Source organism: Fringilla coelebs, assembly GCF_963513975.1.
Source record: "Fringilla coelebs genome assembly, chromosome: 18".
Classification (NCBI taxonomy): domain Eukaryota; kingdom Metazoa; phylum Chordata; class Aves; order Passeriformes; family Fringillidae; genus Fringilla; species Fringilla coelebs.
Window position 1 is genome coordinate 454,027 of NC_140044.1, and position 118,018 is coordinate 572,044.

At 50.9% G+C, this 118,018-nt stretch overlaps 1 protein-coding gene across 1 annotated transcript; it reads right to left on the reverse strand.

Moving 5' to 3' along the window:
* Window positions 1-11,261: 11,261 nt before the first annotated feature.
* On the reverse strand, window positions 11,262-104,744 carry KCNB1 (potassium voltage-gated channel subfamily B member 1; the record flags this gene model as incomplete). Its single annotated transcript, XM_084217701.1, has 2 exons — window positions 11,262-13,277; window positions 104,178-104,744. The coding sequence occupies 2 exons, from the start codon at window positions 104,742-104,744 to the stop codon at window positions 11,262-11,264; spliced, it is 2,583 nt and encodes an 860-aa protein (XP_084073827.1).
* Window positions 104,745-118,018: the final 13,274 nt, after the last annotated feature.

The window sequence follows — 118,018 nt, forward strand, 5'->3', positions numbered from 1 at the left end:
GAATACCCCTGGGAATATCCCCAGCCCCTCCTGGCACAAGCTCCTTGGCATCAGTCTTGGAGGGAGAGAGACTGAGCAAGAAGGAGTGAGAGATTTCTGGTTTTATTCCCTAATAAAAGGGCTACAGAATGAAAAAAAAATAATAATTACTGAATAACATGAGATATGGGAGGATTAATGTATTTTTGCTCATTCTTTCTCACTATTGTTTTTTTCCATTAAATTATATTTCTACCTGGTGCTATACTCTTAATTACCTTGCTGGATACACCATATAGGTCTCAGATCACTGATTAATGTCGATAAATTATTCTTGTGAAACAGGTGTGTGTTTTCTGAGGGGTGCTCAGGACCAAAGGGCCAGAGCTAAATTTGCCAGCAGAGCTCAGGCATTGCCAGGCCTCAGGGTTAATGACCAAGGCAGCCTGGAAACCCACAGAAGCAGCCCTGGTGGAAAGGACTGCCTGTCCTTAAAAGCTTTTTGTTCTCTATAAAGAAGTCCTAGAAATGCTAGGTGTTTGGTGAGTTTATTCTGGAACTTATGAGAGTATCAGTTGCACAAACTTTTCCTGATGTAGGCATATATTAATAAAACTGCAACATAGGATGGGGTCTTGCTGCCCTGGAAATCCTCTTAAAATACCTCAGTGTCTGTAAAATCTTTCTGCAGCTCGGGGTATGGCCCAGCACATCCCATCTCAGCTTCCACCCATCCACCCTGGCACCAGAATAGCAAAAGTATTTACTTGGGAAACAGGCACTTGCAAAACCCTTCCTTCGCTTTCTCTACATTTCTGTTATGTAAATTCTATGTTTCCTGGAATAGAGGCTCTGAACTGCTGAACTCAGTCTGAAAGCAACCCAGATAACGAGCTCATTTACATTAATAAGAAATCAGCTGTTCCTTTTTGCTGGATTCCCAGGGGAGCAGCTGGTGGTCTGCTTTTTACATGCCGCCTTTCTCCTCCACACTGAAATGCCTCAGAAGTATTTGTTTGTCTGAAAATGTTACTGGAAACCAAAATAGCTGATGTGAAAAACAAACAGAGAAAGCCATGGATTGTTCTGGCCAATTAGACCTTTGGAACGTGGTGAAATACTTTGTATATTTATTTGATAGCTGTATTCAAGCCTCATGGCTCTAAATTTACACTTTCTCATGCCTGGATCAATCTTCATCTCACTGTCCCCAGGCACTTGCCTCTCCACTGGTCAGGACAGTGCTGAAAGCTGCATCACTGCATGGTTCACTTTAAGACTAATTATCATCAAGGCATGAAAACAGCATTTTACATTATGTAATTTTGGGTTTGCACATCGACCAATTCATTTTAGCTTCAATTATTACTGACCATGTCTACTTGCATTAGAAAAATGGTACTGGGTATAGCGTATAGCAAAGTGTAAACTATTATGTTTGGTTTTTTAAAAATTTAAATCTATTTTCTATTTATTTGGATATATTTCTTTCATATATCTATAGAGAGGTATTTAAAACAAACAGGTATATAAATAAATGTATAGAGATCTATAGATACAAATAAAAGGATAAAATTCTAAAAAATTTTATTAGCAATATGGGTTAATTCTTTAATTATATAAGGATTAAACTCTATGATACAGTGTTGCACATATTTGCTTTTATTTTTCAAGACTCAGGTTAATGCTCAGTACTTGTGTTTCCAGCCAGAAACCCCAAACTTTCATTGCTGTGACCCATTAGTCTCAGCTTGTGCCTGGATGGTTGAAAATGATACTCTGGGGCAAAGTTACCTCTAAATGTTCTTGCTTGCTGAATAATAATGATATTGCATCTCTTAGTAGCCCAATTTCCTCACAGAAAGTAGGAAGGAAGGTAAGTAAGTAGAAAGAGGTTGTATGGAAGAATCTAATTCATATTTTATAAATACCTTGTAAATAATTTATATTATTACTTTCTCTTCTGAAATGATCAAAATGTATTGAAAAGCTGACCCTTTCTTCATGTTTATCTGTGCTGAAATGCCTAAAGAGCCTCTCTGGGTTTGGTTGCTCAGGATGATGTCAGGTGGGAACGTCCCTGGAGAGGGCTGTGCTGCACTCCCAGCCCCACTCCCAGCACTGCAGGCCAAGTTAAACTCTGGAAAAGCTCTGCTGGGTTTATTGAAGCAAGAATTAGCAGTATCCCAGTTCAGTGCCCATTTCTGGGACCCCTCTCCCTGCAGGTGATGGGGGAGCTGCCCTGAGCCAGGTGTGCCCTCCCTCCCAGAGGGTTTGGTTTGGTTTGGTTTGGGTGCCCTTTGGGATTGTTGGCTCTCTCCTGGCTCGGTGTGAGGCAGATATCACCTTGCTCTGGGTGCTCTAATTACAGATATTGTGGGTTTGTAGGTGGTTTAGAGGATGCAACAAAAAAACCAAAAAGCTTCCTAGCTCAACCTAAATACAAACAATCAAAGGAAAATCCATTCAGGTGGTAAGGAAGAGCTGGTGAGGTTATTTCTGAAAGAGCCAGAGAGAACAGGTGCCTGAGGATGTGGGCTGCAGCAGGAGGAGAGGAGTGAGATTTTTGGCCAGTACATGTGACCGTGAAACAGAGCAATAAAGGCTTTAGGTTTTTCCATTCCTTTTTATTTATTTCTGTAGGCTGTAGTAAGGGACCATTGCTTTAAAACCCTTAGACATTTGGACATATTTTACAAGACAGAACAGTTTCTGAATGTCACACATTGATCACAGTTTCATACTATTACATGCATATAAAGACACGGATTTTTTTAATAATTTGTTTTACAGAAACAACTGGAGAGGTCAATAAACTTCAACAAAGAATGACTAAATCAAAGTTACAAAAAATGTAAGACTCTAAGTACACTAGTATATGGCTAATGTTGCTGTAATCACCCCAAAGTGCCAGGGCATTGAAACATTTCTTAAAAGGGAAGAAAACATCTGCTGGTGCATTGGACCAATATAATTGAGTGAATTCCAATATAACCCGATGAAGAATTGTGCAAGACATGCAGGATCTGCTGGGCAGGAGCACTGCCCTTCCTTACAGCCACGCTGAGCTGGGTTCCCCATGGATTCCCCACTGCACAGGCTAAAAACCAGCTCTGTGCAGGGCAATGGAGAGCACGGAGCTGGGCTGCCCTTTCTGGGGCACGGTCAGGTTCCGTTCCCGGCTGTAAAAGCAATTTGATCTAAATGTACCAGCAGAGCCACAGGATACACATTTTCCAGGTTTATTTGTCATTAGTATCACTTTCCTTTACAAAGGACGCCCCAGCTTTCCTGTCCTGCGGTGGGGATGGGTGCTCGCCCTCGGGGGCTGTCCCGGGGCAGCCTGGCACTGCAGGGACCCGGCTGTCCCGGGGCAGGCTGGCACCGCCGGGCGCTGTCCCTGCAGGGACCCGGCTGTCCCGGGGCAGGCTGGCACTGCCGGGCCGGGCGCTGTCCCTGCGGGGACCCGGCTGTCCCGGGGCAGGCTGTCCCTGCGGGGACCCGGCTGTCCCGGGGCAGGCTGTCCCTGCGGGGACCCGGCTGTCCCGGGGCAGGCTGTCCCTGCAGGGACCCGGCTGTCCCGGGGCAGCCTGGCATGGCCGGGCGCTGTCCCTGCAGGGACCCGGCTGTCCCCAGCCCCGGCCGTGGTGGCAGCGCAGCCCTCGGCACGGCTGGGGCCGAGCAGCCCGCCCGGCTGATGCGCTGATGCTTCCTCCTGTTCCCAAACTGCTTCGCAGGCCTGATGAGAGAGCAGGAGTCTGCTGCAGGACGTGGGGGTGTGTTTTTTCAATGCCTATCTAGCTGGAAAGCGAGTTTGGTTGGCAGCTGTGGCTGGTCATTCTGAGTACGGTATCATGGCTTCAAAATTCTAAATAAAACGGAGATGCTGTCCCCCCACCCTCCCCCAAACACTCCAGCGGGGAATGATTCAATGCAAAAGTGATTTTCTACACTGACCATCAAAAAGCCAGAGAATGGGGAAAAAAACGTTCTTCGGAAGCCAACAAAACTGACATAAACAAAAATCCCAGGGGTTGCGGGAGCCAACTGTGGCGAATAGTCTGTGGAGGCAGTAAAACAACAGGAAGAACAGTCATAAATGGCAGAGCTCCTCAATGAAAAACACAGACTAGAGAAAGAACAGAGGAACGTTCTTAAATGCAGATTGCCAACAGGACCAGAGGCTGTGCACAATTCAGAGTGACCCATGCCCAGCAGCCTGCAGTGTCCCCACCTGCAGCAGGCTGAGGGCAGAGAGGGCTGTGCTGGGGCTGGGGTCCTGCTGCAGGGACAGCCACCCCCCAGCCTGGGACAGCACCGCGGCATCCACAGAGAGCGAGCTGCCCTGGAGGGTGCTCAGTCGGTCTGGAATGACTGCCACCCCCCTGCCTGAAGGATTCACCCCTTCCCCAGGTGCTCACTGCCTCTGTTTCCCATCCCTCACCCCGCTGGGTTCCAAGGAGGTGCTGTGGGCAGACACCTCTAGCCCTGAGGCCATACAAAGCTATTAATTCTCCATTAGCTTGTAGAGATATGGGTCCAAATTCTTTACTGATCTAAAGGGGGCACAGCTCCATTGGCCTCAATAGGCTTTAATTTATAGCAGCAAAGAATTTGGCATTTCATATAAATTTGGCTCCCTGGCTTTCATGAGGCTCTAATTTTGAGGGATCTTTGCCTGGAGTTCAGTCTTATTATTAATTTTTTAAGGTAGTGGAACTGCAGTCTTGGAAAGACCCCTTTAAAAATTAAGGTTAATGCTTGTTCCATCCTACAGAGCTTCAACAGTATTACTTCTAGTTAAAAGGAAGAAGGAAGGTTTTGCTTTCTCTTCTAAACATCTAAGACTGAAAACTTCTTGTGCAATGAAGCCAGACTCAAGCAAAGCAAAATTTGGAGTAGTATTTACAGATATGAACACTTGTGGCACCCAACCGTTGGTGTCAAAGGACACTTACTGTGGCTTAGGTAACACCAGCAAGGAACGGGATGCGCATCCTGGATGCAGGCTTTCCCTTTTCCTAAGGTTTTCTCTGCCTGGCCAAGACAAAGTTTCAGTGCAGGAGCCTCAGTGTGATCAGCATGGGGTGTGAGATGTGCACTGGAAAATAAACATCTCTTCTCCCAGGGGCTGGGTGCTGTTCGGGCCGTTCCTGTCCTGGAGCGGGAGGGCGCAGTTAGGAGTGGTCTGACTAGGAACTTTCTATGGTTTTGTTGTCTGTGCTCTAACAAACTTGCTGACATGGAAGGTGCCTTTTGAAGGGATTTATGTGATCACTGACGATAGATATGGGAGGCTTTTGCATTAATTGTTTCCTAAGAAAGAAAAATCCCACTCAACTTTAACACCTTCCTTTGTGAACAGGCCTTGCTGATCACGCGCTAACCTGGCTCTGCTGGTTATTCCTTTCATTTGAGGGACACTTTCTGAAACACACACCTTTCTGTTTCAGGTTTACTGCTATTATAGTGGACATGTAAGAAAATCTCACAAACAACAAAAGGAAATGGAACCTAAACTCCATCTTTGGCAAAAGCATGGTCTCTGACCCAGCTGCTGGGCCAAGTCAGAAGGAAATGTCTGTGCAGAGCCAGAGTGGCTCTGAGGCTCTTCATCGTGCTGACTTTCAACAGGCCATGAGATGGTTTCAGGATGAGCATTCGTCACATGGACTTTTTACTAAATTTCTCTGAATATAGCTGTGAGTTCAGCTAAAAGCAGCAGAGAAGATCATTACGTAAGCAGGTACGTGGACAGATTTTTACCATAAGTAATCAAAATCTGGTCCCTTTCTGAATGTTTATGTTTTTCATTCCTCCACAATTTCTTCTAATTTCCTGATTTTCTCTGGGATCAAAAATAAAAATTCCAAAACCCAGCGGGAAATGAAAGTCTGGACACTTCTGTTTTAATCCAGGAAAAACTTCTCTGAAGGTGCCTGAGCATTGTCAGGTCACTGCCTTGAATAAGAGCCTAGATTTTGATGTTTATCCCAAATCCATCATGTCACTATTAGGACAATTAGATTCAAAACCTGTCTCTTCTTTCTGTTCTTAATCAATGTAAATCTGGAGAAAGTGCAGCCAGGGGTGTTGGGTGACCTTTCCCCTCTGTCCCCAAGGGCAGAGTCTGGCCTGCTCCACGTTTCTCAGCAGGAACAACTCAGTTCCCACAGCCAGTCCCTGGTTAAAGTACCACAAACAGGAAAATACGAAACATGACAACATCAGACAAACCCCATGACCTTTCACAGATGCACTTCCAGGAGAAATGTTGCAGGTGTTCTTCAAAAAAAAAGAAAATAACAGCAACAAAAAGGATGGGGGATCAGCTGTGTAAATGAATACTGAGAGAGCATCTAATATATTATTCTGTAATACAAAAAGAAGAAATCTGACTTGATTGCCCTATTATAAATTTGCTAAAAATACAGTTATATATTTATATTTTTATATATATATATATATAATTTTTTTTTAATCTGAACAGAAAAATAGACTACTCTGGAATGCATGAAAGTCACATGACTTTTCCATACATCAGATACTTATAAAGCCAACACAATGGCAAGCAGGAGGTACAGAGGTAACTGGAACATCTGTACTTGATTCCAGAACTGTTTAAAGCCATATTCTCCCCAAAGGGGCGATCCAAAGGAACCCAAGGCAGCACTTGCTCTGTGCAGAGGAGCCTGGCCCAGCAGGGAGGGCTGCCTGGAGCCCCAGGGACGCCCTGGTGCTGGAAGCTCAGGGAGCGCCTGGCTGTGCTGGGCAGGGGGGAGCAGCACCTCGGCCGCCTCACTCAGGAGCTGCAGGATTGCTCTGGGATGAGGTGTTCTGTGGAGCTCACAGCTGAGAGAACGTGGCTTTACAAACCTCGTCTTTGTGATGAGTTTTACATAACCTTGTTATTTACTATAAACTGTACCGCTCATAATTCTGTCAAGACATAAATATACAGTAGGTACAAATATTAACAATACATTACAATTTTACAGAAGAGAATACTATTTTCCTTAGAAATGTGTTTCTTATTAGCTGCAAGGGAAGAAAAGGCTACAGTTTATCACAGCCATAGTTGCCAAACAACCTGACCGCCTCAGATGTGTTTCTCATGACTCGCCCAGGCAGAAACTCCCCGGCATGTTCAGGAAGGGAATGTGCGCTCCATGGATTTCTTTTCCTCTCTCTTGTCTTTTTTTTTTTTTTTTCCTTTCTTCTACTGTTTTTTGACTCTCAAACCTTTCAGAAAAATGTGGATTTCACAGGAGACTCTTTTGTTTTGGGTTGGGGTTTTTTTCTGTAAGTGTGCTTAGGTGAAGTTTTTAAGAAAAGGCACTGAGAAATCTACTGCAAAGTCACTGCTTTTTTCCTCTGTTCAAGGCTAAAACTCAAATAATAAGCCTCCTGGTTAAGAAAACTGCACCCTCTCCTTCCACATATATATATATATATATATATACACACACACATACATACATATATATATGTATGTATATATATGTGTATATATATATATGTGTGTGTATATATACGTATATACATATATATATGTGTGTGTGTGTGTGTGTTTTCTATATATATATTTGTAGGTATGTGTTAAAAGTGATGTTGATGCCGTAAGATACAAGCAAGTGCAGACATCACACATCCAGAGAGGGTCCTTGCAGGTATGATGTCTTCTGCAGCAGCAGGTGAGGCTCTGTCAGCTTGCTTGCTACTTGGTGCACAGCAAATTTACAGACCTGAATTCCAAATATCAGTGATTAAACCACCCCCTCTAGCTCGGTGCAAGAGATGTTGCCTGTTTTCCCCAACCACTATAAACTTTGGGAAACATGTATCAAGCAAACAAAAATTAAATTGTCTTTCTCAGATCTATAGGATTTGGTGAGCATTATGTTTTCCAAGCGCTGCCTTTCCTTTGCAATGAGTACAGATTTAGTCTACCATAGCTTCAGGTTAGAGTAGATTTCCCAGTGCTTACATTATATATATGTGTATTATGCACACACACACATATATAGATACATATTTCATATTCAGACTTTATTTCATTAAAATAAATTAAACATACTTCCTTTTTAATTGGGCACAAAATGAGAGCTACATCTTTGTACACAAATAAGAAAGAAATGCTCTTCAAGCATATTATATGCTTAATTTTAAATTATTTGCTTTCTATAAGAAATCTATAGGACTTTGGCTATTCAGACTTAAAAGGAAGATGTTTTCAATGATACTTTTGAATTTGACTTTCAAAAGTGACTCAGTAAAATGCTACTTTAAAGGTAGGACTAAATAGATGACATAAGGTGTGTGCCATGAGCAATCACGCAAGGCAGACAGAGGGCCTTTGGTTACAAGGAGAGTTGCACCAGTTGACTATCAGATAAAAAAATTATAGAATTGTTGATTTATACATTTTTGTCAGTGCCATCTATAAACCAAATACATCAATTTGGATGAGAGTGTGGTAAATACTACACTATATGGCTATATTTAAATACGTTCTCTTTCGTGATATGTAAAATATGACTTTTTTTTCCACATGAAAGCATCAGCTCTAAAAATATTTAACTTGGAAATCACTATTACTTTATAAAAAAAAATTCCCTGATTTTTCTTCTTTTTACATTTGTGCTGATGGCAGACATGATTGATCACTGAAACACAGAGATTATAATATAACTGCTCTCTTTAAGATTTCTTGTTGCCGCTCTGTGGCCTCAGAAAGCCGCAGAATAAATCACTATTTAAAGCTTATCTGCTGGAAGGTTATTTTCACTTTTCCGACTCAATCTCAGCCAGTATCTCAGCAATACGTCGGTTCCTCTAAGTACACTTGTATTTGCTATGGCCAAATCCTGCCGTGCCTGCCCCGGCGGAGCCGCGCGGGGAGCGGCGCTCGGGGCTGCGGGGAGCGGAGCGGGGCGAGCGGGGCTGGGGACGCGGGGCTCGGAACGCGGGGCTCGGCACCGCCCGGCCCCGCTGCTGCCCTCGGCCCGGCCCGGGCCCGGCTCCGAGCCCCGCTGCGACACCCGGGCGGCTCCGGGCGGGTCCCGCGGCCGGGCCCCAGCGCCGGGCACCGCTCCGGGCGGAGCTGCGGGACGGCTCCGGCCAAGGGGCACCGCTCCGGGCACAGCTCCGGGCCAAGGGGCACCGCTCCGGGCACCGCTCCGGGCACAGCTCCGGGAACGGCTCCGGCCAAGGGGCACCGCTCCGGGCACAGCTCCGGGAACGGCTCCGGGCACAGCTCCGGGCACCGCTCCGGGCGGAGCTGCGGGACGGCTCCGGCCAAGGGGCACCGCTCCGGGCACTGCTCCGGGAACGGCTCCGGGCACAGCTCCGGGCACGGCTGTGGGCACAGCTCCGGGCACAGCTCCGGGCCACGGAGACGCCGGGCAAAGCCATCCTCACAACCCGCGCTAGCTCCTAAAACAGAAATGTGCTTATTGCTTTTGTCCGTACATGCTGCATTCACTATTACGGGTTACAGACAGTGCTGCACGGCCGGGACGGACACACGGCTACATTCAGGACTAACCAACACTTGTTTTTTACAGTAGGAAGGAACAAAATGCAGTGGACTCGAGTGGCTTTGGGGGTCTTCCTCCCACGTGTGCCCCTCTGCTCCCACGTCCCGTGTCTCAGCTCATCCCCGACCCGCTGCCTGCAGATTGCTACACCCGGGCAGGACCTCAGGCCAGGTCAGGAAACGCTCAGTGACGGAGTCATTTACAACTGAGTTTTACAGTAGAAACAGAGAACTACATAAAAGGTTACCATCACAGTTATCACAGGACAATTTTGACTTGCTACAGGCTTGTAACAAATCACAGTCACAACAAGAGGCACAAATTAAAGTAGTGCTTGGTTAAAGTGCTTGATTGTTACACTCTGCTATCCTACTCCAGCATTGCAACAACGACAACAAAAAGTCAACATAAAGTGCTTTTCCCACCCCCACTCCGAGATTAAAAACCAAAGACAAATTATTTCCTACACAATTTGACATAACTTTATTGAAACAATAATATTTTAAAAACCTAGGCTGGTGGCTGCTAGTTCTGTTCACTTAAAATGGTCAGATCTCTCTCTCTTTTTTTTTTTTCCTTTCCTCTTTATCTTCTTGTTTCATTTAAAAACGACTGGATGTTATTAAAACGTCAGGCCTGATTCTCCTGCCTCTCGCGGCTGCTTCGTGCCACAGCCCCGCAGGAGCCTCTGCTGCCCGACCTCGTGGCGAGAGGGAGCACAGCCAGGCCTGGCACGGGTCACTAACCAATCCCTCTTTTTGCATATTTATGTAACACTTGCATATCTTTCACTGCGCTGCTCGGGCGCAAAAAGCTCCGGACAGACCTGCTCCTGTCGCGGCCCCGGGCCGGGCAGGCACGGCTCCTCCCGGCCGGGCAGGGCAGGCACGGCTCCTCCCGGGCAGGGCAGGCACGGCTCCTCCCGGCCGGGCAGGGCCAGCCCCGGGCAGGGCTCCGGCCGCGGGTCCCGGGGCCTCCTGCTTCTGCATGGCTCCTCCGGCCTCCCCGGGCCGCGCTGGCCCTGGGGCAGGCACCGGCTTCTAGCCGAGGGCAAGTGCAAGTCTCACTATGTCCTAGGGCATGTTTGGAATTAGATACAAGTGGTGCAACTCACCCTGCTAATATTTCAAAAGAAAACATCAGGTCCTACAGGATATCAGATCGTTAAACACACAAAGAGCATTTTAAGAATTGGTTTCTCTAGACCGTTAATTGTTTCAAATGCTTTTTGCTCGTATTTTCCAATAATGCAAGTGTTCCCTGTTACCTTTAAACATAATATCCATCAGAGAAAGCTGTAGATGGGGAACCGCTGCCCTGAAGCAGTGAGCATTGTGTTTTTGAAAGCTTTATACCAACCCCAGCAATTAATTCCAGAGTTCAAATCTGGCTGCCTTGGCATCCTTTATGGAACTAATGCAAATCAGATGTTAATATTTCCAAAAGGAGCTCTAGCGTTCAAGGGGAATGGATGGATATTTGGTCACATTGGCTTCACTGGACAACATGAAAGGAGATCAATGTGTGATCATGATTTGCAATCATTTTTTTGACTGATGTGGGCAATGTCTTTAGAGTTGTTTCAGAGAAGGACATTTTCACAAACCCACACTGGACCTCCCCCAGACTTTTAGAAACAGGTGGCTTGTTTCAGCCAAGTTCATGCCATGCAGAAGCTCTTTTGTTTGTGTTGACTGTGAAGATATTCCTCTAAACTCTCAGTAAGTTCTTTCAGACCCCACCTCAGATGCTTTGATCATGTGTGTTAGCATGTCCTCCGCTGCCTGGTAATACATGGACTTCTGGGGAAATGTGATTTTCTAGTCTGACAGTCTCCTGATTGCCCTGGGTTCTTCCAGTGATACCTTCCATAGAGTAAATGCAGTTCTGCCCTATCAGCTTAGGGGAGGTGGGTAAAGCAGCAGCTTCTAGATGGTTCTTCTCTGTTCTATAAACATGGTCCTTTTGCTTTAGATAGCCACTGTTTGCAACACTGTACTTGGGACTCACATTTCCAGGTGGACTTGAATCATACATCAGCTGACCCTCATCATCAGTGTCAGCATCAATGTATTTGTGTATACCAGCATCGTGGAAGTTGAAAGCTATGGCTGCCTGGGACTCCGGTGACTTTGGGGGCGTTCTCGCGCTCGCAGTTGTGTAGATTGAGGTTTCTGGGCTCATGAGAGACCTGTCGGAGAGTAAGGAAGTGTCTGGGGCAGCAGCAGCAGCTCCCCGGCTCTTGAGAGGGTCTGGATATGTTCTCAGTACATTTGATGCTGGTACGAATGTGCTGGTGTCCTCTTCCATGAAGTTGACTTTCAGAGATCTTAGTTTTAAAGGGTTACTGGCCTTGATGGAGCTCTTGGGACTTTCAATGAAGAAAGCAGAGCGGTGGCTGCTGTCGGAGCTGGGGGTCATCTCCACGTACCTGGCAGCGCTCCCCTCGGGCCGGCCCTGCTCCTGGAGGAGGCCGCCCTTGCAGGGCAGGGCGGTGAGCGGGCTGTGCGGGAAGCGCGCGGGGTCGGGGAACTCGGCGGCGCAGCTGATGAAGCTGTCGATGCTGGACATGCTCCTCATGTCCACGATCCCGTCCGTGCGCGTCGCCAGCAGCGGCACCATGGGGCCAGGAAGGGCCTCCATTTCCAGCTCCTCCTTTTGCTTTCCAGCTTGACTCGACTCTTTAGTGATAAGGTTTGGCTGGGACTGAGTCTTTGCCATTTTGTTGTACATGTCCTCGAGCTGTTGGACATTCAGGTGTTGGGGACTTGAAGATGACCTGGCTTTTTCTGGGGATCCTTGTTCCTTAGTTTCAAAAGATTTACTAGAACTAGTTTCAGAGAGTGTTCTCTTGGTCCATTTCCATTTGCTTGGAGATAAATGATTGTCCTGAACTTTATCCTTTTTGGCTATGCTTTCTCCATTCTTTTCAACCACAATGTCCATGAGTTCTATGCTACGGGCAAATGCATCCTTCATGTTCATGGAAACAATACTGCCGTTTCTTTTTGCTCTCTCAAGAGCTTCCCTGCGCTTAATGGCTTTCTCCTGCCTCTTCTGCTCTTTGTAAAACTCTGAGAAGTTATTGACAATAATTGGGATGGGAAGAGCTATCACCAGCACACCAGCAATGCAGCACAGTCCTCCTACTATTTTACCCAAAAGAGTTTTGGGGTAAATGTCTCCATAGCCTACTGTTGTCATGGTGATTGTTGCCCACCAGAAGGAAGCTGGGATGCTCTTGAATTTTGTATCATCCTCATCCTTTTCTGCAAAAAACACTAAACTGGAGAAGATCATAATGCCCATAGCCAGAAACAAGATGAGTAATCCAAGTTCATTGTAACTCCTCCTCAGTGTAAACCCCAAGGACTGCAAACCCGTGGAGTGCCGGGCGAGTTTTAGAATCCGGAGTATCCTCATGATCCGAAATATTTGGACCACTCTTCGTACATTTTGGAACTGAAGTACACTTTTATTGGATTCTGTGAGGAAGATGGTAACGTAGTAGGGTAAGATAGCCAGCAAATCTATAGCGTTCAGCGGGCCTTTGAAAAACTTCCATTTCTTAGGGGAGGAGAGGAAGCGCAGGAGGTATTCCATGGTAAACCACGCAATGCACACCGCTTCCACGTGGGCCAGCTGGGGGTTATCTGTGGTCTGCCCAAATTCATCCACGCCTTGTAGCTCAGGAAGTGTATTAAGGGACAAGGCAATTGTAGATAGTACAATAAACATGATGGAAATGATTGCCAAAATCTGGAAAGGAAAGAGAAAACAGTGAGTTAATCTCGGAACACACGAGGCTGTCTCTTGCTGCCATTAACACATGGCTGTATTTTCACTCACACGTTGCAAGACCCATTTTGCTCAGTACACAGAAGTCAGATAACCAATGCATCCTGAGCTGAATTTATTTTGGAAGCTGTTTTAGTTATGGCAGTTGCATAAAGGAGATAAAGCCTCTACTTTGACTCCCGTGCTTTCATCTCCGTGCAGTCAAGGAGCACGTAAGGAACAGCTAGGATGCCAGGAGGGCTGTGAAGCAGCAGGAGCTTTTGATTAACTACTAATTAGGTGCCCAACAAGGCCCATCTGGACAACAAGCTCTGAAATTGAAGCAAGAAGGAATGCGATTGTGAATACATGATCTGATCAGAGCGATGTCCTCCATTTAATGAACGGTTACTGCTGTAATTTGGGGTGCTGATGGCTAATTACAGAGATGTATGTACAATTCCACTACATAAGCATACAAATAATACACTCTTGTTTAATGACTCATCTCTAATTCGGTTCTTGATGCTTGTGAAAAACATGAAAACTTCACCAAGCTTTCTAAGCCATTTTGAGTTTTCTGGAGGAGAGAGCAAGCATCTGAGCAAACCAAACTGGACAACACTGAGACAGCCAAGGCAGAGCAGGTCCAGTCACTGGGGGCCTCACATGTCTCAAACTCAAGAGAATAAAATGTAAATCAAGTGTCTCATGGTGAAGTGTGGGGATATTTAGATGTTAATTACTTCTTCACGGTGGCTTGTTTCAAAAGTCCACCTCCTGGAGACCAGGCACTACCCCTGAGAAGGAGAGCCTGATTTGCTTTCCTAGAAGGCCTTTTTGGTGGTTTTGCTGTCACTTCTTTGTTTAAAACCCACCATCTCTGAAGGTGTTTGGGATATTTGCAATGGTAATTTCAATTAGTTTTGCTTGGCTTTATCTCTGCCCACTATACACAGAAGGGCTTATTTGTAGGCTTAGATGTGTGTACCTGTTGGGTTTTATCTCCTTCACTTTCAGTGTAAATATTAACACTCCATCTTTATGCAGTGAATGGCATCCAGCAGCAGTAATTGGTGTCAAACCTTCTGTTTCCTTTGATATACCTTCCTGCTTTGAAGATCAAGGCAATGCCAGATGAATATAAACAAATTAACTGGGAGATCTAAGGGTAAAATTTGATTTTGGTTTAGGAGATTTAGCCACAAAGCTAAGCAATAAACAGAGACAGACATTTATCATTTCTCCCAGAAATTGCAGCAAGATGTCACTTATGCTCCCAAGACACAGATTTTCCCCCTTACTCATCTACTGCAACCACATCTTTGGGAATCTTCTCAGGCTAAGAAAAACTTCTAAATGTGAGTTGATTGTCCTCAGTTATTCAAGGGACTTTTCTATTGGAAAGTACATAAAATTGAGATGGAGTATCTGCAGCAGGGTTTAGAAGATCCTTCTCCTCCTGTAAGAGATACCTTGTCCTGGTAGCATCTACCATCCACTAAAAGCCACCCACGGAGCAGTTGTGCACAGAAAACTGGATCCAGCTGCTGCTGTCAGGCTTTAGCACTGTTCAGTTGCACAGGGCTCTGTCCCAAAGTATTTACAGTCTGGGATTTCAGATTATAGAAATCACCATCTGTCTCTCTAATAAGGTTTCCCATCTTGGCTGTACTGAACCTCTAGCTTGGCAGCTCTTGTATTTTCCACTGTCAGTAATGAGAGACAGAAAGCTGGAGGGAAGACATTTACACTCCCAGGGAGGCCTCTAGGGATGTTCTACATCACAAGCAGCCTTTTCATTCCATTCCTGGCCTTTCCTCCTCCCTTTACTCTTCCAGGCTCACTTCTCTTTAACAAGAAAAGACAACAGGACTTGAGCAGAAACAATCCCTCTGCAGTGCACGAGGCTCCAGCTCTTACAAAACTGGAAATCTTTTTTCCAGTCACGTAAAAAAGCCCCTGTGGTCCCTGTTCCAGAGCACTGACCCCAAATCTCGCTGCTTCTCCACTCCAGCTGCTCACAGCTGCATTAAATGGAAGGGTGTGTGGGACAGGGCCTCCTCCTGTGGCACTGACCTCCATGGTTCCTTACAAGGCATTAAACACAGCCTTGAGCTCCTGAGAACTTTGGATGGGCAATCAGAGAGCTGAGGCTGAGCAGCCTCAGGCACAGGAAGGTCCCTAGAGCTCAGGCTTGGACTGGCAGGAGGAACAGGGATGGGAAAGTTCAGCATCAGAGGCCTGTGAGATTTTGTGAGTGCTGCTGAAATGTCCATGTTCCCACTGATGGAGCAAGCTGTCCCTGTCCCAGGGCTGGCTGCTGGCCTAGCTGGATATGTGGACTGTTACTGGGATCAGGGAAGGCACCTCCAGCATCCCTGCAGGAGCATCCAGAGCTGCTGACTCAGATGTCCTATAAATGCAGAACTAAAATTGGAAAAGCTTGCAGCCTAAAATTCAGGAGCAGAGTTCAAAATCAGGAGTCACCAATAGCTGAAATGAGTGACATGAGGACACGTTTGTGACACAGGCAGTCCCTGCACGGTGGAGCCACAGCTGTGACGAGTATTCTCCACGAGCTGAGGACAGGAGCCCCCACAGACCAGGCTGGGCAGGCACCCTCAGCAGAGCAGCACACACACTCCTGCAGCTGCCCCTAGAGCTGACAGGGCTCAGCTGGATTTTCCCCACACGACTTTCAGACCACTTCCACTAACAGCTTGCATGGGAGAAGCTCTGCAGTCCCCTTCCTCTTTGCTTCTCTGTATTTACTCTTGCATTTCACCTGTAGCAATACGCCCTAAATAGTGAAAATCCCCTCAGGTACTTCACCAGGCTGCTTGCAGAAGGTATTGGAAGGAGTCCTAATGATGGCCCTGCCTTGTGGTGCAAGGATGGGCAGGATTTCAGGAAAAAACTTCTCCTCCACTAAATTGGCTGTTTCACAGAGGTTTTGGTGGAGTGAATCTCTGGATTGCTGCTATGGTTCCCTTGTGGAAGCTAAATAACCCAAGAACAGGCAGGGCAGGGTTTTGGAAGAATTTAAAGCAGTTGCCTCGAAGTGATTAGCATGATTGTACACACACACTGGTTATTACACATGCAAATGAGACAAGCAAGCTGATTTTGGGAGCAAGTGCAGCCAGTTTGTGCAACTGCTGTTTCCTGAGGCAAGATGGATGTGCCACGCTGGCAAGCCTTTAATCCCCACTTCCTCCAAAATCCCCCCAAAACCAGGCAGGCCTCCTCCCCCTGGCACCTTTCAGGAAATAACCACCTGCCCTGGGCCGGGTCCTGCTTGCTGGGCGAGGGTGGCCCAGGGGCTCCTCCTGGGTGACGGCAAGGTCTGCAAGGTCTGTGCTCCTCCCGGGGGCAGGAGGGCAGCAGGCTGCTCAGGAGTTTCCATCCCTGCCTGGGTGCACAGCTCCAGGCAGCAGGGACTGACCCAGCATCGAGGTTTGGGGATATTTGTGGCTTGGTTGTTTTCTTTGCGCTGCCAAAAACCCTAACAGAGATAAAGGCATAAGACAGGAGACTTTCAGGGCCATTAAAATTTATGAGAACTGGCTGTCCCAATCCCATAGATGGCTCTAAACTCTCAGGGTAAGCAGATCCGAGATCTCTCTGCTCGTGGCAACGTGCCCTATACTTTTTCTGTCTTCATACTCGGTAATGGAGCTGATATAGCAAGGAGAAGGGGTGGTGTGTGGGAGAGAGTAGGAGGGTGTTTGAATATAGATTCGATATTCTTGGAAATACGATGAGGAAATTGTTATGTAATCAAGAAGTTCAATAATGGTTTTGTCTAATGTGCTTTTTTAGCTCCACCAAGGCCTGCAGAACAAATCTGGCATCAGGACCAGGTTTCATTCATATGCTCCATTTACCAAGGGATTTTTCCTGCGGCCCCTCTGCTTTCCCAAGCTGCAATACACTTTGAGTCAGACTGTCCAGCTCCATCCTGCCACGCCTGTGCCAGCCTCTGTCTCCCCAGGCTCTGAGAAACAGAGCACGGTGTATTTTGAGCAATATCCCACGTGCTGAACAGTGCAGAAACAGATGGAGAGTTCCTTAGTCTCCTCCCTACTTGATTCTGCACAGGAATAACATCTCCTGCTCACAGCAGCTATACATGTCTGTGGTATTTATTGACAGGGACTTGTTTTAGGAAACATCTCTTCACTAGAAAATGCCTAATTATTCATAAACTGAAAGAGTTTGCAGAACACGGTCACTTCTGATGTCAAGAGTCTGACCACTGGGCTTGCAGGATGTCTTTTCTAGAAAATGCTGAAGCCATGATGAAAGGTAACACTTGCTTCTTGCATCATGGCAAGTTGAGGCCAAAGTGGGGGCTATGGCTGCAAGGGAAGTACAAAGAACCTTTAATCCGATTTTTTCACGTGGAAGGATGTTAAGATGTAAGTCCTTGAATCTCCAAACCCCTTAAGTCCTGTTCAGGAGTTTTCCCTGACCTGGCACTTTCCAAGCCCCTTTGAGGCACAGCCCCCACAGGGTCCCTGGGACCCCCTGCTCCAGAGCTCTGTGCTCTGGAGGGGCCCTGCTCACCCAGCACAGCTCCCTGAGTGCCCCTGCACACCCAGCTCAGTTCCCTGAGTGCCCCTGCACACCCAGCTCAGCTCCCTGAGTGCCCCTGCACACCTAGCTCAGCTCCCTGAGTGCCCCTGCTCACCCAGCACAGCTCCCTGAGTGCCCCTGCACACCCAGCTCAGCTCCCTGAGTGCCCCTGCTCACCCAGCACAGCTCCCTGAGTGCCCCTGCACACCCAGCACAGCTCCCTGAGTGCCCCAAGCTCTCAGCACAGCTCCCTGAGTGCCCCTGCTCACCCAGCACAGCTCCCTGAGTGCCCCTGCTCACCCAGCTCAGCTCCCTGAGTGCCCCAAGCTCTCAGCCCAGCTCCCTGAGTGCCCCAAGCTCTCACCTAGCACAGCTCCCTGAGTGCCCCTGCACACCCAGCACAGCTCCCTGAGTGCCCCTGCACACCCAGCTCAGCTCCCTGAGTGCCCCAAGCTCTCACCCAGCTCAGCTCCCTGAGTGCCCCTGCACACCCAGCTCAGCTCCCTGAGTGCCCCAAGCTCTCAGCACAGCTCAGCTCCCTGAGTGCCCCAAGCTCTCACCCAGCTCAGCTCCCTGAGTGCCCCTGCACACCCAGCTCAGCTCCCTGAGTGCCCCTGCTCACCCAGCTCAGCTCCCTGAGTGCCCCTGCTCACCCAGCACAGCTCCCTGAGTGCCCCTGCACACCCAGCTCAGCTCCCTGAGTGCCCCAAGCTCTCAGCACAGCTCCCTGAGTGCCCCTGCACACCCAGCTCAGCTCCCTGAGTGCCCCAAGCTCTCACCCAGCTCAGCTCCCTGAGTGCCCTGGGCACCAAGCTCACAACCTGTAGGAAGGCAAACCCTTGCACTCCTCTGCAGACACTACTGCACAGCATAATGTCCATAAAACCAGAATCAAGATAAAGTCACTTGTTTTGCTTTGGAAACATAAGAGATCTTAATTTTGACATTTGCCTGGAAAAGCCAAGATTGAATAATGTTTAATTATTTGATTTCTATTATAGCTGTACTAAGTTTATCTGTTGAGAGAGTAAGTCTATTTAGTTAATGTGGATATTTCTGCTGATTCTATGTCAAGGCTTCGTTTGCCCACAGGCACCCAGGGAGCAGCAGCTCCAGCTGCTGACTAAGGTACGGTGGGCAGAGAGTCGCCTTCAGGCAGAGCTGGCTGTAAACACTTTAATACTCTTAAGAACATGTTTAGTTGTCAGAGAGCTATCAAACCCCACTGAATGATAAATGGTGTCAGTCTTCTTTCAGAGCAAAGCCCAGATGTAAATGGTGCGATGGAGAAGAAAATTATAGATGAATGAATATACTGAAAAGGCAAACTTGAAAAACACACACTGCCTTTAGACATCAGCACAGTGACAGTTCTCAGGAGAGGATGAGAGGGAAGCATCTGTCCTATTTCTGCTGCTGCAAGCATGGGGGAAGTCAAAAAAGAAAACAAATGAATGGCACATGGAAGCTGAAGTTTCCCGTTTGTCTCCTGGCCCTGCCTTGTGCCCAGGATGATGCAATCCCAGCAAGCAGCACCGCTGGGAGACAGACATCCCAGTGCCCACCCTGCACGGACAGAACCTTCCCCTGGCGTGGGCTCCCCTCTCAGGGGCATCTCCCGTTCTCACCAACTGCCTGGCATTCAAGGTTTGGACTCAGAAAAAGCAAAATATAAAGCAAAAAAAGAGCCTGCCTTCCACCTCAGCACTGCTGAGTGCTTGAGAACAGCTCTTCAAGATGCCTTTGGGATTCTACCCTGCACCAGGGAGAGACAATGCTCGTGATCCACTCCCACCATGCAGAGCAGTCTGCTCAGCCTCAGACACTATTTGCAGGGGATGCTGAGCTCCAAGTGTTGGTGTTTGCAGGAGTAGTTGTGGGAGGGTTTTTTTTAATGGTTAAATTCAATCAGGAATGTGCCAAGATAGCATGAAATCAACTAAATGTAATTAAGCAAAAACTATTAGCTTGATTGCTAAACCAGTCTTCCTCTCATGAATATGCATGAGAATAATTGATATTAATTCTTTTCAAATCTGAGGCACATTAGTCCTGCATATTATAGTGTAGAGATTTTGAAGACTAAACCAGTTCCACTGCTGCTTTCTCACCAAAAGGCATAATTAGTCCTACTGCAGGGAGATTTACCAAGTCATTGATACCATCCTGAGTTGCCACATAGCGAGGAAATTACAACAGAGCTCAAGTGATGTTTTGTCTGCAAAAAACAATGACCTGTTTAACATTTCTTCCAGAAATGTGTTAGGAAAAGTGGCAAATCCGTTTACCAGCCTCAGCCACACTGAGGGCATTGTGAAGAGACAGGGAAGCCTGCAGGAGCAGCGAGTCCCTGCGGACAGAACGGCAGGGGCACTGTCCTCTCCTGCTGAAGGAGCTTGGTGCCAGCACGGCCCTGCCAGCCAGGTGTGTCCAGGTGTGCCCAGGTGTGCCCAGGCTGGTCCTGAGGGCTGCCTTCAGCTCCCTCAGCTGCTGCTGCCCCCGGGCTCTCCTGCAGCTCCTGGGGCTTCTCCACTGAGATTCGGAGGGCAATTCTTTTAACTGACGCCTGGAATAAGGGCGTAAAATTTAGGCTGAGGCATTTCTGCTGCCTCACAAGCTGTCCTTGGGGTGCAGCCTCCGACCAGGGCTTGCCTGGACAGTCAGCCTGATCCAAGAGGAGCTTTGGGGGCACCTCTTGCACTGATGGGAAAACCTCAGGCTCACACAAGGGATTACAGCTGTTACCCTTGCAGTGCCCTGCAAAGAAATTGAATATTAACACTCTTCTTTTTTTTCAAAAGAGACTTATGAAGCTTCTGCAGGTGGTGGGAAGCAGACCTGCAGGATCACTCCAAGCTCTCAGCACCTTCCCAGCTCTTAGTTCTTTATTCTGCTAAAGCCTTTTGCTTCCTTGTCAGATTCTCAGCTCTCCACCATGCCCACAGCCCTCCTCCTGTCTGGCAGGCAGACCTTGTGTCAGACAAAGGACTTTGATGCAGGGACACATCCACCTTCCCAAGCCAGGGTTCCCAGGCTTTTCTCTAGAGCAGAGCACGGAACCCTCGCTGACAGCTTCGGCACAAAGTGATTGAAGTGTTTTAATCTCACGCACAGATGGTTCTTCCCTTTATAAGCGCCCAACACTGGATTAGATGTCACATATTTAATAAATAGCAACAACTGTATACAAACTGTTTACAAAAGCTGCTAAAAACTAATCCTTGGCAACAAATCATTCATATTAGCATGGGGCCATAGCAAGTGGTAAGTAGTGCCAGTGGACAGCAAATCTGTGTGAACATAAAAGGCAGCTCTACATCAGCAGTTCAGTAAGGGAGCTTGATCTTGCCTCACTATGAGAGTTTTGATGCATTCCTGCTATAATTACAGAAGATAAAACAGAACTGTGGAGATGTATACTTGGCTCTTTGTTGGGGCTCCTTTTCTTCTTCCTTCTTTTTTTTCTTTTTTTCTTTTTTGTGTGTTTGTTTATTGTTAAGCTGCTTTTGAGGTTTTTTAAAATTCAATTTGAGCTCAGAAAATGCTCAATCTCTTTGAAGTGTTCGGAGGCAGTCTGGGAATATTCACTCCATGCTTGCTGACTTCTAGACACAGACATGAGAGCAAAGCACAGGGGTAAACACCAGCTTGGGCAGCCCTTGGCTCTCCCACCAAAAGCTTTGCCAGCCTTTCCTGCATCCCTGCATCCCAACAGCTCCACACAGCCCAGGCAGCAACAGCACCTGCCCCTCCCAGAGCAGCCCCTTCTGCTCTCATCCCCTGAAAACTGCATTCACAGAAGGAAAAGGAACACAAAGCCCCTCTGGCCATTGTGGTAGGGAGCAGAGCTGGGGTTTGTTTTGTTTCTTGGAGGGGTTGGGCTGTTTGATTTTTAGTGGTTGGCTTACTGATATTTTGTACTTTCCCCTAATAAAAGTCGCCTGAAACTGTTTGGAAAATGCAGTGTGCTGCCTTCTAGTGAAGGGTTATTGCAGAGAGGGGAGGGGAAGAGAAAGGTTTCCTGTAAGTGGCAGCTGAACAGTGCCAGGTGGTATATCTGATTTTAATGCAAGCAGAGAATAGCAAAGAGCAGCATTGAAGATTAAGGGAAATTATACACCTCACTGGATTTTAGTGCACTTTTCAGTTACTTTTTTTTTTTTAATTCGGGGTTTCTGTGTTAATATAGGATGGTGCCACACTGTACACTGGGTGGTACAAATTAATCTTGTCATGAATGTACTTCTCTGAGGGGCTGAGCCTTCTTGAGCCCTTAATTTGAGCTGATTGGACTGGCTCATTATCATAGCAGCAGATATTGGAACAGCAAAGCTGAACCTCACTTGAACTTGCTCACAGGACCCAGCATCTCACTGGCAGCACTTGTGACAGTCACCTGCCGTGGGACTGGGCTGGAAATGAGGCACAGGGAGAGCCCAGCACAGGGAGAAACCCACTGCTGAGGGGCAAAAACAAGTCCAGGCCAAACTGGGGGGTGTTTAAAGAAAGCAAAATAATAAGGGAAAAACCACTCAGCATGCCAGGGAAAGATGTTTATAAGAATTATCAAGGGATCTAGGAATAACCTTTCCAGGGCTGCAGTCTGGCACAGACGTGAATGAGCATCCCTGGCAGCTGAGGGCTCTCTCTCCATGTGTTACATGGAATGAGGAATGAGCTGGCAATTCCCACGGTGTCCTGAGGGCCAGACTGCTCAGAGCAGCTCATATTGGCTAATTGTTTTCCTTTATTTCCTGGAAAGAAACAGGAGGCCTAAGGGCAGTGGCGCTGGGGCCATGTGTCCCAATTAACCTGCTGCAGGTTGTGTCATCTGCTCTCTCCTGCACGCCCCTGCCCCTGGGGCTCAGAGTGTGTCTGTTCCCATGGCCACTCTCCCCTGGGAAAGAAAGAGGAAGGAGAAAATGTGCTGCTTTCTATTTATGAATGTTCTGCCTTTCCTGCAGCCAGGCAGAAGGGTCTGACTTCTTTTCACTCTCTCTCTCTTTCCCATTCCTCTGACAATTGATTGCTCACTGCCAGAGGGCATTATTGGCTTCAAAAGCTTAATTTTCTAGTTCCTGAGCTGCTCCTCTTCTCCTGGCTCATTGCTGTTACTGGAGGTCAGACCCAAGTCCCAGAGTCTTTAGGCTGTTTTGGATTTGACCTTGAGAGCTTCTTTTGCTCACCCCACCACATGAAACAATCCTTTGATCATTGTAGGCGTGTACTTAAAAAACCAAAATCCAGCGGGCAGAGATTATTTAATTATATCAGTGGTGAGTGGAAATAAGCTGGAACCAAAACACTCCCAGGCAGGTTTAAAGAACAGCAGAACCCCTGCTCTGTGGTGCTGGGGCCTGTGGCACACACCAAAAACTTGCTTCAGTTCCGTAACTGAGCAGCAATTGTGCTCTGGTCCCAGCTTTTCCTGTGCTTAAATTCAAGGGTTGCAAGATGCAGTTGTGTAAATTACATGAAAATTACAGCCTGTTCCTGAAGCATTTCCACCTGGAATGGAAATTCCTTAACTGTAACTTTCAACAGTTAACAGTGGCCATGAAAGCACAAGGCAAAAAAAAGGTGGGAGTAGTGAATCCTGAACTTCTGCACCGTGCTGGCCAACCTCATCTGGCCTGGCTGGGGAACCACAGAAAAGATGGTGGTAAAAATGCAGAAGCAAAAATGCCTCACAGAAAACATTTTTCCTAACTAAGTTGCTATTATACTGTTCCCTGCAGTAGTCTAGAGAATTACCTTGCTTTGCAAAGTCTCATGAGATTCAAATCTTTGACATGAGGTTTCTGCTGTCCTCTGGGCAAAAGCATCTCGATCAGACTATTGAGCAGGGGGGGTTTGTTAAGGAAGGGGCTCCTCAGACCAGCATTAGATCAGAAACTGCCCCTGCAGGCAGCAGGCTGGGCACAGGCTGTGCTCTTTGGGGGAATAAGCCAGGCATGGGCTGCTCCTCCAGCAGCTAGCTTGACTGGCTCTGGGCAAGCTGGATGTCAAACCAGGCACTCCGGGGCATTCTGGCTGACCTCCTGCTTTTTTTGGAGATGTGAAGAGGTACTTGGCTCTACTAAAACTGCCACATGTAAGAGGGGATACCGTTGAAAACAAATAAAACCCCCACACACTTTGTCGGCAGGGCAGGAGGGGTCCTGTTTGAAGATGTCTTAATCAAAACCATCCCCTCTTACACCTCTAGGTTTTGCTCCAAAATCCAGTTAAACCACAAACCTACTAAAGATGCCAGTTGCCAGAGGGAGGGGTAATGAAGATACAAAGGCAGAAAATTAGTAGCAGAGCTGTGCTCCTGGACTGTTTCAGTTCTCCGCGGGAGAGCACTGAGTTCCTGACAATTTACCTTTCAAATCTCTCAAATAAAACAACTCTTGTAAATTACCAAAACATTATTAACACAAACAGCAACAACCAGCAGGGTGGCTTTGTCAGGTGACAGCCGAGGCTGCTGTCCCCAGCTGCCAGGAGCAGGGGCTGAAGCCACTCTGGCGGGCTGGGGGCGCAGATGTGGGACCCTCCTGTGCCTCTGCCCCCCGCCAGTGGAGCCCCCCAGTCCCACTCCACTGCTGCAGCCTGAGCAGAACCCACTCAAACACGGGGTTTTCAGAGAATACAGGGTCTAAGGCGTGTCCTCTCAGTGCCACCTCCTGCACAACCTCTCCTCTCTGCACCACAATTAATTCCCAAAGAAATGAGCTCAAAATCAGTGGAGCCATGCTCAGCCCCTGTGAAAGGCAGGCTGGGAGAAGGGCCCTGGAGTGCACCTGGCAGGGCTCACCTTTCTCTTCCAAGACTTCTCCCTGCAGGTTTGGATGCTCAGCAGAATCCCACTTGGATCTTGTAGCCCCTTCCAAACTGCTGTTTGCAGAAAACCATTGCAACCAATTTCCTTTTATGTGAATATGGTGGAAGATGTAAAAGAAATGGGAAATTTGGAGGGGATTGGACAGTTTCTCACACAAAAATATAAGTGTTATTGTTTAAAAAATGACTTTGAAGAAAAAAGTAACAATCACCAAATCTCTGTTTGCAGGGCAGTGGCTGTGATGCCTAAAGATTTTTTAGCCTTTTATGTATTTTTCATATATTTGTAGTCTTGTAGATTTTTAATCTATAGTTGTATGGTTTCTAGTACTTTTCCTGACTTTTCTCACAATAAGCTAACCCTAACACATTCTTTAAAATCTGTTTATTCTTATTCTTAAGAAGATAATTTCTGACAATCTTGTTTTTCACTGGAACTTAAAAGACAAAAAGCACTGGGGCGAAGAAAGCCCTGGACCAAGTCCAAGGGGCTGACCCAAGGGTGGGTCACTGGGTCAGCTGATCTCCTGTTGGACGTACCTGCTAGGTAAAGTAATTGATTAACTTTATAAAAATTGTAGAAATAATTTCTCACGTGTGCACAGAGCCATATTTGTACACCTGAAAGTTTTCATTAAAGAGCTGCTTTTTGTATTATCACTCTTAATACTGTTTGGAAAGTTTTGTGTTTTTATTCCAGGCAACAGCTGCTGCTTTGAAATCAGGCTCTGGCAGATGTTATTTTGGGGTATTTAAGGCAGGCTCTTGCTGTCACCATCCCAATGTTCTTGGCTTTGTTACTGTTTCTCTGTGTTATTATTCTGAAGAAAATAACTCTGTTTGTGTTCTTTTTCTGGCAAGGAAGGGCCGTGCCAGCCCCAAGTGGACGGACTCCAGGTGGCGGCGGCTCAGTGCCGAGTCCCTTCCTCCCGCTGCAGGCAGGTGGTGTCACCGGGATTTCCCTGGCCAGGCAGGGTTTGTGCCTCCGTGCTGCCTCGTGGAGCTGCTGGGCCAGGTGGGAGGGCTGGGGAGTGATGCTGGGCCAGGTGGGAGGGCTGGGGGGTGATGCTGGGCCAGGTGGAAGGGCTGGGGGGTGATGCTGGGCCAGGTGAGTGGGCTGCACAGAGCCACAGCCCAGCTGGGCATGCCTGGCCCTGTCCCCACCTTCACGTGGGTCTGTGGCACAGGACCCAGAGTTCACAGAAAACCCCAGTCCCTGTTACACACCCAAAGCTGATCTCCTGCCCCGGGGTCACTGTGAGCCCATCCCAGGCACTGCTGCACAGGTGCCAGCACACCCAGCAGCACCTGGCTGTCCTGAGCAAGGCCAGGAGCCCACCTGCCTTCACCAAACTGTGCCGAAAGCACCTGGGGGCAGCCTGGCAGGGAGCCGGGCCCATCTCCCGCCGTGCCTTCGAGGCTTTATTGTCCCCTGCTGCTCCAGTAGAGGTTGGAGCTGTGACAGTCTCTTGCCTCTGAGCTGTCCTTAACTGTCCCCAGAAAACCCCTCACCACGAGGTACCCAGTAAAGACCAGCCGAGGCTTCAATGCCTATATTGAAGAGGGTGACCCCAGTTTGGGAAGCATTTTTGGGGGCCAATCTGTAATTTGAAACAGTTTAAACATATTTTAAAGTAATCCTGTAGAAGACTGTGATGCCAAGGAAGAACTTTGGGTTAAATTACACCTGCACAAAAATCCCAGCGTGTAGAGGCCGCTGCTGGAGCTCTGACTGCGGCAGCCCCGCCGGGTGAGCCCAGCAGGGCAATCCAACCCCGGCAAAATTGTGAGAGCACAGCAGGGCAATCCAGCCCCGGCAAAACTGTGAGAGCCCAGCAGGGCAATCCAACCCCAGAAAAACTGTGAGAGCGCAGCAGGGCAATCCAGCCCCGGCAAAACTGTGAGAGCACAGCAGGGCAATCCAGCCCCGGCAAAACTGTGAGAGCCCAGCAGGGCAATCCAACCCCAGAAAAACTGTGAGAGCGCAGCAGGGCAATCCAGCCCCGGCAAACTGCGCTCCGAGCCGTGCCCGCCCTGCCCCGGGGCCCGACCCCGAGCTCGTCGGCACAGGGAGCAGCTGCAGAGGAGCCAGCTGTGCCTGCTTGCTGCGGGAGGTTTCTGGGCTGCTTCTCTTCCCGGTTCAGGCTGCTCCGAAAAATAAACACAGAAACTCTGCACAATGTTTCTTGACGCAAAGACGCAGCTCTGCTGTTGCTTGTGACAGTGCCACCATAAAATACATGTTCCTTGTGCTCTCTATTCTGATATCCCCAGCTTGAGGCTTAAAAGTTTACTTATTCCCCCTTTCTCAGCCCTCTCCCATCACCTCCTATGGAGCCAGGAGTATAAAAACACTAAGCCTCGTTGCTAACGGCCTAAGCAAATGATTTAATCAGTGATGTAAAAGGAGTGACGAGCCTGTAGGATGGAAAAAATGCCAGATAGACAGTAAGACTAATGAGGTAATGAATGTGTAAATCCAGGCATTTTCTAACAGATGGGAAATGGCAGAGTTGACATGTATATTATTAAAAGGGACATAAAAACACAGACCAAACAATAGTCTGGGTTGGCCATAGCTTGATTTACGCAGTGGAAACATTTTTTCTTCTGAAGGCAAAGGCAAGAAATGTGGAAGGCTTTGCTTGGTAGTGAAGTCACAGCGTCGTGAGCGGAGATGCAACACCTGTATCCAAACACAGCTGGGAGCTCTGCAGCTCTGGGGTGAGGCTGCCAAGTCCTCCTGGGCTCTGCGAGAGAAACCAGCATCGCTGTCCCCACAGGAAAGGGGAGCCCTGAGACAGCCTGGGGGACAGCTCGGGGACAGCTTGGGGACAGCTTGGGGGACAGCTCGGGGACAGCCTGGGGGACAGCCCAGGGCCAGCTCAGCGTGGCATGGGTGCTGGCAGGGCTGGGGAGGAGAGCTCAGGGATGGGAGCACGGTTCACTATGGGATGGCTAATGAGGCGAGTCTGTATTTTTGCCTGCCTGCTTTTACTGGAGAACCCCTTGGAATTTCCTGGTGGTGAAATGCAGAAAACCATAAAGCAAAAACCCTGAGTCATCTGTCTCAAACTGTCATAGCAGCTTCCCCTGTCAATCCACATGACCCACTCAATTCTCATCCATTTTCTCCATTTTGGGGGAGTTGTGAAAAATAACTACAACCATTCCAACCGATTGGTTGTAACATATGCTCAAGTGCATATGCAGCGATTTGGCCAAATTCTCCTAAGGCTGTACCACATTTTAGGCTTTATATAATCCAGGCAAGAGCACCAGACACAATCAGGGGACCTGGTCTGCCCTCAGCACTGCAGTGCCCGGGGCAGACAGGCCCCAGCTCGGTGCTCTGCAGCAGCTCAGACAGGGCAAAAAATAACACAAAAAAAGAACGCAGTTACTAATGTCATTTTCCATTGAGATAGTGCATGAAATCAATCTATCATGCTAAACCTACAAGTTCCAAACTGTATACATAAGGTATATTAAGGGATTTGGAAAGATTAGGACTAGCTCCTAGGCGTCTGTGTGTGTATAAGCAGCGATTGTTTTATCTGTGAATTACCTGCTGCGGCAGAGCAGGCGAGGTTAAGGAAAGCAGCCTCGTCGGGAGCAGCATCAGCGGGGATGCTCGCTCGGGGCTGAGCTCTGCCTCTGCTCCCTGGGTGACATGAAACCGCCCCCGAGCGGCGCTGGCAGCCCGAGAGGAGCAGCGAGTGGGGCTGGGCTGCCCCGAGCCTGGCTCCCTGCCCAGCCACATGGCTCCCTGCTAACCAAGGCGCTGCCGACATCTGGAACCGCTGCCTCCTCCTCCAAAACATCACTGACCACTTCGTGTTAAAAATACAGCACTGATAAAATCCAGCATTCAAATGCTGTAGTGACTGGGGCCAGTGGGAAGAAACTCCTTGCTGAGAACAGGAGAGGGTCCCAGCGTGGCCTTCCCAGGCAGGAATTCCTTGTGGAGCACTTGGGACAGGCTGAGCCACAGCTCAGGACCCAATGCTGCAGGCAGTGGCGGTGGCTGTGGTGGCACAGCCCAGTGTGGCAGACACGTGCTGTCCCTCAGGGCTCACCTGGGCTGGCTAGGGCTCAGGACTCCCTTCCAGCACTCACAGCCTGCGTAACTGTGGGTTATAAAAAGCATCCTCTGAAACGATTTTCCTACTGGGTAAAGGCCCATTACCAGGACTTCCTGGCTTAGGCAGCTGTATATAGCAGCAGTAATCCTATTATGCTTATCCTAAACTGTCCTCCACCAGCAGTGGAGTGAACTTTACAGAACACTAGGAGCCTAATTAAGCCTCCGAGCCCGCTGTGAGCAGCTCGGCTCTGCCTCTGTGCAGCCGCAGGGTCACGTTATGATAGAAAACACAAACACCTGTCCCACACACACCCCTGGCTGTCCCCTGGCTTCACTCAGCTGGCTCGAGTAAATGCATGGAGTTCTTTGCAGGAAGAGCTGTCCTAGGAATTCTTTCTGACAGCCCAAACCCATGCCCACACACCCGTGGCAGTAACTCTGCCCTCGCAAACAGCCGTGCCCTCGCTGAAGGCTGCTCACACACTCCTGCATTTTTGTTGCACGGCTGTGAGGATAAAGAAACCTGGTGCTGATCAGCGAGGCCGTGAGGCTGGCCCTTCTGAAGAGGCTGTAAAGAAGCAGCATTACACCTACAGCCAGTACAGATAGCTGGGGTGCAGCTGCCCTGGTGCCTGAGCAGCTGCCTCAGGCTGTGCCGCCGTGTCAAGACACCTTGGAATGGCCCAGCTGCTTCATTCCAGCTGCATGAGGCTGGATGACAACATGCATGCTTCTCCCAAAAGCTTTTCACACCTGACAGTCTTTGAATGCCTCCAGAAAAAGCTGAATATCATGGAGCTTTCCTGGGCAGAAACCAAAGGCATGACCAAGGAGAGAGCAGCTGCAGCTGGAGAGGGCTAAATGGATGATTATCCTGAAATCTTAACATTGCTAACTAAAGTCTTAAACATTGCTTTAAAAACCCCAACACAGCTCTGAGCCCTGCACACAGCACATGTCCCCCTGCAGTGGCACTCTGTGTGATGCCTGCCCAGGCCTGGACAGGACCAGCCCTGATCCGAGGATGTCACAGCACATTTGCAGCACAGCATGAGGTGCTGGCATCACCCTGTGCATGGCCAGCATACCTTAGCTGCTAACCACCACTAAACATGGATTTCTGTGACTTTTTCAGAGCTTCCTTGTGCCTTTTCCTAATGGAGGGCACATTGGACATGTAGCTCTAGAAATTAATATCTCCAAATGCTTGCTTTTTTGGTGTAACAGACTGAGACAGGCTAAATATTTGTGCTCTTGTCTGGGCTGGCTGGTAACCCAGATACTATTAGTGAAGCACAACTGGGTCATGAGAATTAATATTAGCATCTGCGTTAGCTGCTTTATTTACAGCCCTGTAGCTGTCAAGAGTTGTGGTGGCTTAAAAGGAACAGGGTTTATTCACGCTGACACTAGCAGGGCAATAGCTGGACAAAGGCTGGCTGGCTCCTTGGACCAGGCTGGGCCCGTGGCAAGCACAGAGCCAAGCTGGGCAAACGCCCTGTGGGCAGTCTGGGGTGAGGGGACAGCTCGTGCCAGCTCACACGGGCCAGCAAAAGCCTTGGCTGGCAGCACAGCCCAGCACAGCCCCTCTGCACTGCCCCTCACCAGGGGGAGAGCTTCTGGAAGAACAGGGCATGGAACGACCCTCAGGTTATGGTTAAGTTATAAAAACTCTGATGGCTATAATTTCAGTATAATTAAGGAATTAATTAACTTCCCAGCTCAGTAATTATGGAGCTGCGGCCCCATGAAGAGGCAGCACGGGTTCCTGTGGGCTGGGCAGTGGTCAGGGGGTGGGAGCCCCCCCAGGTCCTGCTTGGAGCAGGGGAGGCTCAAAGGGCACTGCTGGGTGCAGTCGGCCTGGCAGGACCCTGAGCACACCCAGGCTGCAGGAGCACCCCTGTTCTTGTTTCCAGCCAAATGTTCCAGCAGTGAAGGGGGCTGTGACACCTCTCTGACGTGCAGGTGCTGTCACACCTGGGCACTGCAGGGGAGCCTGGCCTCCCCTTTGTGCTGCTGTGACACAGGGGGACCCCAGCCAGTGCCCCTCCTGCTGCTGCACCCCTGTGAGGTGGGACTGCCTTCCCAAGCACTGCCACCTCCCTGCCAGGTTCTGTCTCCTTTCCAAAACCACCCCTGACCAACGGCCAACCATCCTGTAAACAAAGCCAGTGCTGGGTTTCAGCTTTATATGAACTGAGATCATGCAAATTTCTGAGTAACTGAAGTCTCAGCAAGGAGGTCTTTAAATAACTATTGGCAGGGGGCTTTTTATCAGCAAAATTATTAGAAATATTTTATCTTATCAGTAAAAATTGTATCTGTTTATTGCCCAGTCTGCTCAGAAAAACCACAAACAAAGAAAACTAGAAAACAGTTTCACAAACTGACTTTACTAGGCAGCAACACTGCCAATCCTCTGGGTACAAAAGTCATGTTAAACCAGTATAAAACAGCAGAGCAGACTGTGAGACACAGCCATTCCAGGCAGGACAGGAGCCTGGGCTGGGCTCTGCTGCCTTTGTCCCGTGTTCAGGCCAGGGCTGGAAAGGGCTCGGGAGCCCCGAGGGCAGGGCAGGGCAGGGCAGGGCAGGGCAGGGCAGGGCAGGGCAGGGCAGGGCAGGAGGGAGCCCCTGCCCCACTCTAGCCCTGCTCATCCTGTGCTCAGGCACATCTCCACCTGGGCAGCACCTGCACCAGGAATGCAGCTGCCTGCCTGCTGGACAGCCCAGGGGTCACTGCACCGACCAAAGCATCCTCCCACGTGGGCCACAGAAATCCTCACATGCCTCTTATATTCCTGTCTCAGTTGCTGTGGAGGTAAATTCTTAAGCCATTATATCACAACAAAGGCAACATCTATTTTTTAAAATGAGGAATCTGGCGGTCCCAGAGCCAGAGGTATTGTTCTCTGTTGGATTTGGATACATCAGATGCTGAATTACTTTCTTCCTTCAAGACACACAATTAGCCATCTGGAAGCTTCATCAACACACCAAAACAGCAGCTATAATTGTGCTTATTAAATGAGAGTCTAAATCTGTCCCAGAGAAAGCAAAACTCTCCCTAGCAGATGAACCCATGGCAAGTGTGACCAGCAGTAAGTGGTGAGAAGAGAAGCTGTGCCTGAAGCATCAGCTTCAGGGTGAGGGACCAGGGACCAGCCCTCTGCGCTCAGCTTTGCCAGCTGCTGTCCCACACAGACCCACCTCCAGCCTGAGTGCAAATATTCCCAAACTGCAAAATCCAGCAAAACCCAGGGACTTCCTCAGTGCATTTCACATGGCAAGGTAATGCCAGTCCTTGGAATTCTCCTGGTCTGCTTAGGCTGAGGATGGGCAGAGAGAGGTGGGAGCAACAGGAGGTTCCCCCAGCAGGTCACTTTGTCCTCAGGAGCACCACAGGGACAGCACAGCAGGGTCAGCACCTGGCTTGGCAAACACCCAGGGCCAGCCATGCCCTGCCTGTTCCACCACCTCATCCCTGCTCATTCTGCACACCTCAAACCCCCTAGATCCTAAAGATCCCATTGTGCACATCCAGTGGCAGAAATTTGTCCCTGGAGGTTCTGATCACTGTGTGGTAGTGGGCAATAGCTATTTGCATACAATCAAGTGTGATTGACCTTGAGAATACATTACTGCCGCCTCAACTCTCCAGAAATCCCCCCTAGCCCCCCCACAATCCCACTCACAGCAAACTGAATTTCCTTGAACAAGAAGGGCTTACAGAGAACAGGGTGATGCCTCACTGCACCCCTTCCCACCAGCACTTGCAAATCCCACCTAAGGACTAAACACAATTCCTCCCAGCAGTAAAAGCTCCAGGAGTACAATGCAGAAGTATTAGGACTACTTGAAAATACTAACAAACGCTGCTCCTGGATCTGAAGAATGAGTTGGAGCTGTTGCTCTCTGCATTGCTGTTGTGGAGCCAAGAGCTTGGTGCAGGGGCTGCTCTCCTCATGCAGAGGTTCATAGGAAGGAAATGCAAGGGGAATAGACAATATATGAAGAACTGGGAGAAAAAAAGAGTTGCTCTCACTGGTTATTTCTCAGAGAGAGCTCTGAGCTTCTGCTGGCTTTAGTTCTGCTAACTGTACTTTTTAATTTTGGCAAGGATGCCTGGAGCCCAGGAAAGGAATGCACTGTATATATAATTATAAATCAAAATATAATATAATACAATACAGTAAGTAAAATGAACACTGAAAAATACCACTCACTAGCTGCATATGACATCTACCTAATTGTTCCAGGCTGTGAGTCACCCCTGGAATTGAAGAGGTGCAGCGGGGTGCTGGAGGGGCAGCCCTGCACGGGCAGGCAGGCTCTGCTCCCCTGCACCCCCCTCGCGTGGGAGTGAGCTCCAAACCCAGCTCAGCTCGGCCCTGTCCCACCTGGGCAGCCTCAGCACCAGGCTGTACCTCCCGTGTTCTACAGGCAAAGAGTTAAATGCCTGAGGAATGGGATCACAGACCTGAGACCAGCCCCGAGCAGCCGAGGAAACCCGGGGCTGGGGCAGAGCTGAACATCGCCGTAAAAGGCAGGCACTGGAACCTCCAGGAGATGGACACCTACGCCGGGGCAGGCCTTTCCCATAGGAAAAAAGGGAGAAAGAGAGGTTGTTGCCATGCCCCGAGGGCTGCAGCACGTGTTTGTGACTAGAGGAGCTGGTCCAAGCTCTGATCCCTGCCCTGCCAGGCTGGAGCGAACCTTGCAGTGGGAGACACGATCTGACAGTGCTGCTGAGCTTTAGTGCTGGGCATGGGAGGCTGCGAGGAGCAGAAAGAGCTGGTGAAACTGGTGGTTTTAAGTGACCACTTAATCACAGAATATTCTGAGTTGGCAGGCACCCACCAGGATCATTGAAGGGCAACTCCAGGCACTTTGCAGGATGCAAATTCAACAGGTCTCTGCTGCTTCATGCCCTGAATGAAAGATCACATTTGCATGGAGATAACAAGCAGGAGGATGGGTGTAAGAAGAAAAGCACCCTGTGAGCAGTGACACGCTCCCCTAGCACCCCTGCACTCACAGCCCTGCACCCTGGGCTGCAATGCCCAGGCCAAGCCACCAGCCACAGCAGGACTGAGCCCCCTGAGCCCCCTGAGCCCCCTGAGCCCCCTGAGCCCCCTGAGCCCCCTGCTCCTGCTGCTCCTGTCACAGCTGCTGGTGGACTTCAAAAAACAGCAGTGCAAAATAATTCAGTGCTGCTTCTCTGCAAGACGTCAGGATCCCATAATAATAAATCATGATTCCACAGCAGCTTTAAGCCAGTTTCCATCCTGCTGCCAAAGCCATGTGTCCTTGGCTTTAAACTGCTTTCTCCCACTGGAATTCAGCCACCTCTGCACTGGGACACACTGGGATTTTAATCCTGTAATTGACAGCATCGATCCTGGCCTCGGGGGCTTTCCTGGGAGGGAGGAACATGCTGCAGCATCCTTCAGTTCTGTTCTCAGACAATCAAATATTTCCAGCAAGCTGTTAATCTTTGAGAGGTGAGCTGGGCTTTGGTCATCATTACTTAAATGGAGTGGATGGCAGAAGGTAGGCTCCTGAAACCCCAATAAAAACCCCAGCCAAAAGGTGTTAATATTTCATTCCTCTTCTAGAGCAGCAGGAATGTCACAGGATGGCCTGCTGGCTGGCAGTCTGGCTGGCCAAAGCAAGGCAAAGAAACTTTATTACACCTTTTTCTTTACAGGATTCCAGAAAAGCTCCTGGTCTTTTTGAAACATCAGCAACAACCTGAGAAGACTGGGAGCATTTCCTTTGCCGGGTTTTAGTTCCTAATGTACTTTATGTTAGTGATGCCTGGGATGGGAATGACAATGATTTAAGCCCACAAATCGAGGCTCCCAACACCTTGTGTGTGGTTTCAGTCAAGCAGATTTGTTTACAGCATATTAAGGGCACTGGGAGGTTTGAGCATTTTTACCAGCTGTTCCTTGTGATTTTCTGGCAGCTCTCAGGATGTCATTGTCATTCCCAGCATATCTCTGGTGGCTCTCAGAAGCCAGGGAATGGCAGCCAGGCACTCGGGCACCCTCCCAGGGGTTCACTCTCCGTTCTTTGGGAAAGAAAAATCCCCCCATCTGCTGTGCCTTGGAGCCTGAGGGGTCAGCTCCTCTCATTGAATGCAAGACGCAAAGACAGAAAGGAAGAACACTTTTAAAATATTATTTCAGCCCTTTCAGAGCTTCTCACTAGAAGCTTTTGACTTGCTGAGAGAAACAAAAAGGTATTAACTATGATGTGGAAAATGGAGCCCCTTGCTCTCAGGCTGAACCCAGACAGGGACTTTCCAGAGGATCTCACAGCACACCTGGTTCATGTGATTGTTCCCCTCTTTCTGATCTTTGGATCCACATGGGTTTTCCTCTGCAGGAAATTAACTGCTGTGCTTGGTGGCTGCTCCTTCACCTGGTGAGGGAAGGCTCTTCATGGTAAGACCTTCAAGACATACAGACCATAATTTGGGTGTTTCCCTTTCTTGCACATGAAATTAATTTTTGATTTGCTCCTGCTACAGAGCTTTTTTGTGGTTTGTTAATGCATTTTCTTTCTTCATTGATAATGCTTCAAGTGACTGTGGTACATTTGCCTGTGAACTCCAGCAGCACAGAGCACATTTTATCCTGGGACAAGGCTCACTTCATGCAAGGAATTAACTCAGATGCTGCTGATGCCCATGTTGATGCAGTACCTGCTCTTGACACTTTCAAACTTGATTACAGGCAGAAGGGCCCTTTGCAGGGCCATCAGGATAACTAGAGATTGAAGGGCTTTACTGTGTTCACAGACCAAGCTTATCTCAGCCACAATTCAGGCTGATGAAACAATCAGTCCCACTACTTCACAGAACAGGCTTTTAAAACCCTGTCATTAGAAAGGTTAAAGAAAGCTGCAGTCTCTCTGCTCTTCCCAATGCAAAACAGAGCACAAATTAGTATAAATCAGCACCTCAGCACAACTGTGTAATTTGCATTTAGACTGCTAAAGAGTTGAAGACAAACCTACACTGAGACTGAGAATGTCAGTGTGCACAGTGACACAGGAACCAAATGACAAAGGGCCTGGGCATGGCAGGGTGGGAAGGAGGGAATGCCTGGGGGGAGTCAGCCCCAGAGAGGAGGGATAGCACTCACTGTTAAAGCACACTAACTGGATTAGGTAGTCTGGGTCCTTTTCCCAATTATGGCATTTTGGATTTGTTCTATGACCTTGGGTAAATAATTTATTCTCTTTGTGCACAGTTTTTTCATCTGTAGAAGAAGGTTAATAGCTATGGCTCAGAAAGGTTGGCTGTTCCTGGCTTAGGTGAAGGTATGAGTCAGGGCAGGCTTTGGCAGATGTGCTAAGAGACACCACAGAGGTAAAAAGTGCAAATAATTACTATTTCTTTTACCTGAGGTAGGTGTTAATCACAGATGTGTCAGTGGTGCAGCACTGACCAGAAGAGTTGCCTGCCATGGGAGCAGGATGAGTTGCCAGGCCAAGAAAAATAACAGATTATTGTATTTTCTCTAAGTTTTCTCCAACCTAACTGTAGATTTCCAACAGAAAACTGTTGGTTTTCTCCAACTTAATGCACAGTAGATGCACTCACTTGGACTCTTGTGAGCTGGCTGAGGGCCATACAAAAATCCCTCACACAGAGCAGCTTGGATGTGACCACGTTTCAAACCCTTTCTAGAGAAAGTAGTCATTCCTAGTGCACAACAGTCCTCCCTACAGAACCTTCCTGACTGCTTTGGGTGCCTAAAATGGATTTTTGGGGTCCATAACCAACCATTTTTACTGCACTCCAGAGCACCTGCGAGCATCATGCAGTGGGACGTGGAATAATCACAAGAACATTCAGTGACTTGATCAACACAGCAGCCAGTGGAGCTGACAGCAGGGTCTGGGCAAAGTGCAGAACTTCTGTCAATAGCCAGCACCTGCACCAGGACACCCCAGCAGAGAATTTATCTCCCGATAATTGGAAAACCCTTTTAAGTCAGGCTATAATGCTGATGGTCTGTGTAACTTCATATTCGCTCGTTTCCAGTAATATTGGCAGTGTACAGAGCCTCCTTCATGGTAAGTGCCCACAGAACACTCCAAAATCACTGTGCTGCTCTCCCTGCTGCGTGTTAGTGGTGTGGAAATGCAGACCCAGCTGCATTTTCTCAGTGTCTCAGTGCTGGCCCGGATCCCTGTGAGGTCTCTGCCTTCCAGCTCAGTGCCCAGCAGAGAGAAGATCCAAGAGCAGTAATGCTGCTGTGGCAGCAGCCTCGGCAGCCTGTGTCTCACCAGGGGGACCCGTGGGCCCTGCCCAGGGAGCAGAGGGAGCAGAGCTGGAAGGGCAGGGCAGGCAGGGCAGGGCAGGGCAGGGCAGGGCTGCTCCCTGTGGGTGTAGCTCAGCCCCTCTGTGCCCGCCAGGCTGCAGGCCATGCACTGCCAGGGTCAGTAATAAACCAGCCTGGGCTGCAGATGACTCCTCCTGGTCATACAACAGGAAACAGCATCCATGTAATTGTATTGAATTGCTTGGATTTCTATCTTTCACAAAAAAACCCCCATGTGTGCATATAAGGGAGCTCACATTTTAGGAGTTTCCTATTATAGATGTCATTCCTGGTGGTTAACTCATCCAAGTGTGACTTGAGTAGCCCACACCATCAATATTAAATGTGACATTTACTATCAAGAGCAAAGTTTTGGGGCTGCTGCCAGCCCCACTCACAGAGCTGTAAATATTTTGATCACGGAGCGGGCAGGAGAAGGAGCTCAGCCCTCGCTCGTGACCCTGGCAGGAGCTCAGGGTGTTTGCACAGAGCCCCCAGGGCTCAGCTGGGCAGCCTTGGCAGGAGCCTCCCCAGCTGGGCCACGGCCCTGAGGGACCCTGTGCCAGGCTGGTCCCTGCACTGCTGGGCAGTGACAGGCACACGGGGATGGAGAGGGATGGAGATGGATGGAGATGGATGGAGATGGATGGAGATGTGCCCCGGTGCTCCTGGGGAGCTCAGGAGGATGGAGATGGATGGAGATGTGCCCCAGTGCTCCTGGGGAGCTCAGGAGGATGGAGATGGATGGAGATGTGCCCCAGTGCTCCTGGGGAGCTCAGGAGGATGGAGAGGGATGGAGATGTGCCCTGGTGCCTCTGGGGAGCTCAGGACGATGCAGATGTTCCCAGCTGTTCCTGCAGTGGGGCACACTGCAGAACAGCTGCAGCAGTCCTGCACATGCCTGCACTGACCTGAGCATGGCACAGACTGGGAACAGAGCAGCCTCAGCACCCAGGGGGAGAAACCCTGGCCCACCACAGCACCCAGCTCCCAACAGGTCCCTCAAACAGGATCAGCAACGTGCCACCTTCCCTCCTGGACACCAGCTGAATTCTGGCAAGTGATTTGTGCAATGATTTGACCCTCTGCTGGTGTTTTACAAGCAGATTGCTCATGGCTGCAGCCAGCCTGGAGCTGCAGCTCTCTGGGGTGCTTGCACCTCAGTTAAACCCCACAGGTCCATTTCCATCCCCATCCATGCCCTGGGCTCTGTGCTGGGCTCCGCTGCAGCTGCCTGTGCCAGGAGCTGCTGGAGGCAGTGGGATCTCTGCTGAACGACACACAGAGGTACAAACCTGAGGAGCTGCTGTTTGAAATATGTTGTATTTCAACAGTATTTTAAGGGGAAGACTTTTTGTAAGACTATCAAACTGCGTTTTTGTGAATGTGACCCAAAACTACACGTGATGAAGAAGTCTGCGAGGTCTCATTACTAAGGAATGGAGAAGTGTAATAAAAACTGCAAATACCAAACAACTTCATTACTTCCATTATCATCTTTTCTCTTTAATTGTATGTATCAATTTTTAATAAAGAAACTTCATGTGCCTATGAGTTAGCTCTTAGTGAGAGAGACTCTCATTGACTGCAGGAACACAGCCAGGCTAGCTGGCCATGCAGACACAGAAACAAGGTGGAGCAGGATCGAGCACCTTACTTGTTGTGGTCTGCACAAGGAACAGAAACACTTGTTAAACCTCACTCGGTGTCACTTAATGTTATTAATCCTCTGCACCAGGGGGATTTTACTGCTCCTCCAGACAGTGACCAGCGCTGCAGCTGGACAGAGATGAGCTACTCGCTCTGTGATAATTGCTGCACAATGACACTAAAGAAGCATTCACCAAAAACTTCCCTGGTTAATGATGTTTAATTCATTATTAAATGCAGCTCATTACTGTTGGAAATAAGGTCATTTAGCAGCCATCAGCTTTGCTAATATTGCTGAATGTCTTGCAGTGGTCAGACGGCAGGGGTGAAGGCAAGTTTTAAAAATGTATTTTCACTTCAGAATAAAAATAAGAAAAAATTCTGCCAGTGTTAAGTAATGAAATAATGCTTAATATCCCCTGAATCTCTTGCTTCTCTGTAAAATCAGAGTAGTCAGTTGTTTGCTCCTGGAACTAACTTTTCCTTTACATGGGATTTTAAAGGTGAATTTCAGTGCAATAAAATCACAAACAGATGTGCTAAGGGTACTGCCTCTCTTCTCTCTCCCTCCTCTCTCTTGCTGGGGATGGCTCTCAGCCCTCTCAGCTCCTGGGTGCTGCAGCTGCCCAGGCAGACACCCCTGGAATGTCAGAAATGCAGATAAAACCAACAAACCAACCCTCAGCCACAACACCAGCTGAGTCCAACAGACTTCACATCAACCTGAATCAAATAAGAAAATAGACCCAGTGGTTTGCAATATACAATTCCCAAAGCAGGAGCACCAGAGGTAGCAGGCAGGGATTGCTGTGGAGAAGACTGGTTCTGCCTGGTGGGATGGGGCACATCAGACTGCTCAGCTCAGGTTTTCACTCAGCCCTCCTCAGACAAGCAGAGTACTGCAGACTGAGGGAGCTGAGGTGCCAATTTCCTCCAAGAAGATATCTCAGCACTAATTCACATCTTTTGAGCTAAAAAAAATGTGCAGGGTAATGTCAGGTTATAAAACAGGCCCTTGACTTGCCCTGGTTTAATTAAGATAATGAGAAGTGTAGGATGATGAGCTATGGCTCCAGACAGCAGGAAAAAAGGATGAAGAGCAATTACATTTGGAACAGAGAAGAATCTATGGAGCTAGAAGCTGAGGAACAGGCTGTGACAAAGGGGATGTCTACAGGAGATTTATTGGTACTGAAAATAGAGCAGGGCAGGACTGGGTGACTGGAGAAGCCGGGTGAAGCAGAGCCTTCTGCACCTGGAAGGCAGAGACAGCAGTGTCTGCCTGATAGGTGGAGGAAAAAAGAGCTGGCAGTGCTCACACGGTGCCTCAGAGACACAGTCAGGGACAGGTCTGTGCATCAGGGCTGCCCCAGCCCCGGGACAGCCCCGGGACAGCCCGGGACAGCCCCGGGACAGCCCCGGGACAGCCCTGCCTGCCCCAGCCCCGGGACAGCCCCGGGACAGCCCCGGGACAGCGCCGGGACAGCGCCGGGACAGCCCTGGGACAGCCCTGCCTGCCCCAGCCCCGGGACAGCCCCGGGACAGCCCTGGGACAGCCCTGGCTGCCCCAGCCCCGGGACAGCCCCGGGACAGCCCCGGGACAGCCCCGGGACAGCGCCGGGACAGCCCTGGGACAGCCCTGGGACAGCCCCGGGACAGCCCTGGCTGCCCCAGCCCCGGGACAGCCCCGGGACAGCCCCGGCTGCCCCAGCCCCTCCCCAGCCCCGGGACAGCCCGGGACAGCCCCGGCTGCCGGCAGGGAAGCCTGAGCACACACGGTGTGTCGAGCACTCCCAGCAGGCTCTGACAAACAGCCTGAGCATGTGTTTAAGTCTCACAGATTTCAGTGGGACTTGTGTGGACCCAAGCTGAAGCATCTGTTCCATCACTCTGCTGAATTGAGATCAGCCACTCCCAGCACCCAGACATACACAAGAACATTTCTTCCTTGATGCAAAATGCTGGGAAATCCTGCATAAAGCTGGTCTTGCTGTGAGACACTATTGTCTCTGCTAGCTCTGGATCAAACCCAGAAGAGGTTCAGTGCTCTGTAGTGTAAAGGCAGTCAGTCCTCCCCAGAGCATTGCCCCACGCCTTATCCTTGCCCCAGCTCAGAGCCCACCGTGACAGAATTTGAGTGAAGGTGTGAGAGAACCCAGAGCTCTTGGCTGATGCTTTCCTAATTGCAATAACTCTAATGATGTAGTAACACCTGCCCCATCCCCCCGGAGCTGGTGTGACTGAATTTACCACTCTGCAGCAAATATCTTCTCCTGTACCATCATTTCCACTCACTGCCTGCAGAAGGAGACCCCCAAGCCACAGATCTGCCCTGTCTCTGCTCAGCTGGGAAAACAGCTGCAAACTGTACTCCAGGAAATCAGGATCACACGCTGCACTGGGACAGAGGGGAGACTCCAAACGGGTCTGTATGTGTGTGCTGCATAATTCACCAGCACCACAATTAATCCAGATCACGTAGTTTTACAAGAAGTGCTTCTGCAGAGTAATTAAGCTTATGAGAGAGCAAACTGGGTTCAACGTCAGTATTAAAAGAGCAGTCAGAGAAACAGCTGGGAACAACGGGTGTGAAGAGGAGAGTTAGAGAACTGACAGTTGATCAATATTGGGGTGACAAGAGACTTATTATGCACCTCCTTAATAAATATACATTTGAATTCTGATCTACTGCATCAAACCCACTTATCTGACACTGTATTGTATTACATTTCTGGGCTGTTTGTATAGGTTGAGTCCCAAGAACCATAATTTATTGACACTACTTTATAAATCTTTAAAGGGGCAAGAGAGACTGACTTAATCAGAACGAATCATTTCCCTTCTGTTTGGACTAGTTTAAAATCAGTTGCTTGCTACTTGATACAATTTAAATGACTAATTATGACTTGATTTTCTCCCCTCCCCATCCCTTTGAATCATAATCAGTGCTTTCAGCTAATGAATTTACCATTCTCAGAGCACCATTAAAGAAAGACTTGGTCTTCTCCATGAATAGTCTAATTTATGCAAGCTCCCCATCGACTTCAGAGAGCCGAGAGATTAATTCACAAATAATTTATCTGACAAATGTTGCTTCCCCTCTCCCCCTCCCCACCCTTGCAAACTGCCTGTGGGTGAATGTGAAATTTCTCAATTATTCATTATTCAGAATTCTTGCGGGTTTTTCCCCAGTAAATATGTTTTGCTCTAAACATTGAGTATCTGCAATGCATGTGAGCACACTTTGTGCTCCCGAAGCCACGTGGCCTCATTCCGTCCCACAGCCAGGATGGTTTCCACACCAGCCAGCACAGAAGCAACGGGGAATGTTACTTCTGTTCTGACACACAAAATTACAGCTAATTCTGTATTATCTTCAATTATTTATCTATAGGCCCACTTTGAAGTATTTTAGGCAAGAGTTACATAAGAGGAAAGTATTGTTATTCCTTCACGTGCCCTGCTTTTCCCAGGGTGAGCTCCTGGCTCTGGCGTGGGCAGCTCCCAGCGCTGCTCTGGGGGCTCGGGGCGGATCTGTGGGAGAGCCCCTGGCAGGAGGGGGGTCCTGGGGCTCGGGGGGCTGCCCTGTCTGCCCTGACTGCTGCACAGCCCCTTCTGCCTGCCCTGACTGCTGCACAGCCCCTTCTGCCTGTCCTCACTGCTGCACAGCTGCCTCTGCCTGTCCTGACTGCTGCACAGCTGCCTCTGCCTGTCCTCACTGCTGCACAGCTGCCTCTGCCTGCCCTGACTGCTGCACAGCCCCTTCTGCCTGCCCTGACTGCTGCACAGCTGCCTCTGCCTGCCCTCACTGCTGCACAGCTGCCTCTGCCTGTCCTCACTGCTGCATGGCTGCCTCTGCCTGCCCTCACTGCTGCACAGCTGCCTCTGCCTGCAATGACTGCTGCACAGCTGCTTCTGCCTGCACTGACTGCTGCACAGCCCCTTCTGCCTGCCCTGACTGCTGCACAGCTGCCTCTGCCTGCCCTCACTGCTGCACAGCTGCCTCTGCCTGCCCTGACTGCTGCACAGCTGCCTCTGCCTGCCCTGATCTGACAGTGAATGCCAGGCAGCCACTTACTCCACTCTATATGGGGAAGGTTTTTCCACTTTTTGGACTCAACGTTACACGTAAATAGAATTGATTTATGTGAGGAAAAGAAGCTCCTCAGTGAAGGAAAACAACCAAGGTCTGCAGAGGGAGGTTTGCCAGGGAACATGTGATGTCCCTCCTCCAGCAAGGGGCTTCTTCTGTAGCAAACCCTTCACTGGAGAAGTGCTTGAGGCTGACAGAGCTTCATCTAATTTAAATGAAATAACTCCCTCGCTTGTCCTCTGACCTCTGGCTCTTGCTCGTTGCCATGGAAAATGGACAGATGAAACCAGAAAGAACTTGAAGGAGAACTTAACCAAACTGAAATTGTAGCCCTGGAGCCTTGTTTGTCAGTCTGTTTCTGCGGGGCCCCACTGCTAAATAATTGAGCAGTGACACTCATTAGGCACAGGTGAGAAAGCGAGCTGAGGGAGGGCAGGCAAGCAGAGGCAGCCTGTCCAAGAGCCCCCTGGTCCCTCTGGTCCTCAGGGCTCTGCCCTGCGTGCAGCCCAGCACCTCCCAGCCTGCTGGGAGGGGAAGCTGGCACGGCTGCCTGCATCCCCACAGAGCTGCTGCTGTCCCTCGTCCTGCACAGGGAGGGGCACAGAGGGACTGTGCACCCACTGGGACTGGGACTGGGACCAGCTCGGGGCAGGAAGGGGCCCTGGAGGGCTTGTACACGTCTATGGGGCTGGGACTTGCCTGCTCCATTTTATGGCCCCTCTGACCCTATCTCACTTAGCAACACTGGGGGGAAGAAAAGAAAAGCAGGTATCTATGATGCATAAATAACCTCGTTGCCATGACAGCAGCAGTATCTGCAAGCACTATCAGTATTGAGAGCTTTTAGGTAGATGAGACCTGACACCCTGCTCACAAAATGAAACTCCTGGGTTAAGCAGGTGAACAAGGAGTTAAGTCATCTGCTGAAGGGCAAAGGGCTGGGTAGAAGTGCTTTGGTTTTTAAAGACGTTTTTGACCACAACAGATATTCCACAACAGATATTCCATCCCCATGCCTTTGTAAGGAAACCTTACAAGGTGTGTGAGTGCAGGCTGGGCTGTGGCACAGGCAGGATGTCACAGCAGGGATGCAGCAGATCAGCCCCATCACGTCGCCCCTTGGGCCCCGATGGACACTGGACACTGTGTGTCCATCCTGCCCCATGGCTGCTGTGACACCAGGCACACACCAAGGGGCTGCTGTCTCTGAAAGCTTTTTGCACATTTCCCAAGTGCCCGTTTTCATTTTCATAATTGGACAATCAACAGTGACCCACTCACTGCAGGGAGAGCCATGTGAGCACGGACCTGGGGAAGGCAGGTTTGTTCTGTGCCAACAGAGAGGGACACAATGGATCATCCCAGTGCTCTAATTCATCATCATCATCATCATCATCATCATCATCATCATCATCATCATCAATCTCCCAGGGCAATCCAAACCAGCGAAGCCTCTCAATTTTCCCCTTTTTGTTGGCAGTGAGCTGCCTCTTTCTTTTCAAGACCCCTTGGAAAAGAGAAAGGGAGTGCAAGGAGAAGAGGGGGTCACTGACACTTTGTGATGGAGACTGGCCTTCCCAGAATATTCACCTTTGAGAGATGAGGGAAATGCAAGGTGGCTCAGCTTGGCGTGTGTGCTTTATCGAACTCTGAACCCGCAGAAACCAGGCCAGAACACAGGAGCAGTGTTCTCTCTGCTGCACAGCCTGGCTGGATCCCGAGCTCTGGGTGCCCTCTTTGCCTTGATGATCCTGCCTGTTTCAAATCTAAGGAGTGACAGTCTCGGATGAGGCATTTCCAGCCCGTGGAGGTCCTTTGCCTGCTCAAGTGGCCAATCAGCTCCCTAACACCTCTGGGGTCAGGTTTCCCCTGCCTTCCCCGTCTCAAACACATGTCTAATCAGCTGAACGTCCCAGGTAATTACTTCAGGAGAGCTGATCTGCTATCCCACACTGGCAGCAATAGGCCTGGCATCAACCAAACCCGGGGAAAATCTCTCTCATAGATAAAATCCAAGGCAGCAAGGACAAAGCGCACCAGCAGCTCCCCTCATCTTTAAGCACTGTTTCAGGGGCTTTTTCCCCAGAGCACTTTTAGAATATGACCTGCAAGTATTCAGCACAATTGAGGGGGTTGGCTTTATCCCAAAAATGTATTGCTCAGTCTTAGGTCTGTGCTTCTGGAAAATGCAGTCTGTATTAAGGGATCCCTGCCATGCCTCCCCTGCTCCTGCTCCACCCTCCCATGGCTGTTTGCACACCCATCCTGTCCAGCCTGACTCTGAACTGGGCCAGTGCCTGCTTCCAAGTTTATTTTTAAAAACTGTTTTGCTCTGCATGATTACTGGTGCCAATGCAAATCTCTGCTGGTCCCAGATGGAGAAGAGAGGCCACAAGGTCACTCCTGCTGAGATGTACCCCAGCCCCTTCCTGCACTCCCACAAAAGCCTTGGCCAGGGGGGGCTGTGCCCTGAAAGTGACCCCTCCTATGTGAACTGATGACTCCAAATTTTCCATGCAGAGTACTCCAAGAGAAAATCTCCCTCACTGACTGCTACTGCTCTCCAAGGAACCACTCCAAAAGTGTTCTCTGTATATCCCACTTTGGGAATTACTAGTGTAACCAGTCTGTATTTTCCCCAGGGAAAAAACAGAGGTTTTTTTTCTGAAACATTTTTTCTGCTTAATGGAAAAAGCTTCACTAGTGGAGTTTTAAACATGAGGTGTAAGTCTTTCTTTTGGATCATTAATTCTTCCTTGGCTCTTCTAATTTTTTCCACTGTCTCTTAAAGACATGTAGGTCTTAAAGACATGCTGGAGGAAGGGAGGTGTGCAAGAGGAAGCCTCTGGAAGGAGCTTGTGGAGGGAACAGGAAAGAACCTGTTGGAATGAGGCCCTGATGGTCTTTTTGGCCCCTTTTTTGAAAGGAAGGGGGGTCCAGCTGTAATGTCAACCTGTGATTCGCAGCTTGTATCTTCTCATTCAATTTTACCAAAAAGCAGCATTTATCACCTGCTCTGTGCACAGCCCTTGCCAGCCAGCAGGGTCTGGTGGTGCTGCAGGACTCTGGGGAGCACAGAGGGAACAGCTTCACCCCAGCTGCACGAGGCACTCAGACTCACACACCCATGGGGTGTCCCACACATTCCTCCTCCTTCTGGGGGACGGATGCAGACTCAGGAACTACTGAGGAAACCATCTACATTCACCTACCTAAGACAGAAGTAAGTACACTACTTAAATGGGAAATATCCAGCATGCCTTTCCCAACATGAAAATCTCCTTGCACAGTAACCTTGTTACAGCCAGACAAGTGACCAGTGCTGGCCTTGTTCAGGTTTCTCAGCAAGTATAAGAAGATTACTATATACATCTTACTTCTGTGGTGATAAGCAGCTTAGACAATATGACTAAGGGTCACTCCATACAATAGGTCTGTGGAATTATTATAATTTTCTGGTGGGCAATGAAGTGAGCTGAAGGTTTCCAGCATGCAGCCTCAGCCTTTGCATTAACCAAGCAGCTCCATGCTAAGACTGGAGCTGGTCAAGAGGCTGATGTTTTTGTTTCCCATAGGAAGTAAGGACATTTTGACATTTAGTGCACGACAACATCTCTGAAAATATGTTTCAGATAAATAAGAACATTTTCAGAATACTGAAAAGTTTGTTCTGATCATGATCTTAAAAAAGAGTGCGTGAAGGAAAATAGGATAAACCTTGGAAAGAAAAGTCATTCCAAAACCAAAGCAAAGTTGGAGCATCTCAACTCCACTGAACACAGTATCCCCCTTGCTGTTTTCCTCCACACCTCCCCTGGTACCTCCTCTCCAGGACAGGCTGGCCCCACGTGTGGGTAACCCCGCGCTCAGGGAGCTGCTCCTTCCCTGCAGGCAGCACTGAACCCAGAACCGCGGCTCAGGGGAGCCCAGCAGCTGCTGCAGGGCCCCAGCTCTGGGTGCAAACCCCTTCTTGGCCTCAGCACCCAGCTGGGATCTGCTCCTCTGTGAGCTGCACCAGCCCAAACCAACGCCAGACCCGGAGCCACAGCAGTGCAGAAGGGCAGCCGAGCCTGCTTCCAGCAGGAGCCCCGCGGGGCTGGAGCCGTGCTCAGCAGGCAGGGCTGGGCAGGAGCCACTCTGCCCTCCCTGCCCTCCCTGCCCTCCAGCCTGATCCAGATCCTCCTCTCACAGCTGCAGCCAGCCAGGGCCAGGCAGAGCCACTCTGCCCTCCCTGCCCTCCTGCTCCCCAGCCTGATCCAGATCCTCCTCTCACAACTGCAGCCGTGTTTCCCCTCCGCTCTCAGGTGTGCTGCTGTCCTGCAGACTGAGTGGCACTCCAGAGCTGTGCCCTACCATCCAGTTACACTCTGAGGCTGCAGAACAGCATTAGGAAACAGGTCAAAGTGCCACTGACTGAATTTGTCAAGGGAAAAAGCAGCACAACATTAAGGAATTCAATAGATAACGTGGCTCCAGGTCCAGGCAAAGCCAACTGACCCGCGCTCTGACTCTGAACACTTGCAAATGCAAGTTATGGGTTGCAAAAGGAGAACCTGGGGTGCTTTAACTGTATCAGGACATTCTGACTCTTAAAATGCTGTTTGCCTGAAATTCTTCTACCCTCTTTCTAGTGAACACTAGGCCTCCATGGGCTGAGAAACAGAGCGGGGTCACCTCCAGCTCCTGCCAGGCTGGCTCCTGGGTACCTGCACAGCCCCCAGCCCTGTGGGACACCTGGGGAAGGCTCCAGCCCCAGGAGTGACCCCTGAGCTGAGGGGCTGCAGGGCTGCAGGGGATGGAGCAGCCTGTGCCCCCGCCGAGGGCACGGGGCCGGGCAGGGGGGCAGCAGTGCCTGCCCTGGGGACAGAGCCTGGACAGCTTTGGAGCACAGACAGCACACTCCTGGGAAGGGGACGGTGTCTTTGAGAGGAGCAGGAAAGGGGAAAGGAGATCATGTTTGCTCAATGCTCTTATCTGGAGCAAAGCCTTAATAAGGATTGGGATGAGCCTGGATAGAGGGGAGGGCTGCCTGTGATATGGTGGAGGGCTGGTGGCAGCTGGGGGGCGAGTGTGGGGGCTCAGCTGACAGAATTGTACCCAGCAGAGCAGCACAAGGGCACCCTGCCGTGCCAGGCTGTCCCTGCCAGCCAGCCCTGCCCAGGCTGAGCTCTGCTCACTGCCCCAGCCCTGCAGAAAGGCTGGGAACCCTGACGGGCCACTAGTGACAAACACTGCCTGGGGCAAGGGGAGCAGGGCATCCTCGTGAACCCAAACCCCAAAGACAAGGACACAATGTGGTAGGACTCCTCTGGCACCTTCCTGCTCTCCCCACCACTGCTGGGCCTCCAGTGTCTGAGTTTTGCGGCTCTAAAGGTTTTGGGACAAAAGGTGAAAATTCAGTCTTTTTTGATGAAAAGAGGTCCTCTCTCCATTCTCTAAAGAAAGTTAAGCCAGAAGTCTACAAGCTTTATAGTATTTGAGGTACTATAAAGAGAGGCCAAGAAATACAGGAGGTCTGGAAAACACCTCCAGCACCAGCAAAGTGCTTTCCTTACAGCCCCAGCGTGGACAGCAGTGGGGACGTGGGAAATGTGCAGGCTGCCCTGCAGAGAGCCAGACTGAAACCCAGCCCTGAGCTCGGTGCCAGGGCTGTCAGGGGCACCCTCTGGGTGGCTTTTGTGCCCAGCCAGGAGTTATTCCTGACCTCAGCAAAGGCAGAGCTGGCTCTTTCCAAGCTCTGTCCTGGGAAAAGCCAGACCATGTGTGACCCAAGGAAGAGCAGCACTGTCAGTGGGGCACAAATGGGAACTGCTGCCTGCCCCTTGTTCACTTTGCTGCTTGCAAAGAATGAAAATGGGGATTAAAGGATTGAACTCATTGGGGATTAGCACTACAAAAATATCTGTGGTATCTGGGGTGTGCTGGGGTGTGCTGGGGGGCGAGGGGCAGTGGTGAGCATAGAGTGGGTCTCCATCCCCTGTGCTCAGGGTCTGACAGTGATTCCAGCCCCTCTGTGCTTCCACCCATCCTGAGGAAGCTGCTATGCTGACTGGAGGCCAAATATAGCAGGAAACATCAGTTGTGACAGAAGTTCCTCTCTGAAGGCTGGGAGAACTGAGAAGTGCCATTATTTCCTGCATTCAAAATGACTGGTAATCAAAAGCCTTGTTTGGGAAGCCCCATTTGTGCCTCACACAACTCTAGGCTCTGATGTATACTAAAATTTCACATTAATTATGCATGAAATGTACAGCTTTGGCTTTTAGGGACAGAGGAAACAGTTTTGTCTTGGGAATAGCAAAGAATTATTTTGGCCTGGAGTCAAGAACACACAGCCCAGTTTTTGTTCATTTCATTTGGTTTTGGGCTCCTTTCTAAGTGCAGGCAGCTATTTGGAAAGGGCTGTTTCCTACAGAAAAGAAAGTTATTGTGTTCTCTGCACATTCTTCCAATGCACTATTTCAAACCCTGAGCGGGCAGTGCCTGCTGGTTTGCCTGGCTCCAGGGCTGGCAGTGCTCTCAGGGGACTCCAGAGGACATGTCCCCCTGTTCTGGGTTGTGTCCCAGCCCTCTGCACCTGAAGATCCAGCTGGGAACGCTCCAGCACCCTGAGGCACCTGCTGGGCAGTGCACAGGCTGAGGAAGGACTGCAGGGCACAGAAGGGACCCCAGGGACGGGCTCGGAGCTCGGGGTGTGCCCAGCCAGGCTGGCCTGGCCCTGTGCCCCAGGGGTGGCACCAGGGGACACCCAGGGACACCCAGGGACACTCAGGGACACCAAGGGACACCCAGGGGAATCCAGGGGTGGCACCAGGGGACACCCAGGGACACCCAGGGACACTCAGGGGCACCCAGGGGTATACAGGGGTGGCACCAGGGGACACCCAGGGACACACAGGGACACCCAGGGACACCCAGGGACACTCAGGGGCACCCAGGGGTATACAGGGGTGGCACCAGGGGACACCCAAGAACACTCAGGGGAATACAGGGGCGGAACCAGGGGACACCCAGGGGCACTCAGGGGCACCCAGGGGTATACAGGGGTGGCACCAGGGGACACCCAGGGGCACTCAGGGACACCAAAGGGCCCCCAGGGTCCTCCCAGACCCCGGGCTCACCCGGGCTGTGCCTCCCCCTGCACAGAGCTCTCTCGGGGAGGGCAGTGGAAATGTCCTGGCAGTGTCACAGCCCAGGGCTGGCTGCTCCCTCCCCAGCCCTGTCAGTGCCCCAGAGCTCTCTTGGGGAGGGCAGTGGAACCGTCCTGCCAGTGTCACAGCCCAGGCTGGGCCGTCCCCAGGCTCTGCTGGCACGGGGCACAGAGGAGCATCTCTCCTGACCAGTGGCCCCAGGTGAGAGGAGGGGTGCCCCTGCAGCAGCAGCCTGCCCAGCAGCCCGGCCCCAGGAGCACCCAGAGCTCCCATCTCCAGATTGTGCTTCAAGGAAGAACAAACAATGCAGAGCTGCCATGATATATTTAACCATGAGTCATCCTCTTAAAAATTATCAGCTGTGAAAGGCTTTCACCACTCTGGGAATAATGCAATGATGTATTTCATGTGAATCAGTGCGGAGCGTATCCATGGCAACCTCATCCTTGCAGTTTGCCAACAGTTGGGGTAACCGGCCTGGAAGAGTTGCAGAAAATAAACCCGCATATTATGGGTTTTTAAAGGAAAAATCGGGCTGGGCTTGAATTGCAAGTGGCTTGTCTGTGGCTCAGCTTAGGCTGGCTTGTTTGGCACGCTGTGGGACCCCTGGCAGGTCCCTCCCAGGGGTGACCCCCTCTCCCAGAGCCCCCGTGGCTCCTGGCACACCCAGAGCCCAGCCTGGGCAGGGCACAGCCCCGAGCTGGCCCAGGTGAGCTGCTCAGCCCCTGCCCAGGTGAGCTGCTGGGCTCAGCCCCCGCCCAGGTGAGCTGCTCAGCCCCTGCCCAGGTGAGCTGCTGGGCTCAGCCCCTGCCCAGGTGAGCTGCTGGGCTCAGCCCCCGCCCAGGTGAGCTGCTGGGCTCAGCCCCTGCCCAGGTGAGCTGCTGGGCTCAGCCCCTGCCCAGGTGAGCTGCTCAGCCCCTGCCCAGGTGAGATGTTGGGCTCAGCCCCCGCCCAGGTGAGCTGCTGGGCTCAGGCCCTGCCCAGGTGAGCTGCTGGGCTCAGGCCCTGCCCAGGTGAGCTGCTGGGCTCAGCCCCTGCCCCAGCACAGGCAGAGCCCCAGGGCACCGAGCAGGGGCAGGTCCCACCACAGCAGCACTTCTGCCCTGGGGAGCTCCCAAGCAGCTGGCAAAGGTGGTTTGTGGAAAACTGCTGCCCCTGCTCCCCAGAAATGTCAGGGCAAGGCACAGAAACCCTCTGGGTGAGCAGCCTGCTCTGAGCAGCCTCTTGCATTACTCAGGAGCTGAATTTTGAAAACCATGCACAAAGCACTGTGGAAAGCCTCAAAGGAAAAGCACATTCCAATCTGCTCTTTGCTCTGGCACAGGTGTCAGACTCTCCCCGGTTCAGAAATGAGGACCCTATAGAAAATGAAACAAATGCAATTTTTCTGTATGGCAGCAGGATTTTCATGAAGTTGCTAGAACACAGCAGCTCCTGGAGGTGTGCCTTGGCTCGCTTGGCACTTGCTGGGTCAGTCTGGGGTCTGTGTCTGCCCCAAGGAAAGAGAAGCAGAGAAGGGCAAGGCCCTCCAGGGAACCACAGGGCTGGTTTAATGCAGACCACTGGGCATCACCGGGCTGCCCCTGGTGTGCTGCCTGCAAACTCAGACCAGGAATGCTCAGGAAGGGGGAGACCAGCAGAGCCCATCCCTCCTGGTGCTCTGGAGCCCTGGGAAGCTCTGCTGAGCTCTGCCCAGATGCCTAATGGGTTGGATGCCTGGAGTGTGGAGCTTGAAAGCCCGGCCTGAGGCAGCATAAAACACAAATTTCCCCTCAGTGCTAGGAGGTGAGTGACTCCAGCCCATCTTTATTTTCTCTGAAGCATTATGAAAGATTAAACACTCCAAGAAAATGGCATCCATTCACAGCATGCCAAGGCCACTGGCGTACTGATAAAAATTCTAATTGCAAGAGGGTAACTATCAATCCCTGTGACTCATGCCACAGAAGATGCTGAAATGGCACTCTTGTTTTCCTCTCTCAAGCATTCCGTCACAACAATCGTCCCTTTATGATAACATCCATAAAGCTCATGCAGTTCTTGATAGGCTTTCCAATTTCACTGAACAAATCCTTTCTATTTCCCTATTAAAAATAAGGAAAAACAAACAGGGAAAGGATGAAAAATGGAAGAGAAGAAAAGAGGGAGAAAATTGGGTAAAGAACGGTTAGAAAGAGAAACAGTTTGGCTTCTGCCAACCTAAGATTTTTCACAGTCCTAAAAAACTACAACGAAATATTTATCCTTTTCCCCATGTTTCCCTTCCCCAAAAGCTCAGCATTGCCCCCAGGCCAGCCTGGCTGCCATGCCCAGCAGGGACTGGGACCATCTCCTGTCCCACACGTGGCACACAGGACACTCGACTGCCAGCCCTGCCCAGGAGATCCAGTCCTTCTGCCGCGGGGAGAATTTCCAGGATGGTTGGATATATCCCAAAACCCAGCAAACCCAGCTCAGGGAAGTGAATTTATGGATGAATCCATTATCATATTAATCCCCTGACTAGCTCCCAGACAGCAGGACTGTGTCTTGGCACAGCCCCAGAGCTCCTGAGCCCATCCCTGCTGTCAGCAGCACTACCTTGGCCTCAGCCAGGAGCAGACAGTACAGCCTCAGGGAACAAACGTGAGCAAAATCTCATTTTCTGCTGGGTCAGCCCGAACTGTAAATCAGCAGTTGAGTTTCTGGCTTTGTAGGGTGTGTTGGCACTGGCCAGGACACAAGTTCTGGACAAGCCCTGGTCAGTGCCTGTGGCAGGTGACAGGACGGGCTGCCCACATCCCATGGATCCACTCCATTGCTCCCTCTGGCAGCTGACTCAGGAAGTCTGACTTCCAAAGAAGGGTCTCACCCTTCTCCATTTCATTTCTGCTGGGTTTCTGTCCATGCCTGCTCTGTGCAAGCCCATTGCAGCCAGGGCTGGACTGTGCCTGCCAGCTGGGCTGGGCTGGGCTGGGCTGGGCTGGGCTGGGCTGGGCTGGGCTGGGCTGGGCTGGGCTGGGCTGGGGACCACCAGAAACACCAAAACCCTTCAGATCACCAGGCTCTGCAAAGCCCTGCTGGCCTCCAGCACCCTGCAGACCTGCAATGCCAGGCATGTCCAAGAGGTTATGTTTTGCTTACCCACATCTGCCAGGAATCATTTCTCAGACTTCTCTGAAGTAAAAATGAACCCTGGTGGATTAGGCAGGCCTGGACACAAACTCCTATGGAGCAATAAAACCTCCCTGTCCTCTTCTGCAGAGGCACTGTCCTTCTGCTGGCAGTACAGATGTGCATGACAGGAATAAGATCAACAAATTTCTGCCATGGCAGAATGAACAGACACTTCTTTTAGAGAGAAAAACAGATGTATGTTTCCTGAGCTTCAGTCTGCCATCAGGTTGGCCAACACAGTTGATATCAGCAACAAAATAGGATCTGACTGGTTTAAGGAGCCCACAGAGCACATTGTGGTGCAGGACTGGGACCTGCAATGCTATTTTCAGGGCTGTGTTCTCTTCCTATTCATACATTGCTGGATCTGCAGCAGGCAACAGGCAAGCCACAGAGGAGAGGTTAAAAATACTCTGAACACATAGGCCCAAAGAGGGGAGGCTGAGTTTCAGCCTATTGAGATAAGCAAATTGAATGTGCCATTCTGATAACATTATTTTCAAAAGGTAAGTTTTCCTCTGGAAGTTGCCACCCTATTAATCTCTTATGTCCAGGTCTTACCTTTTATCCCTTGTATTTTGCATCACCAAGTGGCATCTCTGGTGGAGACAAACTGACCATTGATCACACCATGTTGTCCAGAGGGCAAATGGCTTTATCAATGTCCTATTAATAAAGACTCCATTACTCTTTATTGCCTGCTTCCTTCTAGGTAGCCTGAGACCTGGATTTCCACCTTGGCTGAGAGCAGAGACCTCATGTTCTCAACTCCCAGCTGCCTGGTCAACCTTGAGGAACCCCAGCCTCCCATCAAAGAAGTGTAATATAATTTTACAGAAGAGCTCAGCAAGGTGCTTTTACTGTGTTGCTGCAGGGCTGCAAAAGACAGTTATGGCTTAATTCCAAATGCTCACTTTATCCCTCTGATTTTGTTTGTGTCCTGGGCTGTGGATGCAGCAGCATGTACTTGTGGGGTTTTAAAGGTGGTTTTTGCAATCATTCTTTGCAACCAGTTTCTCCTGTGGACCAGCTAAGAACAGCTGACCTGAGGATGCTCTGCAGGAAAACAGCCTGGGCATCCTCTCCCTGCTCCTCACTGTCACCAAAAGTCAAAACTCACACAACATCTTTAAACCCTCTACCGCTGAAGGTCTGGCAGCTAAAGAACCGTCCATTTCCTCAAAAACCAACCTATGAAATGAATCATTTTGATAGGTGTCAGGATAACATTGTCCTATTTTGTAGGAATTCATGTTCTGAAATGAGTTGAGCTACAAACAAAGTAAGTAGAAAAGCAGAAAGATATGTGAACACAAATTTACATAGTTGGTATGACAACAAGGATGTTTTGTTCAGATAAGACTGAAAGGCCTTGAGGGGAGAACGAAAGAACATGTACACTCAAAAAAACTGCAAATGTGGAATGGCTTCCCCAAGATAGACAAGAATTTATTAATAATTTCCTTCAGAGGGAAGATAAGGCTGGCACACAGGAGAATTAACCTGAGACTCGTCAGTTCTCCATGAGCTGAGGCCAAGCAGTGAGCAAACCTCCAGTTACATCCTGCTGCAGCTGGAGGGAAGGTTAGTTATTAATTGTTAATTGTAGGAACATTTCCCCTGCCTTTCCTAACCAAGTTCAGTGTGTTTGAGAGATAAAGAGCTGCAGCCCTTCTGAAGGTGCAGCTTTGACTGTACATGCCAGGAACCTGCAGGAATCCCCATTTCTGTGGGTGAAGCCCTGGAGGTCTGTCTGCTGTCCCTCACAGAGAGGCACAAACCGGGGGAGCTCTGCAGCCAAGAGTCGTGGCCACCCTGGCAAGACAAAATCTGGCCCCTGGTTTTGTCACTTCCAGAGAATTTTTGTTTCAGAGCTCCTACAGGAACAAAGCACCAGGAGCAGCTGCTGCTTCCCCACGTGGTGCCTGCATGATGGAGAAAACCCTCTTCCCTTCCCAGGGCGCTCGTGCTGGGGGCTGTGGGCATGGTGGGTGGTGGAAAACGCCACCAGAGCAAGTCTGTGCTATTCCCAGCTGCAGCAAAGCAGACATGGAACCAAATGCTGCCTTCCTCCCCAAACTGCAGAGCTTCCCAGCTGAGTCCTTCCTCCAACAGCCAGCACGGCTACAAGGTCCTGTCCCCTCTCCCTCAAAGCCCTGGGGCTGCTGCTGGGATTGTTTTCCCTTTTTCCTGCAGTGCAGTGGGACGGAGCAGAGGCTGTCCCTGAGCTCAGGGAACCCTCCCAGCCCACGGGGCTGTGCCCAGGGGGCAGGGAAGGCTGTTGGAGAGATGTGGAAATAATGGCAGAGGTGGGCTCAGCTTGAACCATGAGCAGCCAGTGGCAGCACTGGAAATACGTCTCTGAGGTAATTCCATTTTTCTGTGCACGGTACAGAAGCACAGGCAGATTCTGACAGGCCCCAGCAGGGCTCCTCCCAAAGGTATTTCTGATGGGGGAAGATGGACAAGCTGCAATGGAGAGCCTGAACATTTCCCACTCTGCTATCCCCTGATTTTATGCACAACAAGGAGCTCTCAATTCTCCAAACTTAACAAGTATGACTGTTTTTATCTCCAATTTAGCAATGTCAATCAGAAAAATCTGTTTTGTGGAAACTTGTGATAGTCTGGAGAGCTGTCATTGTGTTTTCTTTGGAGCAACAGAAAAGAGAGCATGAGATAATGGACTTTGATAATGTTGAATTGTTTCAGTTTGAGGAATTATGATGCTTTGTGCTAAAACTACAAAGTCATAATCCACTATAAAAAATTAAACAGCTAGTGTACCTTATACTCTTATATATTCCCATTTTAGAACTTGTATTTTCATCTGCCTCAGAAGCCAAAATGACACAAATTGAAATGATCAAATCAAAGTGAAACATTTTTACCTCAACAAAATGAAACACCTTTGATGTTATTGAAACTAAACAAGAAAGTCAAAATGATTTGACATTTCCCATCAAAACTTAGTACTGACACACTTCTGTAAGACATTTCTGATGGGAGGATCCAGGAGGCCCCGTGGCCCCCCAGCAAAGCCTCTCTTCCCCACCACGTGTTGCCTTCATCTACATCATCTTACAGTTGCTTCAGAAAGAACTTACAAACTCTTTTTTAAGAAAGAATGTTATGCTTTGTAAAATTCTATATAAATTTTTATGAGAGACCTGAGAGAGGAAACAAGAACTGCACATTCCATGTGATACATTCAGTCTCTAAGAAGCATCTCAATAAAGTTAGAAAACAAGATAACACAGTACAAAAACACTAAAAGCCTTTCAGTCCAGGCCTCTCCCATACAGGCCAGTCCAGGTGGAATAAAAAGAGGAATTACTTGTAAAAGTCAGTATGTGATTTTATTCCAAAATGCTCAATGTTTCTAGGTCTACCCTTCAACATTCTGGGGAAGAGAAATCTTGAACCCTGATTTTTGTGTTTTGACTTCAGGGAGCTCCTGTTTATGGAGCAGTGTCTGAGTCAGCCAGTTATTTAACTATCACAACAGAGACATCAGCTGGGACTCAGTTAAACCTTTGCAACATGACAGTCTCCCTCTGCCTCTGGGGCTTTTCTCTATCTGGCTGCTAAAGAAACAGCCTGGCCAAAAATACTGCACTGTGCCCCTTCCAGCCAATTCCCCCAGAGAGGGGAGAGGAAAACTCATTTACACACGATTCTTTCCCAGAGGACAAGGATTCTTTGCCTGTCTGGGGGCAGCACAACGGTGCCAGGCTGGAGAGCCCCTGCATCCCCTGGGCATCCCCCTGCATCCCTTGGGCATCCCTTGGGCATCCCTTGGGCATCCCCCTGCATCCCCTGGGCATCCCTTGGGCATCCCCCTGCATCCCCTGGGCATCCCCTGGGCATCCCCTGGGCATCCCCCTGCATCCCCTGGGCATCCCCCTGCATCCCCTGGGCATCCCCTGGGCATCCCTTGGGCATCCCCCTGCATCCCCCTGCATCCCTTGGGCATCCCTGGGGCAGCTTTCTAAAAGGAACTGTTAAATGCTGGCTCCAAACCATTCATGGGAGCTGAAAGCAAATTCACTGCACAACTTGGGATAAGGTCTGAAGAGATTCTCCTACCATTCCATGGGACCAAGAGGGACTGACTGTGCTGCAGTCAACAGAAACAGGGGAGAGCAAATAGAAGTGAGAGTGAGGTCAGAGCCAGCCTTTAAATTGTTAAATAGCAATCCATGCTGGCTTCATTATTTCATTTAATGACACATGAACTATGGAGGTGTGGGAGTAGAAAATTAATGTCTGGAAAAGCCAAGACTCAGATGAAAACATTTTATCAGACAAAGATCCTTTTCCTTTCTTTAAAAAGGCTAAAAAAAGAAGAGGGAAATATCCAGAATAATTAGCCCAAATTAACACCATTAATCCTGAGCAGAAAAAGACACTTGTTCTTCCTGGATCCCTGGAGTGGGATGAGAACATTTCATCCTATGCAGTGTTGTGATCTCCCTTGTTTACTTGTTGCACATTGTATGCTCCTCTTCCAACAAGCAGCAGCCATTGCCAGTCCTTTAGCAGAGCCCAGCCTCAGTGCTCAGCTCATATTCATCACTGTTTCAGAGCCAAAATGCTGGAAACAATCTACCACTTGAACTTACTATTATGTGGACTGCCAAAGCCACCTGCTCTTGCTGCCTAGCTTCCCCTTTCAAAGGAAACACGCTATTTCTCGCAGCTTTGGGTCTCCTCTCACACACTGGTGGAAGCAGGACAGCTCTTCTGAAGCCCATGGAGCTGCAGAGATGCGAGCTTGAGGCACGTGAGAGGCATTTATTGCTGTTGTGTTGTCCCTGTTGCCATAACTCCTCCCAGCCCCTCAACCAAATACGTGCTCCAGTTGTGCTGGGAGCTGTACAGCATGTAATCCTTGCAGCACTTGGACTTAAAACAAGCCTGTGGTGTTTTCTCTCTGGTGAGGAACCCCCTGGGCTGATGCAGCTCAGGAGCAGCTGCAGTGCTGGGGCAGAGCCTGGTCCAGATCCCTGTGAGGGCCAGCGCAGCATCAGCCCCGGGTCACCTCACCCCCCTGCCCTCCTGCTCTGCTCCCTGCACCCTTCAGATGATGTTCCTTCCACTAGCTGGTGGCTGTGCCAGCCCTCCTGGCATTTGGGAACAGCCTTGGAGGGTACTGCCAAGGATCCAGCTCCAGATCTGCCCTTCACATCAGCAACAGCAGCAGGAGGGAACAGCCCTGGCCTGGCGCTTCCCCCAGGGCTCTGCAGCATCTTCAGTGCTTTTATTATCCACATTACCCACACTGAAGAGAAGCCTGAGCCATGCTGTGGTCCCCATGGAAACAGGTCCAAAGAGCTCTGGTTGACTATTAATCAAGGTATATAAATGCCCTTTCTCTTCCAAGGGTCCTGAGGAAATGTGTCCTGTTAGAAGCCCCAGGAGCAGAGGGATGTGCAGCAGGACACAACCGGGGACAGCACAGCTGGGGCTGGCGTGGGATTTTACCTGCTTTACCTGTAGGAAAATGGAAAGGAGGAAACCAGTTCCCATCTTTAGCATGTTTCCACCCTTTTTATCCCACAATTAAATTGCTTAGAGACGTGAAGTCACACTTTGTGTCCTTGGTCTCAGTGCTTGAAGGCCAGTGGTGGCATTTTCAGGGATGGTATTTGGGATGACAAAGTGTTTGCAAGCAGAGGTGAATCATTTCCCTAAGCACACCCTCACACTTGTATTTGAGAGAAGAAAATGTTCTGCCTTTGGCCTTGGCAGTCTTTTAGCACGTCCCAGGTCCGCGCGCGTCAGTCACACACGGTGTGGTCCCTGCTCAGCTGCACCCAGCACAGAGCAAACACAAAGCTCAGCTCCAAACTGCCCCGGACCAGGGGCTCTGGGGCACCTGGGAGACACCTGGCTGCACAGGCCAGAAGGGCCTCTGGACAGCTCAGACCCCTTTTCCTTTGGAGCAGATGACAGTCACTATGGAACTGTGCTGGCAGGAAATGTGTGCCCTCTCCTTCACCCTCGCCCAGTTCTCAGACTAAATTTGCACTGGAGAGTGATGGAAAATTTATGTCTATAGCAGAAAATAGGGAAAAAAATCATATAAGCAAGATAATCTAAATTTCTGATCTCTATAATTTCAAAATGTTATTGTAATATAAAAAGGTTAATTTTTAATATTATTTTTAGCATTAATTAGCTGAAGTTTTCTTGTAAAAGCTGTTTTGAATCACACATCAGAAAATAATTTTAAAGCTTCTCTTAAACTCCCGCTTTAAATTTGTTTCAAAGAAGGGAGCCCTGCAAACTGTCATTTTCCTGTATCAGATTCAGCTTCAACAGTCATCTTCCAACAAAAATATTTTGCCAGAAAGTTCCCAAACAGCATTTCTACAGCATCACATTGTTCCTAGATCTTAAAATAGGAGACTTCGGGTTATCAATCCCAAAGTCTTTCTTGGTCACAAACACATTTTTCTTAAAGGGAAAGCAGAGTTGTGAGCACTGTCACCAGCAGGCCCGGCTACCCAGCTGGTCCTGCTGGCCCCTTCGTGCCTGCTCCACAGGAGCGCTCCAGGATGGGAACTGGCACCGGTGGGGACAGAGCTGGGAGCCCCCGGCCATCCCCTCCCGCTTCAGCCTGGTGTCTTGGCAGAGCTGAGCCTCCCCTGCAGGCCTGGCAGCCCCGGTTCCCTGGGCAGAGCACTCCTGGTGTCCCCCCTGCCGTGGGCTCTGTGGCATCCCTCTCACCTGCTCCTCTAAGAACGAAAGCTGCAGGTTTGCCTTCTCCACCGCCCCCCGCTCCTTCTCCCTTAACATAAAGGGCGCCCTGAGGAGTGAAAAGGTAAACTGCTCCTTCCCTCGGCCTCTTTGGTGACAAGGCTGATGGGCTGCCACTGGAGCAGAACCAGCACAGCCACAGAACCAGCACACGGAACCAGCACAGCCACGGAACCAGCACAGCCACGGAACCAGCGCACGGACCCAGCACACGGAACCAGCACATGGAACCAGCACACGGAACCAGCACACGGAACCAGCACAGCAACAGAACCAGCACACGGAACCAGGACACAGAACCAGCACACAGACCCAGCACAGCCACAGACCCAGCACACGGAACCAGCACACGGAACCAGCACACGGAACCAGGACACGGAACCAGCACACTGACCCAGCACACTGACCCAGCACACTGACCCAGCACACTGACCCAGCACACGGACACAGCACACGGAACCAGCACAGCCACAGACCCAGCACACGGAACCAGCACAGCCACAGACCCAGCACAGCAACAGAACCAGCACAGCAACAGAACCAGCACACGGAACCAGCACAGCCACAGAACCAGCGCATGGAACCAGCACATGGAACCAGCACACGGAACCAGCACACAGACCCAGCACATGGAACCAGCACACGGAACCAGCACATGGAACCAGCACACGGAACCAGCACAGCCACAGACCCAGCACACGGAACCAGCCACAGAACCAGCACACGGAACCAGCACACGGAACCAGCACATGGAACCAGCACATGGAACCAGCACATGGAACCAGCACAGCCACAGAACCAGCGCATGGAACCAGCACATGGAACCAGCACACGGAACCAGCACACAGACCCAGCACATGGAACCAGCACACGGAACCAGCACATGGAACCAGCACACAGACCCAGCACACTGACCCAGCACAGCCACAGAACCAGCACACAGAACCAGGACACGGAACCAGCACAGCAACAGAACCAGCACACAGACCCAGCACACGGAACCAGCACACAGACCCAGCACACAGACCCAGCACACAGACCCAGCACACGGAACCAGCACACAGACCCAGCACACAGACCCAGCACACGGAACCAGCACACTGACCCAGCACACTGACCCAGCCACGAGCTGTGCTGGAGCAGACCTGCCCCGAGCCCGGGGCGATGGACAGGGAAGGTTTCAGTGCTCAGCCCCCACGGGGCACAGGACAGTGGGCAGAGGAGCAGGGGCAGCCCTGGGGCACCGTGTGCTCCCTGCCCTGGCAGCAGAGCAGAGCCCTGGACTGCCTGGACCCTCAGCGGGGTCTCACTGTGAGCTCAGCCCAGCTCCTGTGTGGCTCTGGGCTCCTCATCACGAGCCAAAACCGTGCGAGATGACAAAGGCACTGATCACCCTCCCCTCCAGGGAGTTCCACAAGCTTTAAATGTCTAAAGCCAACAACCCAAACAGAGCAGCAATCATGTACTGGAAGTTTCCTTTTCTGCCTTGCATTAAAAAAAAGCCTTTTTTCTTTCCATCTGTGTTGGAAGACTCAGCATCTCCGGGCTGAGCTGGAGGGAGCTGCAGCCCTCCACCCCCAGCAGGCCATGGCACTGGGGGCTGTGGTGGCACTGGGGGCTGTGGTGGCACAGAGAGCTGGCACTGGGGGCTGTGGTGGCACAGAGAGCTGGCACTGGGGGCTGTGGTGGCACAGAGAGCTGGCACTGGGGGCTGTGGTGTCACAGAGAGCTGGCACTGGGGGCTGTGGTGGCACCGGGGGCTGTGGTGGCACAGAGAGCTGGCACTGGGGGCTGTGACCGCAGTGTCACAGAGAGCTGGCACTGGGGGCTGCACAAAGAACGGGACTGGGCCTTGATCCAGAAAAACTTCTCTCCAAGTCTTCCCAGACACAAGTGTCTTCACTGAGTCATTACACATTCTTTAAGCAATGACACTGAAAATAAGACCACGACAAATGAGAATGAAAACCAGCCAGTTCTCAAGAGTTACACGTTCCCTCACTGAGCTCAGAAGCGGCTGCTCAGAGGACACACACAGATCCTGTTCCCATCCTCCAGGCAAACTCAAACAGGAGCTGCTTGCCCTCTGACAAGTGACTGTTTTGCACAGTTTCCAGGTAAAGTCTGATTTAGAGGCATTTTTACAAAGAAAAGAAAAGGCCCATCATCTTCTGTGCCACAGACAGAAAGCTGAGTGGTTTTGTGAGCACAAGATCAGGGTCAGAACAGGTCTGAGTTTTCTGTTTCCAGTCACAAGCTTTACAAAATAACTCTGTGCCAGCAACTCCCACAACTTTCTTTGCATGGAAAGGGCAGTGACCTCCTGGCCAGCCAAAAAAGGAAAATAACCAAGGTCCTTCTGACCTCTTTCCTTTCTTGTAGAAGAAGATAGGCTGGGAGAGGAGATGGACCCACAGTGACTGGGGGACATTTAGGATGCCCTGTTACCCTCCTTCCAAATGACTCCTGGGTTCCACCAGGCTCCAGCTTTTCACAGCAGCTTCAGCACAAAGCAAAATAGAGGAGCTAATCCTCAGAGGCAGCAGCTGAAATAACCGGAGGTCAGGCAGCCAGACCCTGCTGGGAACGCTCGAGCCTTTCAGAGAATTATGAAGTTTTTCATAGAAAGAAAAGGTTATGTTTGAGCTCCTGTCTTTGCTCAGAATTAAGGTGTCCTGGTCCCTCCTCTGCTCTGCCCTGGAGGGAGCCACAGCTGAGTCCATACGCCAAGAAACAACAAAATATTTGGATACTTATTTCCTAGTTGGACTAATAGGCACGGGCTGTTAGGCATTTGCATAGGAATTAGGGCCATTAGAGCCTTTCCAAACGGGACTTAAAATTTGTTTTATCCTTACTGAACCAGAAAGCCTCTAGCATCATCATGAGAATAAATCCCACAGGGGCTGGCTATTTTCCACATCACTGCCTCATCCCTTGGGCATTAACACTTTTGAAAATTCATGGGAAAACACACATGAGACTGCTTTGGGCAAAAATTCCTGGCCCTACAGAAAATACAGTGGTGAATGATGATCTCAACATAAAATTAATGACCTGAGAATATTTTCTACTTTTCTTGTCATAATGATGAATTTGTGGAACTAATAAAGACAGTGGATAAATGGTTAATGTTCCCTTGCAGATGGTCACAGTTTATTACTATTATTACTATATTATTATCATAATAATTCAGAGACTGGCAGGGAGAACCTGATCAGCAGTGCAAAATTCCTTGGAGGTGAATGTCACTTTTATCTCCTCCAGAACTGACCCTTCTTTAGAGCTCTCTAACAGTAACTGCTGCACAAGAGCCTCTCCAAAAATTTAGCCCTATCATTTGCCTGTGTTTCCTCACGGAAACAAAACCAGGAATTTATGCAGACAGCTTCCTTTCTGAGCAGGCACAGGCCCACAGGCAATTGCCAGGGCACACTGGCAAGGTGTGGTGGTGTTTTTCAGCCCTATACAACTGGAAGGAAGAGCCTTTTGCGACCTATCAGAACTCTAAATGGGAGGCAGAACTAAAATGTTTCATAGCAGCAAAGTTTCTTGGACTTGACTTCTATCTGAGGAGCCTTCCAGAGCACAGCTCAGCTGTCCTTCCCAAAATACAACTTGTACTGAGCACTCTCTGCTGTGCCTGAACAGCTTTACTGCTCCACTTTTCTCTTCAAAACCATGCATATTCTGTGGTTGTTTTTCTTTAAATAGTCTGGTCCGGCCTGGCAGGAATGAAAGGCACAGAGGAACAGGCCAGTTCTCTGCTCATCTTTCTGCTGGGCATAATTATGGACGTGGTCCAATCTCCCACTGAGCCAGTGGGAATCTTTCAGGTTAGGAAAAACCAGGGCTGGGATCTGAGTTTCACACTGAGGGAACTGCTGCACAGAGCAACTTTTCTCCTGAATCAAGCCTTGATCTTGAGTCTTGATCTGGCTGACAGCATCTCCTTCCCTGTTTGGTCCTGTTCCTACACCAGCTTTGCTTACTCAACTTTGAGCAAACTGAGACAAGTTCAGCCAGAAGAGGTGCATTGGGAGGGCTCTGTATATTCCCAGCCAGACAGACAGGAGTGATTTCCATCGCTGCTGAGAGCCAGGAGGGCACAGGGGAGCTGAGAGCAGCAGGGCCAGAGAGCCACGAGGGCCAGGGACGGGCTGGACCTGATCTGACCCCAAACCAACACAGCCAGCACGTCCACACAAAGGCTCTTTGACACTGCAGCCTGAACTCCTCCTGCTCCACTCCTGTCCCAGTGCACCCAAATGGTTTGACTGGGACACCTCTCTGCTGGAGAAGTGCTGCCTGTGTCCCAGCCCGCTGCCCACGGACCTGCCCTGCACCACCCAGCCATGACTCTGGGTGTGTTGGCTGTATTGTCCCCAGGACACCACTTGTTACACAAAGCAAGAAAGAAAATGCAAAACAAAATAAAACAAAGCTGACTTTCATCACTCCAGATATTTTAATTTGGTGGGACTGCCTCCTAATACTGACCATAAAATGCTACATTAAAATCAAATGATATTACAGGAGCATGTTGCAGAGTAAGAGCATGGGATTAAAATCCAACTGTTTCCCAAAAATGCACCCAATTTATGCACATTTAATTACTGCAGTTGCAGAATAAAATAGCCTTTGCCTGTATGTTCCCAGTAATTGCACATGGTCATTAGCATAGTCTATGCATTCAAGAACATCTTAATATTTAGTGGTAAAAATAGTATCAGCTCTGTAGATGGTATAAATGAATGGCTCTAAAGTTCTCACAGTTTACTTCCAGTAAGGTTTGCTCTGTAATTTTTAACCAATCAACATATTTTTGGTCGACAAATGTGAGCTGATATGGATCATGTTGCCTTGTGAGGCTGAAAATAGATTTTGCAAATATGTTTCAGGCTGCGGAGGTGGCTCATGCAAGAGAAGCAAAAGACGAGGAGAGAAAAGATGGACACATTTTGGATCCCAAGGCTGGATTTGAGTCTGTCTCATCTGTCTGTGCTCATTAATCAGTCCAGAAAGGAAACACTGATCCTTTTCACAGAGTGCACGACTCGGAGCAGAGTGCCCTGGGACTTGAGCACTTCCCCTGCCTGGGGAGGACAGGACACAGCCCCTCTGTGTCCCACTGTGCCACACACCCCAGGGAAAAGGGCAGGATCAGTGCCCAGGCTCCACCTTCTAATGGAGCCTGCAGGATTCACCAAGTTGCATTGACTTTAAAAAAAAGGAAAAACCTTGAGATTTGTAGGGTGAAATAGAATTTGACAGAACTGCTTTTTCCTTTCCACTCCTATTCTGCACGTATAAAAAATGCAGAGAAGGGCATTGTTGAGGTTACACACACAAAAACCAGGCTTAGTCAGATTTTCTGCAGTCTGGGTCAGAGCAATCCTTGCCCCCAGTCTGGCTTGGGGCCCTGGGTGTGGAGAGGCTGGGATGTCTGTGTGCATGAAGAGGGTGAGGATGCAGAGCCCAAGTGCAGCCCAGGTGCCAGCACACAGCTCAGCTGAACCCCACGGGCTCAGAAAATCTGGTGTTTAAGGCACCCATATCTCAAACCTTCTGCTCTTAAAATTTAAGATTCACAGCAGCCCTAATACTCGCTGAACCCACACAGAAACTGAAAGTTTGATTGGGTTTTAATTGGAAGACAGTTTTATGATGTAAAAACAAATCTCTATTACTGCTTAATATTTTGTCATACTCCAACTTTTTATTTCTTCCAAAGAAAAAGAGACACTTCATTGACTTGCTCATTCATTTCAGGAAAAACAGTATTTGAGAACTCTGAAAAATATTCAAGAGGAACTCATATAAAGATCTGTAACAGCTGGAGTGGAACTATCACTTGTTCAAAACTAAAATTTGCTACAACTGTATGATTTTATGTCTGGCAAAATATAGTAAAATCATTGCATAATAAATTACTTACAACTGACCTATTTTTATTTAGAGCAAGCTGAGAAAAAAGTATCTGCAAATGAGCTGGAGGAGGAGGGGGGGCTCAGAGAGCATCTCCAGGAGCTCCAGGGAGCAAAGCCCATTGAAGAAGAGATGCAAGGAGAAGCCAGTCTGTGTCTCTGGGATGGAGACAGCCCTGGAAGAAGATGGGAACCCGAGCATCCAGCTGGACAGAATGTGCATGAAAATACCTAATTGAGCATGATTTGCACGGTTGTCTTCTCCACAGCTTTGATTTGGTAACATTTCAGTGGATGGCTTCCAGCTCCATGGGGCCATAGGGGAAAAGGCAATTTCGTGGGGCTGCAAGACTGTGCACAAACAACTCCCAAAATTTCCCTTGGCAGGACACAGGGTGAAGAAGGAGGGAGCTGCTGGTGAAGCCAAGGCAGCTCAATGCCTTGAGTCAGGCTCCAGGTGCCCAGGGAAGGGCTGGAGAGCACCTGGGGCAGCCACCCTGGGAGATGCCTCCTGTGCCAAACTGGGAGGTCACAGGGGTCTCAGCTTTGAAGGAAACATGACCAAGAGAGCAGACAGCTTGCACTGAAGTCCCCAGTGCATTTGTGCACAGCTACTGCAGAGCAATGTGTTTATTTTCCTATGGTTTGATAGATTAAAGTACCCACCCAATTTGCCACTGAAATGATGCAGAGGCAAGTGAGCTGAAACAGGTCCTGGAGTTGTCTGCTGGTGACACCCATGCATGTTTCTAAGCTTTATGATCTTAACCAACACACACTGTTCTGTGCCTAAAGGACATTGAGACTGCGAATCACGTTCTCAAAGAAAGCAGCAATTTTCTGCCTTTCTCCTGTTACTCAAACTAATGTAGACACTAAATGAACTTCTGTCAAACACCTCAAAATATCTGTTACATACCAGCACCTACTGCTGCCTTTTAGCTTGGCTCTTCTCAAAAATCAAAGGTGTAGTCTTAATTCCATTAAAGCTGAGGCAAAATACCCAGTTTGAAGACTGGTGTTACATCCTTTGTCCTTAGTCTGCCAATGTGATAGGAACAGATACGACAGGAGAGGAGCAGAAGAAATATATTCTGATGGGAAATGCTCTTTTTCAAATAATGAAATTCTCCAAGTTAAATTGTATCCAAACACTGTCCATTGAAAAAACCCCATCTGTTTTATGGCTGCAGCTCATTCCTCCCATGCCCTCAATTCTATTTATGAATGCTTTTTAGAAAACCCTTTTCCCATTAAAGCAGGGTAGTGCTGAATTTTTCTCTGAGTGACAATGGAGATGCATGAAGGGGGAAGGAGGGAAAGCAGGGCAAGGCATTTCCATTTCCACACTGCCCTGTGCTCCCCTGCTCTGGGGTCACGCCGGGGCAGAGCGAGCAGCAGCCCTGCACAGCAAAAGCAGGGACAGCAGGAGCTGCTGGGTGTGACTGGAGATGGCACAGGGTGGCACAGGAGGGCTGTGTCCGACAGACAGGGAAGGGAAACAACAAGAGACACTTCCCAGCTGTCCAGACTGAGGTTTGCAGGCACAGCCATTCGAGCACTGCAGGGGCAGAAACTTTTCCTCAGGTCTCGTACAGAGCACGTATCCTTCTATTAATGGCAAACCCGCACCAGAATTAGACATATTCTTCTCTGGAGCTTCTTTCTGCTCCTGTGTATTTATAGCCTCTCTCAATCCAGATAATGTGGCTGACAAAGCAGGATTGATTTGATTAGCATGTAAATAAAGCCTCATTGCTGCTCCTAGCTTGTCTGTCACGGTTATGTTTTGATGGGATTTCTGTCTGCCTTTTCTACTTACATCTGCTTCTTAGAACCTTAGAACCATTTAGGGTGAAAAAGACCTCTAAGATCATCAAGCCCAATTATTAACCCGGCACTGTCAAGGCCACCACTAACCCATGTCCCCATGTGTCACATCTACACAGCTTTCAAATCCCTCCAGGGATGGGGACTCCACCACTGCTCTGGGCCTCGTTTGAGGCACTCCTGAGCCTGTGTTTTGGGAAGGGTTCAGGTCTCTGGGAACAAAGGTCCTATTCTGAGATTTGGCACTTGCTCCTGAACCAGCTGCAGGAGCGGGATCCCATCAAGGCCATCCTGCAACTCCCTCCTCATGAGGGAGAGTGAATACTGGTATACCAGTATCTCATTTTTCAAGCAGAAGGGTACTGAACAGCTTATGGGGGAAAGAAGGAATTCAAGTACATTCTACTGAATGCTGGGAGCAGAGCAAAAGGACCCTCAGATGGAGAGGTTCCAGACTGCATGGTTCCAGTAATGGTTAAATACCTGCACCCCAGAATTAAAGGAACAAATCCCCTTTCCAAATAAATTCTATCACACCCCTGCCACTTCCAGAGCTGGGGTGGTTTTGAGTGACTACAGTGAGGAGGGATAAATCTACAGAATTTTCTAACAGCAAGAGTTCCAGGACTGAATCCTGACAGGGAAAGATGCTTGACAATAACGTGTTAACAGGAGACCAAATGCCAATAAATGGAAGTGGCAGAAATCCACAATACAAAGCAGCAGACTGCGAGCTAAAACTGATCATCAGATAAACTGCTATTACCAACACAGGACTTAAAAAGAAATACAAGAATTGTCTTGCAAAACTATCAGAAGAGATGCTAAGCAAAGGATGGGCTGTGTCTCCATTGGCACATCTGTTCACATGCACACACTCCAAGGATGGGCTCCCTGGAATCAGATGTGCAGTCAGCTGCTAGAGCAATGGGACAGAGCAGGAAAAACAGAACTTCTGATTCAAACTGAAAGGAAGAAATCACATGCTTGAGGTTACCCAAAACAGCATTGCAGAAAGGTTTTGTTAAAGCCATGCCACATCAGTTTGTTTCCAAAGCTGGAGCAGCCAAGTGAATAAACACGCTGAAGCTTCGCACTGCTGCTCTGCAAACACAGAGGAAAGGGCTCATCTCGTGTGAGGAAGGAAGAGAAGCACAAAGTTTAACCAGCGTCTCTCTAAAAGAAATCCAACAAAGCTGTGCTTTCAGATGGAATCTTATTCTTCAAAAGCTACTCCTTTACAATCCCTGAGGACCCCAGGGGAGGCCCCAGCACCTGGGGCACTGCTGGCCCTTCCTGCCAGGCTCCTCAGGTGACCTTGGCAGAGCCATGGCTGGGTACCTGATCCCCTTCCTGAGATGGGATGAAGGCATTTCTGCAGGTAGCCTGGTCCAGCACAGACTGCAGAGGGATCAGGGACGAAGGAGCCAGCCCAGCTCTGCCATGCCTGCACTTGCTTAACAACCTCCCATGTAATGTCCGGGGAAGGGATTTATTATTATCAGCCCAGCAAAGAAACCACCTCAGAAGCACTCACTCGCTTTTGTGCCCACTCTGGGCTGTGGAAATTAGCAGGATGTTCATTTGTGACCAGAGGCAGAGCGCTGCCAGTGGGGCTGCTCCCTGTCCAGCGCAGGATGCAGGAGCTGTGCCCTGGCTCCTGCCGGGGGTTAGTGCTCCAGCCACGGCAGGATTCAGCACAGAGGCTCTGCAGCTCAAGCCCTTAGAAACTCTGCATGTTGACAAATTTTATTATGAGATAAATCACAATATATCCGATTAATCTCCCTGTTTGTGGCAGCAGGGTTAGACTGCAGGCTGACAGCCTGCATGCTTGGATTATATTATCCAAAGGAAGCACCAGCCAAAGACTGCCTAATGTCATTTTCCCTCATTAGGAGGTTATTAGTGATTGCACTCGCAGTGCTGCGTTGCATCCCGACGCTCGACAGTATTTCGGGGCATGGCATTTTCCACTCTCATTTAGAGGGAAAGGGAAGTGATAAAAGTTCACCGTCTTGAATGCCTGGGCAGGGAAGTGTTCATCCCTGCCTGGCTCCCGCGGTCCCTGAATCAGGGTTTTGTGGCCATCGGGTGGCAGGACACGAGCAGGACACGATCACCAAGGATGTGCCTGGGCTGGGGGACTGAACCCACCACGGCCCTAAGGCTGGAACAGCCCTGAGAGCGCGGGGGGCTCTCCTGCGGCACCTGCGCGGCTCACAGAGGCTGTGCCGGCTGTGTCTGACTGTGTCACCTCGCTCCACCCGAGGAGACCCGGCAGACCCGGCACAGCCCGGCACAGCCGTGGCACAGCTCTGGCACAGCCCGGCACAGCCCGGCACGGCCCCGACTCAGCCGTGGCACAGCTCTGGCACAGCCCGGCACGGCCCCGACGCAGCCGTGGCACAGCTCTGGCACAGCCCTGGTACAGCCCGGCACGGCACCGGCACAGCCCTGGTACGGCCCGGCACGCCCCCGGCACGGCCCGGCACGGTCCCGGCACGGCCCCGGCACAGCCCCGGCACGGCCCCGGCACAGCCCCGGCACGGCTCTGGCACGGCCCTGGCACAGCCCTGGCACAGCCCCAGCACGGCCCTGGCACAGCCCCGGCACGGCCCTGGCACAGCTCTGGCACAGCCCGGCACGGCTCTGGCACGGCCCCGGCACGGCCCCGGCACAGCCCCGGCACGGCCCGGCACGGCCCCGGGAGCGGCTGCGGCCGGCCCGACAGAGCCGTGTGGGCAGAGAGCCACAATTGCCAGCCGCAGGAAATCCGGGTTATTATAGGTTTAGATAATAAAATCCTCCTGCCTTGGAGAGAAAAAGCTCCAAACCTTGAAATTTCCTACGGAATGAAGTTCAAGGAACAGCTGACTCACCGAAACGCGGTGCTTTAAGCAGATTGGTATGCATGATATGAATATTAACTATAATAAGGAAATTACAGTTAAATACAATATCCGTACTTAACATAAAATTAAACAAAACAAGACCATCAGTTCATTTGGGCTATTCCAGTGGGGAATTCAGACTAAATTAACACAGCCCACAAAGCATCTTAATTTGAAGATGTGACTGAAATGTTGTGGTTCTGTTGGCAGATTTCTCAACGGAATCAAAGTTTCTAGCTAAGTTATGTGGCTTCAACAGGAAACCCCTTTTTCCTGGGACACAGTTCTACCCTAATAAAACCCTGGAGAAGATTTGAGCACCTCCAAAACCCAGGACTGTTCCAAATTGGTGGGACCACAGTTCCGGCTCCCATTTTGCTCTCCCACAGCCTCCTGCTTACATGAAAACATGGAGCAAAACACCACATTTAAGCAGACATTATCCAATTTCTGTTCAGAATGATTTCTTCTCTCTTCTCAGGGGACGGACACCTCTAATGGGTTGGGTGTTTTGAATCCCTCCTTCCCAAAGGCAGCTCCTCCCTCAGCAGCCATCTGCCGGGGCTGCTGCAATCAGACAGCGCGGGACACGAACCAGGACAGCCATCCTCGGGGCAGGCACGCCTCTGCCTCGCTTATAACATATTAGCTATTTTTATCCATTACAGAGAGCTAAAAAAAAAGGTTTGGTGGTTTTTTATAAGAAATACATCAGGGGAAAAGAGACTGCACTGAAACCTTGGGTAATTTCTGCGCGGCTCATCCCCCCACACTCGGTACCCCCAGCCCCTCGCCCTGCCCTCCCCGCCCGCTCTGAGCGGGGACACCCGGGAAGGGCCGGGGGGTTCCGGGCGCCCGTGCCCCTCCGGGGCTGCTCCAGCCGCCGCCAGCCGTGCGCCCCGGTGCTGCTTGCCATTTTTGGCAGTCAGGCCCAGAAATATGCAGGAGACATAAATAATTCCTTTTTCGCAGCCGGTCAAGAGGACGGAGCGCTGGCTCGGCAGCGGCGGGGCTGCGGGCAGGGCACCGCGGGCACGCCGAGCACGGCAGGGCTCGCTGAGCCCCCCGCCCAGCCCTCCTCGGAGGGAGGAAAGGAGAGACCCGCAGATCTGACGGCAGCCCAGAGGCAGGAGGTGTTTCGAACAGGAATTGTTGGGGCAGGCCAGCAGAAGCTGGACCAAAGCTGCAGAGGGTCCCTGCCCTGACGTGCTCCCAGCCAAGGATTTGGAGCAGCAGTGCCCTTTGGGCACCCTGTGAGGCAGGAGCTCGCTGGGGCTCAGGCAGGGGAGGTTTCTGGTGGACACAGGAGCCACTGCCCATCTTGCCCATCTCCCACACTCTGCCCAGGCTGCCACATCTCACCACAGCTGCTCACAGGGGTTCTGTGCTGGAAAAGTGCCCTTGGAGACCGAATTCCTCTTGCCTCAATCCAACATGTGTCATGTACCTGGATGCTGCCATCCACCTGGGGCTTGCCTTCTCCACAGCTGCTGCCTGCCAGGAGGCTGAGCTGGAGATCACCGGCAGAGAGAGCTGCCCTTGCCAGGGAAATCACCACTCCTGGTACCTGCTGCAGCACAGCTGAGTCCCACGGGGACATCAGGTAGCGTCCCTGGGCCTCTGCACGGTGCATTGTCCCTGTCTAAGGCTGCTGACACAAGGCACTCTGCCTCCCCAGCTGGGAGGACAGGGCGTCTGGAAGCTTTGGCTCCCCTCCCCACCACTGGGGTCCCTCAGCCCAGAAAGTCTGTGATCACCATTACAGGATCCTGCAGTGGCATCAGACCTGTGGGAAATCTCAGCCTGAATTTCTGACCAGGGTCTGTGACACTGCCCTGTGACCAAGTCTCACGTGCAGAAACAACGTCCCCCCTTGAAGCACCCTGTGACTTCCTCAGCTGCCAAAGAGCCTGGCAGCAGAGTCCTGAGCACTGAGACAGCTGCTTCACGCCACTATTTACTTCAGCTCTCCAAATGCAAGAAGAAAAGAAACAACTCTGAAATATTTTCCTGGTGCCCTGAAAACAAAACACTCCAGAGTTCTGGCACCAGGCGCTGATCCTCAGGAGGTGGAGATTTGCGTTGACTCCAGCTGAGCTCTGCTCTTTGACATCAGCGCAAGAACTCGCCTGCGTCTGCAAATACCCTGCTTATGCAATGCCACTAAGTGCATTGCCTTGCTGCTGCTGCCCCAGCTCATAAATCCAGCCTGCCCTGGCCCTGGAGCTCCAGGGCTGCTCCACAGAACCAGGACGTGCTGGGGAAACCGCGCTGGTTCCGCTCGGTCCCGTGGCACCGCACCGGGGGTGTTGGCAGGTGGGAGTCCTGACAGGTTGCCCCAGGGATAAAGGTGTGTCCTTTTCTCTATGGGAGAGCCTGGGAGGGTTCTCCACGTCCCACCCTGCAGCCCCTGGAGAGCTGCTCCTCTGCCTGCCGAGGCTCTGAGCTCCCCAGGACCCGCCGCCAAGGGCCCTTTGAGCTGCAAAGAGGGAGAAATCTCATGCCTATTCACTGTGGGCGAAAAAATGTTTGCTGGAGGCCCAGTTTAATGAATAATGAGGGGATAAAAGGGCTGCAGCAGCCCCAGCAAATGTGTTTCATGCTCAGTGCTTCCCTTTCCCGTTGTAAACTGCTGGCGCTGGGTGCCCGTGGCACTGACAGAGGCTGCGGCTGGCAGTGCTGCAGGGGAGGGGGGCTCACAGCCCCCTCCACCTCCCTGCACACTGGGGAGCCCCTCTGTGGCTCCAGCCCGGCCTCCCTCCGAAGGGAGAAGGGATGTCTGCATCCCCAGCCCTTCCAGCCTTCTCCAAATGCTGAAGCTGGCAGATCACCACCCCTAAAATGAGGCCCACTAATGGCCCTGCAGGCTTTGCAGGCTCCAAATGAGGGGGGTGTCTGGATTTTCCTTCTTGTGCTTTTAAAGTGTCCCCAGTCGCAGCTTGCAGCTCCAGCAGTGGGAAGGAGCTGCCATGGAAACCTCCAAATGCCCTTTTCTGGAAGCGGCTGCCAAACACAGTCCCTCCCCAAGACACACAACCAGGAAATTACCCCTGCTATCGCTGCTGGGATCTTCTGTGTGCCTGCAATGTTCAGATAAATGGTTTGGAAACCTGGGGAGTAAATTCACTGCAAATGAGACTGGGCACAAAAGCATCGTAAGCCAGAAATTCAAAGAAATCCAGATATTCACCACTATATTTCAATCTTGTCCTGCACTAACGAGTTTCCTTCAATGGCATTTGCTGCCACAAAGGCATTTCCTGGTGTCATGAGACTTCCAAGGGAAAAAAAGAAATATTTCCATTTCTTGCAGGTAGACCACGACTCAAATCACCTCCCAGCCACATCCCTTTTTGATCAGGCCATGGCAGAGCACTGTCACCAAGCCATGAGTCCTCAGCTGGGTGAGGCTGACGGGCAAACAGGCGTGAGAGAGTGGTGAGAAATGCTGAGCTGCAGCACAGCAGTGAGGGCCAGGAGCACTCAGAGCCTGGAGCCTCTCTGGGCCATCAGAGGGAAGGGTCCTGCAGCAGCAATGCATCAGCTTGGGACACCCCTGCCATCCATTCCTTTGTTCACTTGTTGTGCCTGGCTAATCTGTCTTTAATCACTTTAAATTACCCAGCCTTCAAAGGAGATGCCATTTATAGGCTCTAATTGCCAAGCTCCTACCAGTTCTTGTTGCTGCAAAGCTCTTGTGCTGTCAGTCAGAGATGGTCCCTTGCTGCAAGATAACAACAGGAAATTTCACTACACAGAAGGAGAGACCTTGTACAAGACTGGCATCTAATTACCAGGAAGAATCTAGAAGTTGCTAATATCTTTATCAAAACAAGTATGTTGGACATACAGAATAACCAAGGTGTAGGGCCCAGGTTTGTCCCAGCACTCCCTGGCACTTCATTTAATTATCATGAGCGTGCAACTCCTGGAAACCCACTCAGCTGCAAGGATGTTTTCCCCATTCTGTACCTGAGGAAAGCAATGAGCAGCATCTTCCTTCCCCCCACCTGCAGCCAGCACTCAGGCCCCCTGCCAGCAGAGGGATGTCCCTGTTCCCTGCAGATCCCACACGCTCCTGACTCACAGGTCAGACCCAGCACACGTGCTCTGGGCTGACCAAAGGCCAAGTCACCTGGGAAGCCCCTGTGGGCACCTGGAATTACCAGGAATTCAGGTGGGCTTGCCTTTCTCCCTCTCTCTGAGTCCCCAGCCTTGGCTCCATGGATGTCTCCCCAGCTCTGCAGCACCAGCAGAGCCAGCCCAGCACCGCTGGTGGCTGGGAATGGTTTCAGTGCTCTGAGCTCCAGCTCAGCAAATCCCCTCAGGAATTCTTTTCCCTCAAAGACTGCTTGCATGGAGATAGTCTGACCTCTCCTCAAGGCCTCTGTGGGCTCACATAAATAAAATTGCAACAAATTCCTGGTCTGGAGTTAGCTGGGCTCATTTCAGCCAGGATCTGCTTGCTCTTTGCCTCTTTTCCTTTGCTTCTGTAGGTGCTTTTCCAGCCCCTGCCCTTCCCCCTGCAGCTCCCCTTGGCCAGCAAGCTCTGCCATGGCCAAAGGTCCCGTGGCTCTCCAGTCCCCAGGGAGGGCTGCACAACTGCACTGACTCAGTTCTGCCTGCAAGACTTCTTGCAGCCTCTCTGGGATTCTTCCAGATGCTCCTTTCACTTCTCTTTTTTTGAAGCCTGTAGCTCTTTATTAGAATTTGCTCTAATCTTATTTTAATTCCTTCTGCAAAGTCTCTTGCTGCCTTAGATCTACTTTAATTCCTTTTGCAAGATCTCCACCTCTTGTTTTATGTCTCCATTTAAAGCCTTTTGGCCTAAGGTCCTGGGCTCTGTGCATGGCTTGGGTATTTGCTCCATCAGATTCAGCAGAAATTCCAGCTCACAGCTTGCTCCTTTGAAAGCAGCTCCTGCTCCTGATAGCCAGACTTATCCCTGTTTGATCTGGATCAAAGTTTGGGGCCCCACTAAGATGACCCAATTAATAGGAAAAACTGACAAAACACTTAGGCATTTCTCTGATGAAATCCTACTTATTTATGCAGATTGAACAGCCCTGGTTCCCTGAAAAAGAACAGGAGTGAGGTTTCCTTTCTCCCAGCCCCAGGCATGCAACAAACAAGACTCAGTCTCCCTAACTGCTCCTTTTAAACTTTTCTGGGATAACCCCCCAGGATGCCCCTCTGATTTATTCCCCTCCCTGTCTCTGTTTCTCCATTCTTTATTCTCCTCTTGTCTAGCTTGATGAAAATTCATCAAACAGCTGCAGGAGGTCTTTTCCTCAAGCTGTGCCAATGAGCAGACAGAAGGAAAGGGGCTTTATTTCAGAGGCAGAAAGCCAAGGGGTCAGCTCCTCCTGACCCTGCACTCCCACCAGTGCAGGCTGGGGTGAGTCACTTCTTCCCTTTGAATTGCCTTCTCCCATTTCAAAAATGAGGACATGACAACATTTGAGAAAATGCAGCTCTGGTTTGGACAGACACTGCAGAGTTTGTAAAGGAACAACCTGGTCAGTGTGCAGCCAGACTGTCCCTGCCCTGCACACACGTGGCCATGCCCAGACCCTTAAAGCACATCTCCAAATAACACCCCAGGTCGCCTCACCCCCCCTGGAAGCAATGCAGGGGGAGTTCAGCCACCCTGCAACTACCTGGACCTACAGAGGGGAAAGAGGGAGGGGCAGAAGGAGCTTGTTTTTCTGCTTGTCAGCTTTTGGAAGTGAAACCAGCAGCATTAAGAATTGCACTGGCAGACAGAAAGACGAGTTTTCACTGGTGGTAAGACCTTAAAAGACAATTGTTTATTTAAACTAACTCAAGGTCACAGAGATGTCCAGTTTGAGAGAACTCATTTTTTTCCCTTCAAAACTGTGCATCTGAAGTTGCTCAAAAGATGAAGCAGGATGCTATGTGCATGTGGCTCCTGCTGATGGTGGGAGGGCAAAGGAGGGCTGGGAAAGATGCTGGAGCCTGAAGAAAAGCAGAAGCTTTCTGTGAAAGAGTACAGACTGGGCAGCACAGAAAGGTCAGCCCTCCCACCCAGCGAGAGCAAAGCTCAGAGGCAGCCAGAGGATTTCACGATCTCATCTGCTAGTTTTGGGGAAAAAAAGTTCCATTTCTATCCTTTGAGTCGTGAGGGTTTAAGTGCTGGGTTTTCCTAAATACCACAGTGCATTTCCTTCCAGGGGCAGGCGGCTGGGCATGGCCAGGGTGGGCTGGGAGCACGGCACGGTCCTTGGCAGGGTGGCTGAGCAGCCCTGGACACATCATCCCTGTGAGCCCAGACCTGGAGAGGGCTGGGCTGGGTCCTGGCAGGGCTCTGTGTCCTGCTGGGCTGGGTCCTGGCAGGCTCCCCCTTCCCTGCAGGAGCCAGGGGTCTCTGAGGAGCCACGTCACTGCCCTTGAGTGCTGGACAGCAGGAAAAACAGCCAGCCCAACCTCTTCCTGCTTCACTGAGAGCACAACTGGGACAAACTGGTGGTGGCCATTTGCACTGGGGACGTGACTGCCCAGGTGGATTCCTCCTGCGAGCTGCTCCACTAACCTTTCACAGCTTGATGCTATTTTGGAAGAGGCAAACCATCACCACACCTGCAAATCTGGCATCTCCATGGCCAAAGGGGGGAGATTTGGCAAAGTCATGTGGCAGAAAAGAGGTTTGAGCCCTTTTTGGGGAAGAAGCTGCCTGAAGTGTTGGCATTGGAAGGTATCTGGAGAGAGCTTGGAAAGCAAGATCTTGATTGTAAGCATAACCGAAGTGAAGTCTCATTTTGTAATTGCAAAGACAAAACTGGCAAAGCTCTTTGGATTTATGGCTACTGGAAACCACCTTCCAGCTATTTTCTAAATTGGTTCTCTCCAAAATCAAAAGAGAGTCTAAAGCTCTGTCTCTGCAGAGATTCTGCTAAAGAAGAAAAGTACAGTTCTCAGGATATTAATTTGATTTGTTTTCTCAGAGATTGGGTGATTTTTTTTCCAGTACAATAGAAATTGACTGACGTCAGTATCATGGGAAATGGAAGATGTTTTGTAAGAGTTAACTCACTATTTTCCTAAGCTTTTCTTCTCAGATTTACATGCTTGGGACCATGTGCTGAACAGACCCATGACTTACTCACTTCTTAGAATGTTTGCAGATAAAATACCTTTTCAATTTGGCCCTTGCATGCCACAAAGTGAGAAAGCCTTGAGAGCTGTCCTGAACCCAGCAGTGTGAGCAGATGGGAGCCCCAGAGCCCTGCCCAGAGGCAGCACGTGCTGCCCTGCCTGGAGTCCTTCTGCCTTTGGGGCCTGCAGTTCCCATCTCACAGCCTCTGTGGATTTGCATTGGGAAGGAGGTGATCAATCCTCCTGGCACTGGGCTGTTGCTCCAAGCACACCAGTCAAAGGCAGAAAAGATCCAATGACAGATTCCCAGCCTGCTGGATTGTGATTGGGAGTGATAATTAAAAATTATGGAGCAATGCAATGCCAGAGATATTGCATATGCTTTCAGGATAAAGCTGAACAGCTCCAAACTGGAAATTGTGCTGTTTTCTCTTGCCAGAAAACGTTTGCAATTTTGAACTCATCTTTCATCCTGACTGGTCAAATATCCATATCCACATAAATCTGCACTTGCAGCCCCAGACAGCCCGTGAGCTGCACTGCAGGAACAGTCTGTCACACCAGGCAGATCTGGGGGGTGAACACAGCCCAGAGGTGGGAGATGGTCAGCAGGCTTTTGATGTCTATAAATACAGGTATTGTACATATACCTGCTCAATAAATAAATAAATAAATAAATAAATATGCAGACTTTTGGTCCTACATAATGAACCACCTCAAAACAATCCCCTGTCCAGTGCAGTCTGGAGACACTAAAGCCTTCTATGTACCACATCCCAGCCTGGAAACCACAACTGCTTCGTTTTCCAGCTCTAACAGCCCTGACCTCTCCCAGCCTTTAGTACACTCCTGAGACTCATACTTTTCTTGGGATCACAGTGAGCTTGTGTTTGTCATTCTCATGTGATTAATAAATTATGCTCTACAGATATTTAAGCAGCTCGTGTTTATTTTTCTGTCAATAGAAAGAGAATGTTTATTTGATCTGGGAGCGCTAGTTTCCATTGTCTGAATTTAAACTTCAAAACAAAAACTTGAGATATTAGGTGATTTATGAACCTCTGCTAAAAATAGCTCAGCCCATTCTCCTCAGTGAATCTCCCATTTTGCTCTTAGCAGCAGCCCAGCAAAGCGATGGGGAAGGAGGAATGGAAGTCCCTGGCTCCTGGCAAACGCTCAGACCTTGAACACAGACCCGTGAGCTGCCCCAGCTGCTGTGACCAGACCCTGCAGGGGTGGGACCTCCACGGGCTGAGCAAGGCTCCAGCTCTGACCCCCCAGGAACATGAACAGGTTTCGTTCAGGCTATAAAGACTCACAGCTTTAGCTCTTGGATTCTTACTCTCTCAGCTGTGGCATCAAATGTGTGAATACCTCTTAATTTAATTTCCACCTCTGGACAACAAGTCCTGAACTTCACTTACTACGTGGCTTCCTCCCTTCATGAACCTGCGTGGTACCCCAAGGAAAGTTTGTTCAATCCTGGGATCTCAGAGCAGAGGGAGGAACAGGCATACAAGGCACTGGAGTACAATTCCCATGAATCCCTGCAAAAGCATTTCCAAATAATTTCAGGGGTTTGGGGGGGAAAAAAAAATAAATCCAAATGATGTACAGGGGGAAACCCCCCAAATGAACCCACTCCTGGAAACAAACCCAAACCCGTTGTTTTGCTGAAATACAGTTTTCAGTCGGAAAGCAGCTTCGCTGGCCATTGTGCCAGCACCTGCAGCTGAAGCAGCCGCGCTCCCAGGGCTGGGGCAGACTGCGAGGGCGGTGAGCGCGGCGGGCCGGGGCTCGGCCCCGGGGCTGTGCGGGGCACGGCTCCGATGTGCGGGCACGGCCCCTGAGCCGTGCGGGGCCGGGCGGCACTGCCAGCCCCGGCCGGGCGCTCCAGAGCCGGAGCCGGAGCCGGAGCCGGAGCCCGGGCTTCTCCTCCTCCTCCTGCCCCCGGGAAGGTGCCGGGAGCCATGTGCGAGGCAAGCCCCGGCGCGGGGCGGCTGCGGAGCGTGGTTCCCACCTCTATATAAAGTGATTTCCTGCCGTGCCGGCGCGGGGGCGTCAGCGGAATGGATGTTTTCCGTCAGGGATGACAGCCGGGCGGAGCGGCGCTCCCCGGCCGGGACGGGCCGGGAGGGGAAGGCAGGAGCCGGGAGGGGAAGGCAGGAGCCGGGAGGGGAAGGCAGGAGCCGGGAGGGAAGGCAGGAGCCGGGAGGGAAGGCAGGAGCCGGGAGGGAAGGCACGGGCCGGGAGGGAAGGCAGGAGCCGGGAGGGAAGGCACGGCCCGGGAGGGAAGGCACGGCCCGGGATGCTGCCATCCCTCGGCAGGCGATGTGCTCCCCTCCGCCCTTGGCCGCTCGCTCCTTCCCGCGCCGCTCGCAGCGCAGAGAAACGGCCAAAGCCGGCCCGGGGCAGGGCTGGGCTGTGCCCGGGGCTCCGGGAAACAGCAACACCCCCCAGAACCTACCCCGCGTTCCAGGACACCCTCCGGATAAAAAGCAAAAGACAACTGCTAGCTACAGCTACGGGGCGAGGAAGGACTCTGAGGCTGCGGCTTATGGGACAAAGCAAGAAAAGCAAACGAGCCAGGCTGCTGGCAGAGCCAAAAGCCTGGAGAACAAACCTCAGCCATACTGCACAGCAGGCTCAAATTCAACAGCTGGGTCCCCCAAAAAATCACTCCGTTTGCTTGGGTGCCCAGCAGGGGCAAACAGGCCACTGTTTCTTCCTGCAGGGCTGCTCATCCACGGATGACTGTCTCGGGGCGGGGCAGTTGATGGCTCCCACACTTCTCCCTCCAAAAATCCACCAACACCAGCTCCATTTGCCTGCTCGATGCCAGCTGTGCTGGTGACAGGGTCTCCTCCCACGGAGATGGGACAGGACCTGTCCCCTGTCCCCACCCCACTGTGCAGTGGCATGGCAGGGCAGATCCCATGTGGGGAGGGAGTTACAGGTCAGGGCTGTCTGGATCATCTCCCCCCAGTAACTCACTGGGTGGGCAACCCAAACTCATGGTCTCTTTCAATCCCTAATTTCCAGAATACATCAGAAAACTATAATTAAGGAGCCCACCCCTTCTGGTGGAAGTCTGCTTGTGTCAACAGAGAGACGGGAGTATTTAGCAGACTTCTTTTTCCATCCTGCTAATTTTAGGCCCTTATATAACATTTCTTTCAATACAACCCAGTTTCTGTAGCCCACTGAAGGAACGGCACTTCTCATTTGTCTTACACCAGTGCCTAAAATACTCCCCAGAGCTGAAGGGCTGGCTCTGTGCTCCCCAGCATGCATGGGACCAGCTCTGCCCAGCACACCACGATGCTGAAATAGCCCAGTACGCAGAGGGACACACACACGGGGCCAAAAGAAGGGCTGTGCTGTGCAGCAGCAGCACAGGATGGAATAAAAGCCAGTTACCCGGTCCCACACCATCCCAGCTCCAGGTACCCAGCAGAGAGGAGGGGTGAGGAGGTGACAGCTGACACACTGATGCCTGAACTGAAGCTCCACATGGTGATGCTTCAGCTTTCAGCCCTCACTGCAGATTCCCTCAGCTCCTTCCTGCGCTGTCATCTTTGATGAGAAGCGGTTCTTACCTTCCTAAGTAAACCTCAAAGTTTGTGATGCTCCAGAGCGCATCAAAAATACATCAAAATAACTCAAACTCCCTTTGACGGACCACATAAAGTCTGCAATTTGCATTTCAAAGCCAGGGTAAGGCATGGAAGGCAAAAGCAAACAAGGCAGCAGCAGACACCCAGACCTGTCAATTATCCCACTGGCTTTTTTGCACGAGGCTGGGAGAGCTGCAGAAATAACTGCCTGGGGCCAAGCTCATCCCTGCCCTGGCACCGCTGAACTCAGTGCCTCTACACGTGTAGACAAGATTTGGCTTTTCTACACACTTTTGGTGTGGAAAGGCTGCTTATCAGCACCCCACTACGGGGCAGCCTCGGGACACAGGGGTGCGGCACAGCTGACAGGTCTCGGGGGATCCAGGCAGCGAACTGGTTAGAAACGAAGGAGTTTTCACTACCACGGAGGGAAAAAAAGGGAGTTGGAGTTGCCTGAGAGCACAGCGGATGCTACGGAGATGCCACGGAAATGCGATGTGTGAACAAGCGTCAGCGGAGCGGGAGGCGCGGGGTTCCCGGCGGGAGCCGCTCCTCCCACGCCGGTCCTGCCCTCCCTGTCTGCCGGGGCACCCAGAGCCCAGCCCGCGGCTCCGTCCGTCCCGCGGCACCCAGTCCCACCTCCCAGCCTGGCACCCACCAAGGATTTCTGGTGAAGCTTTAATAAATAGCGAGCGCCTGATTTCACTTTACAGTAATTAATCTAGGGGACAATGCACTAATTTGCCAATGCAGGGAGCATTTATCTTCTCCTCAGAAAGAAGTTTTGCTATGAAAGAGTCGTGGTAAGCCAATAAAACCTAAACCCCTCTATCCATCTTACACCAGTAGCTGGTTTTAGCGACAGTATGGAAAGGGAATATTTTCTCTGCAGCACAGTGGTGTGGTACCATCCCCTACCCAGGAAAGCAAAAGCTTTCTCTCCTTCCCAGCATCTCCTACGAAGATTTGGAAGAAAACAAATGGTATTCCCCAGTCTTTGTGGGTGACTCCTGCCTTTCCCTGCCCTTCTCATTCCCCTTAGAAGCAAGAGTAGAGCCTTTGGGCCAGGATGCTGTGCAGCACCTCGCTAACACAGCAGGCTCCTGGCCCAGCATTAGACCTCCCAAGCACTACCCTAATATAAATAAATATGATTCATAAAGTCTAACTTCAAATTTGGCAACTGATCCTCTGAACAAAGCTGGTGAGTCAAGCTCTGAAGAGGTGGAACCAGCCACAGCCTTCATGATCGTGTTAGTCAGCACGAAGGAGACCATTGCAACTGCTCTGACGTGTGAACTCAGCACAGCTGATGTAAGCCTTGGCAGAAAAGTATTTGCATCATAGCCTCGAACTGCTGGGCTGTCTCACTGAAAATCATACCAAAGAATGTGGTTTTTTCCAGCTACCCAAGCACTGGCACGGCTGTGCCAGACCCTGAGCTGGCATCCCTCAGCACAGGCTGCGCACACAGCGGGGCTGGGAGCGCTCACAGCTGGGACACTGCGCCACAGGAGAGCACGGAAAGGGAAAGGGGGTCCCACGGGAATGGCCCTGGCACCCCCAGGCCAGAACTGGAGCGAGTGACAAAGGGCCGGCCTGGCAGAACCCCTGTGCTGCGGGGGGAAGCCTTGTGCCGGCCTGGGCTGGGCCGGGCGGGCGGAAACAGAGGAGAGGCGGCAGGGGGAGGATGGAGATGAAAGGGGAGATAAAGGCGAGAGCACAGACAGGAGAGCTGTCACTGCGGCTCCGAGGGAGGCACCGCGGCTGTCACCACAGGCTATCACATCGTTTAACGCCTCGGACCCTCTGGGTTTTGGGACCTGGCACTTGGATGCTCCGCTCCGGCAGAGCCGCGGCTGCTGCGAGCGCGGGGCTCCGGGAGCGCCACCGCCACCGGGAGGGGACACGGACCGCGCTGGGCACGGCACACAGCGCCGGGCCGGGCAGCCTCCTCCCCAGCGGCTCCGAGCGCCGTCCCACGGGGATGGCCGGGGCCGAGGAGCCCCGAGCTCCGGGAGCCGGGACAGGACAGCCCCGAGCCACGGGCGCCGTCCCGGAGCCGCGCAGGAGCTGCCGTGCTTTGTGTCTCAGCCGAGGCTCTTATTGTGACAAGTGAATCACCAGGAATGAAGCTAACAAAGATAGCGTGGTAATCTTAACAGAAAAATTATATCCCTCTGAATGTGTGTTGTATTTTGAGAATAAACTGAGGAACTAGGCATTCCTCAGTTTAATCCATCTCCTGGGTTTGCCTGGGGTAAAAATACAAAGCCTACAAACAAGTGTTGTTTTTTAATTTCCATTAAACCTGTCTTTGTGAAAGTTGAGACCGAGACAGTCCTTGTTAACCTCAGAAATGTTCAGAAGTACAGACTGACTGTGGGCTCCTGGTTCTCTGCCTTTTCAGATCGCTCTGTTGGGAAGGACACAAGGGCCAGACTGATGCCAGCAAGCTGGCACTGCCCCATTAACCCTCATCTGCTGCTCACTTACCAAGCAGTGACCAGTGCACTTGGCTTGGAGATCCTGAATTTTTCAGTGAGGATATTACAAGGTGGACCCCAACTCTGATAGTGCTGCTGAAGGATGGGGCATTAAGGTTCTCCTCTGTCCAGCTCTGAGGGAAACTGGGACTCAGCAAGTCTGCTGGCACCTTTCTGATGCTGCACATACCTGTGTTAACTGCAGGCAGCACCAGTGCCTTGCAGAAAAAGCCTGCTGAAATCCAAATTGCACATGAGGAAGTCTGAGCTGCTGTGGAAACGTACAGACAGCTGTTCTGAAACCAAAACTCCAGACTGGCAAGGACGCTGCTCAACAAGGCTGCCCTATCCATAATTATGCCATTTCTAACCAAAATTACTAACACCACAGGACTGAAATGAACCATTTAGCCAAATAATCTGTTCAAGCTGTTTTCTAACACCTTCACTGGGGACTCGGCCTCCCCTGGCCGGTGCACACAGGGAACCAAATCCACCCTCCACTGAGGTTTAAACTCAGCCTGAGGTGTGGGAAAGCAAACCCACCTGCCCTCAGTTTGGGGGAACATTGTCATGGTCCCCCTTTCCCGCTCAGGGGAGCTGGGAAACCTAAGGCTCTGCATGCTGGGATCCCATGGGTTCCTAAGGGAAAACAGCACTTTGATGGGAAAAGGCTGAAAAAAAAATGCAGGGGAGCAGAACGGAAAAAAGCCAATTTCATGGGGGATAGTTCTGATTTCAGGTCGTGGCTGCACAGTTCAGGGAGAGTGGATGGGGTGCCTTATGGGACGTGCCAGATGTCCCTTGCACTTCCCTGCACTGCAGGAGATAAATGCAACACAGAGCTGACTTCCAGCCTCACTGCGCCTTCATCCTCACAGTTAATATTTATAGAGCTCAATATTTGTGCAGTGCTGTGCACGGGAGGAACATTAACAGAATGTCCATGGGGCACCCACCATCAGAGGCAGAGTTTTAGCCCTGGGCATTTAATTCAGGTTCCATGTGCAAGTGTGGCTGCGGAGATAAAGGGCAGCCAGGATAAATCCCAGAGCACAGTGGCTGAACTGCCAAAATAGAGTTAAAATACTGCCACGTTCTCAGTACTGAAATACCTGGAAATCTGGCCAAGAAACCAGGCTTTAGGGAAAGATCAAAGGATAAGTACAGCTCACCAACATGTTTCCTTTTTTGTTTTTAACTGTGATCAAATTTGCAGGGGTGGGGATGGGTTTTAGAGGAGAGCAGGCTGCCCCTCCCGAGGGCTCTGCCCTGCCCAGCCGAGCGCATCAGCTCTGGCTCCTCGGAGTAGCCGTGCCATGACTCATACTTTCCACTCCCCATAATCCCTCTCAGGAGGGTACAGACTTGAGTTTTCCTCTGACTTCTGACTTCTATTTTGTTTTAATTTATGCACCTGCTTTGGAAGAGCCTTTGAAAAATCTGACAGTGGAGAAAAAAGGAGCCTGTTCTATCTGTCTGATGGACAGGCTGAAAAAATACCCCAGCACAGTGAAATTCTGCATTACCAGGAAAATAACATCTGCATCTACAGCTTTCTACAGGCTGTTAGTAACAAAAACTGAGCCACTAAGAACGCTTTGTCAGAACAGGGGCAGAGCTTAAGTGAAAGAATAAGCAGTTCAACTGAGTCAGAAGCGTATGGCTGACACAAGACAGAGCAAAAGTCTTTTTAAAAATCCACACCAATGAATTATGCCCATGCCCAAGGGCTCAGATCCCACGTCTGGCTCCCAGTGATACCAGCAGCCATGCTGGGTCCCACATGCTTCCCCAGCCTCCGGAGCCAGGCACGAGGCAGCGGCTGCTTCTGTAAAAGGACTTCTTTTTATGGGTTTTGGAAAGGTCAATAAATAAAATCTAGGTTTTGACATGCCAGCTATTTTAGGAAAAGTGACTTTTTTCCATTGTCCCTGGGTCTGAAACAGGGAGCACCACTGCTTCAAAGCCACTCTGCAGCTGCAGCTTTGTCCACAATGCCAGACTGTGTCACCACTGCAACTCAGAGCCCGCAGGGAACAGGGGACCTTCCCCATCCCCGGGCGGCCCCAGGCCCACAGCCAAGGTGGCTGATGCCTCACAGCCCCTCTGCAGCCTGTCCTGAGCACAGCCCCTGGGCCTCCAGCCAGCCCTCCCTGGCACCCCAGGCTCCCCAGGGCACCCCTGGGTGCTGTGCTCCCCTCCCAGCCCTCTGCTCCTGCTGCCCACACAACCTGCACCTCCTCTGTGGCTCCCCTGACAGCAGAGCTCATCTCAAAGGACAGACTGCACTGCTCACATCCCACACCAGAGCTGCCAAGGGCAGCTGTCCTGCTGTGTCCCCCTGGCTGTCCTCTCTGCTGAGGGACATCCCCAGAGCACTGCCCAGGGCCCCCCCTTTGAATAAAATCCTGCCCTATAACCTTTCCTGCCTCTCCCAGAAGATAAAACTGTAATGAGGAAGATTTCCTTGAGTTACTGTTTATTTAGCATAATTTTACAGCTCTGTTGGCCTAAGGTGTGTATTTTTAGTGTCTCAGATTGCTTCTTCCATCTAGAGAAATAACAGTGAGTGCACAACATGTGCTGGAAAAACAAACAGTTTTAGTGCTGGCTTTCTGGAAGCTTTTGGTAAATAGCTGCACCTGGTTCCAAGTGTACTTTGTTCTAAGGTGCTGTAGTACCTGCCTGACACCGTGCTCCCTGAGGTTGTTAATTAAGAACCTTGTGTTTTATTGGTGCTTGCAGCTGGGGCTGTGTTGTGAACGTATGAATGAATGGCGCCCCTAGAGAATATTATTATTTCTCCTGGAATCCAAATTGAAGAAATATGTGAATAATAGAGGCAGACACTCTTAAAACTGCTCACTTTATCCGATCCATTTCTAGAAAGTCATATTATCCAGCTGAGAGTACATCAATGATGCAAAATTGCCAAGGTGGTGAGCTATTTCAGGATATTCCAAACCCAAGTAATAACATCTTGGTACTCCTGTGATGGATTTATTGAGTGCTAATCCTTCTGCACACCCTTGTCCTGCAGTCAATGAGCAGCTCTCCTCTGGGAAGCTCAGGAGCCTTTAGCATCTGTCATCCTGATGACTCCAAATCTCTCTTTAATGGTGAGAGCCCCAGGAATGGTTTGCACCTACAGAGAGTACTTTTAAGAGTACTCCCTGAATGTTAATAATGGGAAGGGGACAAGAGGGCAGTGGGAAGAGTTTTAGAAGCCTGCTGGTCAGCACTGAAGATGGATCCCACAGGTGACACCTCCACATTACCTTTGGCCTTCACCGTTGTTAGTGCTGCTAATATAAACACCTTACTCCACACAAACCTCCTTGTATCGTTCAACAAACATAAAGAGAGCAAATTTGACAGTTTAAGCACTTCTACAGCCTTCCCCCAGCAGTGGAGGAAGCATTTGCTCAGAAATCTCAACTACAACCCTGCTCTTATCTCTATATTTAGACCAGTTTGGTCATTTTGAGTGTAGTGTGCATTGCTCACCTCAAACACCTCAAGCAGCAAATACCCTGCCACTCCACACACCCTGTGCACCTTTCCCAAGGCTTGGGAGCCTTGCTGCCTGTGTGGGGCCAGGCAGTGACCCCAAACTGCCCTGGGAGCCTGCTGAGGAGCCCTTGTGGGCTCAGCTGCCCCGGGGAAAGGAGAGACCTTGGTGCTTTTCCCAGCACAGCCAAGGGGAAGGCTCAGTTCAAGCCCTGCAGAAATGCTGCACGGTGGGGAGGCTCTGGGGAGGAAGAGCTGGAGGCAGCATCAGTGCAGAGCCTGCTCAGGCCTTTAGCAGGCACGGGGAGCTGCTCATGGGCACGGCACTCCAGAGCATCCCAGGGCCCACCTGCCTCTGGCCACCTGCCCTGGAACCTCACAAACCACCAGGGAGAGAGCTCTGGAAGGAGCAGGGGAAGCACAAACCAGACCAGAACACAAGCCCTGGCAATAATGCTGCTACCCCATCCACTGCTGAACCCAAAGAAACTATTTTCATTTCCTTTTTTTTCCCTGAAGGTATCGGACAATCCCATGGCAACCAGCCTTTCAGAGTGGCTGTCGTTTGGTCAATACAGCTTAAGCCATCAATCAGAACACCAGTCCTTTCACCTAATCTGTTTCTTTACAAAGAAGCCATTTAGCCTGCACAGATGCTGTAAAACTGCCCCTGACTGAGCTGTTGGGGATGATGTGCAGTGGCTCACAGAGCACAGGATCTCTGGCTGGATGAGACTTCATCCAGCTCTAGGGAGTGCCTCAGTCACAGACACAGCACAGCCTGTCTCCATGGCTTCAAACACACACTGAGGGTTAAACTGTCCCACACCAGCTCTTGAGGGGAGCCCTGGGAGCTGCTGCAGGTAGAGCCAAGCCCTGGCCTCCACCAGCCCCACGTCTTCCCAGGAAGCTCAGCAAGAGGAGCCCTTCTCCCTGCCCGAGGAGCTGCAGCCCCTTGCTGTTGGGAAAACAACAGAATTGCACCCCAAGCACTGAGCCCGAGGAAGCCACATGGATTCTGTTGTTAAGGACTGTTTCTAGGATTCTGGCTGACCAGCACTGTTTTCCAAACGAGACAGAAAGGGCAGAGAAATCTCATTAATGACAGGACAAACAACCCAGCAATGCAACAGGGCTTGCTTCAAACTCAGATCCTGACAGTGACAGATTTTAATGTGCCAGCATCTTCTGCTCATCACTTGCCAGATAGTCTTGAATGGCACAAGGTCATTGGTCATTAATTAGAGACAAATTTCATATTGTGACCCTGCCAACAGAGGCTGAGGGCTCACAATGCCCAAACTCCCCCACACATGAGCACTGTGAGAAAAGGCAGAAATTCACTCCAAGGGTGATAATGAGAATGGATTTCATATGGGAGCAAGTGCCCAAGATGAAAATCTGTGCTCAGTTCCAGAGCTGGGAATGGCCCTGGAATGAATGACCCATAAAATGGGTCAGTTTCTCTACCCTCTCTGCATTTTTCTTTAATTCCTTCATTACTTTTCAATGTTTTTGAAGTGGGGAGTTGCAAATGAATGCCCAGGAGATGACCTGAGAGCAAATGCTGAAGAATGGCAAGTCTGGGCAGCTTGGAGGGGGGGTAGCTCCTGTGCTCACCTCGGGGTGGGAACACCTGGAGGAGGAGGAGAACAAAGGGCACCAACGCTGCTCCAAGAAAGCCATAAGAGAAGAAAATAAAATGGTGGCTTCACCCAGCATTTCAGTAAATACTGAGGCAACAGGATCCACCCTCATCTGGTCTCCTGCCAGTCTGGGGCAGGGCCAAATGGGACCCTGCTGGCCCCTCTGCTGCTAGGAGGGTTTACTGGGGATAAATGCATGGGACACCTTGGCTTCTCTGGGCCATCCCAGACCCCAGGCAGTGTCAGCAGACACCCAGCTCCTCCCTGCACAGATCCCTGCAGCAGAGCCCAGCACAGCTGTACTCAGACCTCATGGAAGCACTCACTGGGTGAAGCCTACATGGACATGTTTGGCTGAATTAATTAGACTGGAAATAAATAATTGTGTTCAATTTGGTGTAGGTATTTGCAGCTGAACACAACCACAGCCTCACACAAACAGAGAGCAGAGAGCTGGAGACCCCTGCTCAGTGTCAACAGGTGTGGTTTCTCCAGCAACCTCTTCATCTCAGTGCAGGCAGAAACCATGGCAAACATTGGCTGTCTGTGTGATCACCACTGCACAGAGGCTCAGTGCCAGCTACCTGCAGGCTTTGCACGTGCTGCTCTCCCAAACTGGGCTGTTCACTGTCCCTCCCTTGCACACAATCTGCAGGGCCATAGCTTTCCAGCACAGCCTCCCCAGGAAAGTCTCCCTCAGCAGACAGCAGACTCTTGTGCTCACAGGCTAACACACAAGCATGCACAAGGACACTGCCCAGAAGGAAAACAGAGCCCAGGATGCATATTAATTACTGCTGGCACAAAGCCCAGGCAAGGTTGCTGCTCCACAGTCAGGCTATAAATCTGTCCAAATAGGATTCTGACCACGTCTGCCTTGTTTACATTACTAAATTTTATGGCCATGTGATTCTTCACCTGGAGAGGAAGAGTCCCCTTGCACAGCCAGCGAAGGGCTGAGATTTATGGGCTGCTGAGAAGGGCTGGCTGTTCCCTGGCAGGGCAGTGCCCTGGCTGCAGCCCTCCCTGGGACCCCCCAGCCCCTGCTCAAGCTCCTGGAGAAGTTTTGTGCAAAAGCTTCAAGCCCCGTCCAGGCTGTGGAGCTTTCCAGGCTCCTGCAGGGACGCCCACCCTCTGTCCTGGGAGAAGCCTGGCTGCCATGGCCAGCTTCCAGAGGATCTCTGCTGTCAGAGGGGCCTTGCTCTGCACTTGGGAGGATATTCCCAAGGAGGTCAAAAAGAAGTTCAGCCCCTTCTCCTGCAATGAGACTGGCTCTGCAATGCCCATAGGAGAGAAAATCAAATGCTGCTTTCATCAGGGAGGGGGAAAGACTTGAGCTGAATGTGTGGTGGCAGACTGATTGTTGAATTAGAGAAAAAACAGGTTTCCTGTCCTGTGTCAGGCCTTTCTCACAGCTCCTGGGCCCGGCACTGTCACAGTTACAGGCACAAAAAGCAGGTGACAAGAAAGTGTCCAAACAGACAGAAACATAAAATAAAATTTGGATTGTTAAACTTCTGTTCCACAGAAACAAATCTCTGTAGGCTTTTTAGATGCTGCAGATGTCACATTAACCTGAAGCACTCAAAAATTTTAACTGGAGGAGGAAAATGTCCCTGTTTTTATAGAAACTTCATCAGTTCGTGCTCCTGGCCTCTTCAGTGAAATGGGTCCTTTAACTGCACCATACCATGCTCCCTCTTTGCTCCATGCTTCATGGTAGAAGCTGCTTAAGGCTGGTTGACTTTGAGGAGATCACTCACAGACTGAATTTTGTGTGTGCTGAAGCTTCCCACTCTTAGCAAGGGTTTCATTTTGCCTGCAGGCAGGTCCAGCTGCAGGGTGAGCTGGATCAGAGCCCTGCGTGTGCCCAGAGGCAGATGGGGGGATCAGCCCTGGCCCTTGACTGAAGAGGGGGCTTTGAGAAGGGGTGAGGGAAGGCATCTTCCATCCCTTGTTACTACACAAACATATGGCTCCAAAAGTCTTCATTCTGTCCTGTGTCCCAAAGGAAAACACTGGAAATAATCCGTATTCATCGGAGTTTTTAATCCCTCACAAAGCAGAATTCAGCAGGCAGATAATGAAGAAGACAATTATGCAGCACTTCACACAAAGAGCAAACCAGAACAGGTGCAAAGGCTGGAGCCTTGCCACAGTTGCTCTGTTCTTTGGCACAGGGATTGGTGCTTTACTTCAAACATATTCCCACACCCCAACAGTTTAGGGACTCAGCCTGAGAGGAAAAGAGGTGACATTTAAGATTGATCATTAGCTGTTGCCCACCTAGGATACCAAATGAGAAAGGAGAGAGCTGGCCAAGCTCAGGTTATTTGTGCTCCTTCTGAGGGGCACAGGCAGAAGTGGGGCAGTGCCAGCAGGGCAGTGAGCACACAGGCTGGGCTCGGTTTGCCCCTTGAATCAGGGCTCTGATGTACAAGGACAGGGCAAAGGAGCGGTGCCCAAAGGACTTCTGTCCAACCAGACAAGGATGGCAGAAGCAAAGACACATTTTCAATCTCTCAAAAGCAAAGAGAGATTTTTGCAGATGTTGGTCAGAGGCGCAAGGGACTAAAAATCCTCTCTTGGTGCAAGAAACTCAGAGCAAAGCCATGGCCCAGAGGTGCCAGGAGCAGCTGTGGCACTGCCCAGGGCCGTCCCCTCCCTCACTCTGGGGAGGGCTGGGGGAACAAAACCAGAGCAGTGCCATGGAGCTGAGCTCACACACACACAGCTACTGGACTCACCAGAAACAGCCTGGAAACACAGCAGCAAGGAGGTCAATGGGGAAGGACTTTTACTGAAAGGAACAGCCTCTTAAACAGGGGGTTCCAATGAACTTCTAATGCAAAAGATAATTTCTGTGAGCAGGAAGAAGGAGCCTTTGCCAATGTTATGGTATATTACCCTGGCAAGTGCTAAGGAAAAGAACTATTCCAACAGGTAGGTGATAATATAGGGAATAAGTGACAATGAGATAGCAAAGATATGAACTGCTTAAGGACCTGGTGGAAAAGGAAAAAAGAATAAATCTAGGAAGAGATGTAGTTTCTGTCAGGATAACGAATTACTAACAGAAAGGCTCTGATTTGCTGACCATTTCCACACACAACTGCACCTCACACAACTCACAACCATCCTGCTTCTACACACACAGACATTACCTAATCGCTTGTATAAACTTCAAGACACATTCAGTGGTCCTGATCTGCACGTGAAATCACAGCAGCCCCCCTTCCCTGGAGGGGATCCCAGAGCCCTGCTGGGCTCCCAGGGGCACTGGGGCTGCTCCAGGACCTGCTGAGCGCAGCAGCCCCGGGATGGGCAGCAGGACAGGGCCAGCCAGAGCGGGCAGAGCTGTACGTGCCCCCTCCCTGCCTGGGACAGCCCTCCCCAGTGCTCCCAGCTCTGACCCCAGCCCGGGGGCTCGGAGCTGGGCACAGGCACGCCCTTCCTCTGGCACACGGGCCAGGCTGCCATCAGCCATCAGCCAGACTGATCCCATACCTTCCCCCAGCAGCTTGTGCTTTCTCTGTAAAACATATTTATTACTCGTTTTGGGGTAGCGTACACGAGCTGTGAGTCAAGACCCTGTGGTACTTAGTGCTATATAAACACAGAACAAAAAGACAGAACTTCCTACAAAGAGTTTATGGATAAAATTAATTACATCTATAACTCCTGGAAGTGGCATTGCCATGCTCAAGTTATCTGGACCATGAAGCAAATTTTCCAGAAGACAGTGCAAACTAAGATGTATTTCACAGCCACTTTACAGAAGCTCTTAAGAGCATCTTTAAAAAGAACTATTAAGTCAAGTGGGTTTCATTCCTGGCCATTCATTCATAGCCAGAAACTTCATCAAATGTGTTCTTTAGCTTGATGAACATGCAAAAATAATGCAATTGCATTATGAACACTGCCCCAGTGTTCAGCAGAGAGAAAAGAGAGGCCAAACACCTCTCTGCTGAGACCTGATGCGCTTGCCAAGCATGATGGAAATCTGATATTTGAGCAGGCATGTGCTGGAGATTTGGCCAGGGCTGCAGATGTTAAATGAGACCCTTCCCTGGGATTGCAGGCAGTCTAAAGTTACACCCGTAGAATAACATTGTGTGCAAACACAGACAGAGAGAGAGCACAAACATGCCAATTATCAAAATGTGCTCTGATACCTGATGTGCTCTAGAATGCAGCACATCTCATGTTTGGGGGAAATATCTCAAATATCTGCTGATCAGGACAGCCCAAAGTGTCCTGTCCTGCTGAGCCACAGACAGGACCCTGGAGCCAGGAAGGGTGAGAGCACACACAGCGAGTGCTGGGCACTGCAAAACCTGCTGGGGTCAATCAGACCTGCCCTGGGAAGATCAGAGGCAAAGAACAACAACTGAGTGGTGACTGCCCCAGTCTAACTCAGCACCCTGGCAGTGGGTGTGAGCTACAGATGCACACTGAGCAGGCATTTCCTGGCAGAACACTGGAGTCCATTTAGGTTTCATCTGCTCTACCCTAACAAAAGCTGTTCCTAAGGGATGCCAGCCAAGGTAACGAGACAGAGGTGCTCCAGCAGCTCAGGCCGAGGAGTGAGAGGAAAGAACCAGGGTGAGCTTTGCAGACTCCCTGAAGCTCTTCTTTGAGCAGAAAAGAAGGAGCAAGGTGATGTGGGGACACCACGAAACCTGTGACATCCCCTGGTGGCCGGCTGGGGTTAGAGAGACCCTCTGTGGGACACTGCGTGCAGCTGCTGGACCCCTTGGGGCCCCTCCTGCCCAGGGTAACACACAGAGGCTCTCCTGGAGCAAGGATCAGTCAATCCCAGGGCTGAGGCAGCTCCAGAGACAGCTGCTGCCACCAGCCCTGCTGCTCTCAACCAGGACACAGGGGCTGCTTCCAATCACAACTTTCCTCTTGCCAGCAGAGAAGATTCTGCATTGGTCAGGAAAATCTCCTATCTGCCGTGTGCAGGCTGTGTCCAGTGCCCCAGAGCTCCAGAGGGAACAGCACTGAGGCACTGGCAGGGAGACTGCTGGGCTCACACAAAGTCCAGCACCAAGTCCTGCTCCAGCCTGCTTCACCTTTCCATGCCTGTGCTCCTGCCTGGCTCTGCGAGATTTCCTTATTCCCTGTGTCTTCTGCACTGTCATATTTCAGTGCAGATTGATAGCAAGAGTTACTGCACCAGGCAGGCGTGAGGATTACTTAATTAATGTTTGTGAAGCACTTTTAGATCCTCACATGAAAGCAGCTAGGAAATGCAACATATAATTATTATGTATTATTAATAAACTTCTGGCACATTGACAGGAGGGAAGACAACGCTTCTCTTTTTTTATCCTTTTATTTTCTAAGAAGATCCAACTTTTATGCTATGAAGGACAGATTTCCCAAAAATCCCCGAGTAAGTAAACAAGGAGTGAGAGCTCCCTGTTCCACCAGGAAGGCAGACAGCAAACACTGCTGAGGAAGCCAGTTCCACTCCCTGTCAGCCCAGACCCCTGAGGAAGCCATGGCTTTGAGAGTAGCCAGTTATGGAGAAGTGCAGGGATGTTGCTAACAGTGGAAGTGGTCAAATGCACCAATTACAAGGAGCAGAGAGTTTGTTTAATGTGTGGTCACTATGGTTGACAAAAGCATGCAATGAAGCGTGCAGAGCAAGAGATGGACATTTTCAAACAAACAGAAGAACCACAGCTGTGTGAACCAAGTTTTCAGAGCTGAGAATGTGCCAGACACAAGCCTGATTCCCAGAAATGCACAGAAAGCCAATCTCAGATGGATCCCTAGGCAGTCCCACAAAAGGGGTCAGCTCTCATGTATTACAGCTGCTGCTTGAACACTTTTGGCTGGGATCCTTGCACCAGGGAAAAGGGGGCCCAGAGATTAGGGGTGAATTACAGCTCTGCCCTTCCTCCATCACAGACCCTGAGAAGCCTCTGCAGCCTCTCCAAAAAAACCAGGCCAATCCCACTGCTCTACCTGACAGGGCAGCTGGGAGGACAGACACAGCGGGATGGACAGACAGCAGAGAAGGGCAGGAGAAGGGCAGACAGTGGCACAGAAGGGTGCTCAGGGAGCCAAGCTGCTGCTCCTGGTGCCTTGTGCCACTCCACCTTTCCATTCCTGTTTATGCTGCCATCGGATGCTATTGGACCCCCCGAGCAAAAGCACATGGAAAAGATTCCTTGCCATGGGAAGGGTGCTTACTGTAGTTCCTGCCCCCACAGAAGATTTTAAGTGGTGACACTGCAACAGACCTCTGCTCACACCATTTTTAGGGAAAGGAGGGGTTTTTTAAGAGATACCCACAAGGAACCTTGAATCTGAGCATTTGGTAAGCATAATCATGCTTTAGAAGCACTTTGCCTATCAGTACCAATGAGAAAGCATTTCTGGTGTTTATGCTGTTTATGTACTGCAAATGAGATTTACAGCTCCATTTTGATCAAAAATGAACAAGAGCAAATGGACTTAAATAAAATAAAACAAAACTAATCTGTGCTTTTGGCTAGAGACGCTGCACAAATCCTAGTCCAAACAACATTGAGTAAGTTCAACTCATAATAACAGGAACTGATTATATACAGCAGAAAAAAAGAACTTTCAAATAAATTGTTCCTTCAATCTGCTTTGACTGTCCACCAGCTTTTGTTAGGGACACAGGTTTTTAATCAGATTAGACAGATACCTGATGGATGCTATCAGTGTTAGTTGAACACCAACAAGTGCTTGGTTTTGGCTTTGCTGTTCATTTATCTTGCCCAAACACACAACCAAGAGCCCGAGTGCTGAGCTAAGGCCCCCTTCCCCCACTGCAGTGCCAGCAGCTCAGGGAAGGGTCACAAATCATCCACAGCCCTGGACCAATGGTCCACATCGCTGGACCAGAATAACTGCAAACCTCAGCACAGCCCCACAGGAATCACAACGGGACTGGGAGAGACTCCTGAACAGGGGAAGGGGGAACACACCAAAAACTGCAAATCCCTCTTCAGGGCTGGGCTGGGAGGGGCTCCCAGGCTGCCCAAGCCATGCTCTGAGCTCTGTTCCCAACACAGGTGGCAGCTGGGCTGTCTGAGGAGACACTGCTCCTGCCAGGTAACACTGGGGTCACTCATTGCATTGCTGGGCTCAGAGCAGAGCTGGCTGCACAGATTAGCTCTTAATTGAAAATAAATAACTTCCTCTTAGAGGTTAAGTTTGGTGAAAAGGAATCCCCATACGGATGGGCAGGTTTAATGTATGTTCATACATCTCAATGTACAGTGTAGCAGTTATGTATTGTGACTTATTTGAGCACTTCACACCACGGGTTTTTCTGCGTGTTAGGCTGACATCTGCACTCCCTTGCTGCTCAAAACACTTCAGCAGCATCCCCTCCCTGGAGCCAGAGCTGCCTGGAAACACCCCAGTACAGACCTTCTGCTTTTAGATCTAGCAGAGGGAAACCTGCTGTTTTTCTGTCCCCGCTCATCCCCCAAACCTGACAAAGGTTTCCAGCAGTTTCCTGCGCAGGCTGGGCTCCTTTCAGTGGGAATGCTGAGCTCAAGCAGCAGGTGGGCTGTTTTCTCCCTCCATGCCCTGGATAAACTGTCAGAGGGCTGTCAGCCCCCTTCCCCCTGCAGGATCCCACGGTGGGCAGCGCAGGGAGCACGGGAAGCTCCTCCAGACCATGAAAATGTCCTGGTGACACGGGAGACTGGGAAGGCAGGGTCCCCCCAGCCCTGCCCAGCCTTCCCACTGACCTTGGGCAATGGTCACCTCCTCACCTTAAGATGGGGATAATACACATATCACAGGTTTGTCCTGGCCTTAACTAATCCATCTTTTCAAAGCACTTTGAGAGCTTTGCTTGATGAGCACAGACACTATAATACTCATCTGTTCCCAATACATTCACTGGGAGTTTTACCCTCCACAGAAGCAGAACTGGGGCTGCTGGTGTTATTGGGGACCTAGAAAATAAATCTGCTTGGAGATGTAGTGCTTGGGGAGGGGCCATAGCCAGGCACCGAGGCACAGTGCTTACCTCAGCCCTCTTCCAGGCTATCCCTACAGTAAAGGGCAGAATTTCTCATTAGAAATCACAACTGGACCTCACCAAGGCATCCTGGTAAACACGTTCAGCAGGCACCAGGCTGTGTAGGAGACAGGAGAGGCCAAAAGAGAAGCTAGGACAGTGGGGAGAAGGCAGAGACCAGGCCAGCTCAGGGGGAAGCTCTCTACAGGGTTTGCAATTGCTGCACTGAGGAACTGGGAAGGCCAGGAGGGAAACACAAGGCTGCTGCCCCAGGGGCCGAGCTCAGGGCAAGGTCAGCCCAAGGATGGAGAGTGCCAGGGCTAAAGCAGCTTGGGCAGGCCAGCGAGGCACTGGGCAGTGGGCAGGGGGTGCCACCAGCCCCTCAGTGCTGGCTCAGCAGCGTGCAGCCCCTTCTCCCCCTGGCCCCAGAGCTCACCCAGCCCCAGCTGCTGCTCCCAGCCCTGGGGCACCCCCAGGAAACCAAACTGACCCAGGAGGGAGCTGAGCCTCCAGGTAATCTAAGAGCCAAAGCACACACCTCTCATCACACCTGATCCTCATCTGCCGTAGCAGGACAGCATGGATGTAGAGCTCCTTGAAAGAAGGCTCCCACTGATGCCCTGCTCAAACACAGCAGCCCCACTGAGCTGCTGCTGCCAGGCCTCTCCACAGAGTAAATCACAGTGACTGTGTTTATTGTAAGAACTAAGTGATCAGCTGTGAACTTTCTTTGACATAAATATTTTGCCATTAGCAATGACAAATAGCAACGCTGATGCTGTAAAAGCAACATTGGGTTATTCCTCTCCATGGGGGGATTCACATCACGAGAAATCAGAAGGAAATTGTGATTGGAGAAATGGGGGGGTAAAAGGAAGATTGTGACAGCAAGGATATTTATCCACCGTGTGAGAAGAGTTAAGAGAAGAATGGATTTTTCCAGAGAGCTCTGAGTGCCCCTGCAGAGCCAGCTCTGGTCACTGTGCTGGTCAGCAAGGGCAGGGCCTGGCCCCCCGTGCAGGAGCTTTACACAGGTGCCTGCCAAAGCTACACCTGCACCGTGCACATTACACCACCCCAGCAGATCCTGCGGGTTTGGGCACAGCACTTTTCTTCTGGATCCCATTATTATTAAACCTGTGCAGTTACAGCTAAACAAAACAGGTATTTTCCATTGTTGCAACATTTTCTACTCTTTGCTGATGTTGGCACCTCAAACCCTGTCTGGTCTCAGGCTGTACAGGATGGGAGAACACTGAGAGGCAAGGGGAATTAATTTCTCAGAGATTTTTTCCAAAGGTACAAATGAGAGCTGGTGCTTTAAAAATAGCATCAACTACACTTCCATAGCACACGTCCTCCAAGGAATTCAGCCCAAGCATGTAAGCTTCTCACTTCCCTCCAGAGGGAAGCAGGCAGGCTCTCATGGATGTGGATGCTCAGGCAGGACCAAAAGCCCCCTCCAGGCTCCCCTAGCAGGGAGGTACAGAGAAGTTAAAAATCCAGCAGTGTGCCAACACACACGTGTTCATGCATACTGGTACTCCCTGGACTGGATGGCAAGTGCATCAAACGAAATACAAGGCCCAGCAATTAACTTTCCTTTGATAGAATTCTCTAGAGATCACAGAGATGCAGGCTTGGATGGGAAACAGCTGAACCCAAACCATCCTCAGTAAGGAGTGCCAGGAAACTGCCTGCCTGGATCCAGGGGCTGAAACAGCAGCTCTGGGGAGAGCATCCCCTCGGACAGGTGAGGATCCCACCTGGAGAGCTCAGAGCCAGCTCATCCTTGGCAGGTGCAGCCCATGCAGGAGGCAATGCCGTGTTACAAGGACTCCCAGCAAATCTCCTCAGAGCCAGGAAAGAACCACAGGACACCACTGCCAAGCTGGCAGTTTTACCAGGGTGTGGCTGGGGGTCTTCTCCCCCAGCTGGGGATCTGTGGGGGCTGTGATGGAGAGGAGTTCTGGGAACTGGCAGCACAGCAATACGCTCTGGGCAGGTCCACCAGCAGGACAGACACAGAGGACATTGCAGGGAACTAAACATAGGAATTAGGGCTCCCCAGACAAAAGATTTAAGTCCACTGGAAGGACAAGACCCAGAAAGCAGCTGCAGGATGAAAAGAGATTGATCCAGAACTGAAATCACTTGTGTCCACAGGACAGGGCTGTGCTAGAAGCCCAGTGACAAGCTACAGATCAAAGTGGCAAATCCCTGAACCCTGGGGACAGGCTTTGGAATGAGGCTCTGCTTTTGAGGATCTCTGAAGATATGAGTACATTTTGGATGAAAGGAAAAAGTCTCCTATATATAGCAAAAAAGCCAAGGCAGTAGCTGCATCACACTAAAAAAAGTTACAGATGGAAGCAAAATATGGGCAATCTGCCTTTAATAGTCAAAGTCAGCACGTGCCCTGAGCTGGGACCCTTGGAGACAGACAGGACACAGCTAAGATGTGACCCCTGCGATTCAGGAGAGGGGTTTCCTCTGCCAAATGCTAAATTCAGGCAGGTTTAGAGATGAATGAAAACTGCACACCATAAGGGAGGGCCAGGAATAGAAAGCCCATGTGGGGGAAGAACGCTCTAGATGTAGCAAACGCATCTCCAAGAGGCTTTTATCATTCTTATTTTGTCACTACTATCAACAATAATAAGAAAAGAGCTTACAGAGCATCCTCCCCAGTCCCTAAGCAATGCATCCAGAGATTAGCAGCAGAGAGCAGTGGGCAGCAGAGGAAAGCTGTTCAAGGAATGTAGAGGCATGCATAATGAGATTACTGAATTGGAGTTGCATGTTTTCAAGGATAAATGTGATATTATTGCACTGGCAAAGGCATAGCAGGAGCAGGGGAAAAGATGAGAAATAGCCTGTCAGAAGGGAGGGATCACTGCAGCTGGGCTCCCAACAGGACAGGGACAAGTGGGAAGTGGAGGCAGCGAGGAGGAAAGGAAGTGCACATCCTACTTGACATGCAGATATGCAGAGAAGCTTTTTGCAAAGTGGGTGATGTCATCGTGTTTTTCTCAGCCTTCAGGACAGCAAGAGAAAAATAGATGAAACCAGCACATGCAGAGGAGTCTGTAAGACAAGCAGACTTCCCCCCCACACCCCATGCAACACTAATTGCTCAAATATTGATCGGGGAAATCATTTGTAAGGACTAAAGGAGGAAAAGAAATACTTTCTTCTTAAGAGGCAAAAAGGGCAACGTTCCTGCAGAGCTGCTGGAAAGGTCCAGGTGATCAGAGAATTTCCAGAACCATAGATGCTAGCCTAAGAGGTTGAGCTGGTCTAATTTGTTATTTATTTATACTGGAGAGCTCCAACAACTGCAGTCTTACTTTTCAGGACAGCACAAACATGAAGTCTAGTTGGAATTACAGCCAGGCTGGTTCTCCCAAGGGCCAGGCAGGTGAGGGACCCATGGATCCTAGCTAGCCTTGGTTAGGGGAAAGCAGCAGCTTCAGAGGCGACTTTGGCAAGCCAGGGCTGGTAGCTGGGCTGAGGGTGACAGGAACCAGCTGCCCAAGCTTAGCCTTGGCAAGGGAAAGAGCAATTAGGATTAAAAGCCCAAACCAGGACGCTGGAGCTGTCTAACCACTGCTGCCCTGGCATGGACACTGTGCCCGAGGAAAAGCAGCAGTTCTGCCTGGCTTCTGGAAAGCTGCTTTGCTTTCCTGACAAAAGGAAAGCTGCCATGCAACAAAGTGTGAGAGCTACTCCAGAAAATATCTGCACCTCGTCAGCTTCTAGAGTAAACCATGACAGAAGCGAGCACCAGAGTCCTCTGTGGTTAAAAATGGATGTTGTGAGTACACCAAAGCACATGAAGAATACTATTTAAAAAACAAAACCAAGAATCAACCACCAAACTATTAAGATAGACTGGGAGAATGATAAAAATAAGCATGAACATGCAAAAACAGTGATTGCAGGAAGAGGAGAAAGCATCCACAAAGCCTGCAGTGAATGTTTGTCAGGGATATGCAGGCAAATAACCACAGGAAATGGGAGAATCAGATCCTTTGAAATATATGCTAAGGTTAGAAGGAGATGAACACAGTTTCATTCAATAACTGACCGATACTTTTTTCATTTGACAGCAGCAAGTCCCGGGAGTGCTGCAATCTGTGCCCAGGGGTTTCCCTCTGGGCAGGGGAGAGCAGGGCAGCACAGAGCATCCCAGCCCGAGGCACGGGGCTGAACTGAAACCCCTCTGGGCACTGCCTGCTGCTCCTGCTCTGCCCCTGGCCGGGCCGGGGTCTGGCACTGCCCAGGGACAGAGGGGCCGGGCTGCACCCAGCGACAGCGGCACTGTCCCCTCCCTGCTGGGGGTGACAGCAGGGACACAGCCCCAGAGCCTCCTCTGCAAACCTGGGGCCTCTCAAGGAGTGGGAACTGGGAAATCCAGGGGGGCTCTCTCCAGTCACGGACAGGGCAAAGCCTCGCACGTAAATAAGAGCTGCTTGCCACGGTGGATGGTTGGCTTAAAAGCCAGACAGAGTAATCAGAGGATATGGGTAAATCTCCAGGGGATAAGAAAGCAACAAAAACTAAAGTCTGGGGGATTCTTCTTCTCTTATTTGAACGCTATGCTACAACCTGGGGTATACCACATATTGTCCCATTTAAATAAACAATAAAAAAAAAAAAAAACCAAAACCAACAAAAAGCATCCAAGAATAAAAAAGGCAAAAAAAGGCAAACCCAAATCCATGAAAACCAAGCAAATAAAAAACAAGTTTTTCTGCTTAACTGGTCCCAGTATAACCCAGGAGTAAGCCGGTAGGGAGACATGAGGTGCGGTGCTATGCAGAAAATGTTAAAATACAGCCAATGCTGTCAGCCAAAGACCCAGGTTTGGCTTGGGGACAACCTGTACCCATTTTCTGGACTTCTTAAAGAGAACATGAAGGTATCTTGTGTCTGTTGCATGGAAAACCCTTTGCACTGAGTTGAACAAGTCTGAAGAGAAAAAACAAACAATAGTAGTTCAGATTTCCCCAACGGCAGTTTTAGGACCTTGCGTGACATTAAACCTCACAACAGTTTACTTTGATGCTTTCCACAGGAACACTTTGAGCTCCCAGACCTGGCAAAGCAGAGGGAGTCTGGCTTTAGGAGAGGCGACAGGAGTTCCTAGAGGCCTGTGGCCTCTGCATGGGTGCTGCACTGAGCAGGCAGCTGGGGAAGGCTGGCAGGAGCCGCCAGCCAGGGGCTCAGACTGAGCTCACACATCCTGCAAGGGAGCCTGGCCCAGCTGCACAGGGCAGGTAACGGGGCACGCTGCCAGTGCCTGTCCCCACGTCCTTCCATCAGAGGCTGAAGGGTGAGTCCAACCTATTCAATATGTGGATTGAATTCTCGGGCAGGTGATCAAAGCTAAGGGCATCCTCTGGCACGAGGGAAAGGCAATCCACCAGCAGGGAGCAAATCGGATAAAGAACAGGCTTAGCAGAGCTGCTGTCCCTGCCTGCTAAGCTAATTGTTCATCAGGCCTGCTAGCCCTGCTAACACACCAGATGAGTGGGAACCTGTGTTTGGGAACTGCTGCGATATCTGAGGTTTGAGAACACACAGCAGCGCTTCCATTGCAGTAATGAAGGCACAGAATGGCAGCTGCAAATGCGAAGGGTAATGATGCATTACCGTTCCCTCTCAATTAATCCAGAGCCTGCAATGCCGGGTGCACTTACTCCGAGAATTTTCTCAGAAAATGAAGCTAGAGTATTTCATTTATAAATCACAAAAGACACTTATTTGGCAAGAATGACCCTTGCTCATATACAATAAATCATGAACATCAACAGTCTCTAATGGATTTTGAGTCAGTGCCACAGACAGCAAAGCCTGGGGCCTGTGTTTCAGGATTCCAGGACTGTGCCAAAGGAGCCTTATAAATTATTAATGTGTTCATCACGGTGTCATCTGTGCCACTGGAGAGATAGAGGCACTCTGGGGCTCTGTTTGACGTTAAAAAAGTGGTAATGGGTTCAGCAGGCAGACCATGCCTCCCCTTCTCGTGCTGGGCTGAGCCAGTCCACACCTCATGAAATCCCTTCCCCAAAGTTTCATACATGCTCTTGGTTCACTATGTGCAGCATTTTGGGAAGAGAAAAAAAGAGGTAAAGAAGCCTGTTTTCACAAGTAGCCCATCCAAGCCAGACTTGTAAGGGATGGAGCCAAGGTCTGTGTTTGCAGATGTTTGTACAGAGAGAGATGCATTACAGAGGTAGCCAGGGCTTCTTGTGACTTCTCTGCCATACAGCGAGGACGTGGGTATACAGAAAATTCAAGTTTTGGTCCCTACTGCTCAGTCTCTCATGCTTTTCAGTTATTCATCCCACAGTTTTCAACCTCTCCCCCTTCACTTTTGTCCCCATGGTTACTGAATCACTGTGTTCGCAGAGATTTTCCTCACTAAAGAAAATGTGACTAACATGAGGCAGCTAAATTATCAGAGCCAACTCTGACACTGGTTTCTCCCATGATGGAGCTTATCTTCAAAATGCCTTCAAGTAGATCTGTCCACTGGAACTTCAGAGTAAGCAGCACTTCAGCTATTGACAGAGCTGCATCACTTGCACAGGGAAGACTTAAAAAAGGCTGGAATCACGTAGAGGATGAAATTCAAACACCAGCTTTAGCAGACATGCAGCCCAGGAGTGCATGATACAAATAACTAGGAGATACATTTCACTACAAAAAAAAAAAAATGCAATTAAGCCCTGGAATGGGAGGCATTATTTCCTCACTGCACCTGGGTCTAGGAGTTCAGGTAGAAGTGGGTTCTTGAAAGCCAATTTGGTTAAGCAGCAGAAGACTCACATGTTTTAGGTCCAAAGAAATCTCTGTTACAAACTGCTCCAACACAGTGGGTAGCAAGTCTAAAATGTCCAGCCACAGAAGTCTGTGCACACCGACCCACTGCTCAGAGGAGCTTCTCCCACACTGAGTAGTCTGGGCTGCCCCAGGGACGCTCAAACCAGATCCCTTCCGAGCTACCAAAAAAAACACCCCCAAACCATTGAAATTCATTTGTATATGAGAGGCCATCCTCTCCTTCACTCACAGCATCCATCCAGCCACAAGTGCCCAGACACTAAAGCAAGGGCTCACCTCAGAGAGCATCACCAGTCAGGAGCCAGCAGACAACAGAGATGTGGAACGCTTACCTTGGCCGCTACGGAGGAGTTGGGCTTCTCCAGGAGGTCCCAGAGCTTTTTCCTTTTCTCAGCACAGCAAGTGTTATCGAATTCCTCCCCTTCCCTTTCCCTCAGGGTCTCTGCTTCTCTCTTCAGCTCCTCATTCATCTGCTCTTTCTTCTGGTGGTAGCGGGCCTGGCAGCAGGACTCCAGGTAGATCTCGTCCACCCCCCAGTAGTCCAGCTCCTGGCTGAAGGACAAGGCGCACATCTCCTCCATCATGTGCAGCTTGCCGGTGCGATAGAAGTTCAAGATCGAGGTGAATGCCCCGGGATGCCTGTCGAAGAAGTACTCATTCTCCTCCAGGTTGTAGTCGTCGCAGATCTCCATGAGGGAGTCGTGCGTGTTGCAGTCTCTGAGCTTACCCAGCCTGGTCCGCGGCAACCTGTCCAAGGTCCGCCAGAGAACCTCGTGGGCCAGCCCCCCCACGTTGAGCTTGACCCTTCGGGAGCAGGCCTTGCTCCTGACGATCTCGGTGGGGTCCGGAGGCAAAGAGGTAGTAGAGCGAGATCCATGCTTATTCATCCCCAGAGGCATCGCTGGTCCCGCTCGGGCTGGACGCGGCACGGTGCGGCGCGGGGCAGGGCGCGGGGCCGGCTCTGCTCACCTCTCCCTGCCCTCCATGCCCCGGAGCTGCAAGAGAGGCCGCGCGTGGGTCCCCGCCCGCCGCCCCCGCCGCGCCCGCGGGCGGGGAGCGGGGCCGCCAATGGCGGGGGGGCGGCGGCGCTGTCCGCCCGCCGGTGCTGAACCGCGCCCGGCCCGGCTCCGAGCCCGGCCCGCTCCACGTGCGGCCGGCCGCTGCCGCCGAGCTCCCCCGGGCGGCGGCCGGGGTCCCCCCCGCCCCGGCGGGCCGCGGAGCTCGGGCACGGCCCCGAGAGCCTCTCCGGATGCCGGGTCGGGCGCGGGGCTGCCCCGAGCGCCGCTCGGCCATGCGCCCCGAGCCGCCGGCCGGGGATGCGCTGGCACCGGGCTCCCATCGCGGAGCGCCCGGCCCCGCCGGACCCCGCGTGTCCCCGCGACCCAGGCCGAGCGGCCCCCAGGGCTGCCCCCCGCCCTGCCCGGCCGTGTAGGCTGCGGAGGCATTTAGTAACTCCGTAGAGATTTCTCGAGGAAAGAGCTGGGGCAGGGATATGGGAGGATTTACAGCCACTCTAACGACGCGCTCTGCCTCTCTGGGCTGCCCAGGGACGCCCCCCAAGCCCCCCACACCGACCTCTGCATAACCGGGAAAGCAACGAAAACGGGAATAAGGAAAAACCCCGAGCCTCTCTTAGGGAGCCGGGTGGCTCCTGACAGCCCCGAGCACTGTTGCTTACACAAGATGGCACGAAGAGAAGCCCCGGCGCAGACAGCAGCGGCTCCCCCGCGCACCGCCGGCACAGCTCGGGGCTCGGCCCCGTCCCCGCCGACCCAGCTCCCCCCAACCCCGAAACCGGAGCCCCGCCGCTGCCTCCGGCCGCCGCACACGGGGAGAGGCTCGCACGGCCCGGCCCGAGCCCAGCCCTCACCTACCTCCTCCTGCGGGCTCCCGGCGAGGCGGTGCGGGGCGTGCGGGGCCGAGGGCGGCTACATCCTGCGGCGGGGCGGGCGGCAGGGGCGGCCCCGCTCGCATCCCCCCGCGGGCAGCCTCAAGGCGGAGGGATGGCGGCGGCGCTCCCGGCTGTCCGCGGAGCCCAGGGGGAGGGGAAGGGAAGCGAGGTAAATCGGGTCCTTCGGCAGGAAGCTTTCCAAGGCCTTCCCTCGGCTGCGGCTCCCCGCTCCTACCCGCAGCCGGCGCCGGAGCCGCGTCTGCGCCCGCCCCCCGGCCCCGTCCCCGGGCAGACACAAAGGGGAGCTCCGGCGCTGCCGGCCGCCGCCTCGGCTCGGCGATCAACAAGTGCAGCCCGCGGCTCCGGCGCGGCCGTGCGCGGCTGTCCCGCGCGGGGCGGAGGGCTCGGGGCCGGGGCCGGGGCCGGGCAGCTCCACCGTGAGCCGGAGCCCAGCATTGCAGCGCGGGGCCGCCCCGCTCCGCCGGGCCCTCCCTGCGCCGGCGGGGCCGTTCAGCAGCTCCCGGGGCCGGCGGCCGTGGGAGCAGGAGCGGCGGCGAGTGCCCCTGGAAAGCGAGGGGCCGAGAGCCCAGGCAGCCCGGCAGGGCCCCGCCGCCCGCCAGGCGGTTCCGAGCCGAGCCGGGAGCAGCGGAGCTCAGGGAGGTTGCTCATCACCCCGGGTGTGAGGGCGAACCGGGCCCTCGCCCCCACCCCGGCTGCCCCTCGGCGGAGGAACGAGCCCGCAACGGTGGTCGCAGATATTTGCGGAAACAGATAGGAGGAAGAGCGATGGATCTCTACTGCCGATTAGGACTATAAATATAACGTAAAGCAGCGTTTACTAACCTGAAAACACAGCAGATATAGAGAAAACGCCGACTTTCCAGGCAACAGCGCAGCAATCGAAGTATTCCTCTGCCAGGCTGTCCCTCTTGTCTCCTTCCTTCACTCCCACCAGGGAAAATGGCCCTCAGCAACAGCCTGGAGATCCATTAGCACCAATTAGTGTCACTTAGTGCAATTCACCTGTTTGGGCTGGTGTACAGAGGTACACAGCTCTGCCCTTCTCTTGCCTTGATTGCTCGTGACTCCTGGACTCCAGTGACAGTTCCTGAAACTGGAGCCCAGTGTCTGATTTTATGTGATTAATTAGGGAAAATGACCCCCGGTGCTGCTTTCCCCCATTATCTATGCTTCTCTTGCCCGTGCCTGGCTCCTGATGCCCAGTGTTCTCAATGTCAGTGCTAGACTCTTATATTTGGTGTTTGAATGCCTACATCTTCCTGAGAGGTGGCTTTCTGAAATCCCAAACAGTGCTTTTGTCCACTACTTCACACAACTGTGTATCAGCTGTATATTTAGGAATTTCTTACAAGGAGTTGGTCACTACCTTCCTTTTGGAGAAGAGGAAATTCAGATTTAGAAAAGCAAGATCACCCAGAAAGGGGTGAAAGGAAGAATTTGGAATAAAACCTGTTTACCATCTTAATCCCAGCCCAGGGCCCCTCCAGTGAAGTAGCTCCTCCTACCCCATGAATACTTCCAATACAGGACAGACATTAGGGCAATATTGAGAGCACTTCAGCTCTCCTGTTGCTTTGTCATCATTTCACCTCCGCACCCGACTTTACTCCCCTTACAGCAGAGACAAAAACCCCGACCAGGGCTAGGAAGCTCAGTCTGTTAATGATTATAAAATGCTTTGAATCTTCCAGCTGGCAGGTGCCACAGGAGAGCAAGGGTTTGTCAGCACTGACCTCCTGGGCACATTACCTCCCGTCATGATGCTGGGAGGGAAAATGACAAGTAGCCTGATGCAGGGAGACGCGTCAGATTCACCAGTTAAATCACTGGGGGAGAGGCGCCTTAGCAGGGCTCTTGTACCTCCCTGCGTCATGCAGGCTCCCCTGCCGCTGCCACTCCCGCGTTCTGCCCAGGGCAGGGGCAGCAGGGCTCCTCCCGAGCTCCCCTGCCACACTGCTCCTCTGGCCACTGCTGAAAATGGCACTGAGGAAGCTGGGAGAGGGAGCCCTGCCCCGGGCAGTCCCTCCAGCTGGCTCTGCCTGGGGTGATCCACGAGTCTGGGGAGAGGAGAGGATGTTTCCACCCCCAGGACATCTGTTCCCTGCAGCATTTCTTGTCCCACACGAAGAGTTTGTCAGCGAGGGGCAGTGCAGGCCTGAAGATGCAGAAATGTGAATCCCGCTCGCTCTTCTCCAAGGTTATTTCACCCACTCTTGGTTTGGAAACACATTTCAATTGATATTTTTGTACTCTGAGCTTTGCAAACTTAATTTATGGTTTGTTATTTCCCCAGCCTGTGGAGCCAGCCAAATGTTTGGATGCAGTTTGTGCAAACCCTGCTTCTCTTGGATATTACAGCAGTTATTGACAAGGAAACACCTCAGACCCCGAGCACCTTACAGGAAATATGCAGTGCACAGCAAAGATATGTTCTCCTGGGCCTGCATTCGGTGCCATAGACATATCTGGATTTCACTGCCAGGCAGAGCAGGTCTGTAAGGCAGCGCTTGTTGAGCTACAACATGAGAGGAAAATAGGCTGAGCCTGAATGTGGAAATAAATATCCCTCTGCTGATCTGCGGTGACTCCTCTGCCTGCATAAGGAAAGCATCACATCTTCCCAAACACCTGCGTCATGGGACACTCTGGCATCTTCCTGTCCATCCTGTGAAGCAAGAGGGAAGGCTGGTTCACTTCATTTTACTGCTGGCAGGAAAACCAGGGGCTGTGAGGAAAGGAAGGCTCCCGTCCCTGTGCAAAGCAGGGCCCAGCCCCGTCACAGCGATGGCACGTGGGACACAGCATCCCCCCAGAGAGGGGAGCAGCAGCTCTGGGGGCCCCGAGGTTTGGCTGGTCCCCATTGCTGACTTTCACACTCTGAAACGAGCTCTGAGGTAGCAATAACCCATATTGTTCTTGCAGCCCAAGGGCCCTGTACTTGTCCTTGGGAGTGGGAAAGGCAATCGCACAATTAACTGCCTCTGTTGCTGAGTGTTTCCTATTATGTTCCTTTAAGACTTCCTTCAGTTTCCAGGGATTTTCTTTCCAGACTGGAAACACTTTAGGTACAATGGAGATTTTCTTTTATAGCTCAAAATTCTTTCCCTTAAATGGGAAAAAAATTATCAGGTTCCTTGGCAGAGATCCATAACAAGTGTTGAAAAGTGCAAAAAGAACTGAGATAGATAGTGCTTGTGCTACTGAGAGCCCAGGAGCGTGGAAATACTGGAATACCAGGGGGAAATGCTGGAAGCAGACAGCAAAATACGATCCAAAAATGAACCTTAAAGAAAAATAAAGAGTTTAAGTTTTCAGCTTGTCTAAACTTTCTGGATGCATGTTGAAGTCCCAGGGGTGCCCCAAACCTCTTCGTTCCAGGCTGGCTTCCCTCCCTGCTGCTGCCCCGAGGAGGGGCAGGCAGAGCTGCAGCCCTGCTCCGCTGGCAGCACTGGAGGGGGGCAGGAGAGACTCCAGGTTATCAAAGAAGATTCTGGTTCAGGTTCCCACAAAGCACACTCAGGGCCGTCCCCGTGGCCCAGCTCTCTGCCCTTCTCAGGATGTGCATTTCCTCCCGTGCATCTGTTCAGTCTGCCTGTGCTCACTGACCCTGGCTCCTCTTCCCAGGGATGGCTCTGTCAGACCCAACTCTCCTCTTTCCTTGATGAGGATGACTCTGGGGGCACTGGAAGCTGTGGAAGCACCAGCCTATCCCCCAAGGTGTGTGAAACATCCCCTCCTGGCTATGTCTGTCTTGTTCACATCAGGTTTGAGACCAGATACAATTGCTTTGGGAAGGAAAAATACAGATTTCTGAAAAATACAGATTGGGAAGGAAAAAAACATATTTCTGCTGGTTGAGGAATGAAAAGCCCCCAGAGGGTTGATTTGTCCCTGTCACCCCTCTGCTTGGGAACTTGCAAAAGGATCTGAGAAATTTTCTCCTACCTACCAACAATGTAGGCCAAATGCTTGGGAGAGCCGGGGTCCAGGACCTGGAGGCAGCAGCATTCCTGGAATTCATAGGCAGGAGGCCCTGCCTGCTCTCAGTCCCCACAGCAGGGCAAGAGGAGTCAGGTCCCCTCCCTAAGGGCTTCCACCTGCCCCTGGGAGCAGTAAGGGAGCTGTGACCTGAGCGTGCTCCTGCTGGGACCGACTCCTGTGCCACCCCCTGATTTCCACCCCTGCCCCATGGTCTGCCCAGCTCCTCTTTAACAAACACAGGCTGAGGGCTCAGCCTTAGAGGCAAAGCAAACACTGAACTCAACCACAGACAAAATCTGCTTCGTGGTCTAAGGCTGGAAAAATGCCATCAGTGGAATGTCCTGGAGCGCAGAGAGTTTCCTGAGGATAATGAGAACAAGAATTGCTCTGCTCTTGCATATGTGGATCCTAAAAGTGGATATGCAGTCAGAGAACAATCTCACATGGTTCCTGGGAAGAAAGTACCATAATATTCCCTTTCAGTCTGAGAGATGGACGCCATGGGATGGGGGATGAATGAGCAGCTAAATGTACTTTAAATCTGAAGAGATGTCCATTAGTGATTCCTACCAAGACTGTTTGCCTTGACCCTGTTACCACTGACAGCAGTGTTGCCATCAGGGGGAGAAGTTTTCATGAGAACTGCACATCGAGGTGAGACTCAAGCTGATGGGAGTTTCCAACAGGTTAAGCTTTTTATGGCTCACCTTTTTTGGGAAACTGGTAGAAAATAGGCAGGCCTTGAAAAAAGTTTCACAAAAGCAGCCCTTTTTTCTTGGCCCCTCCCTGATCTGAATTGCCCTAAGCCTTGAATAAACACTCTCCTTCTCCCCTCCTTCCTGCCATTCCAACAGTAAAAGCTGGAGATGCTTTGGGGTTGGGAGCCCTCATACCACTGGCTGTGAAGGGACATGGTGATGAGGGAGTCAAATTGAATTTCAAGCGACTACTTAATGCTCCTTCCAGTGCCAAGGGGGCCCAGCTTCCCTGGGGAAAGGCATGGGCACCTCCTGCACCAGTGGGGCTGGCTCCTTTGGTCTCAGTGACATCCAGGCACAGCACAGGAATAGCAAAAATTGTCTCTGGGAAGGGCCACTCCCAGCCTTTTTTGGGTTGTTTTGCACCTGTAACTTGTCTTTAATAAACTACATTTTAATTTGGAGGATTATGAAGATCATTTTAAAGCAGCTTATCTAACACTCTGTTCTCCTTCCCTGTTTTTCCCCAAAGTGTTTGTGGGTGATGCAGAAAGCTGCAATAATCCTTTCTTGGAGGCTGTCTCGGATTGAACTCCTTCACATGGGACAGCGCTGCTCTGCACGCGTGTCAATGAGCGCTTCTGAAAGGTCGGGGGGAGCAGGACCCAGCCCCAGAGAACCAGAAAGGACAAAGGGGAGGGGGCTGAGAGCCCTGCAAGCCCCCACGGCGGGGGCAGCTCCGCTCCTGGGAGCGCTGCAGGGCTGGGGCGGCGGCGGCACGGCTGGGAACCCCCAGCCACGGAGCAAGGCAGCCTGGGGCTGACCGGCAGGAACTCTGGGCAGGGCAGCCCTCTAGGATCACATCTTCTGGCCCCTCTTTAAGGTGCCAGTGACATCTTCCTTTCCCCTTGGGATCTGCAGCCTGGGACCCCTCCTAAAGGCTGCTCTGTGTGCTGCATCTTCCAGGGCATTTCTTAGTGTCCACTTCGTTTTTCAAACAGCAGCAGCTGGAAAAGGTGGGGAAACAGCAGATTTTATTTTGTTTTTTAGAAATAGCCCCGCAATGAGCACTTGTCCAGAGAGCAGAGACCCCTACTCAAGTCCTCCAGCTCAGTGCCCTCCCTGACCTCAGCTGCTTTTGATTTAGGCACCAAAATTCCCAACAGCCTTGCAACAAAACCTTTACCCCAGCACCTGAGCCAGTCATTCCCTGTCCTGTTGAGACTCATTTTCTGGCATGACTAAACATCTAAAAAGGTCAACAGCTAAGAAATTTCTATCCTCTCCAAATTCCAGCACTGGAGTGCTCTAAAAAGCATTTTTCTGTCCAAACTCCTCATTATAACACAGAATTCTGGTGAACAAGTTGTTTTCTGCAAAAAGCTGTTGCAGTGCAGCTCTTCAGTAAAGCACATGGGGCTCCTTCTCTGCAAAGGGCAAAGGATGTGGCAGGGCAGCCCTGGAAATCCTGCTCTGCACTCTGCCAGCTCTGCAGGGTTCAGCAGGTCCCAGACCCACCGGGGAGGACAGAAATTCTTGTTGCCTGGCTTTAAGCAGATGAAAAATGGGGTCTGGCCAAGCTCCCGTAGCTCTGCAGCTCCCAGCCAGCTGCCCTTCCAATCTCTGCTGGCTGGGGAGGAGAAGGGTCCTGAGGTAACGGGAGAAAGAGCCCAGGCTCAGGAAGCCGCCCTGGGGCCCTGCACAGAGAGGTTTCTCTCCCTTCTCCCAGCCTTTATGTTCTGTCGTTCAAGTAACCAGAGTAACACCAATAAAAATCTCTATTATGACAATTCTGAGGAATCTTTGTATTTTAAGAGAGTTGTCAGGTACCTAACAACAATACAAAGATTCCTCAGGATTGTCATAATAGAGATTTTTATTTTAGAAGAGTTATCAGCTACCTACCTTTGTCTTTTTCCATTCATTAAATAGTAACAACATAATTAACAACAACCAACGTAATGCAAAATTTAAAAGGCCCTCAATTCAAGCTGTTAAGCCCCATTAAATCCGGAAACCCCAGCAAACTCCCAAACTTGACAATAACCATCATGTTTGAAAAGCAAGCAGCCATTTCAGTATCTTGCAGCTGTTCTCCCAAATATTTTCATGGCCCTTCAGGTTCAAGCTTAGCCTGCATTTTTAGCTGACCCGCAGCTCCTGTTGCTCTCAGAGCCAGGCAGGGCCCGAGGGCTGTGGAGGCAGCTGGGGGTGCCCCACCCTGCTCCACCCCGGGCATCCCCAGAGCCCAGCACCGACATCCCGGGTCAGCTCCCTCTTCCCGCTGATCCCCCGCCCATCCCTGCTCTGCTCAGAGGGCACAGCTGCCAGGACGGGCTGTCTGTCCCCTCACACACCCTCACCTGCCTGTGGGAAGCACATCTGGAGATGCTCTCCCCAGTTTTACTCAACTCCTTCACCCGGTCTCTATTTCCTGGCACGTTCACAAAGGTCAGCCACAGTCTTGCACAAAACCCAGAGAGGTGAAGAGCCGAGTCCCCCCACACCCCTGGGCTCTCCTCCCCGTGGCTGCTCTTCAGTCTCTTTTTCCCTTGCACATAAGACTGAAGGTGGTTCTCCACCAAAACCAACAGAGGAGGTAATTTAAACCCTGTGCTCAGCAGCCAGCAGAGCCTCCTCTGCAGGCCAGCACATTGGGGTGCTCCCTGCCTGCCTGCCTGCCCTGCCCACCCCTGTGGCTCCCAGGGGCTGGGCAGGGGCAGAGGAACCACGCAGCAGCCCAGCTCCTCTGACCAGCCAGGACAGCTCCAGTTCCAGGCCAGCAGATCTCAGGCTCCATAAAGCAGCTACAATTTCCTCCTAGCCTAAAGCTATTGGTCCTGCAGGGGTGTTTTTCAACTTTCTGCAGTAAAAGTCCAGATGAAATGTGAATTGGCTTTTGGGGTGCCATGCGTGGCTGCACAAACTGTTCCCACTTCCAAAGGGGAGGAGGAAGGGAACTGGATGGCAGCATGTGGAGGCTGATGTGGGCTGAGTGAATCCCTGAGCTTCAGGGAATGTGCCACCTCTGGGAGTGAATGCCCATGGTCCCAGCCGCTGCTTTTCCATCTACAGCAGATAATAGCCCCCAGAACTCCTGCAGACAAGGGAATTCAATGAAGATGCTAAAAGTGTTAAAAGTCAAACTCAACAATGTGAACAACAGGTCTCAGTATCTGTTCTTAAAGCATCTGTCTTTGCAGAATTCAACTTTGTAAACCAAAAGAGAACAGTTCAATTTTGTAAAAAGAAATTGACGAAAACTAGAGTTTCCCTGAGGAAAAAGTTTAATTAGGATAGGAACAAGCACAAACAAGCAGCATTGTCTGGGGAGCCACCCAGGAACTTCAGCGGTTTGCTTTACAAGTCTTTGCAGGGCAATTTGAAACCAAAGCTCCCAATCATTTGCTTAATCAGGAGAAATGTGATGCCCCAGCCCTAATATGGACTAAAGTACATTTAGGGGGGTGACTTTGTAGGTACAAACAAATCCTTTGGCCTGCTCAGTTTCCAGGTTTGAGTTCAGCGTTCCGGATCCCGGAGGAGCCCCTCTCTCCCGAGGAGCAGGGGGCTGTGTCAGCCCTGGGTCAGCCCAGCAATCCAGGTCGGTTTCTGTCTATGATGAACTCTTCCCAGGATGAAAGGATAGGAAAAGTGAGGCCAATACTACAAGCAAGCCTTCACCTTAAGTAATGAAACCAAGTAAATTAAAAAGGCTATCACACCATGTCCAAGAAAAGGACCAGCTGGCCTGGCAGAGCTCGGAAAATGCAAAAGGCTTACGTCCTCTAACTCAGAGGCTCAAATCCTCTCCCTAGCTTAACTCAAACCAACCCTCCCCATGACCAGCTAGCCCCTCTTAATTAACCTCATCATAGCCCTCTCCTATGCCCTCCCAATCTTAATTGCAGTAGCCTTCCTCACGCTAGTAGAGCGCAAAATCTTAAACTACATGCAAAGCTGAAAGGGCCCAAATATTGTTGGCCCATTCGGGCTTCTACAGCCTCTAGCAGACGGGCTAAAATTATTCATCAAAGAACCTATTCGACCATCAGCATCCTCCCCAGTCCTATTTATTGCAACTCCAATACTAGCCTTGCTCTCAGCAATCTCAGTTTCTCAATCTTAATCTCAAAAATCTCAATCTGGCAGCCGGAGGAGAGGAGCCTTCCAGGCAGAGCCCTGTGGGAGGCACCCTGCACACCCACGGCCAGCCAGGGACCCAGTGCCCAGGGCCTCTGCGGCCCTGCCATGTGCAAATTTAATTGCAAGGTGCAACCTCTGGACTCTGGGTGTTTTCCCTTGACACATCTCCAGGATGAGCTCTCCAGGGCTCACTCCTGGGAATGACTGCAGAGCACACACAGCCCCCCTCAGACCCTCAGACACAGCCTCAAAGCTGCAGCCCCACAGCTACAAAACTGATATAAATGAGGGTGGGCTGGAGTGCAACTCCTTCTACCAATTCATCACCCCAGTGCACTGGTCAATGCAGTGGTTGGGTTAAAAAGCAACAATTCTCAAGAAAGAGAGGGTGGGAGATGACAGCCAGGTGATGGAAAGCAAGTCCTTGCAGTTTTACTCAATGTTCAATTGATATTGAACCCCGATGCCTTTTTTTGGGCTGTGATATCCCAAAGTGGAATCTTTCCTTCTCAAACCCCAAGATTTATGGCCTAATGTCTTTCAAATCTGGTTCAGAAGAGGTCAACAGAAGGAAAATGCCTGTGAGGGGATAAAGGAGTCAGTGCAGAAGAGCTGCCTCCTATTGCTGCACCGGGGGCACCTGCCTGACCTGCCCAGGGTGTTCTGTATTCAGTTACTTGTACCTCTGCCAAAGCTAAAAATGCTCACGTTGGAATTTTCCACCATTTGTTGGTCTCTAGAAGGAACGAAAGGCCATTTCAGGAAAGTTAGCTGCTTCCAATGACTCAACCAGGAGAAAATTACACAATATTAAGAGGGATAAGATGTTATTGGAGATGGTAAAGAATAAGGGTTTCATCTGACATTTGCAGGTTGCACCTCTCTGTAGATTAACGAGGGAGAGGAATTAGGATTTTATGAGAAAAACTTAATTTTAGCATTTCATACAACCAGCAACTTTGTCTTGCAATCCAAGTATCCTCCTTACAAACTAACAGAATTAAATTACTTCAACTACACCACCATAATGAAACCAACAGAGTAGAGCCAGGATTCTGGGAGATCTCCCACTGTATTGCTCCAATAAATAATTCCTGCAGTTTAGGGCTCTTCCTGATCCATGGCATAAAACCCAATTTTTAATTAAATAGATAAACAAGAACTTTAGATCTAACAAGAACTGTAGATCTAAAAGCATCTACACAATTTGCTGGGCAGTAAACATAAACATAACAGATGGTTTTGCAGTGAAATGATACACTGGGGTACCAAAGGCACACGGTAAATTTTCCACGTGATGACCTTTCTCTCAGGCTAAAGGACTTCAGCAGGATTTGAGACCATCCCTGGGCTGGGTTTGGAACGAACCCTGGGCTGGGTTTGGGACCATCCCTGGGCTGGGTTTGGGACCATCCCTGGGCTGGGTTCAGGACCATCCCTGGGCTGGGTTCAGGACCATCCCTGGGCTGGGTTTGGGACCATCCCTGGGCCAGGTTCAGGACCATCCCTGGGCTGGGTTTGGCCCCATCCCTGGGCCAGGTTCAGGACCATCCCTGGGCTGGGTTCAGGACCATCCCTGGGCTGGGTTCAGGATGATCCCTGGGCCGGGTTCAGGACCATCCCTGGGCCAGGTTCAGGATGATCCCTGGGCTGGGTTCAGGACCATCCCTGGGCTGGGTTCAGGACCATCCCTGGGCTGGGTTTGGGACCGTCCCTGGGCCAGGTTCAGGATGATCCCTGGGCTGGGTTTGGGACCGTCCCTGGGCCAGGTTCAGGATGATCCCTGGGCTGGGTTCAGGACCATCCCTGGGCTGGGTTTGGGACCATCCCTGGGCCAGGTTTGGGACCATCCCTGGGCTGGGTTCAGGACCATCCCTGGGCTGGGTTTGGGACCATCCCTGGGCCAGGTTTGGGACCATCCCTGGGCTGGGTTTGGGACCATCCCTGGGCCAGGTTCAGGGTGATCCCTGGGCTGGGTTTGGGACCATCCCTGCCAGGAGCACTACACTGCGCCCAGCTGCATTCAGTACTCTCCCACCCCACAGCTGCTCCAGCAGTTAAATGTTTTCCACTCCTCTAGGAGATCTCTTTTTTCAGTCCAGCCTCCCCAAGGATGTTCACTGGGCCAGAGCAGAATCTGGGCCCCACACACCAAAGCTGTGGACGGAACAGAGACCCCCGAGTCATGGTCAGGGGTCTGCTGGCCCCACAGAGCACGCATTGCTCTAGGGGTGCCCCCATTTCTGACCTTTGGGGTTCCACAGGTGGCAGCAAGGAGGGAGCAAAGCCTGCTTGCACTGTGCTGCAGAAGGAAGGACAGAGCAGGGCTATGGGGTAAAGCCGGCTCTATATTTAAGGGCTGCACTGGGTTGTTATGGCAACAGGAATTCCAGCCACCACCGCGGGCTGCTCCGACGCCTCCCTGCCATCCTCTGCAGAGCCCAACTTTGCATCACGCAGCAGCCTCCTGCCTAACGCTCGGGCTGAAGGGGAGGGGGAAAATGTGCAACTCATCTTCTCCCAGAGAGCCTTTTCCTGCAGCAGTGGAAAGCAAATGAGAACGGCTTTAATGACTGCCTGTGGATACAGGCACCAAAATCCAGCTCCAGCAGCAGGAAGGTGCAGACCTTCTCAGCCCGTGGGCCCACGGGGACTGGGAGCCCCCAGCACGGCCAACCCAGCTGCTGTGTGCCCAGGGGGCAGCCACAGGGCTGCTGATGTGTGCTGGGAGCATCCTGTGGGTGGGAATGACCCTGCTCCCCCAGCCCAGCGGGACAGAGCCGGGCTCACAAACAGCAGCAGCCACGCTGGGTTCCTTCTGTCTGACTGGTGAAAGTCTGCATTTCATCCACACATCCATCTATGCACTTATATGGTCCTCATCTCCACCATGGCCAAATCTCAAGGGCTACCAGGACATTGTTTGCTTTTTTTTTGCAGCTATCATGCTGGAATTCATAAACAGAAAAGCTGTATGTGAGACACATGCCCTGCTACCACAGCCTGGGCTGAGTCCTGCCTCCAAGTTTGGGCACTGCTCACCGAGGGAGTCAGGCCCCAACTGGCAAGAGCCCAGAGGGCAGCAAGAGGAGTGACCAGAGATGTGGAGACAGCCTCTGAGGAGAGGTGGAGGAAAATGGTCAACCCATGGAAACAAGGCAGAGCAGAGATGGGGTAACAGTTTTCCATTCATAAAAGGGTTCTGTAGAAGATAGCAATGGTTTGTGTTCCTTGTTTGCTGGAATTGGACAAAATACAGTGGGATGGGAGAATTGGGATGACTTGGGAAAGAATTGAGAGTTGGGAAAAAATGGGTAAAGTCCTGGGGTAGTGTGCCCAAGGAGAATAGGGAGTGGAGACATCATTAGGGCTTTCAAGAAAAAGATCTTTGAGCACATGTCAGGATGGTCTAGACATATTGATCCTGGCTTGGTGC